Source organism: Heptranchias perlo, chromosome 7 (genome assembly GCF_035084215.1).
Source record: "Heptranchias perlo isolate sHepPer1 chromosome 7, sHepPer1.hap1, whole genome shotgun sequence".
In the NCBI taxonomy this organism is placed as follows: Eukaryota; Metazoa; Chordata; class Chondrichthyes; order Hexanchiformes; family Hexanchidae; genus Heptranchias; species Heptranchias perlo.
The window spans coordinates 51,977,053-52,116,678 of NC_090331.1; the positions used below are offsets into that span (position 1 = coordinate 51,977,053).

General features: G+C 42.4%; 1 protein-coding gene across 2 annotated transcripts; it reads left to right on the forward strand.

The window, feature by feature from the left end:
* The first annotated feature begins 28,380 nt into the window (after positions 1-28,380).
* Positions 28,381-118,771, forward strand: LOC137323710 (integrin alpha-6-like). Of its 2 annotated transcripts, XM_067987533.1 has the most exons (26): positions 28,381-28,691; positions 65,739-65,866; positions 77,704-77,783; positions 79,011-79,266; positions 80,721-80,840; positions 87,853-88,063; positions 91,156-91,349; positions 93,502-93,590; positions 95,350-95,477; positions 97,365-97,460; positions 100,602-100,663; positions 100,751-100,917; positions 105,210-105,350; positions 105,899-106,017; positions 106,336-106,525; positions 107,721-107,801; positions 107,986-108,065; positions 108,660-108,734; positions 108,867-108,969; positions 109,182-109,355; positions 110,102-110,212; positions 110,297-110,413; positions 110,517-110,615; positions 113,646-113,771; positions 115,197-115,334; positions 117,118-117,205. In XM_067987533.1, exons 1-25 carry the CDS (start codon positions 28,516-28,518, stop codon positions 115,305-115,307), a joined length of 3,234 nt encoding a protein of 1,077 aa, XP_067843634.1. In that variant the 5' UTR covers positions 28,381-28,515; the 3' UTR covers positions 115,308-115,334; positions 117,118-117,205. The 2 variants fall into 2 exon arrangements, with proteins under 2 accessions (XP_067843634.1, XP_067843633.1); XM_067987532.1 differs by lacking the exon at positions 115,197-115,334 and having other exon boundaries at positions 28,428-28,691; positions 117,118-118,771.
* Positions 118,772-139,626: the final 20,855 nt, after the last annotated feature.

Consider the following 139,626-nt stretch of genomic DNA (forward strand, 5'->3'; position numbering starts at 1 on the left):
TTTACTAGAATGATACCCGGATTTAAAGGGTTAAGTTACGAGGAGAGATTACACAAATTGGGGTTGTATTTGCTGGAGTTTAGAAGGTTAAGGGGTGATCTGATCGAAGTTTATAAGATATTGAGGGGAACAGAGAGGGTGGATAGAGAGAAACTATTTCCACTGGTTGGGGATTCTAGGAGTAGGGGACACAGTCTAAAAATTAGAGCCAGACCTTTCAGGAGCGAGATTAGAAAACATTTCTGCACACAAAGGGTGGTAGAAGTTCGGAACTCTCTTCCACAAACGGCAATTGATACTAACTCAATTGCTAAATTTAAATCTGAGATTGATAGCTTTTTGGCAACCAAAGGTATTAAGGGATATGGGCCAAAGGCAGGTATATGGAGTTAGATCACAGATCAGCCGTAATCTTATCAAATGGCGGAGCAGGCACGAGGGGCTGAATGGCCTACTCCTGTTCCTATGTTCCCATGTTCCTATGTCTGTATATGGTGCATGGCCAAGAAAAGAGGAAAAGAAGTTATCTATAAGGCTTGGGGACAGCAGTAGGGGGAAGTAGGTGGATAAAGCCGGATAAAGCACAAGGTACAGCAAGGGGGAATGGGTGAGAAGGCTTCAACAGCAGCAGGGCTGATATTTATTGAAAGGGCAGAGGGAGAGGTGGGAGACCATCAGGGCTGAGCTGAGTAAGACAATGTGATGGACATTCTCACTTGGTCATTAATTCACACGTTTACATGAGATTACAGGGCCGATGATGGGGTCCCAGTGGGACTGCTCCACTTCGAATACTTTGTGTTCCTGCAGTGCAGTGAGCTGATCTCACACTATACACAAGGTCAGCTTATTGATGTAAATTAGCAGTATTCTTGGCACACAGCACACAATGATTGAGAGTCACCAGGGTCAAGGGACAAGTTATTTAGCTCCGCAACTCCTGAAGAGCTGCTGGTTGCCTTTAAAGCTATCCTGCTATTGAAGAGGGATCAAAGTAGCTAGACAGTGAATCAGAACTGTTCCATTCAGTGAAGCGACTTCGGAGGTACTGCTGCAGGAAATTCTGCAAAGAAGGATGGTCTTTTTTGTAGCTATAGGACATCCTCCAGTTAAGAGCAGCCCAAAGGCGGCTGCAAGTCAATACTGTCTCACGGTGCACTGCACCTGGCTTCAGGCGAGAAAGAATTTTGCTGATCTCAGGAAGCTTGCCAAGGTACGTGTGCTCACGTGTCGTCTTACAATGGATCTTAACAGCACTTCACTGCAGGTTTGATCCAAGGAGCATCACAGGGAGAAAATGCATAGCACTCTAGCAAATGTTCATGTCCATAATTTCCAAATACACAGACATGAATATCCACCACCATGGTAGCTGTCCTTTATTTTACAGGAATCAGTGTGACCACCATCATTTCAAGGGTCTGGATGACTGCTGGGGGAACAAGGCAATCCATTGGAGCCCTGATCCATAATGCTTTTGAGAGGGAGTGGGAGTAACTGGATAACTCTTTCAAAGAGCTGGCACAGGCATGATGGGCTCAATGGCCTCCTTCTGTGCTGTATCTACTATGATACTATGCCCATGTTTCTCCAAGGCATTCTATATTGCTGCCATGTCCATGTGTTTGTCCTGTAGGCCATAAAAAGGTCCTGCTACTAAAGAGGGAAGAAATGGTTTCAGCAAGGCAACAGGCAGAACTGTTCCATTCTATTGGAGAATTTCTGCTTCAGGAGATCCTGCAGAGTAGGGTGGTCCTTTTTGGAGGTTGTATTTGCCTCTTCAGGTATTGTTTGTGGGGGCCTCAAAAGCATTATGGATCAGGGCTCCAATGGATAGCCTTGTTCCCCCAGCAGTCATCCAGCCAGTCTTCCAGATCCTTGAAATGATGGTGGTCACACTGATTCCTGTAAAATAAAGGACAACTACCATGGTGGTGGATATTCATGTGTGTAATTTTATACTCATGGTCACAGATCAGCTACACATACATGGAGTGGAAGTCTTTCCTATTTATGAAAGGGGTGGCTTTGGAGACAGGCCCATATGGCCACAAGTGTGTCATCACTGATGCCCTGCACTTCGGGAAATCCAGCCACATCGTAAAAATGCAGGGCTCTTTTTTGTTGCTGGCTGTTTTCCATGGGACGCTTTATGAAATAACTGGCCAAGGTAGACAAGGCAACTGTAACCTACAGGATACAACTGTACAGTGCTGATTGTGAGATTTGAGATATCTCCTCCTGTTGCTTGGAAGGAGCCACTAGCATAAAGGCTCATGGCTGTGGTCATCACAGCATCCACTGACATAGCAGCCCTGTCCTGGAACTGGTTTTAGGTCTGATCATAGGAAATGCACGGGTCTGTCACGGCCTCCTTGAGGAATCTCATATGGGTAAATGCAGTGGGAATGGTGCTTCAAGTGAATGCGGGTTGGAGAATTTGTGCTACAGTGTTGTACTGTTGTCCAGATTTTCCACATCCAAGTTTTCTACTTCATCTCATTTTCAATATTATTCATAGCTGTCAAACCTTGTGCAAGCCTAATTGTAAAAATCAAAAATCTGGTTAGCAGTTCATAATGAAAGGGATAGGAACATAGGATGTGTGTAAAGTGTCAACCTTGGCTCAGTGGTAGCACTCTTGCCTCTGAGTCAGAAGATGTGGGTTTAAATCCCACTCTAGAGATTTGAGGATTATAATCTAGGAAGATGTTTTAGTGCAGTACTGAGGGAAGCTGCACTGTCAGAAGTGCTGTCTTTTGGATTAGATATTAAACCAATCTGCCCTCTCAGGGGGAAGTAAAAGATCCCATGGTAATATTTGAAGAGAAGGGAAGTCCCCCTGGTGTTGTGCTCAATATTTATCCCTCAACCAACATCACTAAAACAGATTTTCTGGTCATTTATCTCACTGCTGTTTGCAGGACCTTGCTGCATGTAAATTGGCTGCTGCGTTTGCCTATGTTACAACAGTGACCACATTTCAAAAGTATTTCATTGGCTGTGAAGTGCTCTGGGACATTTTGAGGTTATGACAGGTGCTATATGGAGTACTACAGTTATATAGTAATAGTCCTCTGTTTTTAGACTTTAGAAGTTCTTACTTTTAGTTTTCCAGATAAGTGAAAAATCTCTTATGTACACCATAAAGATCACAGGACATTTATCAATATAACACTGTTTAATTTTGTGACATTTTGACAATTCTCACTTATTTAATGCAGAGGGTTTAATGCTTTTGAAGACATTAAAATGTTTATTATATTGTTCTTAAATCTTTGGTAACATATCTGGTTCTAAAAATATTCCATGTGGTTTGTGGAAGAATGTTGGCTGAAGGAAATGTTTATTATATCTCAATATGTGAGAATAATTGAGCACAACCCATGCATGACCATCCCATAATATGCTGATGCTCCAATGTCCTGTGTCATTACTTTACCCAGCCAATAATTTTGAATTAATAAAGTTAACGATTGTAAGGATTTTGGACATTGGGCTATTCCCCATTTTACTCTTTTGAACGACTGGACAATTCAACATAAAGGGTTAACCAGCCCCTTTAAGGATTTGGACATTCACTTGGATAGTACATTTACAGTACATTTGAAAGTGTTGTAATGTCTCACTTTGAGCTTCCTGCATACGACCGAATTCAGTTTCTTTCACCACTGCCTGGGTCTGAAAGTACTCTACACCATGTTGCAAAAATGGAAGTAGTAAGAAACCCATTGCTGTATGAGTACTTAACAAATACCAGAACACAGGATAGCAAATATTTGACAACTATGGACACTTGTTTTCCTTAGTAACTAAAAAATATATTACTAAGTAACACAAAGCAGTGTACAGTCAATTCCCTCTGTACATGCACAGACAGAGTTGGTGATGCAGGTTTGGGCGTTGGCATATTTCTCTCATGACAGTGCAATTTCCTGCAGTGACTGATAGGACACAATTTAGTCACCTTAGGTTATTAAATTTTACTGATCTAATGACTAAATGTAAGCCTGCAAATTACTGTTTAGTGCCCTACATAAGAGTTATTTCTGTTTAAGTTTTGGTTTGGAAACAATTGTAGAGTTTGTTTTCGCTCATCTCCTGAAGGTGATCACTCTTCCTGGGTATGAGTCCATGGGGTCTAGCATCCCTCCTATCATAGTCACTCTTCATATGTAAAGGTGTATTTCAGTAGGCTATTCTACCACACAGACACCACAACTGACCTTAATCTTGTTCTCTCCAACCTCTACATATGTTACTTCCAGCAGGAATCAATAGTAGTGATCAGCAACAGAACCATTGGCTGTTTTTTCCCCGGCTAGTCTAAGCACACTAAGACTAATTGTATGCCCCCATCACTAACTACACTGAGATCAGCCATCCAAGCAGCATCCAAAGATCGCATCCAAGCACTTCTTGATCTGTATGTCAGAGTACCATATCATGCAGTGCAGTATTCACTGACAGTTCATATTATTTTTAGTGTTTCATGTTTATGTTTATGTGTTTCATGTTTATTCCCAAGTTTAATATTTCACTAAATAATGTAGCAGTGAGCATGATTACACTTTAGAGGGGTGAATTGCCGCGGGGAGTTTTGTTGTGGCAGACGAGCTGCAGAAACACTGGAAAAATGGTGTAAACATTTATGCCATTTTTCCCGGGTTTCCACAGCTCTTCTGCTGGAATTACAGCGGACAAGCGGGAGAACCCCTGCAGAAATTCACCCAATAGATATTTATTTTTGCGTATTTACCTCTTCCATATCATATTGTCTTGTGGATAAGTCATTAAACTGAGAGCCCATCTACCTGCTCAGGTGGACATAAAAGATCCCATGACTCTATTTGAAGAAGAGCAAGTAGATGGCTTGTGCCAATGAAACACAAATTGTCTCCTTCACTTAAGTGTTGAACTTGGACCCTTTTCTTAATTGCCAATTCAGAACAACCCATTTATAAATTGTGATATTAGCTCTTTGTACACATTAAGCTAAGCAGCACATGATTATTATTGTTTCATGATGTTCACACAGCATTAGAAAGATTTTAATACTTATTTTCTATTACACATTCTGAAAATTATGAAAAGGAACTTTATGTTGATTGAGACCTGGCAGCAGCATTTAAATTTCATACAAATGAAACTTGTAACACTGGTATCATATCTATTCAAAATCAGAATACACAGGATTATTTAAGCTATGCCCTAATAATTGGATGAATGAGTGATTTTAGTTCACTGGTAGTAATCATTTAGTGATGTGTTAAACCTATTGCCAGAATGTGCACAGTGACGTTAACATTGTGAAAAGTAACCTAAAAGCTCAAAACTAGGCATCCATGAGGCACTGTGGGCCATCAGCAGCAGCAGAATTGTACTCCAGCACAATCTGTAACCTCATGGCCCAGCATATTCCTCACTCTACCATTACCAACAAGCCAGGAGATCAACTCTGGTTCAATGAGGAGTGCAGAAGGAGCAACACCAGGAGCAGCACCAGGCGTACTTAAAAATGAGGTGCCAACGTGGTGAAGCTACAACACAGGACTACATGCATGCTAAACAGCAGAAGCATCTCATGGCATCAGGTCAAACATGGGCAAGGAAACCTCCTGCTGATTACCACCTACCGCCCTCCCTCAGCTGATGAATCAGTCCTCCTCCATGTTGAATACCACTTGGAGGAAGCTCTGAGGGTAGCAAGAATGAACTCTGGGTGGGGACTACAATGTCCATCACCAAAAGTGGCTCAGTAGCACCACTACTGACCGAGCTGGCCGAGTCCTGAAGGACATAGTTGCCAGACCGGGCCTGCGGCAGGTGGTGAGCGAATAAACACGAGGGAAATACTTACTTGACCTCGTCCTCACCAATCTACCTGTCGCAAACGCATCTGACCATGACAGTATTGGTAGGAGTGAACACCGCACAGTGTTCGTGGAGATGAAGTCCCGTCTTCGCGCTGAGGACACCATCCAAAGTGTTGTGTGGCACTACCACCGTGCTAAATGGGATAGATTCAGAACAGATCTAGCAGCTCAAAACTGGGCATCCATGAGGCACTGTGGGCCATCAGTGGCAGCAGCAGAATTATATTGCAGCACAATCTGTAACCTCATGGCCCGGCATATTCCTCACTCTACCATTACCAACAAGCCAGGAGATCAACCCTGGTTCAATGAGGAGTGGAGAAGAGCATGCCAGGAGCAGCACCAGGCGTACCTAAAAATGGGGTGCCAGCCTGGTGAAGCTAAAACTCAGGACTAAATGCATGCTATCATGGCAGCATCAATTAATTTGACCTCTGATATTATAAAGATTGTTTACAATTCTTTTACCAATGGAAAAGTTGTAGAAGTCTTCTCTTCCAGCATGAGAGCGGGGATAAAAACAGCGCGGAGAGAGCGAGAGTCCAGTCGGTGAGCGGCGGGAGAGAGCGAGACCAGAGCGGGGATAAAAACAGCGCGGAGAGAGCGAGAGTTCAGTCGGTGAGCGGCGGGAGAGAGCGAGACCAGAGCGGGGATAAAAACAGCGCGGAGAGAGCGAGAGTTCAGTCGGTGAGCGGCGGGAGAGAGCGAGACCGGAGCTCACTCTGAGAGCGAGACTCTGAGACCAGCGGCAGTTCGGGGTGACGTCACCAGTCAGAAAGTGACGCAGCACAGGGGAGGCAGCTGATTGGTGAGTAGGTTCAGGTGAGTATTTCTACCATTTTACTGTGAGTAAAGTAATAAGAAAGGGAAGATCTGCAGGTTTTATAGCAGATAGTGTTTTTTTTTAGTGAACCTAGGTCCCTAGTATAGTTAACATTTTCTAATTTCAACGTAATTTAAAAGGGGTAACTCAACTAAGGCAAGTCATGGCAGCAGACCTCGCACCCGTGATATGCTCCTCCTGCAAGATGTGGGAAGTTATGGACACTACCAGTGTCCCTGCCAACCATGTGTGCGGGAAGTGTGTCCACCTGCAGCTACTGACCGATCGTATCTCGGAGCTGGAGCTGCGGGTGGACTCACTGTGGAGCATCCGCGATGCAGAGAAACCCGTGGATAGCACGTTTAGCGAGTTGGTCACACCGCAGGTAAAGGGTATACAGGCAGGAAGTGAATGGGTGACCACCAGGAAGAGTAAGAGGTGCAGGCAGGTAGTGCAGGGGTCCCCTGTGGCCATCCCCCTCTCAAACAGATATGCCACTTTGGATGCTGTTGGGGGGGATGACTTATCAGGGGAAGGCAGCAGCAGCCAACTTCCTGGCACCACGGGTAGCTCTGCTGCACAGGCTGGGAGGAAAAAGAGTGAAAGAGCTATAGTGATAGGGGACTCAATTGTAAGGGGAATAGACAGGCATTTCTGCGGCCGCAACCGAGACTCCAGGATGGTGTGTTGCCTCCCTGGTACAAGGATCAAGGACGTCTCGGAGTGGCTACAGAACATTTTGGAGGGGGAGGGCGAACAGCCAGCTGTCGTGGTGCACATAGGCACCAACGATATAGGTAAAAAAGGGGATGAGGTCCTAAAAGCAGAATATAGGGAGTTAGGAGGTAAATTAAAAAATAGGACCTCAAAGGTAGTAATCTCAGGATTGCTGCCAGTGCCACGTGCTAGTCAGAGTAGAAATAGGAGGATATTTCAAATGAATACGTGGCTAGAGGAATGGTGCAAGGGGGAGGGATTCAAATTCCTGGGACACTGGAAACGGTTCTGGGGGAGGTGGGACCAGTACAAACCGGACGGTCTGCACCTGGGCAGGGCCGGGACCGCTGTCCTAGGAGGAGTGTTTGCTAGTGCTGTTGGGGAGGGTTTAAACTAAAGTGGCAGGGGGTTGGGAACCTGAGCAGGGAGAGAGAGGAAAGCGTAACAGGAAGGGACAGAAGGTATGGAGTAATAGGTAAAGTGTTAAAAAAGGAAAAAGCAGGAACTAAGCGTCACAAAACAGATTTGAAAGTTCTTTATCTGAATGCACGTAGAATTCGTAACAAAATGGACGAGTTAACGGCACAAATAACTACATGTGGGTATGATCTTGTGGCCATTACAGAAACATGGCTGCAGGGTGACAACGACTGGGAATTAAATATGCCAGGGTATTTAACAATCAGGAAGGACAGGCAGGAAGGAAGGGGAGGTGGGGTGGCTATGTTAATAAAGGAAGGAATCACTGTAATACAGATAAATGATATTGGGACAAAGCATCAAGATAATGAAACAGTTTGGGTGGAGATAAGGAATAATAAGGGGAAAAAAACATTAGTGGGCGTAGTATATAGGCCTCCTAATAGTTGCAACTCTGCTGGAAGAAGTATTAATCAGGAAATAGTCGGGGCATGTAATAAGGGAACAGCTATAATTATGGGGGATTTTAATTATCATATTAACTTTACAAATCAAATTGGGCAGAGCAGCCTTGAGGACGAGTTCATTGAGTGCATCAGGGATGGATTTCTTGAGCAGTATGTAACTGATCCTATTAGGGGGCAGGCAACCTTGGACCTGGTCCTGTGTAATGAGTCAGGATTAATTAATAATGTCCTAGTTAAGGATCCCCTTGGAACGAGCGACCACAACATGGTTGAATTCCATATCCAATTAGAGGGTGAGAAGGTTGATTCTCAAACAAGCGTACTGAGCTTGAATAAAGGAGACTATGATGGTATGAGAGCGGAATTGATTAAAGTGGACTGGGAAAATAGATTAAAGGGTAAGACGGTACATGAGCAGTGGTGTTCATTTAGGGAGTTATTTTACAACTTTCAAAATAAATATATTCCACTGAGGAAAAAAGGGTGTAAAAGAAATTACAGCCATCCGTGGCTAAGTAAAGAAATCAAGGATAGTATCCGACTAAAAACAAGGACATATAAGGTAGCCAAACTTAGTGGGAGGATAGAAGATTGGGAATTCTTCAAAAGACAGCAAAAAGTAACTAAAGGATTGATTAAGAAAGGGAAGTTAGATTATGAAAAGAAATTAGCAAAAAATATAAAAACAGATAGCAAGAGTTTCTATAGTTATATAAAAAGAAAAAGGGTGGCTAAGGCAAACGTAGGTCCTTTAGAGGATGAGACCGGGAAATTAATGGTGGGAAATATGGAGATGGCAAAAATGCTGATCAAATATTTTGTTTCAGTCTTCACAGTAGAGGACACTAAGAATATCCCAACACTGGACAAACAGGGGACTCTACGGGGGGAGGAGCTAAATACGATTAAAATCACTCAGGAGATGGTACTCAGTAAAATAATGGGACTCAAAGCGGATAAATCCCCTGGACCTGATGGCTTCCATCCTAGGGTCTTGAGGGAAGTGGCATTAGGGATTGTGGATGCTTTGGTGATAGTTTTCCAAAATTCCCTGGACTCAGGAGAGGTCCCGGCAGATTGAAAAACTGCTAATGTAACACCGTTATTTAAAAAGGGTAGTAGGCAGAAGGCTGGAAATTATAGGCCAGTTAGCTTAACATCTGTGGTGGGTAAAATTTTGGAGTCTATTATTAAGGAGACAGTAACGGAACATTTAGATAAGCATAATTTAATAGGACAAAGTCAGCATGGCTTTATGAAGGGGAAGTCATGTCTGACAAATTTGCTTGAGTTCTTTGAGGATATAACGTACAGGGTGGATAAAGGGGAACCAGTGGACATAGTGTATTTAGACTTCCAGAAGGCATTCGACAAGGTGCCACATAAAAGATTATTACTTAAGATAAAAAATCACGGGATTGGGGTAATATTCTGGCATGGGTGGAGGATTGGTTATCGAACAGGAAGCAGAGAGTTGGGATAAATGGTTCATTTTCGGACTGGCAACCAGTAACCAGTGGTGTTCCACAGGGGTCGGTGCTGGGTCCCCAACTCTTTACAATCTATATTAACGATTTGGAGGAGGAGACCGAGTGCAACATATCAAAATTTGCAGATGATACAAAGATGGGAGGGAAAGTAGAGAGTGAGGAGGACATAAAAAACCTACAAGGGGATATAGACAGGCTGGGTGAGTGGGCGGAGATTTGGCAGATGCAATATAATATTGGAAAATGTGAGGTTATGCACTTTGGCAGGAAAAATCAGAGAGCAAGTTATTTTCTTAATGGCGAGAGACTGGAAAGTACTGCAGTACAAAGGGATCTGGGGGTCCTAGTGCAAGAAAATCAAAAAGTTGGTATGCAGGTGCAGCAGGTGATCAAGAAAGCCAACGGAATGTTGGCTTTTATTGCTAGGGGGATAGAATATAAAAACAGGGAGGTATTGCTGCAGTTATATAAGGTATTGGTGAGACCGCACCTGGAATACTGCATACAGTTTTGGTCTCCATACTTAAGAAAAGACATACTTGCTCTCGAGGCAGTACAAAGAAGGTTCACTCGGTTAATCCCGGGGATGAGAGGGTGGACATATGAGGAGAGGTTGAGTAGATTGGGACTCTACTCATTGGAGTTCAGAAGAATGAGAGGCGATCTTATTGAAACATATAAGATTGTGAAGGGGCTTGATCGGGTGGATGCAGTAAGGATGTTCCCAAAGATGGGTGAAACTAGAACTAGGGGGCATAATCTTAGAATAAGGGGCTGCTCTTTCAAAACTGAGATGAGGAGAAACTTCTTCACTCAGAGGGTGGTAGGTCTGTGGAATTTGCTGCCCCAGGAAGCTGTGGAAGCTACATCATTAGATAAATTTAAAACAGAAATAGACAGTTTTCTAGAAGTAAAGGGAATTAGGGGTTATGGGGAGCGGGCAGGAAATTGGACATGAAGCTGAGTTCGGATCGGTCAATGCCCTGTGGGTGGCGGAGAGGGCCCAGGGGCTGTGTGGCCGGGTCCTGCTCCTACTTCTTGTGTTCTTTAGATTTGTGGTTGGGATCAGATCAGCCATGATCTTATTGAATGGCGGAGCAGGCTCGAGGGGCCGATTGGCCTACTCCTGCTCCAATTTCTTATGTTCTTATGTTCTTATGTTTCCGATATGGATCTAACAGACAGCAGGTGGTGAGCGAACCAACACGAGGGAAAAACTTACTTGACCTCGTGCTCACCAATCTACCTGTCGCAAATGCATCTGTCCATGACAGTATTGGTAGGAGTGAACACAGCACAGTCCTCATGGAAATGAAGTCCCGTCTTCGCACTGAGGACACCATCCAACGTGTTGTATGACACAACCACCGTGCTAAATGGGATAGATTGAGAACAGATCGAGCAGCTCAAAACTGGGCAACCATGAAGCACTGTGGGCCATCAGCAGCAGCAGAATTGTATTCCAGCACAATCTGTAACCTCATGGCCCGGCATATTCCTCACTCTACCATTACCAACAAGCCAAGGGATCAACCCTGGTTCAATGAGGAGTGTAGAAGAGCATGCCAGGAGCAGCACCAGGCGTACTGATGAAGCTACAACTCAGGACTACATGCATGCTAAACAGCAGAAACAACATGCTATAGACAGAGCTAAGCGATTCCACAACCAACGGATCAGATCAAAGCTCTGCAGTCCTGCCACATCCAGTCGTGAATGGTGGTGGACAATTAAACAACTAACGGAAGGAGGAGGCTCTGTAAACATCCCCATCCTCAATGATGGCGGAGTCCAGCACATGAGTGCAAAAGACAAGGCTGAAGCGTTTGCAACCATCTTCAGCCAGAAGTGCCGAGTGGGTGATCCTTCTCGGCCTCCTCCCGATATCCCCACCATCACAGAAGCCAGTCTTCAACCAATTCGATTCACTCCACATGATATCAAGAAACGGCTGAGTGCATTGGACACAGCAAAGGCTATGGGCCCCGACAACATCCCGGCAGTAGTGCTGAAGTTTTGTGCTCCAGAACTAGCTGCGCCTCTAGCCAAGCTGTTCCAGTACAGCTACAACACTGGCATCTACCCGACAATGTGGAAAATTGCCCAGGTATGTCCTGTCCACAAAAAGCAGGACAAATCCAATCCGGCCAATTAACACCCCATCAGTCTACTCTCAATCATCAGCAAAGTGATGGAAGGTGTCGTCGCCAGTGTTATCAAACGACACTTACTCACCAATAACCTGTTCACTGATGCTCAGTTTGGGTTCCGCCAGGACCACTCGGCTCCAGACCTCATTACAGCCTTGGTTCAAACATGGACAAAAGAGCTGAATTCCAGAGGTGAGGTGAGAGTGACTGCCCTTGACATCAAGGCAGCATTTGACTGAGTGTTGCACCAAGGAGCCCTAGTAAAATTGAAGTCAATGGGAATCAGGGGAAAAAGTCTCCAGTGGCTAGAGTCATACCGAGCATAAAGGAAGATGGTAGTGGTTATTGGAGGCCAATCATCTCAGCCCCAGGACATTGCTGCAGAAGTTCCTCAGAGCAGTGTCCTAGGCCCAATCATCTTCAGCTGCTTCATCAACGACCTTCCCTCCATCATAAGGTCAGAAATGGGGATGTTCGCTGATGATTGCTCAGTGTTCAGTTCCATTCGCAACCCCTCAGATAATGAAGCAGTCCATGCCCGCATGCAGCAAGACCTGGATAACATCCAGGCTTGGGCTGATAAGTGGCAAGAAACATTCGCACCAGACCCGTGCCAGGCAATGACTATCTCCAACAAGACAGAGTCTAACCACCTCCCCTTGACATTCAACGGCATTACAATCGCCGAATCCCCCACCATCAACATCCTGGGGGTCACCATTGACCAGAAACTTAACTGGACCAGCCGCATAAATACTGTGGCTACAAGAGCAGGTCAGAGGCTGAGTATTTTGCGGCGAGTGACTCACCTCCTGACTCCCCAAAGCCTTTCCACCATCTACAAGACAATACTTTAAGGAAACACATGGGATATTGGGTTGCCAGATTCATCCATCACAAGTACCTCTTCCATCTTGATTTTGAACAATACATTGTCCAGGGCAGCTCGAAACCTAATATAATAATAGAGTACTGAGAGAATTATGCTGGTAAAGCTAGAATAACTATTAGCGTTATTACTATTCATTCTGTTCAGTCCATTTGCTCAAGGCATTAAATTCTCAGTGGATTTCATGAACATTCCTATTCAGTTATGACAGCATAATAAAGGTGAATCACTGCAACGATGCTAAATAAAAGCTGCACAATCAATGAGTAAAATAAATCTATATTCAACTTTGTGATCCATAAACTGACTTTTCCAACGTGTAAATTAATGTAAACAATAAACAGGCTTTATTCCCCCTTCAATATGTCAAATACTGTAACCCCTGGTTTTATTTTCGCAGTCTGTGTTTAGTCAGAGGTTATGTTTTCCAGGTTTCTAAAGTGAAAAAAATCATCATCTTTCCCTATAAATGAAACATAAATTAATTTTCATTCCTGATAAACAAAGCAAATCTTTTCTGTCCTGGCCGCTGCAGATAGTTCAATTTAGAGCTCCATGGAATTATGGGATTAACTGGTACATTGTTTCACTGCAGATGAACTTATACTGAAACTTTATACTGTACTGTTTAAATCTCTATAATTTTAAAAGTTTTCCGTGTAAATCATCTGTATTAAGCTGATATAAACCTTGTGATATACTAACACCACAGGACCCAATTCAAAAATGACATAACTGCAGTGTCAATCTACAAGTGAATCAGAAGTGGTACAAATTCCTTCCAAATAAAGTAGCTCAGGTATATAGAATAACATATTGGTAGCAGTGTGTAATCAAGCATTACAGATAGAAGGGTTCTGATAATTTGGTAATCTACGACACCAAAACTCAAACAATTTTACAATTTAGTCTGAACCCGAAGATCATTTACAGTCTTGAAATACTCATATTTATACTATCCTAAAATTAAGAATTGAACTCTCACTGTTTTTAGAAAATCTTGAATGAAATTAAGCCGTGTTATTTTACCATATAAGTCTTAGTGCGAGGAAGGCCTTTTATTTCACTGAATGTTATATTACAATTATATATAAAGTTGCATCTATATGCTGCATATAATAATATATATGATGGAGCGGAGGATACATTTTTGAGCCCCAACTCTACTCAGATTCTAACTTTAGCTGCACTATATGGGAAGGACTGGATTGAGATTGGGTATTCTCCTGTCATGGAGGGAGTATTTCTACCTGATGGCCTAGACTTTCCAGCCTCTTTGATTGGGTCCTGGACTTCCACTTGCCACAGAGATGCAGCCGTGACCCTGGTTGAACTTCTGGTCTCAGGGTCATTTAAATACAGTAGGCCAGCTCCCCAGCCTCTACTGGAGGTGGAGTTTTGCTGTGGAAATCCTTGGAGGCAGACAATCTTCATGCTGCCTGCAAAAGCTGCATTTTAAAAATATTTGATTCCTCCTCTTTGGCCTCTGCAAATCTACACGCAGTGAGGGCTTGCACAGGCCTTGTCATCCAGAAACATTTATTGGCCCTTCTACACTGACCTTTGAATGCTAGATGCTTGGGCCTAACCGATGTCCCTTGCATCCAGTGTTCATTGACACAAATGCCAGGAAATATGTTTGCCGAATACAGGCAGGTGTTCTGGCTGCCTTCTGTGCCACTGGGCCCAGGCACTAGGAAGAGTGGGGGAGGGGGGGGGTGGTAGAGGGAGTACACAAATGTGGGGATGTGGCAGAGTGTGTCCACAAGTACTTTTCTGCCCCACCCTGTTACATAACCTTACAGCTGAACATTTCAACTTTCAAAGTATTTGCTGTAACGTGCATTGTTCTAACGGTATTTTTATTTTGTATCTGTTTCTCATCATCAGTTTTTCTTCCTTTCTCCCCTGAAGGTATGGACTCCTTGCTGGGACACAGTTCCATGGTCACCAGTTGTCCTCTGATCCCTCACTTAAGTGGCTATCTATTGGCGGCTTATTCAATTGCATGGAGGTGGGAGATCACAGACAAGTCCGATGCACGTAAGTGCCACACATGTGTCCAGCCATGGTTGTGGGTAGCAATCTGGAGTGGATTCCTTAGCCAACTTGCCTGTTCCTAACCCAGGAGCCCTGATGCTAATTGTAGCACCACTCCCAGCACCGAGCTGAGATTTGCTAACTTAGTAGCGAGCAGGTGTTGAGCCTAGGACCTTCCTGATTGGTATCGTTTAGCTAACTCATGGGTGGCAGCAGAACCGTGAACTTTTTTGTCACAATGATGTCAAGCACAAGTGATGAATGATGAAGTGTTTTGACACAATTTACTCATGTGTTTCATTTTGTCATGTGTTTCCAAGCAAATGAAAAATGTTTCATTGAACACTGTTTCACAAAGATCTATCAATTTTAGCAGAGAAAAAATATGATTTTAAGAAAAAGATATCCTAACTGGAATATTTCACTGAGACAGCTAAACATATCTGACCTTAAGAAGAAAACTTGTCATGAAATATCTCAAACAACAACTTGCATTTATATGGCACCTTTAATGGGGGAAAACATCCTAAGATGTTTCACAAAAACGAAATCAGACAAAAATCAACACTGAACCAAAGAAAGATATATTTGCAGGGGTGACTAAACGCTTGGTCAAAGAGGGGAGTTTTAAGGAGGGTCTGAAAGGACAAGAGGGAGGTGAAGAGGTTCAGAGGTTTAGAGAGGGAATCCAGGAGCAAAGGGCCTAAATAGCTGAAGACACGGCAACCAATGGTGGGGTGAAGGGCATGGAAGATGCACAAGAGGCCAGAGTCATAGGAACACAAAGTTCTCGAAGGGGTAGAGCTGGAGGAGGTTACAGAGATAGGGATGGGCGAGGCCATGAAGGGATTTAAACATAAGGATAAGAATTTTAAATTTGAAGCGTTGGGAGACCGTGAGCCAATTTAGGTCAGCAAGCACTGAGGTGATGGATGAACAGGATTTGATGTGGGATAGGATACGGGCAGCAGAGTTTTGGATGAACTGATGTTTATGGAGGATGGGAAGCTGGCCAGGAGAGCATTGGAATAATTGAGTCTGGTGGTGACAAAGGCATGGATGATGGTTTCAGCAGTAGATGGGCTGGGACTGGGGCAGGGGCAGAGGCAGGTGATGGAAGTAGACAGTCTTTGTGATGAAGAGGATATGGGGTCGGAAGCTCAGCTCAGGGTCAAATCGGACACCAAAGTTGTGAACAGTCTGGTTCAAACTGAGACAGGGTGATGGAATTGGTGGCGAGTGTACGGAGATTGTGGCAGGGATCAAAGACAATATTTAACTGGAGGAAATTGCGGCTCATCCAGGACTGGATGTTGGACAAGCAGTCTGACAACACAGTGGAGGGGTTGAAAGAGGTGGTGGAGAGGTAGAACTGGGTGTCATCAGCGTTTATGTGAAACCTGATTCCCAGGGTCACAATTTTCCTGGGAAATTGCGGGTGCATTGGGGGCAGGGGGGCTCCGAAAATCGGTGAAGCCCCATGCGGGTTCGGAGCCCGGCTCCAATCCACAGACTTCCAGGTTCCCCATTGATGCGTCTGGGTGTGCGTGCGCCTCGTGAATGCGGAAGTCCCACCGGCAATTAAAGTCGGCGGGATGATCATTAACACAGTTGTTGAGGTAGTTTAAGTACTTGAAAGAATTAATTTTCTCCACATTTGGGCAGGGGTGTGAATTTGAAGGATCCTCAGTGTGTTTCCCGTGCTGTGGGAAACACTCCACGTTGCAACAGACGTGTTTCAGCCAGCAGCCAATGGGAGATTCAAATGCTTATTTGGCAAATGAGGAGAAAAGCTCACTTATTGCAGCAGGGCACTCTGTTATTTCAGACAAAGTTTTGGCTGCAAAATCTTTGTGTTTTCACTGAAAATTCTTACTTTCCACTCAAAATTCTGCTGTTCAAACATATTTAACTACTTTGCGGACCCCCTCAAACTCACACCGTCAGGATTGGGGGGCACCATGGCTGCATTCACCACTACATCAGAGGACAAGCAACATTACCAGCCTCGCCAGGCACGGCTTCCACCTCCGCCACGTGGAGCTCCACAACACAGTGCTGCACCACAGGCACTTGCACAAGAGCACAGAGGGCAACAACAGAGAGGAGTGCCGCTTGAAGAGGCCCCATCCACATCTGGCACCCACATTGAGGAGGAGGAGGCGGAGGAGGAGGGAAAGCAGGAGCAACCATGGGCAGAGCAGCGGCTCACCTGGCTGCACGTGAGGCCAGGGAGTCACTGATATGTGAACGGTTCTCCTAACATCAGACAGCGTAAAGAGTCCAGTCCCCACACCACCTGGATAGAGCAGCGGCCATACCAGCCCCCCACCCCCCCGCCACCCCTCCCTGCACAAAACAGTTCTGCAACTACACATACACCCACTGTAGAGTGACCCAATGGGTGGCATCAAGTGTCGCCGTTCATGGTGAACCACATGAAAGGGCCCTATTGCAGAAGCCAGTCAAGAATGGCCAAGACGTGGCAGTAGTGGTGACAATAATAATATTTAATGTGAGTTTAACAAAAAGCTAATATAAATAAAAAACATGTCGAATTGTCAAACACCCTTGTGCATCCCCTTTGTGCTTACAAAACCTTCGCCTTTCTCTTCCGACTACTTCTACATGGTGCATCCCCTGTGGCTGCAGCAGAGGTACTGGCAGGTTGCTCTTGCTTATGCCCTGACCGATTAGATGCTTTGGGCCTACGCCCTCTGTGTTTTCGTGCCTGTGAGAGCCCCTTGAAAGACTGCTCCACCTGCACCGGTGAAGGGGCAGACTCGGCCACCTGGAGAGGAAGCAGCATTGCAGGTCCCGGTTGAGAGGGGGGCAATGGGTGAGACTTGGGAGCACTTTGAGTGGCGTCCCCACTTCCATGTCCCCTTTTGCCATTATCCCTCCTCTGGGCCAGGCCCACACCACTCCTACCACTCCATTGGACAACAGTTTGTAGGATATCAGTGAAGCCTTGTAAGGCCAGTGCTAGTGTATCTGCTGCCTGTTAAGGTGGCAGAATGTTGTTCACTGTGAATCCGAACGTCCGTTGTCTGGGCTTGAATGGACTCATTTGTGAGCCTGCTTGAAGCTCAAGGGAGGCTAGCCTTCTCTCCATCGCAGACATTCCCGCACTTACCGGTAACAGTATTTCAGGGAGTTGCTCACGTCCCTGTGACACTATCTCAGAGATTCCCTCCCGTAACTGTGCCACCATTCCACTCATGCAGGAGTTGGACTCCTCCTTCCTCTGCGCTATTGTGGAGAGTGCGCGTGGCACTTGTTCCAGCACCTCGCAAATGTGCTGCTGTCCCTCGATCATTCTCCTCTTAAAGGATGGCACCCAGGGTTCAGCATCTGCGTCCAGCTGAGCAGAGCCTGGAGAGGAGTGTTCCCACCGACGCGGACTGTCCGCTCGTGCTCACATGTGTGTGGTGACTCACCAGGTGCCAACCCAACTAACTGAGGACTTGGACCCACCGAGGTGTGAGTATCTGCGCTGGTGGATGGCTCACTCAGATGTGACGGTGCACCCTCAGAGGCTGGCAGGTCCTCTGAGGAATCACCCTCTGCCGTCACAGCGGTTGCTGAAGGCCCTGTAAGAAAATAGAAGGCAATATTAAGCACAATCACAGATTTGTCATGTTGTGATGAGCACACTGATGTGCTGAAGATGGCAAGGCATGTTAATATCAATTCATAGTTAGGTCATTGAAGCGCTTCCTGCACTGCATCCAGGTGCAGGAGATGTTGCTGCTGCTGGTGACCTCCTCTGCCACCTCAAGCCAGGCCTTCTTGGTGGAAGAGTCAGGCCACTTCCTCCCGTCCACCGGGTAGAACACATCCCTGCTCCTCCTCACCCCATCCAGTAGCACCTGGAGTGAGGCATTGCTGAATCCTGTGCTGCTCCATTGTAGTGTGTGGGTGTTTGCTCCAGGAGCAGCCATTGGAGGACTGTCCCTTTAAATAGAGCTCCTCCAGCTGACAGCCTGTGATGCGGATGCGCAGTCCGCCCGCTGTGCAGTTTTCAGACGACAAACCCGGAAGCCACGTTAAGTGGCTCCATTTGACTTGCGATCGCTTGGGAAATGGATCATTTTTATTGGGCGGGTTACCCACACGCCCAATCACCCCCCACTGCCATCCTGCCTCCACTCTAATATCGGGGCCCATGCCTTCAGATGAAGTCATCAAGGGCAGAGCACAGCTATCTAATTGTTATTTCAATTAGAATTTAGTTTATGTGGATAGGCAGCCTACAAAAGCCTCTGCTGTCATAACTGTGAACAGGAGTGTTGCCAGTGACATCAAGTAGTTATTGTCAGCGAATAGGGAATTCAGCACGGCACTATCATCCATATATTCACCAACTTTTTTTCAAAAATTGCTGTAGCAGGATATGTCATCCAAATAATGGAATAAGAGAACCAGATTTAGCAGTGTAAATCTATGAAACCGCTCATGGGCATTCGTCTCTGGAGTCCAAACGAAAACAAAGTCATTATAAAAATGGTTTAACATCTTGTCCTCGCACACACTCTTCAGCAGGATTCACTGGCTAGTGAGCAGCAGTGGGAACACGGGCTGAGGTTTCCACTCCCAAAACCAGAAGTGTTGAAGGTTTGTGTTATATTTTAGCCAAACATGTACAACCTTGCAGGTTCTCGACTGACTATTGAGAACTCGCCTGAAATTATTGTTCGTTTTCAGCAAGGTCGTGCAGCAAGAGGGCCAAAAGTAAAGAACACCAAAGGAACTGAGTCAAATACTTCTCACTGAGATTTGTAATGAAGCATTCAGTACATCATTTCTTTATATTCTCATTTCTTTAGGTGGATTTGTCAAATTACAATGTTAGTTTTAAGCAATAATTAGCCACAATATTCTTGTACTCCCACAAGTTATTACAACACAGTTGTTACTGAGAGACTTGCCATGACTTTCCCACTCACTGTCATGTTCTTGTATTTCATGCTTTTGCCTCTGCATCAACACACTGTGAGGCTGCAGTTTCTTACAGTTCAGAGTGACACCCCTATATTTCACAGGGATTGTTTGTTTTGTTTCTCAATTTTCTCCCAGCTGTTTTGGTGTTGACTTATTCTGGTAAGATTCCACAAATGCCAACAGCCCTCCAGTACCTCACTCAAGAGGGCATTCTTCATTTGCTAGCTTTAACATGGGGGCAAGGTGGGGGAAGGAATTTGGGGCAGAAACTGTTTCTGGCCCAATTGATAAATTCCGCCGCAGGGAGAAAGGTACCTATACCGCCAATCCCCATGCGTCACAACGTCACTTTTGTGTACAGGTCAGGCTGGATGCCTGGAAATCCCACGAGTTCTGTCTGTCATGCAGGAGTGGCAAGTACACCTGTCCGAAACAAGTTCACTTGTGGTACAATGCTGTAGGTATACCTCGCAACACCATATCCAAACAACAATTGATCTAAGGGAGATTGACTGCTAGTAGGGGTGTGGAATGTCTTCCAGGAGCATCTACAATTCGAAATGGGACGGTTGGGTCACTAAAGACAAATTTTGGCAGATGGAGTATAATGTGGGAAAATGTGAAGTCATCCACTTTGGGAGGAAAAATAAAAAAGCAAAATATTATTTGAATGGAGAAATACTACAAAATGCTGCGGTACAGAGGGATCTGGGTGTCCTCGTACATGAAACACAGAAAGTCAACATACAGGTGCAGCAGGTGATCCGGAAGGCAAATGGAATATTGGCCTTTATTTCTAGGGGGATGGAGCATAAAAGCAGGGAAGTCATGCTACAACTGTACAGGGTGCTGGTGAGACCACACTGCGTACAGTTCTGGTGCCCTTATTTATGGAAGGACATACTTGCATTGGAGGCAGTTCAGAGAAGGTTCATTAGGTTGATTCCGGGTATGGAAGGGTTGTCTTATGAGGAAAGATTGAACAGGTTGGGTATATACTCATTGGCGTTAGAAGAATGAGAGGAGATCTTATTGAAACATATAAGATTCTGAGGGGACTCGATAGGGTAGATGCTGAGAGGATGTTACCCCTCATGGGGGAATCTAAAACTAGGGGGCATAGTCTCAGAATAAGGGGTCGCCCGTTTAAGATGGAAATGAGGAGGAATTTCTTCTCCCAGAGGGTCGTGAATCTTTGGAATTCTTTACCCCAAAAAGCTGTGGAGGCTGAGTCATTGAATACATTCAAGGCTGAGTTAGACAAATTTTTGATCAGCAAAGGAGTAAAAGGATATAGGGAAAAGGCGGGAAAGTGGAGTTGAGGTAAAAATCAGATCAGCCATGATCTCACTAAATGGCAGAGCAGGCTCGAGAGGCCGAATGACCTACTCCTGCTCCTATCTCTTATGGTCTTATGGTCAATTAAATCAGTCTTTTAAAAAAGTGATTTTCAAATTGAACAAGTACAAAGCAAAATACTTCCTTAAAGAACCAATTGTAGTAAAGTGGGAGTAGTTTTCAAAGCAAGTACAACAAAAGGCAGAACCTTAACAGATTCCTACATTGACTCTTGAATTTATTGGCAACTCCATTGAGAATGAACAGCACAATACAGCATTTCAGATTAATGAAGTAGTAGCTCAGAGTGAGCACACAGTGTTCGACTAGACCTCACTGTATTGTTCAGCGTTTAATTCTCTGCATGTTTTCTCACAATGCATCTATTGTATACTGAGAACTGAGGCAAACAGCAGAAAATTTGTAGCCAGCTATTACTACCACAAAAATGAAAAAAACATTTCTGGGGGTAAAATTGCTCTTTTAAAAAAAACAGGAGATTTCTTGTTTTTCTGTATGATGAATAACATATCAGTACTGGTACGGGCATCTGCCCCTTTTATTCAAATGGCCATGGTCACAGGATTTGGACTGAGGTGAAGGTGAGGGTAAACAGGTGGGGGATATTCCCACCTCACCTCACTGCCAACAGCAGACAGAGCTCATGGAATTTCAAGTCCGTATTGGAAAAGCATGTGGGATTGATGTCAGAAAGAACTTGCAATTATTTGGCGCATAATCATGTGCTCAGGATATTCCAAAGCTCTTAACAAACAACTTTTGAAGTGCACTCACTGCAATGGCTTCTCTTTCCGCACCCGCACTGTTACCTTTGCAATCCCCCAAGGATCTATCCTTGGCCCCCTCTATTTCTTATCTACATGCTCCTCCCCGGTGATATCATCTGAAAACACGTCAGCTTCCACATGTACACTGACGACACCCAGATCTACCTCACCAGCAGCTCTCTCGACCACTCCACTGCTTTTAATTTGTCACACTGCTTGTTCACCCTCCAGTGTTCGATGAGCAGAAGTTTCCTCCAATTTAATATTGGGAAGACCGAAGCCATTGTCTTCGGTCACTGTCACAAACTCCGTTCCCTAGCCACCAAATACATCCCTCTCCCTGGCCGCTGTCTGAGGTTGAACCAGACCATGGCATCCTATTTGGCCCTGAGCTGAGCTTCTGACCCCATATCCTCTCCATCACCAAGACCACCTACTACCACCTCCGTAATATCACCTGTCTTCGCCCCTGCCGTAGCTCAACTGCTGCTGAAACCCTCATCCATGAATTTGTTACCTCTAGACTCAACTATTCCAATGCGCTCCTGCCTGGCCTCCCACCTTGCACCCTCCGTAAATTTGAGCTCATCCAAAACTCTGCTGCCCGTATCCTAACTTGCACCAAGTCCCGTTCACCCATCACCCCTGTGCTCGCTGACCTACATTGGCTCCCGGTCCTGCAATGCCTGGATTTTAAAATTCTCATCCTTGTTTTCAAATTCCTCCCATGGACTCAACCCTCCTATCTCTGTAACTTCCTCCAGCCCTACAACACTCCGAGATCTCTGCGCTCCTCCAATTCTGGCCTCTTGTACATCCCCGATTTTCATCGCTCCACCATTGGCGGCAGTGCTTTCAGCTTCCTAGGCCCTAACCTCTGCAATTCCCTCTTTAAACCTCTCCTCCTCTTCAACTCTCTTCCTCTTTTAAGATGCTTCTTAAAACCTATGTTTATGACCAAGCTTTTGGTCACCTGTCCCAATATCTCTTTATGTGGCTCGGTGTCAAATTTTGATTGATAACGCTCCTGTGAAGCGCCTTGGGATGTTTTCCTACATGAAAGGCGCTATATAAATGCAAGTTGTTGTTATATAGGTAAATGTGGCAACAAGTTTATATCCAGCAAGGTCCGACAAATAGCAAATCAGTGAACAATCAGATAATCTGTTTTTGCTGGTGTTGGTTGAGGGAGAAATGGTGGTTTGATGTTTCCTACTTGAAGCATTTATGTTAACGACACTATGCAAGTACAGATAGTTTTTGCTTAGGTGGATGCTAAAGATCCCATGGCACTATTCGAAGAGCAGAGAGTTCTGGTGGTCTGGCTGATAGTCTTTCCGAAACCAAGAGTAATCGGTCATTCTGTTAATAGACATTGCTGTAAATACAAAGGTTGCTGCATTTGCCAACATACCAACAGTTGCCGTACGTCAGAGTAATTCATTGTATGTGAAGGATTTTGGGATGTTTGAATGATGTGATATGATGCTATATAAATGTACGTCTCTCTTTTCTTTTATGATAATGCAATTCCATTATTGATTCTTAAACATGGACAAAAAAATTCTCCTTTTTCCACAAAAAAAAGAATTGTCACTATTAATTTTTGATATATATTTGAACTATATCATTGGCCCCGATATATACGGAGGCGGGGAGGGAACGGGGGAGCTTGTTTGCGAGGGGAAACCCGGAAAGCCCAGGAAGGTGGAGGTCCTGCTGAATTTAATGGCAGAACCTCTATCATTTTTTAGTTCCGTTTCCCCCTGAGAAACCCAGCCGGCCAGCGTTCAATCCAAATCAGGCTCCCAACTGCACTGTAGGAGCCTGATTTAAATACTGTATTGAATTGTCCCGCCTCTCGAGAGTGGGACACAGACACTTTCGCAACCCACAGCCGTAAAAACGGCGGCAGTGCAAACGCAGCGGGTTGGGGTCGCGTTTTATGATTTTTAATTTTCAACCCCCCACCCACCCCCCCCCCCAACCATCTCCCACCCGTTGTAGGGTGGGGGATGGGTGGTTAAAATTCCCCACATTATTTTTACATATGAACAAATATTTGAATTTTTAAGTAGCATCTAGGAAAATAATTTCTCAGCTGGGATAGTTTTGATTATACATCTATACACAATTAAATAACAGCAATTAATTATTACACAAATCATGCTATTACAAATACTTTGGCCAATTCAGTTCATACAAAAATCTGTAAATAAAATTGTTGCTGATGGTGTCACTTAAAATCATCGTAGTGTAGGAGAAACAGATTTAATGTGAAATAACGTAATCAGTTATCTGAGCAGTTAAATCAAAGAAACTCCTTATTTCCTTTTGTACACCGATTCACTTGTAATATAATTCACTGTGATCTTTTTCCAGCTGTACTTTACAACAAAGGATTGCATTAAAAGAGAGAATGGTCCTCTGAGATCAATCAAACGGCTACACTTAGCAGAACATCCCTAAGGCTACAATCTGCTCAGCAATATATATTTGCTTCTTCAGCACTAACTGCAATCAAACTTTGTTCTTTGAGAAGAAAGCTCATGGTTATGCATGGGAATTAAATCCATGAGCAAGTTCACCACTTGTGTAGAGAACATTTACAGAGCAAGCATGAACTAGTGCAATCTGAAATCAACACATATCATGCTTGAGTGGTGAGCGAGTGCTCATAATATAATCTTTGGGCACTCCTTGGAATTACACAACATAGTGAAAGTATTTTATAAGAGAAAACTACAGTGAACTGCAAACCTCTTTTGATATTACTAGCAGTGAACTGTTTGCAATAGAAGCAGAAGTTCTGCACTGAACTATCCCAGGCATTGAATGAAATGTTCCTTTTACCCAAACACCTAAAAACTTTTGCGCTAACCTAGTGTCCTATATGTGTTCAAGAACTGAATGCTCCTTCCCGAATTCCTCAGCTCATTAAGCCAGTAGAAGCTGATCCATACACATCAGAAAAATCCCAGTTTCAATCTCCTGTCTGTGCTGAGTAACTGATGTCAGCTGGGGTGCGATAGTTGGGAGAGGAAAATTAGCTAGGATTCCCACTCATGGTCAAGATCCAGACCCATGCTGGAAGTTTGTATGTGTGGACAGTGGTGAGGGCAGAATTGAGCTCAGTGAGCAATGTTTGAAATAAATGGTGATGGCTGGAATATCAGGAGAAGAGAGAAACTTGATCGGAAATTTAGGGAAAAAAAGAACTGACGTGGTTACCCCATCATAAACAGGTTTACAATAATTGGTACAAAATTGTAAAATTAACTCCTTAATTTGTTGGGTTAATAAAAGCAGGAGGAAAATCTACTCAGTCACACTGGGTGTACCTCACCAGTTTACTCACTCGTTACAAAGGGTCATGTGTGCATAGTTAATTATATGCTACTCTTGTTTTAATTACAAGTTTTAACAGTAATAAATCAGTTCTAAGGCTGGATAAGAGTGAAAGCCATAGCTGGTTTATCTTGGCGCCATTTTAAATGGGTCTTTGAGTCTGCCCCTGGGATGATGAAGTTGGATTTAGCAGCATAAATGCCAGGAGCTGACAAAGTATGGTCTCGCAGCATCCAAATTAAACCGGTGCCAACATAAAAGCAGCTTAGGAAGCAGCAGGATGTTACAATATATAGGAAAATGGTGTTCTGTCTTTTATATACAGGGGCATTGAATAAAAAGTAAAAGAGGCGATGATAGGGGTAATCTTTTGACTTCTGTCCTCCCAGTGTGGAGCCTTGCACACCAGGAGTGTATACTGGAAATTCAGACATACACTGCGCAATTTTTTTGACCAATACCCGGAAAATCATGCACAACAGATGTGTGAATTGTCTGTTGGATGCATGAGTTTGGATGAGATGCTAAAAAAGGCTTTGCCTGCCTATTCAGATGGATGCAAAAGATCCCATGACACTGTTTGAAGAAGAGTGGAAGAACTCCCCCAGTGTCTTAGACATTTATCCTTTAACCAACACCAAAAAAACCAAGTCATTATCTGTTTATTGGACCTTGCTGTGTGCAAATTGGCTGCCACATTTGCCTATATAACAACAGTGACCACATTCCAAAAGTAACTCATTGCTGTGAAGCATTTTGGGACATCCTGAGGTGAAAGGTGCTATATGAATATAAGTTTGTTCTTTGATCAGTGAATCAATAATAAGTAGTCAGAAATTTAGCAATAGTAATAGAAGCATAAACCTGTGTCACTAAACAGTCACTGAAATAGAAAAAGAAGACTAGGCATACTAGAAAGCAGTTGGCATAGAACTGTGGTTGCTGAAGTAAAAAGAGTGAGCTGCACATGGGATCAGTTGGAAGTGATTGTCCAAAACTGAGGTGAATGGCGAAAAATAGTAGAAGACCTAAACTGCACAAGGAGTAATAAGTTTGAATGAAGATGATGACCAAAAGCATAAAGCGTAAAAAGAAATGTTTTCATGCAAAAGGTTATTAGAATATGGAATACATTACCACGTGGACACAGGTGGCTATTGAAGCCAAGTCAATTACAACATTTAAGAGGAAATTAGATAAATACTTGAAAAAAAACATTTAAAGGATGCAGGGAAACAGCAGGAAAATAGGATTGAATTAGATGGATCTGATACAGAGTTAACACAGACACAACTATGATGGGTCAAATAGCCTCGTTCTATGGTGAAACCTCAATATTTCTATGACAATATATAGTCACCAGCAGCTATTTTACAAATTTGATTTTTTTTCCAGAAATAGTGGCTTTTTTTTCTAACCTAAAACAACTAGATGATGCAATCAATTTCATGCATAAAATTGTTTTCTCAGTTCTAGACTAGATATAATAAAATGCATTCCCATGAAAATTTTATTAAGCTGCTTTTAATATATCAACAAATGTCACTGCAAAATGCAAAAAATAGGCAGACAGGATTGGAGGAAATCCATTCCTTATTAATGTACAGATTGATTGCAGTTGTTTCTATTTATGGCTTTTATGAAATATATTATTTAAATATTTTAATTCATTACTATTACAAATACATTACTTGGAATGTAGTGTATGTTTTACAATTATGGATGAATATTACACATCTATATTACTGAATTCAAAATTAATATAATAGTTCTAAATACAATTTTTCTCATTGTGTCTTAAATAATTTGAAATATGGTTTTTAATGAATACTTGTTCATTTTTTGAGGTTTTGCTCACAGAGTTTAGGCCTTCTGGACCAAGAACTTTGTCCAGTGATTGGTGGGATTGGTATCACTGGGCCAAGAATGTCCAACACACAGCTCACAGACCAGATCCAACTCGTGAGCTCCCATTATTTGGCCTTTGAAGTTCAAGGCCCAGGCTTTCTATTTGCTTGCATGTGCATATAATTTTCTACTAAAGTTGGCTTCAGCTGTTTTATCCCTCTCCCTCCACTTCCATCCTCACCCCTCCCTCCTTTCTCTTCCAGCACTTCCCTTTTCCCCTCCCTCCTATACCCTCCCTTGCTTCGCCTCCTTCTCCCTACTCTCTCCTCGTCCCTTCCAGTCCCTGCCTCCTCTGTGGTCCTCCCTTCAGCCCTCCCTCTCTTCACCCCTCCCTCCTCCCCACTTCTTTCCCCTACCCCCTTTTCACCTCTCCCACTACCCTTTCTTTGTCCTCTAACCTGACTCCTTCTCCCTCTCTCTTGGTCCAATTCAATTATCTCCCACCTTCTAACCCTGCTTGACCTGAATACTGCACTTGCGCGATGCCACAGTAGATTGACTAGTATATATAAATATTTATACTATATCAGAAACAGTGAGTGATCTCAGAATTTAAATTGGAAACAATAGGGCACCACTGAATGTCATATGGCAGTCCAAACAGTACCTAGGGTGAATCCTCAAACTAAGTAGAGAAAGTGTCAGAACAGAATTGTTTTATTTGTGAAAGCAGCCCGATCCAATACGAATGACTGCGGAAGGATGAAAATTTGACCCTGTTATCCGCCAGCCTCTAACACTGCTTGACTTGTAAAACTCAACGGATCTTCATTATCTGTGTGCGTGGGAGAAATATATTTACTAGTACTCTAGTGACATGTAACAATTAGAGGAGAGGCTGACTAGAGAATTCTATAAATTACCATTAGTAGTCAACAATAATCCAATAATTGTCAGAGGATATATTGACAATTAATTGCTGCTGTAAAATTGCAAAGTAAAAACATTTAAAGCCTCGATGGGCATATTCTCCATGATTAGCTGGGCTGCTAATTCGTATTTGCAAATACCTGTAGTGCTTTGAGAGGCTCTTGTTTTGTTGGAGTGGGATAGGTTTGAGCGGTGTCTGGCTGAAGGTGGAAGAGACCGAGGTTGGACTGGAGTGGGGTAGAGAGGCTGACGCTGTGAGCTGGGGTCAGGTTACTTGCGGCAAGTTCCTCCTTATTGAAGTTGGCGAGGCATTGATGGTGGCAGAGAGAGGCGGGGCGAGGCGTCACCGTCACTTTATAATCTCATCTCCAACACAAGGCGGCTAAGAGCCGAAGAGGAGGCATAATATTAGCAGCATTTTCAGAGAGATCAGGAGGCATTTCCGATATGGCGGCCGCGGGGCACTGGCTTCTTATCTACCTGTCTTTGTTTACCCTTAAGAAATGGACTTTAGCTTTTAACTTGGATACCGAAAATTTCATTAAGAAAATTGGGGACGCGTCCAGCCTGTTTGGGTTTTCTCTTGCTTTGCATAGGCAGCTAACACCATGGGATGAAATACTGTAAGTATCTATGTTTGATTTGTTTTAAATGAAGGAGACAGTACTTTCAGACTCCAGAGGAATGTGAGAGGAAGTATGTTGTGGCGTATCCCGGGATAACCCCCGCACACTTCAACTGAAGTGATTTCAATCGAACGGCTTTATCGGACTTTGAGCTTGTGCGAAATGTTAACTAACTAACTGCGGCTAGAAGTTCCCGACTGCAGCTGCTGTACCTGTTTGGAGTGAACTTCACTTCCAGCCGGCTGGTGCAGAAAGGTCGTGTCCCGACCCCACAACGTTTTACACCGAAACAGTCATTTGGGGGTTAAATCCATGGAAACGCTGCCCGTTAGCGCCATGCGCTCAGCTGCCAACATAGCGCTTTATTGTTCTGAAATTCCCACTGATTTATGCCAGGCTCTTTTTTCGGCTCTTAGTATTGACTGCAAAGCTTTTTAATATTTAAAATCTTATTACAAATAGGAATACCCCAAGGGGTTGCTTTGATTGAAAAGTGCAACAGTGTGTGTCGCCTCCTTTAAGGAGAGCAGAAGTGATTGTTTCAGGGTGAAGCGATCATTGGTATTCAGGGCAGCGCTGATTGTTGCCGGTCGATACACCGCTGAGTCCTTCGGGGGCTTGATCGGAGGATCTTCAAAAGTTGCATTGTAGCCTGAGTTGATCCCAATTGTCTCCAGTGAAAGGGTCAGAGACTTTACCCTAAAAGCCTTATTACTATTCAACTGCTGTCCTTTAACCGAAGAAGCGTCAAAGCAGGTTGTTCTCAGAGAATGCAATAGCCTTAAAAAGTTTCCATAAATACGTCCATTGCTGCAATCTTTTTAATTACTTGCACGTCTCAACCAAGTCAATGCAACGACTGTTTTGCGATAGCAGGTTGCTTCGACATGCATTGTGCATCACTACAATGTACAAACTTTGTTGTTAATGAGCTTAGTTGAGATATGTGTGTCGGGGAGGGGGAGGGAGAGAGGAGGAAGGAGATACGGTATCCATTGGCTGGACTGTTTTCGCAGTCGCTCCCGCGGCGGGCCCTCCCTCTCAGACACGGTGTGGCGGTGTCTGGTTGCTATGGTGTGTTACTCTTCTGATGGGCCATGACGTAAGTCCACAGTAATCCTGGAGCCTCATTCATTCGGTACCGAGGGTACACGTGGGGGCGGCGACACAAGCGAAATTCTTTTAAAATTAAAAAGTGGTGACTGCTTTTTTTCTTCCCTCTGGATTTCTCTGACAAATCGCGGGGATGCATGACTTTGAAATGTGTGATTTCTGAGAATGCGACTTTTCGTTAGTGTTAGCAAACAGTCTTCATTTCACACCAAGTAGTTTATTATCCGTAAACCTGATGTATTCTGTTTATTCGGTTAAGTACATGCAATCATTTTTTTTAGACTGTAAAATTGTTTTTTTTATTAGAACGTAATTTAGATGTGGAGCGATACATAGGGTTGTCATCATGTTTGTGGTATGATTGGGGTCTTTTCGTTTTAACAAGGGCAACAAGTTGCATTTATATAGCGGCTTTAACGTGAGAAAATGTCCCAAGGTAACTCAAAGGTAAAACCAGACTACAAGCAGCAGTAGAAGAATTAGTGGAGGTGACCACAGGAATGGTCAAAGAGGAAGATCTTAGAGGAGGCTTTTGAAAGTGGGTAAGGAGGTAGTAAGGGGGACGGGTTTAGGGAGAGCTTTCCACAGTGATCAAGACACCAAAGGTAAATTGGAGGGAAGGGGGGATGCAAAGCAGACCAGAGTCTGAAGAGTGAAGGATGTGTGCATGCATATTGGCTCCAGGTCAGGGAGCACCTCGATTTTAAAATTCAAATCCCTTCTTGGCCTTGCCCCTCCCTATCTCTGTAACCTCCTACAACCCTCCGAGATCTCTGTGCTCCTCCAATTCTTGCCTCTTGCACATCTCTGATTTTAATCACTCCACCATTGGCGGCCGTGCCTCCAGCTGCCGAGGCCCTAAACTCTGGAATTCCCTCCCTAAACCACTCTGACACTCTCTCCTACTTTAAGACGCTCCTTAAAACATACCTTTTTGACCAAGCTTTTGGTCACCTGTCCTAATATATACTTACGTGGCTCAGTGTCAAATTTTGTTTGATAATGTACCTGTGAACCACCTTGGAATGTTTTACTATGTTAAAGGCACTATATAAATGCAAGTTGCTGTTGCTTATAGGATTAGAAGAGGTGCCTGACGTGAGAAGTGGTGAAGTTCTGGAAGGACTTAAATGAGGATGAGGATTTTGAATTCATTGCGTTAGGGAACTGGAACCCAATGGAAAATGATACAGACAGGGGTGATGGGAGTGGGGACTTAGTGTGAGATAGAATGATGGTGATAGAGTTTAGGACTAGTCAAAGTTTATATAGGATAGATCTTAGGAGTTTGGAAGTAGAGCATTTGGGAGGGGTTCAGTGGCAGTGGAGGTGAAGTAATGATGGGCAATGTTTCAATGGTGGGAATAAGCAGCATCATTGTTGGCTAGGACACTGAGGTTGCATACCATTGGATTCAGCCTGAGTGAGCAAAGAAGAACAAACTTGCATTTATGTAATGCTTTTCACAACCTCGGGACATCCTGAGCAGTCGGGGAGGGGGTTATAATCAACGGCTAGTGTGCAAAGGTTTTGGTGTTCTGACTTACTAGCTTCAGTCTTGTCTGTCACTCATGATTTTGTGTCAAAGATTCAGATGGCACATTGGTGGCTGTGAGGCAGGGTGGTGTTAAAGAGATAGTTGAATTTGGTCAGCATTATATGGAAGTTGACCCTATGCCTGCAGATGATGTCACGGAGCGGCAGCTTGTAGACAAGTAAAGGAAGGGCCTAGGCTGGCAACTTGGTGCACTCCCAAGGGTGGGATTGGATGTGATTGCAGAAGATATGTTGACTACTGGTGATGGGAGTGGAACCAAATTACATTGTTGCCTTGGAGATGGACTACAGAGGAAAGATGATTGAGGAGGATGCAGTGGTTGACTGTGCTGAATGCCACAGAGATGTTGAGGAAGACAAAGAGGGATAATGCACTGTGGTTACCGTCAAAATGGATGTCTTTGCTGACTTTGACCAGGCTGGTCTTGGTGGTGCTGGCAGAGCAGAAACTAGAATGAAGGCATTTGAGCAAGAAGTGATAGGAAAAGTAGGCAAATGTTTGAAGGCATTTGGGAGCAGAGGGATGTTAGAGATAGGGTGGTAATTGGAGACTCTTGAGGGTGGGCATTTTAAGGAGTGGGATGATAATGGCAGTTTTGAAGGGTGGAGGAACAGCCCGAGGAAAGAGAGCTGTTAATGATGTGAGAAAGCATTAGGCCAAAGAGCGGTAGTTGTTTGGTAAGGAGTCAGGCCAAGAGGGGTTTGTGGCACAATTGATGGATATCATGGAGGAGATGAGCCTAGTGAGAGAGAAGTTACTGAGTGATATGAAGTTGGAAGTGGGGTATGAAAAGGGCTGGGGAAGGTCAGTTTTGGGAGAAGAGGAGGTTGAATTGGTTGAGGGAATACTCATAATCTTTGGGATGAAAAGTTCCAGGAACTCCCCTCACATTTTGCAGCTGAGTTTTAAAAAAATGGTTGATCTTTGGAAACAAACCACTGATGTAAACCTCAAACCTATTGTAGAAATGGTGTTACTTTGTAAAGGAGAGATTTATTGTATATATATTTAAATTTGAAACCAAAGGGTAAATTTTTATCTTTAGTGCCCCTGACGCAGAGCTTTGCACTCAGCGTGTGAAGCTCCGCACCAGAAGTACTAAAGGCGAAAACTGACCCGCAAATGTTTCTGTAACAGTAACTCCAGGCAGTAGTGCACGTCTCTTCATTCCAGCAACCATTGTAATTCATGAGTAGCAGAAAATGTGGTTGACTTTGGATTCTTCTCAGTAGCTGCTTTTATGTTGATTTAATTCCATTGGCTTCCGATTCACGGATCTTGCACAGTCTCTGTATACATCTGCCCATTATGTTGAGACCTGCAACTGGGGAGACACGTCTCTTACTGGGTCATCATGACTGCTGCAGGTCCTCTGAACTCCACTAAAAGCACTGATGGAGATTCAGTGCACTTGCCCCCTTACCGCAATGATCCAGGCCACCCCCGTTCGCTCTTTTACATTGAAGGCTGGATCATTAAACCGGACAGCGGCTTATCCCCTGTAGATATGTTCACGTGGTGTAGCGGGTCTCCGCGTAGATGCTCTGAACTTAATCCCAACATTTAGATGAGGATGCATTGGCCAAAAGGTGCAGCCAGTAAAGTGCAGTGTTGAAGTTTGTAACTGGTAGTCAAGGTAAAGTTAATTGTGATGAGGTAGATATCCCACTGAAGATCACTATTCATTACATCAACAGCAAATGGACCCTGTGAAGACCTGTAAAACTGGATCTTACTTTTTGCAAGGATGCAAATAGCTTTTTAAAAATTACCGATGCCCTTACAATCTGTATCATGTTCTGTCTGTATGTCACATTGTCTCCTTCAAAATATCACATAGATACCTATTGTGATGTCCTATGTCATTGTTCATTGCAAAGAGGCCTCTTCACCGGTGTAGTTAATACAGTACAAGTTTACAACACTCATTTGTTAAGGCAGTGAGGAAATATTTACCCTGCCTGTTGCAGGTATTAAAGGGATGCACTAGAGGTTTAGAGTGTTACTTGCCTTGATTATCCATTAAGCTGCTGTTTAACTATAATTGATCAAAGAAAGTTGAAAAATGTTGAACTAGCAGAATCATAGAAAATTTATGGCACAGAAGGAGGCCATACGGCCCATTGTGTCCGCACCAGCTGAAAATGAGCCACCCAGCCTAATCCACTTTCCAGCACTTGGTCTGTATAGTACTGCATGATAAAATTAATTTTGATTAGCGTTGTGCCCTATGGCCAGTCAGTAGCACTTATTTTAACAAGTTCATTTTCATTATTTTAAAATGTCCATTTCAGGACAAAACCCGGAGATCACCAATGAAGCTATTTTGTTCTGTTTGGAGATGACTGTTCTTCAGAATTAAACATTTTTCTCTTTTTTTAAAAATTCACCTCTCTGGGCCTTTTCTGACCCTGGCTCCCCTTACTGACACATTGACCTGGTGGGGAAGCCGTGTCGACTTCTCCACATGGGTCTCTGGTTAAAATTTCATTCGGGCCCCAATGACGTATTCATTGTATATTTAAAGAAGGGCCCCGCTGCCTTCTAGCAGGTGTACCCCTCGCCTGCACATGAGCAGGTTAAGATTGTGACTTGCAGGATGGCATTGGGATCAGTGGGGGTAAGGTGCTGTGGCCATGATAATGGTTTCTATCGGGCGGGCAGGGTTAAAATCAGCGTTTTAGTTTCAGCTGGGGAACTACAAGTAGCCTCAGCTTTAAGGAGGAGATAATATCAACCAGACTTCCAACTTATGACTAGTATCCAGTGAACCCTGCTGAAAAGTCAGCATTTTTGGATATCGGATGAGAACAGAATGGGTTCAGCTGTGTGGACCCCCGCTGGGTCAGTTAGCCTGTTGGCGCTCGCTATATAGGCTCATGAAGAATAGCAATTTGGGCAAGATACTAGAAGGGTGCTGGCACTTGGAACTGCACCTAGCAAGAGTTGGTGCCTTTAGGAGATGAATGGACAAGGGAAAACCCCTGTAATTTCACATCTAGCATCTAGATTTGAGTTTAATTTTAGGCTGATGGATTGAAATTCTCTCCTACATGAACTGAGCTACGCATTCTCAAAACAGTTCTTAATACCTATAAACCTTTCATATGGGACAGAAAACAGCCCTTAATTCAATAATAATTAGCAGTTTCAGTGAAAGAGATCAGGAAATCATCTGAAGTGGGCAATAAAAACATCACATTGGTGCAGTTGCTGTACTGTTTTAAGGTTGAGAATGAGGTCCTGGTTGCATTGTTCCAGCTGTTTAAAGGAAACCGTAGTCTTTTAATTCATACTGTAACTGAATTAGGAGCATGTGATGCTAAGACTGAATGCAAACAATGAAAAATATTCCATTCTTAACACTGACGTCTGTTACCTAAGATGCAAAGTTTCACTCCAAAGCAATAAAAATGCATTATGTTCTTCTAACTGAGTCGAATTTAGAACTTGATATTATAAATACAGTAGTATATCATTATGTTTCTGTCTTTTTTTTAAAGAATTAGTCAGTTAGGCTGCAGAACCTGAGGTGAGGCTGGAGTTGTTAGTTGGGATATGGACAAAAGTACATTTTTGTTTCTTTACACTAGAAATAGGTGAATTTTGGCTAAGGTGTTTAATTGTGGCAGCTGTAAAATTTAATAAATATTAAAAGCTGGTACTTGAGCTAGTTCCTGGTTATGAAAGTAGAATATTCTATAGACTGGGCTGAAAAATAAGTATTATAAAGGCTGAGTTCTCTCCTTGATATGGAACACACAGTTTCAGCGAAGGTGGTGACACTATTCTTTATCAAAAGTAATGAATAGGTCAATTTTGCAGAGTGTTTGCATGTGGCCCATCCCTGATATTAATTTCTAATGCCTGCACTTAGAAACTAATCATGCAAGTTTCTCAACCTTGAGAGAATTTAGATTCTATAATCACACCAGTACAATCCCCTCCCCTCTCACACCCTACCCACATTCTTTAGATTCAAAACAAATCTTCTGCTGAAAGATTTTGGCCTCATGATTGGCTTTGCCTAAGTTACACAGGGCAGTATTCTTATTTAGATAAAGTACTGATGGTTATTGTTGCCTAGTCTCTTTATATCTATATCTGTAACCCTAACAATGATTCCACACTAGCAGCCTCTTAAAATGTTTGGTTGTGTTTTCCTTCTCAGACCTCAAAAGATTTAACTGTTGCTCTAATATTGCAAAGAGACTAGTTGGCTAAGCAATTAACTTTCATAACTAGCCAACTATAAAATTGCTAGTTACAAAACCCCAATTATGCATGTTGAATGAATTGTTTTTCTTATAAGCACAGTGCTGACATTACAGTTCTGAAATAAAATCTGGCACATTCCTATAGAATATTTTTTTACGGGGTATGTGTAATACGAATGGGTAGTGGTTAATTGTTCAAACCTACACAGATATGTGTGAATTAAACAAAATGTGCTCAGGATAGTTGTATGTGGGTCCCATTTCCAGTTTGTATTGCTTTATGTTTAAACTTAAATTGAGTTAAATGATGGAATTTAATGACAGATTTTTAGGCTAAATGTAAAAGTTGACAAAAACATTATTCATTGATAACTTCACAACAACCTTTTAACATGCCACTTTTTATTGAAACCCCTTGTTGGCAGCAACACTATAAAGTAAGTGAGCAGCACTGTGCCTGTCAGATTTGGCTCATTCCACCTGTATATGGCAGTGAACTGGTGATGGTACGACAGCTAGAAACAGTTATAACTGCAACTTAAAAACAACATTGTTATTTAGATGCTATGGAAACTGTTCTGCAGTATAAATGGGATGGTTTATACAGCATCTACAACATCATCCTGTATTACGAAACTGTTTTTGAAAGCTGTTCCGCAATATAAGTGCTCCATTTGTGATAGAGGGATTAAGGTGTTTAATGTGAGTCTATATTAAAAAAAACACAAGAACGATTATAGGCCTCGTGTAGCCATCATTTTTTTAGGTAAATAATGTGCATTTCATTAATCAAATGTTGAAACAGCAGTTGGCGATTGCAACACTTTGCATTAATGCACTTTAGAAAGGTGATATATGTAGTCAAGGAAAATGCAGTTTATTAGGTGTATTCTCCCTGTTGAGCTAAGAAGACACACCGAGAGCAAAGAATTACATTAATGACAGTACAGATTGTACAACAAATATTAGTTGTTCTGTTGATCTGAAAATTATCTTTTCTAGGTACATGCATTAATGATGTTATTAGGTTAGAGTGCAGCTGTGGGCAAACATGGCGTTCTCCCGCTATTGGACCTTTGTTGTTCCAATGGCAGTAAAGACCCATTTTTTTTATCTCTGTGGGTCTTGCGAACTGCTGCTTGGTCTCCATTTAAAAGTAAGAACACACTTGTAGCAATGGGAATCAAGAGCCTGCAGCTTCCAACGGGTCTTCCTTGAGAGCAGCAGCACCTGGTAAATTAACCAGGAAGTTGGCACATGGAGGTCATGGGATTCTGTTTGAGCCCTGCTCCCCCTAGTATCCTTAGCAAATATAAAAGGACCTTTGGCATTTGCCTTGTGCGAGGCGGGGTGTAGTGATTAAATTAACAGCGTAAACAGCAAGTTAAAGCCTTTGCTGGAAAGAAGTATAAGAACCTAGTAAGCAAACTGTACGTGGACCAGAGCCAGCTGCTGGCAGTACTGTGGTTAGTTTTTAGCTGCTGTTACCAGTAATCTGGCAGGGATAGAATATCAATTCTTGCTTAGCAAATATTTGGATTAAATAAGGTAGCCACTTCATGTCTGTAGCAGTAAGTTGTATTCGTGTTTTGCTTTTTGTGAGTAAAGATGCAAATTTTATTCTTAAATTACTATAAGCTGATGAAAACATTTTTAGATGCTTTCAATTCTGTCCTCAATTTCAGCACTGTCGTGGAAACATCCAAATTACTTTCCCCATTGGTTGCAGTCGATGTTAGCTTACCCTTCAATTTACACAAAATCAGATCAGATTGCACTCTATTCTTATCTGCAATATAAATTTAATGGAGATAAGTCTGAAAGGTCATAAAAGATTTGTTTTTCTGAAAACAAGGTTTTTACTGTAAAGTGTAGATCTTGCAAGTGACTTCTGCTTGAAATGTTACAGTAATTGAAATACTAGCTGAACTTGATCCTGTTCTTATCTGAAATCCACACAAGTGCACTGTTCAGGGACTTTGGACATTCCTGCCCATATGGCTCAGTACTTCACTACATAGTGCTTATACTCACTGAACCACCAGGCAGGCCTAAGACTGTTGGAATTCCTGATGTGTGTGATGCTTGTTTACCATTGTGACCTGTACATATCTCTTCTGATGAACATATTGCTGTTCTAACATTTCTTGTTTGAAGCTAATGAAAGCTGGGATTTGTAATTGGTTCTTTGAATAGACTACTGATGAGCCTGCCAAATTATAATTTTTGGCCTCTGTAAAGTATCCCAACAACTAAGAAGTGAATTGGTGAAAATTACCTGCATATCCTGTTTTAAAAGTAATTTGGGTGACAATGAGGTATGTGTTTTATTGACTGTTGATATGTTTATCATTTCACTGAATGCTAAAATTTTTTTAACATTATTAAATGTGATAGTTCCTATTAAGAGCATTTTAGAATTCTCCTTGTGGTTTACAATTGCACTTGACCTCTTCAGATGCAGCTACAAAATGACAGACAGTGTCATCCTGTCCAGCTTCTATGTGAACTAGCTGCGCAAGGCTGAACTATAAACCAGTCACGTAGGACATGTAGCATTCTTGAATTGTGGTCATCTTATCTCTTTTTAAAATGTATTTGCTACCTTTCTCCTATACTGAGTCCCAGCGAAGATATGAATGTACAATAAAATTCCATTTCTCATTTTATTGTAACAGTTTCAAGAGATTAATAATTGCATGGTCCATGTTTTTTGTTATGAAAAGGTTACTATCTTCTCCCTGAAAATAAAAAAAAATGAACAAGAAGTCATGTATCAGGTTTGTTTTTTTTCCCAAACTGGCAGCTGCTCTCTACTTTTACTTTTTACACCGACACAGCTGTAAGAAAACTGCAACCACCTGGAAGTGTTCACCGTGAACTGCTACTTGGATCCTCTAATTGAATACAGGCCACATGATTTTACCTTGAGCATCACTCCCTGATACAAAAACACAGGGCTCGATATTACCAGGGCGGCGGGGGGGGGGGGGTCTATTGGGCGCGTGGGTAACGCGCCCGGTGAAATCAGTCTGCCCCGCGTGCAATCGCAGGCTAATTGGATCCACTTACCTGGTCTTCCGGGTTCCCCGCTGCTGAGCTGCGTGTCGGGCGGACTGCGCATGCACAGTAAGGTCTGTCAGCTGGAGGATCTCTATTTAAAGGGGCAGTCCTCCACTGACTGATGCTGCAAGAAATAGGAAAAATTACAGCATGGAGCAGCCCAAGGGGAAGGCTGCTCCCAGTTTAATGATGCCTCACTCCAGGTATCATTAGATGGGGTGAGGAGGAGGGGGAGGACAGAGATCTTCCCCCCCGGCGGGCGGAAGGAAGTGGCCTGCCTCTGCCACCAAGAAGGCCTGGCTCAAGGTGGCAGAGGAGGTCACCTGCACCACCAACATATCACCCACCTGCATACAGTGCAGGAGGCGCTGCAATGACCTAAGTAGGTCAGCCAAAGTGAGTACACTTACTCATTCCCCTACACTCCGTCTGCCACATCACCTCCCCCACCCCACATCTTCTGCACTGCCAACACTACTCTGTCACATCACCCCTCACACCCACTCAAACCTCATCCTCATCTTACCTGCACTTACTCACCTTGCCAGTACTAATCCTGCCACTACCACTCAACCCAATCCTCATACAATCTCATGGCTCTATCTCATACTCACGCTCTCATGCATCTCTTTCATGGTCAGCCTCACTCAACCTGCCACTACCTGTGCTGCAGCCACAGGGCATGCATCACATAAGTGCAGTAGGCAGCGTAAGGCAAACGTGTCGTGAGCATGAAGGGGATGCACAAGGGTGTTTGAGGGTTTGTCATGGTTTTTACTTATATTTAATTTCTGAGCAACTCACATCACATATTATATTGGCACCACTACTGCCACGTCTTTGCGAATCCTGTCTGGTTTGTGCAATAATGCCCTTTTCCTGAGGATCACAATGAAGACCCACACCTGATGCCACCCATTGTGTCACTGCAGAGTGGGTGTAGTGCATTTGCAGGGCTCTTTTGTGCAGACGACTGAGAGATGTCGGCGATGTTCTCGGTGGTACCCTGGAAGGATGCGGAGGAGAAGTTGCTGAGGGCAGTGGTGACTTTGACAGCGACAGATACTAAGTAGCAGATTCTGGTTAGTATTAGGTACTTTTCTAGTATAGAGGAATACATAGCTATAAATTTTAATTTTTTTAAATGAATTGTAAGCTGTAATGTTAGTGTGAAAAAGTAATAGAAAGAACATTCTCCCATCATCTTGCAATATATTGTGCGTGCACAACCAACAACCGTGGAAAGAAATTTCAGATGGCTGAAGTGTCTTAGTGTAAACCTAATTGGTTGAAAAGTTTTGAGGTTTTACAATCTCCATATTGAATCACCAGCAATCTGCGGTGACCCGAGTCCCTAATGCTGCATTTATACCACAGCCAGCAATCTGCGGTGACCCGAGTCTCTAATGCTGCATTTATACCACCACCACTGCTCCAGTCTCTCCACATAACTGAAGTCCCTCATCCCTGGTACCATCCTAGTAAATCGCTTCTGCACCCTCTCTAAGGCCTTGACATCCTTCCGAAAGTGTAGTGCCCAGAATTGGTCACAATACTCCAGCTGAGGCCCAACCAGTGTTTTATAAAAGTTTAGCATAACTTCCTTGCTTTTGTACTCTATGCATCTGTTAATAAAGCCCAGGATCCCATATGCTTTTTTAACAGCCTTCTCAACTTGTCCTGCCACCTTCAAAGATTTGTGTACATACACCCCCAGGTCTCTGTTCCTGTACCTCCTTTAAAATTGTACCATTTAGTTTATATTGCCTCTCATTCTTCCTACCAAAATGTATCGCTTCACACTTCTCCGCATTAAATTTCATCTGCCATGTGTCTGCCCATTTCACCAGTCTGTCTATGTCCTTCTGAAGTCTGTTGCTATCCTCCACATTGTTTATTACATTCCCATTGTTTACTACATTCCCGAGTTTTGTGTCATCTGCAAACTTTGAAATTATTCCCTGTATACCCAAGTCCAGGTCGTTAATCTATATCAGAAAGACCAACGCAGATTACGGGTCGATAAAATAGAAGTGTTTAAAATTATGAAAGGATGAGACAGAGTAAATTGAAGCAGACTGTTTGCATTAATTGAGGACTCAAGAATGAGGGGCCAAAGATACAAGATTAAATGTAAAGAGATTTAGAACAGAGGACAGGAGGAATTTCTTTACAGAGAATTGTAAGGGTGCAGAATTCACTTCTAGGGTTAGTGATCATTTCTTCCTTAATGTCAATATTCAAGATTAGATTGGATAAGTGGATGAAGGAAAAGGGGCTGAAGAACTACAGTAACAGGGCAGATAAATGTAATTAGGACTATTTGCTTGCATGGAGAGTAAACGTCAAATGGACTGGTCGGGCTGAATGTCCTGTTATAATGTTGTAACGTGTATGTATTAAATGTATACTTCCAACAGAGATCGCTGGATACTGATCACGAGTGGGAATTGTAGGCAATTTTTCCTTCCCTAGTCCAGGCACCAAAGCACCCACTGCCACTCCAAATTGGCTAACCAGCAATCAAACCTAGGATATTTCTGATCACTTCAAAAGTTTTTAAAATACTGTTACTTCTGCCACTAATGTTTGCTAGTGATTTTCAGACTGCTGCTAAATGCACTGTTACAAGGTGTTGCTATTATCTGTTGCTAAATTAGTAAGCTGAGGGTGCTACAGGAACTCACAGCAGTTACAGATAATTGTAAACAATTTTACAACACCAAGTTATAGTCCAGCAATTTTATTTTAAATTCACAAGCTTTCGGAGATTTTCTCCTTCCTCAGGCAAACGTTTGCCTGAGGAAGGAGAAAATCTCCGAAAGCTTGTGAATTTAAAATAAAATTGCTGGACTATAACTTGGTGTTGTAAAATTGTTTACAATTGTCAACCCCAGTCCATCACCGGCATCTCCACATCACAGTTACAGATAAGTGCAGTAACTGGAAGGCAGACATCTAATACAAGGACGTCTTTCACAAGAAAACCACACTGCTGACTAGAGAGTCAGGCTATTACTGTACTGTGAGAGTGTTAAAATGGCACTCTGAATGAGGAGGAAAATTGTAGACTATATTTGCAATCACTAAATAAAATGTCATAGTAAACCTCAATTGAGCGAATCCTTATTATCGGATTAAGAATAAGATGGGTAATTTTGAAGTAAAACGATGCTTGTTTTTAATAATGGAGTGCTTGTTTTTACATTGTTCTAGGGAATGGTACTACAGCCTGAATTCTTGCATGTAAACGTTAATGGTGCCCTTCATTGACCTGCAAAATTCCACAGACATCATTGAAAAGCACCACTAGTGGTCTTGTGATGGAGTGGAGGTCTGAATGAATACGTGCATTTTTTATTTGTCGGGTGGAGGTTGCATGGTGATCTGTAAACCTGCATTTTGAAAAAAAATGAAAATTGTTTTCACTTTTAAAAAGTCACTGCATTACCTGTGACAGTGAAAGTAACAACAGCCCTCAACTTTTTGGCCTTGGGCTCCTTCCAGGCTGCAACAGGGAACATCAGTATTATTAGTCAGTCTGCAGTCCATGCCTGGATCAAGGTGACTGATGCCCTGTTTGCAAAAGCCAGTCAATTCATAACTATCCTGTGGAAATCCAGAACCAGCAGGAATGGGCTCTGAGCTTCACACCATAGTGTAGGCTTCTCCAAAGTACAGGGTATCAGTGACTGCACCAATATAGTTTCAGAGCTCCTGCCAACGAGTTAGTAGTCTTCATGAAGCTTAAAGGCTTTCACTTCATTAATGCTCAGCTGTTGTGCGATCACCACTAGTGTCAGATTATGTAGGTCTGTGCTGCTTTCTGGCAGCTGCCATAATGCCTTCATGAGCCAGTCCTCCATCCACCTCCCACCCCACCCCACCCCGCCCTTTGACCCAGCACAGCAAGTTAGAGGCTGGCTGCTTGGTGACAAGGGCTAGCCCCTTCACACCTGGCTCATGACACCTCTGCAAAACCCACACGTGCTGGCTGAATTGCAATAGCCACACCCACAACCATGGGGTCCACAAGAGCTATCATTGAGCAGATGATTGCAGTGCTGAAACAATGCATTTGCTGCCTGGGTCAGTCTGGGACTTTTCTGTAATACAGCCGGAGAGTGTGTCCCTAATCATGATCATCGTTGCATTATCCATCACTTTGCTGTACAATGGGGAAAAACGAGTGCAACCTGCACAGGATGAAGAACTCCTGCCACCTGTTGAGGGAAAATCCCGATGACCGTGAGGATGGCACAGAAGTGGAAGGGCATCAACACCAGCCTAAAGCTTGAGCTCTTCATCAACAGTTGATTGACCAACACTTCACCTGAACTATTCTTCTCATAAACAGCTGCGCACATCTCTCGCAGTTCTCCCACCTTCCAATAAAATACTTCCAACCAAAGACTAACATTGATTTAATTGTCACCTGACATTGCAACTCAGTAGCTATTACATTAGCACTCTGCAGACAAATAATTGCAAATCATAGAATGATAGAAAGGTTACAGCTTGGAAGGAGGCAATTCAGCCCATCGAGTCTGCACCGGCTCTATGCAAGAGCAATCCAGCTAGTCCCGCTCCCCCGCCCTATCCCCGTTATTTTTTCCTTTCAAGTACTTAATCCGGTTTCCTTTTGAAGGCCATGATTGAATCTGCCTCTACCACGCCCTCGGGCAGTGCATTCCAGGTCCTAACCACTCACTGTGTAAAAAAAGTTTTCCTCATGTCACCTTTGGCTCTTTTGCCAATCACCTTAAATCTATGTCCTCTGGTCCTTGACACTTCCGCCAATGTGAACAGTTTCTCTCTATCTACTCTATTTAGACTCGTCATGATTTTGAATACCTCTATCAAATCTCTTCTCAACCTTCTCTGTCCCAAGAAGAACAACCCCAGCTTCTCCACTCTATCCAAGTAACTAAAATCCCTCGTCCCTGGAATCATTCTAGTAAATCTCATCTGCACCCTCTCGAAGGCCTTCACATCTTTCCTAAAGTGCGGTGCCCAGAACTGGACACAACACTCCAGTTGTGGCCGAACCAGTGTTTTATAAAGGTTCATCATGACTTCCATACTTTTGTACTCTATGCCTCTATTTATAAAGCCCAGGATCCCGTATGCTTTTTAACAGCTTTCTCAACCTGCCCTGCCACCATCAACGATTTGTGCACATATACCCCCAGATCTCTCTTTTCCTCCACCCCTTTTAGAGTTGTGCCCTCTAGTTTATATTGCCTCTCCTCATTCTTCCTACTGAAATGTATCACTTCGCATTTTTCTGCGTTAATTTTCATCTGCCATGTGTCCACCCATGCCACCAGCCTGTCTATATCCTCTTGAAGTCTATCACTATCCTCCTCATTGTTTACTACCCTTCCAAGTTTTGTGTCATCTGCAAATTTTGATACCAAGTGTGCCCTGTACACCCAAGTCCAAGTTATTAATATATATCAAGAAAAGCAGCGGTCCCAGCACTGACCCCTGGGAACACTGCTGCACACCTCCCTCCAATCTGAAAAACAATCGTTCACCACTACTGTCTGTTTCCTGTCCCTTAGCCAATTCTGTATCCATGTTGCTACTGCCCCCTTTATTCCATGGGCCACAATCTTGATGATAAGCCTATTATGCGGCACTTTATCAAACGCCTTTTGAAAGCCCATAAACAGGCACATCAACTGCACTGCCCTCATCTACACTCTCTGTTACCTCATCACAAAACTCTATCAGGTTAGTTAAACACGATTTGCCTTTAACAAATCGGTGCTGGCTTTCCCTAATCAATCCACACTCGTCCAAGTGACAGTTAATTCTGTCCCGGATTATCGTTTCTAAAAGTTTCCCCACCACTGAGGTTAAACTCACTGGCCTATAGTTGCTGGGTTTATCCTTACACCCTTTTTGAACAAGGGTGTAACATTTTCAGTTCTCCAGTCCTCTGGCACCACCCCCGTATCTACGGATGTTTGAAAGATTATGGCCAGTACCTCCGCAATTTCCACCCTTCCCTCAGCAACCTAAGATGCATCCCATCCAAACTGGGTGACTTATCTACTTTAAGTACAGCTAGCCTTTCAAGTACCTCTTTATCAATTTTTAGCCTTCACTGAGACTCTGACAGCATCTTCTTCCTTGGTAAAGAAAGATGCAAAATACTCATTTAGTACCTCGACCATCCCCTCTGCCTCCATGAGTAGATCTCCTTCATGGTCCCTAATCAGCCCCACCCCTCTTCTTACTACTCGTTTACTGTTTACATACGTGTAGAAGACTTTTGGATTCCCCTTTATGTTGGCTGCCAGTCTATTCTCATACTCTCTCTTTGCCCCTCTTATTTCCTTTTTTACTTTCCTCCTGAACTTTCTACGTTCTGCCTGGTTCTCACTTGTGTTATCAATCTGACATCTGTCATATGCCCCTTTTTTCCGTTTCTTCTTACTCAGTATCTCTTTTGTCATCCAGGGAGCTCTGACTTTAGTTGCCCTACCTTTCTGCCTCGTGGGAATGTACCTAGACTGTACCCGAACTATCTCCTCCTTAATGGCCGCCCACTATTCAATTACAGTTTTGCCTGCCAATCTTTGATTCCAATTTACCCGGGCCAGATCTGTTCTCATTCCACTGAAATTGGCCCTCCTCCAATTGTGTATTTTTACTTTTGAGTGGTCCGTGTGCTTTTCCATAGCTATTCTAAACCTTATGATACTATGATCGCTGTTCCCTAAATGCTTCCCCACTAACACTTGCTCCAATTGGCCCACCTCATTCCCTAGAACCAAGTCTAGCAATGCCTCCTTCCTTGTTTGGCCGGAAACATACCGATTAAGAAAGTTATCCTGAACACGTTTCAAAAATGGTATCATATTTTAATGGTTTACAGTAATGCCATAACATAAAATTATCACCCAGGTGTTAGCCCATAGTGTCTACCTGAAATAATTTTTGGGGTACTCTACTACTCCAATGAGGTGCTCCCTCAGTGGCTTTAGCTTGGGTGGTAGAAGGTTGCTGATGTTGAGATGCTCGTGGTCAACGACTATTAGGAGCTCGGGCCTGAGGGAGCCCGCCGCAGACTTCACTATCTTGGCTGCTGCCCAGCTGGCTTTGTGGCACCATGCAGGTATTGATTGAGGGGGTGGCGAGGATCAGATGTGCTGTCACCCTGAGAAAGGGTAACATGCCCCACTGCCATTACCATGGGGCTGAGGTTGGGCACTGCCACTGATCTGTAGAAGAGCAGACTGAAACCCTTATCTATGCAGTCCTCCAGCCAGTCCAAGGGGGAGGAGATGGTGGAGCCCAGAACCGGCATGGTCCCAGTATGAGAATCCATAAGAGCTTCTACTACTGGTTCCAGAAACTCTTGTAAGGAGGGCCCAGCAGCAGCATCCATCAAGGTGACCACATGCATGGATAACTGCAGATTGTCGATGTCACATGCCAGAATCCCACAATTTGGTAATGGACTTTCATCATATTGCAGAAAATCCAATAGGCAGTCTAATACATTCAGTGATTGCCTGTGCGCAGAAAACATTTTTTCTTTTAAAGGCTAGGCCAGTAAAGTCTGCATCTCTTGCCTTCAGCAGACCTAGCACTTGGGCTGGCCCTTGTTGACCGGAGGTCACCGGTTACGGTTATTGGCTTAGTACAAAGAGGAGAAGAGTCAATTCTCTCTTAACTCTCAATTTGCTTTATTCACGTCGTTAGATCATATACATATAGCTTATACGTCTGGTTAGATATAGACATGCAGTTTGCACCAGGTTATACAGTTTTATACCCAAACTAGGATCTAAATGCACACCCACTAGGTTTCTCTGACATTCCCTGAGTGGTCACAGAATATAAAAGCTAATACCCGAAAAGGAGAGCTGACGCTGGCCAGGCGTTCTGTTCTCTCTCTCTCTTTCAACGTCGTCTCTACGTCCCTGACGTAGGTTCTATCACTTCTGCGATGGTTGGTCTCCGGAGTCTTCGCTGGCTCCACGCCCGAGATTCTTCATTCTTATTCCGAATCTTATCTCTTCAAGCTGTGCTGTCTCTCTCCCGTTGGTTTAGGCTTGTTCGCCTAGTCCATGTCTTCTCCTTATTGGCTCTGTCCCAAGGACTTGGGTAGCATTACCTCATTACTCCTTTTCTAAATAAGGACTTGTGTCTTATCACATCTCCTTTGTCTTTCACGAAACTTAGCTAATTCAAACCGGTTCCGGCCAGCTCAGGCCAGCGACTGAACTCAGGTTACTTCAGTTCAAAAGTTGCTTTTGCCTGTGTGTCAGCAGTTCGGAATAAACTCAGTAGCTTCTGCAGCTCCTGGCCAACACCCTCGAGTGTGTTGTTTCCTGGGTTGTCCTTTCCTCCTGCTCCTGCTCACTTCTGCTCAGTGAATCACCTGTGCAAACCCTTCTATCTCACTATCTATACCATTCAGGGTGCTGGTGATGGTGCATCTCTGGGAGGATTCTCCCCCCTCAGCCTGTGTGCCTGCAGAGCCTGAGTAATCTGAAGACCTAGGATTAAAAGGCCATGGTTTGCCACATAATGGCATGGGTAAGCAGTAGCAGACGAGTGGCAATGCAATACAGCATTAGGTTGCTATGTTGTTTGTATATGTGATTGTTTGAAGAAAAAGACTAGGGAAGTAGCCAAACATCCTACTGTAGTTGCCCTCAAGCTCCAACTTTTTTGCTGCATGTCCTCTCTCTGCTTATTCTGTTCATGGCAGCTTCTTCCACTTGAGTGAAGGCTGGGATACTGGCTTCAACTCTCCTGGTTCTGGTCTATTCCCTCTGTTGCTCCCTAGCTTGGCTTGAAAGAAGAGAGGGAGACAGTTAGTGTGTGACCCTTGAAAGGATTGGGGAAAATGTGGTGTTGCAAGACTTCATTCAGAGAAAAAGGCAGATGAAGAAAACATTCTCACCTTTGCTGTCTGGTTAAGATCACTTTTTTTGCAGCATTTCTGCCAGGTCCTTGAAATTATGCTGCAGCTATTCTCCAGTGCAGTCTCCACTTTCCAGGCCGGTTAGCTGAGTTGTCTGGGTACCCATCTACCATTTGGAGCATAGAGGACCTACTTTTAGCCCTGGCCTGCTCTATTAGCACCTCCATTGCAGTATCACAGAAACAGAGCACCCTGGCAGTAGTCATTCTTCTGCAAAAAAACTTAAAAACAGTACCAGTGAAAAGACGCATCTGCTGTAAAAGGCATAAGCTCGCTGTAAATAAATGTCACGGCCACCCGATATCTTGCCCTTCCAAATAGTGAGCTGCTCATTAGTGCTAGAAATGGAGGAACAAAAGAGCATAGAGTGCCATGCAGGGTTTCCTGCTGAGTGGGAGAAGGACCTGGAGGTTATAGTGCACAAGTCATTGAAGGTCCATGACCAGTGCTGCGAGGCTATTGTAAAAGCCATTCGGGTTTTAGAATGTATTTCCAGTGCATTTAAATAGAAAAAGTAGTATTCTCTGAGGCCTTGGTCAGGCCAAATCTAGAATACTATGCCCAGTTTTGTCCCCTTATATGGTGTGAGGCTATAAAGGCCCTGGAAAAGGTTTAAAGGAGGGCCAGTGGATTGATGTCTAGTTTAAGGACCCTCAGTTAGCAGGATAGGCTCAGAGAACTGGGGCTTTTTTATTTTAGAAAAATGTAGTCTTTAAGGAGAATTGATTGAGGTCTTTAAAATAAAAGGATTGGACTCCAGTTCAAGTGGATTGGCTATTTGAGTTGATAGGTTAGGGAGGATGACAGAATATAAGTACAAGCTTTGAAAGCATAGAACTTGATTAGATGTTGAGAGGTATGTCTTTTCGCAAAGAGTTGTCGACCTCTGGAATATATTGCCAACGTGTTCAGTGAGCGCGGACTCACTGCAAGCATTCACAAAAGGAGCTGACCGAGTTCCTGAGAGTGGCGAACATATCTGCAGATAGAAGGTAGGTGTGTCCCACAATCATCAGGGTCTCCTGCAGATTGCTTGATCACCTTTGGGGGTCGGAGAGGAATTTCCTGGGTGCTTTTTCTTAAATTGACTTACTTTTTTTTTCTCTTTCTTCCTCTCCCGGGAGATTGAATGGCTGCTTGGGGGAAGGGGATGGGGGTGATGAAGTACAGAAGTTACACCATGCCAGGATGATAGAGGCTTAATGGACCAGCTGCTATTTTCCTGTCTTTTTTCATATGTTTGTGTGAAGACATATAACTGGAAGAGATTAGTGAGGCTCTTCCTCTGGCTAAGATTAGCTAATCCAGGACAGACTGCAGATCAAACATGCATCCTGCTGGTCTGTATGGTTTAATGCCCACTTGGCAATCCAAGAGCTATGGTATCATTTTTTAGGTGAAGAAATTAAACTAAAAGGACTCTTTTATTAATGCCCATCTATAATATATTTAAAGACTCGCACCTAGCGCCCACCTCCTGTAACATTTTTCCTATCACGTTTTCTTGATAACAGCCCTATTGTTATAAAACAGCAACCTACCAACTCAGCAGGAACATCGCTATGGGAGATCTGAAACAAAACCAAAAAAAGCTGGAAGCATACAACAGCTCAGTCAGGATCTGTGGAGAGAACAAACAAGTCAACTTTTCAGGCTGGGCCCTTCTTCACAACTGAGAAATAAGAAACAAACAAGCATATTAACAGAATCAGAAAGGAAGGGAAGTGGGAGGGAGAAAAAGAAACAGACAGACAAATACACAGAGAAGTAATATATAAAATAGACAAACTCTGAGAGGAATCAGGAGTGGAATGATGTCATAGATAATCTCAGTCAAGTAAGAGAAACATTAAGACATTAAAGAAACAGAGAGATGGAAAACCTGGGGGTCAGATACGAGTTGAAACAGTTTTGACAATGAGGATATTGCTAAAGTCTAAAGTTATTTAGACCAAAGGGTTGCAGGGTGCCTAGCAGACAGATTGTTCTTGAAGTTTATGTTGAGTTTCAAACTTTCACTGTTGAATTTAATTTTGCTATCTATGCCTAGTTGCAAAATCTACCCAAGTCCTTCCCTTAATCTTTTTCTGCATCATTTCTCACTTCTCCTCTCACTATTTTACTGTTGTCAACAAGTTTCACTTGCTTAAATTTGGTTTCAGTTTTAATGTCCGTTGGTAATATTGGTCCCATGAGGAGACACTCAATTCTTCTGGTAGCACACCTGCCTCTGCGTCGGAAGGTTGTGGTTCAAGTCTCAGTTCAGAGACTTGAGCACATAATCTAGGCTCGTACTTCAGTGCAGTACTGAGGGAATAATGCATTCCAGAGGTGCTGTTTTTCAGATAAGATGTTAAACCAAAACCCCATCTGCATGCTCAGGTGGACATAAAAGATCCCATGGCAGTATTCAAAGAAGAGTAAGGAAGTCCTCTCAGTTCTGGCTGATATTTATTCCTCAACCAATACTGCTGAAATAGATTAACTGGTCATTTGCCTCATTGCTGTTTGTGGGACCTCGCTGGGACACATTAGCTGCTGTGTTTTCTCTACAATACAACAGTGACTACACTTCTAAAGGTACATAATTCACTGTGAAGCACCTTGGGATATTCTGAGGATATGAAAGATGCTATCCAAATGCAAGTTCTTTTCTCTTTTCTCACTCAGACATTGCTCTTGTGCTATTTTCTGATTGGGGGTGTGGGTGCATTTTGTTTGCATTTGGGATGATAAAGGAAGGGAGGGGTTATTGTAGCTATAATATCAGCTATTACTAGTTGATGGGTAGTGTTCCATGCTTTTTTTGAAGAGGTGTCACCCCCTTGATTTTCCATGGCATTGATTCTGTTTGAAATGTCCTCAGTAGGGTGTTTAGGTGAGGGTTTGGGTGTGACCATGGCTATAATTGTTTTACTGTGAGCGATTTTGTTTTTTTCCAGAGCTTTTGGACCCATTGCAACAATATTACCTGCTGCCACTTGCCCAAAAATGCAGTGGCAAAGGTTTAGACCAGAAGATCATGGATTTTTAACTATTCATGTGGTTAATTGCTGGTGGGGGTTATTTGGACAGAGATGGCAGTTTTGTTTCTTATTGTTTGGTCATTTTGTCAGATCTCTTTTGTGCAATTAGAATTTAATGGAGTTACTTGATTAAAGATTGAATAGGATACCAACTGTCCCTCTGAAAGGACAAAAGTCATGAAATCTTCATTGTTTGAAGTTGGTTGCCTTTATTTCGCCAGCTTATTTGTGTCTTAGCTCTATCAGTGTACCTCAAGATAGTTTTTCTCTTCTCAAATTTTTTGTAGGGATTGTTCCATTTTCTAACATTTAGAAAAGCCACAGAGGTCCTTTTGTGCCAGCTGCAGAATCTTATGGAGATATCAGGGTTGCTTCACAGGGTGAACTAGATAATTAAATACATCTTATAAAAGCGATTTCTCTGTTATGAAGATGAGGGTGGCAATAAGTAGTGGGTGACGGTACACTTGTTCCCTCCTCAACCACTGGTAATGTGCTGGTGCATTAATCCATTTAAAATGTGGATTAATAAATTGATGGCTCAGTTAAAAAGAGTGTGTGTAGCTGACCCATACAGATGATTACAGATTCAATGTCTAGTCTGTACTGAGTTATCTGATCTACTGTAAAGTAACATGTGGTAAGGACATTGGGTGAGGACATGATTGGATTTGGCTGAGATACACCACTCGCCTTCCAGCCCCCACCCCCCCCCCCCCACAATGTTCCAATAGCCTGCCAACAGTCACTGTCCAGATTCACAATTGAAAGATGGATAGTTTGATACCAGAAAGCACCCGCTGCTCAAACATCAGCAGCAGTCAACTGAGCTGTAAGGACCTTTTCTGTCAACATTAGGGAAGGTAGACTGTCAAAATCAGGAATGGGACTTTGCGCTAAATGTCCATGCATGGGATTTACCCATCCACAGTTGCTTTAAAGTCATATCATGTGTGTGCAGTCACATTTGATCCCCATCTTCAACTTTGGAGAAACTTGGACCAGGTTGTCGATACAAAACATTGCATATTATGTAGGTTATGTTTCAGCAGCATTTCCGTTACAAATAGGGTAGAAGCTGAATTTATTATTTCTGAGTACTTGGTCACTTTGGATTTGAGACCCAGGATGGCTAATTCCAAATGAAGCTCAGATTCCAATTCAATCATTCTTTTTTTATTTCTGTGAAGAGCCAACTGTCAAATAGCCAAGACTAAGCCAAGTACTTGTAGCCACACTGAATCAGAAGGAGGGGGAGTAAAGGACATTTGTAAATTTTTGCACTTGTTGAAATCAGTTTTAAAACCTTGTGCTTCCAAAGACAACAAAGGGACTGAAGCTAATTTGAGGTGACTGGACTGTGAATTACAAATGCTGCCTTCATAAAGTTGGTTTGTGTGCAATTATAGCTATATAGTTGCAAATAACTATTTTTTCTACACTAAGTAAATTTATTAAAGTGGAGAAATAGTGATGCAGGTAATCCTTATAATGGCAAAGTGTTTCTGAGAACCCTCTGTCACGTTTGATAGCAGGTGATAGATCATGTACCACATCACAGCATATATGTGCTGCCATAAATTTAGAAACTCGAAGTTCTAACTAGGGACAAAAGATGCATTTCATCAGGTGAGATATCTGCTGTAGTATGACCTTACTCCAACGGCAAACATGGCAAGCTTTGGCTACTCCAGGAACTTGGTTTGTCTGGAACTGCCTACCACAGTGAATACAGTGCAATTAAAATAATGTAATGCTGCTTGAGGTTGGAATTCAAACTCACAAACTACCAGAGCAACTCAGTAGTTTTAGATCTACCTGGTAATTTAAAAGAACTCGACTGTTTTATTCTGTTCCTTTCTCCCCTTTCCCCATGCCTCTCTTGGCCATACATCATCTGAGGCTAATAATTGAGTATTAACCTGGTCACAGTAACTGTTGCCCTGAAATTCCACGCAGTGAGTTGCACTGCAGCTGTGCCAATGAGACATAGGTTGCACCTGCTGATGGTCAGACTGCTACCTTCGAAAACCAGTTCTGGCAGAAGATTGGAGCAGCAGGTAAGTACCAAAGTGGTTCACTCACTCGTTCACATCAGGAAGCTTGATTGAAAGCAGAAAATGCTGGAAATACTCAGCAGGTCAAAGAGTTACATAGTTACATACAGTCTACAGCAATAAAAAAGGCCATTCGGCCCAACTTGTCTATGCCGGCATTTATGCTGCGCATGAACCTCCTCCCACCCCTCTTCATCTAACCCTATCAACATATCCTTCTATTCCTTTCTTCCTCATGTGCTTATCTAGCTAGCCCTTAAATGCATCTATGCTATTTGCCTCAATTACTCCTTGTGGTAACGCGTTCCACATTCTTACCACTCTATGGGTAAAGAAATTTCACCTGAATTCCCTATTGGATTTATTAGTGACTATCTTATATTTATAACCCCTAATTTTGGACACCCCCACAAGTGAAAACATTTTCTCTATGTCTACCCAATCAGACCCTTTCATTATCTTAAAGACCTGTATCACGTCACCCCCCCCTAGATGTAATATATTTGGATTTTCAAAAGGCTTTTGATAAAGTACCACATAATAGACTCATGACTAAGGTAAAGCTTATGGAGTCAGGGAACAGGTAGCAGAATGGATAGCAAGCTGGCTACAAAACAGAAAACAGAGTGCAGGGGTTAAAGGTAGCTACTTAGACTGGCAAAAGGTGGGATGTGGTGTTCCACAGGGATCGGTACAAGGACCGAGAAAAGAGCCCCAGCCTGTTCAGCCTTTCCCGATAAGTATGCCATCTCAGTTCTGGTATCATCCTTGTGAATTCTTTTTGCACCTTCTCCAATGCCTCTATCCTTTTTATAATTTGGAGACCAGAACTGCGCACAGTACTCCAAGTGTGGTCTAACCAAGGTTCTACGCAAGTTTAAAGTAATTTCTCTGCTTTTCAATTCTATTCCTCTAGAAATTAACCCCAGTGCTTGGTTTGCTTTTTTCATACCCTTTTTAACCTGCGTCGCTACTTTTAGTGATTTTTGTATCTGTACCCCTAGATCCCTTTGCTCCTCTACCCCATTTAGACTCTTATTATCCAAGCAGTATGTGGCCCCCTTATTCTTCCTACCAAAATGTAATATCTCACACTTATCTACATTGAAATTCATTTGCCATTTACACACCCGTTCTGCAAGTTTGTTAATGTCTCCCTGTATTTTGTCACATTCCTCCTTTGTGTTCACTACTCCTCCCAATTTGGTGTCATCTGCAAACTTTGAAATTGTGCTTCCATTTCCCGAGTCCAAATCATTAATGTAAATTGTGAACAACAGTGATCCTTGCACCGATCCCTGTGGAACACCACGTCCCACCTTTTGCCAGTCTAAGTAGCTACCTTTAACCCCTACAGTCTGTTTTCTGTTTTGTAGCCAGCTTGCTATCCATTCTGCTACCTGTCCCCTGACTCCATAAGCTTTGACCTTAGTCATGAGTCTATTATGTGGTACTTTATCAAAAGCCTTTTGAAAATCCAAATATATTACATCTAGTGCATTACCCTTGTCTGCTATTTCTGTTACTTCTCCAAAGAATTCAGTAAGGTTGGTGAAGCAGGACTTTACCATTTGAAATCTGTGCTGACTACTCTTATATTTTTGGTTTTTAGATGGTTTTCAACTATATCTTTGAGTAAGGATTCCATTACCTTTCCCACCACCGACGATAAGCTAACTGGTCTATAATTCCCTGGACTTGTTCTATCTCCCTTTTAAAATATAGGAATAACATTAGCTGTCTGCCAGTCCTCTGGCACTATTCCCTTTTCTAATGAATTTTTAGATATATGTAATAGTGACTCTGCTCTCTCTTCCCTAACTTCTTTTAATATGTACGGATGCAATCCATCTGGACCAGGGGTTTTATTTTCTCTATGTTTGATTAGTTTATCAATTATCTCCCCCTTTTTTATCTTAAATGTCTTTATATCTTTTTTTGATTTCTTCTTCTAATGTCACACCCACCTTTTTAGTCTCCCTGGTAAATATTGAGGCAAAGTAACTTCAATATTTCAGCCATTTCACCTGTGAGTTTATCTTGTGCATCCCTTAGTGACCTTATCCCTATCCTGATTTTCCTTTTGTTGTTTATGTGTCTGTAGAACTCTTTACTATTTCTTTTTATATTCCTCGACAATTTAATTTCATAGTTCCTCTTTGCTTTCCTAATTTTTTTTTACTTCTTTCCTAACCTCCTCGTGTACCCTTTTGTCGTCCTCTCCTGTATTATCTATGTACTTATAGTATGCCTTTTTTTTTAGTTTCAATTTTACCCTTATCTCTTTATTCATCCATGGTGTTATATTATTGGCTAGTTTATTCTTGTTTTTTAAAGGAATATATTTTTCCTGAACTCTCTTGATCACCATTTTAAATAATTCCCACTGCTGTTTTATTTCTTTGCCTGTCAAAATGTTGTTCCAGTTTATCTTCCCTAGTTCCATTCTGATCCCCTCAAAATTATCTTTTTTCCAATCCATCACTTTGGTCTTTGTTTTACTTATGTCTTCCTCAATCATTATTTAAACCTTATTATGTTATGATCGCTGTTGCCCAGATGTTCCCCTACACTTACTTCTCTTCTCTGCTCTGGTTCATTTCCCATTACTAGATCCAATATGTTTCCTCTCTTGTTGGGCTTCTCACATACCTTTCTTGCCAGTTCACTTAATGGTAGTTGAAATCTCCCATGATTATTATTCTATGTATTTTACTCATTTCTTAGATTTGCCTGCATATTTCATCCTCCACTTCCCTTCCACTATTAGGTGGTCTGTAGAATATGCCTACATTCTGTTTCTATCTTAATGTTACTTATGCCCCTTTTTTCAACTGCCAGTATGTTATCTCTAATTAGTACAGCTACCCCACCCCCCACACACTTCTTCCTTTCCTATCCTTTCTAACTACGTTATATCCTGCAATATTTAACTGCCAATCCTGATCTTTATTAAGCCATGTTTCAGTTATCCCTACATCTGGCTCCTCACTACAAATTATTGCCTCCAGTTTCCCTGTTTTGCCTTGTATGCTGTGCACATTATGTACAGGCAATTTAATTCGTTTTTATTAGGTCAGGCAGCATCTACGGTGAGAGAAACCGAGTTAACATTTCAGGTCAATGATCTTTCGTCAGAACTGGAAGAAATAAAGAATTAACAGTTTTTAAGCAAGTACAGAGCCAGGGAAAGGGGAGGAAAGAACAAATGGGAAGGTCTGTGATAGGGTGGAGGGCAGGAGTGATTAAATGACAAAAGAGATGATGGTGCAAGGCAAAGGGGTGGTAATGGGACAAATAAAGAAACTAAAGATGGGTCTAGAGGAGTTGTGAATGACAACAGCAGAACCATTACCAATACATGCTGTCCAAAAAAAAAATGGGAGCAGCGGATATGGTCTGAAGTTATTGAAATCAATGTTGAGTCCAGAAGGTTGTAAAGTGCCTGATCGAAAGATGAGGTGCTGTTCCTCAAGCTTCCGTTGGGCTTCATTGGAACAGAGTAGGAGGCCGAAGATGGAGAGGTCAGAGTGGGAGTGGGACGGGGAATTAAAACGACAAGCGACCGGAAGCTCAAGGTCATGCTTGCAGACTGAACGGATGTGTTCAGCAAAGCGATCACGCAATATGCGTTTGGTCTCCCATTACCACCCCCTTTGCCTTGCACCATCGTCCCTTTTGACATTTAATCACCCCTGCCATCCACCCTATCACAAGACCTCCCCTTTTGTTCATTCTTCCCCTCCCCTTCTCACCCTCACCCCCTTCCCCTCCTTTCTCTGGCTCTGTACTTGCTTAAAAACTATTAAATCTTTACTTCTTCCAATTCTGATGAAAAGTCATTGTCTGTTAACTCTTTCTCTCTCCACAGATGCTGCCTGACCAGCATCTGCTTTTATTTCAGATTTCCAGTATCAGCAGTATTTTGCTTTTGAGGTAGCTTGACTGGATGTCTCGTGATTATTTTTGTGCCACTTTCCAAGAATGTCTACCACAGGAGCAGCTGGCAAAGACAGCCAAAGAAGGGACAAGGGCAGGGTACAGTGGCATAAAAGAAGAGCCCACAACTTAAGTATCGGACCTGCAAACTCTTGTTGATGGAACAGAGCAGAGGAGAGACAGACTGCTGGGAGGAAGCCTCCAAAAAAATGTAGAGGGTGGTGGCACTGGCATTCTGGTTAAGGGGGCACTAACTTGGGATCTTACAGTATGGGTACCTATCTCTCCTAACAACAATTTCATCAGCTGTTCCATGCCACCTGGCACACACTCCTCAGTTGCCAGTCTTCACTTAATTCATTCAATCCTGTTGCATGAGAAACTGCCGCACTTAGCCTGCAAGAAACAAGTTTGCAGAGGGGGCAACCTGACTTTAAAGACATCATCCTCTCTGTGGAGCAGACCATGGAGCTGTTGGGGAGATTCTTGTTCCTGCTGTTGGAGATAGCAAGGTCGGGGGCTTCGTGCCAGCATCATGTTAGTGACTGGACACCAACATAGTTGCAACATCCCTGTGAAGCACCACATAACTACAAGCTTCCACCCCCTTCTCTGTTTCTTTAATCCCAAGGGAGTAATGCTCACCCATTTTTGGCTTGTACCCTCCTTTCCCCCACAGCAACATAGACCAGAGGATAAGGAAGAAAAGGAAGATGATGAGGAAGAGGAGAGATGGAACTTCTTCCTCATGAATTATGATGATGGTGAGAATGTTGATGAAGAGGGAGAAGTAGTCCGGGTCAAGTGCAACAAAGAGATTCTGCAATGACCTACCTCATGTTCCTCTGCCACAACCCACTCAAGCTCATTTGCTTTTTTCCTACCATGCACCAGCTCAGATACTTTCACCTGAAGAGAGTTAAATTGCTTTAGTGAAGATGTGGCAGCAGGTGATTTATAGAGCACGAGAGAGCTGGAGGAGTGGGTGAGACCATGGAGAAGGTTACCCATGGCTTTGGAGTTATGAGACCCGGATCTCATGGGTACTCACCTGAAAAGAAGGACGCCTGTGGCCCATTACAAGTGTGTACAGACTCTTAGATCAGTCTCTAAGAGTGTGCAGCAGCTGACAGATGTTAGTCTGGAGTCTATAGCTCTCATTTGTGACAACGTCGGAGATGTTTGTTCTTCCAGGCAGATATCAATGGAGAATGTGGCAGATTCATTGGCATTTGCAGCAGCCCTCCATCTAACAAGTATGCAGGGATCTGTCAATGCCTCCACCTCCACAGAAGCACAAACTGCTGCCCCGGTGGCAGTTGGGGACAGAATGGACAGTAACCTGCGTGCTGGCGGCTAAGATGCAGGCTGCTTTCTCTCCAGGGTATTTAGAATCTGGTATCTGCCATTAGACCAATGAGTCTGCTGATCCGGGGGACCAGAGATCCAAGACCCAACAGAATGGTGGCGGCTGGAGATGACCAGCCTGAGACTGTTGTCACCCAGCCTCCTTTCCACCTCCCACTTTCTGCATGAGTACTATGCCAGTAGAACATAGGAGGTGACACCAGGCTGCCCAGGAACGAGCTCCAGAAATGCAGCCAGAAGTGGCTTCCTCAAAGGAGCAAGATATCACCTTTTTGTATGGTGAAGTTATGCTAAGCACTGCAGGCTATAACTACACAAGACACTGGAGCTGAAGCATACTAGAGAGCTCCTCCTGACCTGTCTAGGCAACGGAAGACCCTGATGGTCTTCTCGGTGATCATTCTGGTACAGGCCTGCGCCTCGTTTTAGCACTCCTCTGATGCTGTTCGGCAACATAGTGAGGTCATCATCCATGGAATCAGGCGGTAGGCCTTATAAGCCATCTATTGATTTGATCTTCTTCCTTGAAGAGGTTATAGAGGGCTGAATTTCATAGGATAAATGAATTGTGAAAACTTCCAGCATACCTTGCATTAACATACAGGATCCTTTGCACAATTTGTACATTCGGGGAGTGGAAGCCCTTCTTGTTGAGGAAGTTGAAGGTATTTTCTGTAGGAGCTTGCAAAGCAATGTGGGTTACATCTATTACACCATGGACCTCAAAAGCCAGCAACCCTGTGAAACTGGATGGCCTTATCTTAAACATGCAGGTGCAGCAAGCAGTTAGGAAGGCAAATGGTATGTTGGCCTTCATTGCAAGAGGATTTGAGTACAGGAGCAAGGATGTCATACTGCAGTTATACAGGGCCTTGGTGAGACCACACCTGGAGTATTGTGTGCAGTTTTAGCCTCCTTACCGAAGAAAGAATATACTTGCCATAGAGGGAATGCAGCGAAGATTCACCAGACTGATTCCTGGGATGGCAGGACTGTCGTATGAGGAGAGATTGGGTCGTCTCGGCCTGTATTCACTCGAGTTTAGAAGAATGAAAGGGGATCTCATTGAAACATATAAAATTCTGTTAGGGCTAGACAGACTGGATGCAGGGAGGATGTTACCCCTGGCTGGGGGTCCAGAGCAAGGGGTCACAGTCTCAGGATACGGGGTAGGACATTTAGGAGTGAGATGAGGAGAAATTTCTTCACTCAGAGGGTGATGAACCTGTGGAATTCACTACTACAGAAGGCTGTGGAAGCCAAGTCACTGAATATATTTAAGAAGGAGCTAGATAGAGTTCTAGACACAAAAGGCATCAAGGGGTATGGGGAGAGAACGGGAATATGGTATTGAGATAAAGGATCAGCCATGATCATATTGAATGGTGGAGCAGGCTCAAAGGGCTGAATGGCCTACTCCTGTTTCTATGTTTCTATGTTTACTGCTGTCTTGCTCTGATGCTAAAGTAGACGAATTCCCCTAGCTCTCATGATGGATACATGCTTGTACTGAACCCTGACTGATATTACAGAGATCCCCCATGGCGGCCTGAATGGACCCTGTGGCATAAAATTCATTGCAGTCGTTGCCTCCATAGTCACAGATAAGTGTTGCTGCAGGTCCCTGTAGTAAGTGGCAGAGCTCCCCTGTTCCCTCCTTCATGAAGCACTCTCTTCTTATACACATCTGCGCACTAAGGTCCTGTGTTTGTATATTCTTGGGGGGCATGGGGGAAATATTGGGGCACATCCTCCTTATATGCTGCAAGTCCTCTTCTTCCTCCATGATAAATTGTAAACAATTTTACCACACCAAGTTATAGTCCAGCAATTTTATTTTAAATTCACAAGCTTTCGGAGATTTTCTCCTTCCTCAGGCAAATGTTTCAAGAAATGTTTCCTCAGGCAAATGTTTCTTGAAACATTTGCCTGAGGAAGGAGAAAATCTCCGAAAGCTTGTGAATTTAAAATAAAATTGCTGGACTATAACTTGGTGTTGTAAAATTGTTTACAATTGTCAACCCCAGTCCATCACCGGCATCTCCACATCAGGTCCTCCATGATAAAGGCATTTGAGGGTATGCCTATGAGGAATTCCATACTTGCTCCTAAGAAGCCCTCATTGGGATTGGGTGCAGTGGTCAAACTCTTCTGTTGCTCTCTCACTGCCAGAAGCAAGTCGAAGGCTCTGTAAGCAGAATGCTCATTCCAAAAAGCTATTCCCAGTTGCAGTAAGTGCTACTCAAACTCTCCACACTCTTTGGGCTCAGAAATGTTTTTCTCTTCCGTTTGTCTCAGCTGATCCTGGCAGCAAATGTATCTTACTCATATGTCTCATTTTTAACTTACAGTGCATTAGGAGTGTAAAGCCAGGAATTTCAGGATTGCTCACTGACCCTCATCGTATATTATTTTATTATACCCAGCACTGGGTACTCAACAGGCAGATTGTGGGAAGGGCCCAATTGCATTTTGAAAATCAGGGAGTGGAGTGGGAATAGTTAAATCTTGGGTGAGAAACCAGCACAAATGGCTCAGTTTGCTGCTTTGATTTTACACGGGAAAAATGCTGAAAACCATGTGGAATTTCAGAGCCTGCATTAGTATTTTCTTGTTTTAAACTTTGAGCCTTGTTGTGGGATGTCATTTGTACTTGGTCTTCTATTCTAAATATAGATATTTTCTAGTCTTGACCTAGATTAAAAAGAAAATGTGACTGTCCTGGAAATGTATGGTACATCTCTGACTAATTTTCTTTTTTGTTGTTGTACATGTACTGCTTTCTTTTATTCTAAAACTGATTCATGACTATCATAAAACCACACTGGGAGGGAGGTAGAAATGCATTTAAAAGGGGAAGTTTGAGTTTGAGCCAGAGCTTTTTTTGTCTTGCCATTGTAGTGCAGTTCTGCTAACCCTCACGTTTTAGCTGCTGAAAGGTTCTTTGTGCTTTTCCTTTTCAGAAGTTTTCAAGCTTCTCATCAATCTTTTGTCCTTTGTTCAAGTTCATGACTGATGGGTTCAGAAGCGTCATACCCAAGCATCTAATAATGGCCTGTGGCTACTGCTGTTTGACACCATGCTTAATTTCATGAAATGAAAGCAAGTAATTGTTCTTTAAAAGAAAAAGGGGGAGGGAAGGCATTCTTACAAAATGTTGATATCTTTGCTGATGCTGGCATTTAAAGAATCTGGCTCAGTATCTGTCCACGCACAAGTGAGCCAGTCAGACTCTCTTTTTCTTTGCATCTTGCACTACTTTAACTTCTGTTCAATTTCATTTTGAATGAAACATTGGCATCTGGTGGATGTCAATTATTAAGCTCTATACAACTGCTTTAAAAGATGAATCTGTACATCATGTCCATGGGTTAGCGCATCTGTAAGGAAATGTTTTAATATGTAGCGGCATTACAGTAATTAAAATTGCCAGATTTTTAAAAAATCTATAATATATTAAAAGTGGTAGGTGGGTCACCATGTTCCATTTTAAAAGTGAAACATCTACCTGCAATACCAGTGAAGCATGTAGTTGGCACTGTGATAGGGCTGTGCAATATTAAACTGTCACATAACATTAGATCTAAAAAACAGTTGCTGCAGCTGTATTCTGTTTAAATCACTTTGCATTTCCTTATCCTTGCCATTGGGCTGTTTTGTTAGTAAATCCTTGGAGAGGTTTTAAAATTGTTTTTGTGAATAAAAAATGTTTTTTTTCTCTAAAGTACAGCCATGTGCTTCCCTGAATTGTGCATATTTTCATTCAACGTTTCCGTGTAGCCTCATGAACTTCCTCCCTGTGCTGTCCGAGTAAGCCCTAGAAGTATTAGCGAAAGAATTTTCATTGCTTTGTTAAGACTCCTTCTGTCTCTCTTCCCTTCTCTCTTTTCCCTGTGTCGCCCATTCGCCCACCTTTAACCACATTCGACCTGAATACTGCACTTGGTCTTGACACTCTTGGGGTAATGTTGACTGGGCAGTAGTGAAAAATGAGCGATATCGGAACTGCCCGTTGTACATCTCTCTCAATGTTCATTTCCATTGACTTCAATGGAATGCGTATCTCCTTTTCCTTCGCCTTCCATACTCACACGCACACTTCCAAATAATGTAAGATGACAAAATGAGAGATTTTAGTGAATTGCAACCAATTCAGAAATTAATTAAAATGTATGAACTATTAACTGAGTTTTTTATGTCCCAAAATATTGGAGAATGCAATGTTTTGTGTACAGAACATCCCATTCTTAAATTTGTTTAGCAAACCAAGACATATTTTACACAAGGTTTGAAATTTTTTAAATGTTGGTAGTTGTCCACTGATATCTCAGTTTAAAGTCAGGAGAAATACATTGTTGGGGGTTTGCTCCATACATCTGGTACTCGGAAGACATTTTCTGCACCTGTTGAAGTTTCTGACTGCATTAAAATATTCGTTGAAGCTGAGGAGCGTCTATTAAATAGTTAATTGGTACTAATTTTATAAGGAATTCTTGTTTTTCAATCATTTTGGAGTTCAGGATTACTCTGGGAAATGCGTGCCGGGATTTCCCTCCTCCTTCCGATGATTGTGTTTCAGCAGAAGTCGGACGGAAAATAGATCAGGGACGGGCTCCACCGCGTTTATGTGCCGGCATGTTGAAAACATATGCAAATACGGGAAACATGTCACCCAATACGTTTCCTGTCACTTGTGCCTTAGTAACACAGAATGCAAGAAATGTCTGTTCGTTGCTGGTATTCACCGTTCTGGCAGCAGCAGTGGCGGGATTCTGAGGATTGCAGTAACTATTCTTCAACCCAATCCAGGCACAATCCTGAATGACCAGCAGGCCGGAACATCAGTCGGGGGTCCAGCTGTGGGGGGTGAGGGCGGTGGGGGAAGTTTTGCTGCGCTGAAAGTGCACCGCATTTCTGCGAAGGCAGGAAACCAAGGCTGCGGTTTTTGAAGAGATCCCTTTCGAAACTTAAGCAAACTGGTTAAAAAGATAGTGCTCAAAGGCAGGAAAGCTTCGTTTTTATTTTTCTGGTTTTTAATTTATTCTTTAATATTTTCACTATGAAGTGTATCATTTTTAAAATTAATATGTCTTAAAGGTTACAATAATTGTGCTGTATAAGACTCAAGAGTCCTCCAGCTACCTGCTCTTCACACTATTGTAACTTGTTAACACTTAGTTGTGGCCTTATCTCCAATTGAATGCACTCTGAGGCTCCATGAAGCTGAATTGTAAGAAGATCTTTACTTAGCACCTAACCCATGCTATTCCTGGCCTGCATGCTGACACTGGGTGCAAAAGGTTGTTCTATTTTTTCAAAAAAAACATTCAATCCCCATACATTTTATAGGAATATGCAGGTTAAAGTTAATAAGCAAGTGTGCCTTGCAGTCACCACCTCTTTAATGCCCAGTGAATGATGAGTGATTTCATTACACCTCTGCAAACAATTTGATTTGTGATAAGGCATATGCAGAAACTGGCTTGCAGTTACACTGTGCCTAACACAAAAGAAGCCATGATGTGGAGATGCCGGTGATGGACTGGGGTTGACAAATGTAAAGAATCTTACAACACCAGGTTATAGTCCAACAATTTTATTTGAAAATCACAAGCTTTCGGAGGCTTTCTCCTTCGTTAGGTGAATGTGGGAATCCTTGAACATTTTGCATTTATATTCAGAGAACAATACCTGGTGATTACAGATAATCTTTCCAACTGCCCGTTGTCAAGGCAATCAAAGTGTTCAGACAGAGAGGTGTTACCTACAGGACCACCGAATATACAAACGGCCAGAACACAAGACAGAGAGAGAGAGGGAGAAACATCCGAAAGGAAGAGAAAGACAGAGAATGACCCGTTGTATTAAAAACAGATAACTTTTATTTGCTGGTGGGGTTACGTGTAGCGTGACATGAACCCAAGATCCTGGTTGAGGCCGTCCTCATGGGTGCGGAACTTGGCTATCAATTTCTGCTCGACGATTTTGCGTTGTCGTGTGTCTCGAAGGCCGCCTTGGAGCACGCTTACCCAAAGATCGGTGGCTGAATGTCCTTGACTGCTGAAGTGTTCCCCGACTGGGAGGGAACCCTCCTGTCTGGCGATTGTTGCGCGGTGTCCGTTCATCCGTTGTCGCAGTGTCTGCATGGTCTTGCCAATGTACCATGCTCCGGGGCATCCTTTCCTGCAACGTATGAGGTAGACAACGTTGGCCGAGTCACAGGAGTATGAACCATGTACCTGGTGGGTGGTGTCCTCTCGTGTGATGGTGGTATCTGTGTCGATGATCTGGCATATCTTGCAGAGGTTGCCGTGGCAGGGTTGTGTGGTGTCGTGGACGCTGTTCTCCTGAAAGCTGGATAATTTGCTGCGAACGATGGTCTGTTTGAGGTTGGGTGGCTGTTTGAAGGCGAGTAGTGGAGGTGGGGGATGGCCTTAGCGAGGCGTTCATCGTCATTGATGACATGTTGAAGGCTGCGGAGAACATGGCGTAGTTTCTCTGCTCCGGGGAAGTACTGGACGACGAAGGGTACTCTGTTGGTTGCGTCCCGTGTTAGTCTTCTGAGGAGATCTATGCGATTTTTCGCTGTGGCCCGTCGGAACTGTCGATTGACGAGTCGAGCATCATATCCTGTTCTTACGAGGGCGTCTTTCAGCGTCTGTAGGTGTCCATCGCGTTCCTCCTCGTCTGAGCAGATGCAAGACATGCCAGATCATCGACACAGATACCACCATCACATGAGAGGACACCACCCACCAGGTACATGGTTCAGACTCCTGTGACTCGGCCAACATTGTCTACCTCATACGTTGCAGGAAAGGATGCCCCGGAGCATGGTACATTGGCAAGACCATGCAGACACTGCGACAACGGATGAACGGACACCGCGCAACAATCGCCAGACAGGAGGGTTCCCTCCCAGTCGGGGAACACTTCAGCAGTCAAGGACATTCAGCCACCGATCTTTGGGTAAGCGTGCTCCAAGGCAGCCTTCGAGACACACAACAACGCAAAATCGTCGAGCAGAAATTGATAGCCAAGTTCCGCACCCATGAGGACGGCCTCAACCGGGATCTTGGGTTCATGTCACGTTACACGTAACCCCACCAGCGAATAAAAGTTATCTGTTTTTAATACAGCTGGTCATTCTCTGTCTTTCTCTTCCTTTCGGATGTTTCTCCCTCTCTCTCCCTGTCTTGTGTTCTGGCCGTTTGTATATTCGGTGGTCCTGTAGGTAACACCTCTCTGTCTGAACACTTTGATTGCCTTGACAACGGGCAGTTGGAACGATTATCTGTAATCACCAGGTATTGTTCTCTGAATATAAATGCGAAACGTTCAAGGATTCCCACATTCACCTGACGAAGGAGAAAGCCTCCGAAAGCTTGTAATTTTCAAATAAAATTGTTGGACTATAACCTGGTGTTGTAAGATTCTTTACATTTAACACAAAAGAAGACCTGGATTTATCTAGCAGTATGTGCTGACCTCATTTGCTTTTAAGTGGAAAAGTTTGGCAGTGGCCTACCATATTTTATGCCTTCAGGATGGCTTCTGCGTTGACATTTGTGTGACTCAATCCCAGAAATGGTATATAGAGTAGATTTCCTGCTGTCAAAGTTGTGGTGGCATAAAACTATTTTTCTTTTATTCCCAGCAAAGTTCTCCACCTTGGTCTGTCCTACATGTAACAATTTACTTGTGCTATGCTGTTATATTCTGTCACTTCTAACTTTTTTAAACAATTAAACAGATTACTGGTTGGTGCTCCAAAAGCAAAAGGACTTCCAAAGCAAAAAGCTACTATAGCAGGAGGATTGTACAAATGCCCCATTACAGTCCAAGAAAATGACTGTGAGCGTGCCATTTTTGACGATGAGGGTAAGTGTTTTATCATTAAAGCGAATTCACTGTCAAGGTAGCCAACAATGTGGACAACGCTGTTGAAAATGTTTAACAAGAAAATGCTGCTGTTTTGTAGGCAATTTTTTTAACCACTAGGAGGGTTCAAAAGAATTTCATAATTTCCCCTGTATTGTAATAAACACAGTATGTAAATTAGCATTAAAAACTCCTGCCCTTTATGAGCCAAACTTTGGAAAGTTATACAGCAATCCTCAGCATACCCCCCCCCCCCATGTTTCAGTGGTAGACAAAATCATAGCTGCCAACTGCTCGGGTTTTGCACATGCAGTCAGCTTTTTCAGTGGCCATTTGCATGACTTGTAGGGCCCTTTAAATTCTCCTATATCTTCGAGACTTTGAATTTCTCCATTGATTTGAGATTGTGAATTGAGTTTATTGGCTATAATGTAATTCCAAATAAAGTCTTAATCTTTTAAAACTTGTGCTTTAATGAATTGTAACATGGGTCTGATTTTTTTGTAAGAAAGCAACGTAAAATTTTGGGTTTTTTTCTCCAATTTGGGAGGGACTGAGTTTTTACTCATTTATTACCTAAGCAAAACCCAGGAATTTAGTTGTTAAAATCATTAAAAATTGACTTTGAAGGTCCCTAAAAATGCACTGTTACAAGTTTCATGAAAATCAGGCAGGTTCCTTAACAGGCATGAGCTCCAAACCACATAATTCCCCGATATTCGCTGTGCCCAGGCAATCCAGTGTGTCTGGGCACAGACCCAATAAAATCTCCTAGTATGTATTTTGATCCAATGTGGCTTGCTCCTCCTTCTAGCCTTTGTTAGAAAGCCAGCTTTGGACCATGTCCACAAGTTTTGAATCTAGTTAAGCTGGGACGTGAAGTTTAATTGCAGCTAATTTTATGTCTTGTCGCTGAGTTATAGCACCAAGCTAAAACGAGGCAAAAATACTTCACTTTTGTCACATCACTCCTCCTGTTTTGAATTCTATGCTCATGAATGTCATCGATGTGTTGCTTATGGTTCTCAAATCTGCACTTATTCCTGATGTGATGCGTTGGTGTTTTGGTTTTGGGAACAAGATGACATTGGACCATTTTGTATTCTTATAAGGCATTGCTCTAAAGCAGTAAATGAACATTTTTACCACAAGTTAACAGTCTCTTAGTGTGAGTAGTGTTCAGAAAATAAATGAAGCGCCTTTTAAATACTGATTGTAGTTTCTGTAGCAACCAGATGATGCGTAAACATTCTTTTTCTTTAGAATAGTCACCTATCACGGCAGTAGCCTGCAGCAAAGGTAAATAGCTGGGTGTTTCTCCCCAGGGTCGAGCGGAGAGCACACCACAAGTGAGCTGGTAACGGAGTGAGGTAGGAATAGAATGAAAACAATGCTTTGAAAATGGTAATTTGGCTAGGCTGGGAATGTAGGAAAAGAGGAGGGAGGAGTGCAGTGTAGTTTAATTGACATTGTAGGCAGATAAAGAATATAAATTTAACTACCATTTATAATAAGAATAGCAGCACAGGAAGGGACATTGATGTGCGGTTCCTGCAGGATGTGGGAGTTTCGGGTACCCGATGTTAACTTGGACAAACATATCTGCGGAAAGTGTCTCAAACTTGGATTACTTGAGCTCAAGATGTCAGAACTTGAGGCAGAGTTGTAAACTATCCAACACATTGGGGAGAAAAGTTTCTGGAGATAGGGGGCTGGCAGTGGTAGAGGAAGGAGCAGTGACTATTCACAGGTCAGGGAAAGTTAAGGGGGATAGAAACACCTAGAGCACATTATCCTCGAACAAGTTTGAAGCACTGGCTTCCTGTGGGGAGGATGAGGGCTCTGGGAAGGGAGATCAAATGGATTACAATGGCACCAAATAACATGAGGGGGAGGGAGAGGGGAAATTAGCAATTCTGTTAGGAATGCAGTAGTAACAGGAGACTCGATTAATTAAAGGGTTGGACACTATCTTTTGCAGTCCAGACTGAGAGTCCCAGATGCTTTGTTGTCTCCCATGTGTTAAGGTAAAAGACATTTCTATAAGACTGGAAAAGATTATGGAAGGGGAGGGAAAGCAGCCACTCGCCATGGCACAGGTGGGAGCCAGTGATACAGAAAAGGAAGGGCCTATGATCCTGCAGAAGGAGTTTGGGAGATTAGGAAGGAGGTTTAGGGGCAGGACTTCAAGGGTTGTAATCTCTGGATTACTCCCCTAGCCACGTGGTACAGTAGGGAATGATAGGAAGATTAGGGAGCTCAACACGTGGTTGAAGAGGTGGTGTCAGGGAGAATTTCTGTTTTATGGGGCAATGGCACCAGTTCTGGGGAGGGTGGGAGCTAACGTATAGGATGGGCTTAATCTGAATAGGAAGAGAGCTAATGATCTGACAAAACAGATCAATAGGGAAGTGAAGTGTGCTTTAAACATTTGCCTGAGGAAGGAGAAAATCTCCGAAAGCTTGTGAATTTAAAATAAAATTGCTGGACTATAACTTGGTGTTGTAAAATTGTTTACAATTGTCAACCCCAGTCCATCACCGGCATCTCCACATCATTAAACTAGAAAGGAAGGAGGGGGGCAGGGAAAATAAAAGCAACCAGAAAGAGCATGTAGAGAAGGTAGAAATATATGAGGGCTTTGGGCTGCACACTTTAGGAAGGATATTGAGGCAATAGAGAGGGTGCAGCACAGATTCCCTAGGTATGAGGGAATACAAATACCAAGAAAGACTTGGAAAAACTGAGGTTGTTTTTGTTAGAGAAGAGATCATGGGCTAAATTTATAAAGTTGTTCAAAATTCTGAAGGGATAGGACAGATTGAAACAGACAGTTCCCAGTGGCTGAGGGGTCTGAAATGAAAGGGGACATAGACCTGAGATTAAATGTAAGAGATTTAGGACACTGAGCAGGTGAACGTTTTTTTTTTACACAGATGGTTGAGAGACTGTGGAATGCACCATCAGAGTTAGTGATTGAGACATAAATTTTTAGAATAGGTTAGATAGGTGGTAAAAGGAATGGAGAATAAAGGGATATAGGAAGAGGGGGCGCGTCGATTAGGACTATTGCTTGCATAGAGGATAAATATCAACATGGGCTGGTTGGGCCGATCAGCGTGTTTCTTGTGTTGTAATTTCTATGCAGGTCATTCACTTGGCTCAGTACAGCACCAATACCTCTATCTGATGTATCACTGTGGACTCTGAAAGCTCAAGAATAATTGGGACAAACTAGTTTCTGGACTGCACATTAGTCTTTCAAATGCACTTTCAAACTCGGTGGACCAGATCACTTGATTAGGTTTCATCTTCTGGGTTAAGTCAGTAAATGGCAATGGCTATGTCCCTTTAATTGGGAATGTGACCCAAGGAATGCCTGACCCAAAAATGTTTGTTTTGGGACAGATCATGGCAAGAAAAGTAATTGGAATACAATTTTTAGTCATGAAATTCAAATTGTAATCTGGGAGCATTACAAATAGGGATGACGTGGATGTAACAAAACCCAGTAGCTGCATTCAATAATCTCCAATGAAGTGAAGTAAAAAATGATGGGGTGTAAAACAGGCGTCCAACCCAAACCCTCCCTGTTCCCGCCGGGTGGGTAGGTTAAAATCAAGGCTTTTTAGCTTTGTTTGTGCATAAAACAATGATAATCTTTTTGAACACAAAGCCAGTAACAGCTGAATGACTGTATAAGTTGTCTGGCTGCCTCCATACAGGCAATAGTGATTTTTCTCCATTCCAGTTTGTATAGATTGTTTCCAGTCATTGAGGAAGGTACCAGTGTTTTTCTGTACACCAGTTATTAATTTGAAGCAGATCCAGCTATTATAGGAATAGTTCTGACAAAAGGTCTTCGACCTGAAACGTCAACTCTGTTTCTCTCTCCACAGATGCTGCCTGACTTGCTGAACTTTTCCAGCATTTTCTGTTTTTCTTTCAGATTTCCAGCATCCGGAGTATTTTGCTTTTGATCTATTATAGAATCTATCCTGCCGTATATGTGGAGTAGTTTCTCCAGCAGCAGGGCTGGGAGCCAGCATAAGAGAACCACTTAAGGAAGCTGTTCACATATAAATGCACTATTAGTTTTCCAAAAGGATGTTGCATTCAGAAAATTAGCATGTGAATACGGGATCCTTTTTGAATGCCTAATGCCACACTGGAAGTATTTTTATTCACATTGCTCTGGTGGTAGCTATTGTGTTCCACAAAAGACAATGACCCAGAAAATCTGTGGCCTTTCAGGCATAACACTTCAGTACTATCCCTTAGGTGGGAGCCTGCTGAAGGAGTTAGGAACTAGGCCTGGAACCAGATACACTGGGTCCCAACCTTTTGTTGAACTTTCCAGGATGGCCTTTTGGGGTGGAGTATCCGCCTACCCCACACATGGCCCTCAACATCTCTCTACCTTCAATGACGCACTGCAGCAACTCACCAAGGCTTCTTCGACAACACCTCCCAAACCCGCGACCTCTACCACCTAGAAGGACAAGGGCAACAGGCAAATGGGAACAACACCACCTGCACGTTCCCCTCCAAGTCACACACCATCCTGACTTGGAAATATATCGCCGTTCCTTCATCGTCGCCGGGTCAAAATCCTGGAACTCCCTTCCTAACAACACAGTGGGAGAACCTTCACCACACGTACTGCAGCGGTTCAAGAAGGTGGCTCACCACCACCTTCTCAAGGGCAATTAGGGATGGGCAATAAATGCTGGCCTTGCCAGTGACGCTCTCATCCCATGAACAAATAAAAAAAAACAACCGTGGGAGTTCCTGAATCCCGTACCTTCAATGCGACCTGACATCGTTTCGGGAAAGATATGCCTGGTCAGACCATACATACTTCCCTAACAATTGACAGTTTTGTGGACCATCTAGGCATTGTTGCCTGAATCCTAGAAGAGAGAGCTTTTTCTAAATTTGAAAGCAGCCCCCCCTGAAGAGGTGAGGTGGGCAAGGAGTCAACAAATTATTCTTTCTGGGGGCAAAAAAAAGAGTTGGAACCTGGCCCTTCTGGACTGGGCAGACTTAATCCAGACTTTCCTGCCACTCTTTCCTAAAAGAGGAACAATAACAAAATGAAGCTTTACTATCTCTATTAGCAGGCTTGTTTAGCTTTTCCTGGTTAGCCTTCTGACCCTGACTGGCTCTAGGTTTCAAATGGGTGTGCTTCCTTCTCAAATCTAGCTGGTTGGCTGGCTGACTGACTCTGTGTCCCTTTTTTTTGTGTTCCCATTCAATGATTAACCACTAAGTGTGTCAATAAAACTGGCTGCCTCTGTTTTTCCCTCCCCCCTCCTCAAGGGTGTGGGTTTAAAAAAAACATTTCCTGTTGTTCTGAAAGTGAATAGGGGCCATCCCGGATTTATAGGCCTGGGATGAGACATTTGACTCTCAATTATTTTAATTTGAAGTAAATTATGAGCTGTGACATTCCACAATGTGTATGTTAATACTTTCAAATTTCTATAATATTTCTTATAAGTTTGTTGCCATTTACTCGATGGTTAGCACCTCATCAAAGTTTTTTTGGGTATGATTATCTTTTACTAGATTGAGATATAATTAAACCTTCACTAATAAACAATCATGTTAACCTGTTAGATAAGGGAGTTGAAAAAGGTTTCTAAATATAATGGACGGGCTGCTGAGACCCATTGCCTGCAATTCCTGTGCCATGTGGGAACTTCAGGATGCTTCATCTGTCCTGGAGAGCCACATGTGCAGGAAATGCCTCCAGTTGCTCGAGCTCAAGCTGAGGGTTTCTGGAGTCACTGCAGAGCATAAGAGAAGCTGAAGGTTTCCTGGATCGTACGTTACAGGAGGTGATCACCCTGCAGCCACAGAGAGTTCAGGATAGCAAATGAGTAGCCATCCAAAAGGGTAGGAAGAGGCAGGCAGTGCCGGAATCTATTGGGTGTGTGGCACTCTCAAACCGGTATTCAGCATTGAATACCAGTGAGGGTGACAACACCTCAAAGGAGTGCAGTCCTGTGCATGACACCATGGGGTGAAAGACTGCACAGGGGGGCACAGTGAAGTGTAAAAATGCAGTAGTCATAGGGGATTCGATAGTCAGGGGGGCAGACAGGCGTTTCTGGTGTGTTGCCTCCCTGGTGCCAGGATAATGGACATCACTGAGAAGGTGCAGAACATTCTGTGGGGGTGGGGGGGGAGGGAAGGGGAACAGCCAGAAATCATGGTCCACGTGGGTACCAACGACGTAGGAAAGGGATGAGGTCCTGCGGTCAGAGTTTCAGGAGTAGGGAGGAAGTTAAAAAGCAGGACATCAAGTTAGTAATCTCAGGATTACTCCCAGTGCCACGTGCTAGTGAGTACAGAAATAGGAAGATAAGGCAGGTTAATGCGTGGCTAGAGACATGGTGCAAGAGGAAGGGTTTCAGATTCTTGGGGTATTGGGACCAGTCCTGGGGCAGGAGGGACCTGTTCAAGATGAACTGGTTGCACCTCAACAGAGTTGGGACCAATGTCCTCGTGGGGAGGTTCACTGTTGTTGTGGGGGAGGGTTTAAACTAATTTGGCAGGGGGATGAGCACCAGGATGTAGCATTAGAAAGGAGAAACAAGGTGCACAAATGATTGGGAGAGACAGATAGCTCTAGAGTAAGAAATAGAAGAGTATTAGGTGGAACCAGATATGAGAAGGTCTAAGATAGGTTTAGAGTGCATGTGTGTAAATGCACAAAACATGGTAAATAAGGTTGGTGAGCTGCAGGTGCAAATAGCCACATGGGAATATGATGTAGTGGCAATAATGGAGACCTGGCTTAAAAAAGGGCAGGATTGGGTACTGAATATTCCTGGATACAAGGTGTTTAGGGAAGGAAAGAAAAGGGAGCGGGGTGGTGGCAGTATTGATTAAGGAGAATATTGCAGTGCTGAAGAGAGAGGATGTCCCTGAGAGGTCAAGGACAGAATCTATTTGGTTATAGTTAAGAAACAATAGAGGTCCCATTACACTTCTGGGTGTATTCTATAGGTCACCAACTAGTGGGAAGGATATAGAAGAGCAAATTTGCAGGGAAATTAGAGAGAGGTGCAAGAACCATGGAGTAGTGATAGTGGGTGGGGGGGGGCTTCAGCTATCCTAATGTAGACTGGGATAGTAATAGTGTAAAGTGCAAAGCGGGGGAGGGATTTCTGAAGTGTGTTCAGGTGAACTTTCTTGATCAGTATGTTTCTGGGGACTGAAGTAGGTCAAGTGGAGCAAATGTCAGTGGGGGAACATTTAGGGAACAGTGAACATAAGGTTTTGATTAGTTATGGAAAAGGACAAGGAGAAATCTAGAGTAAAAATACTTAATTGGAGGAGGGCCAATTTCAGTGAGTTGAGAACGGATCTGGCCTGGGTAAATTGGAATCAGATTGGCAGGCAAAACTGTAATTGAACAATGGGTGGCCTTTAAAGAGGTACAGTCTAGGTACATTCTCACGAGAGAGAAAGGTAGGGCAACCAAAGCCAGAGCTCCCTGGATGATGAAAGAGAGAGAGTAAGATGAAGCAGAGAAAGGGTGCGTATGACAGATGTCAGGTTGATAATCCAAGTGGGAACCAGGCTGAATATAGAAAGTACAGAGAAGTGAAAAAGGAAATAAGAGGGGCAAAAAGAGAGTATGAGAATAGACTGGTGGCTAACATAAAAGGGAATCCTAAGGTCTTCTACAGGCATATAAATAGTAAATGGGTGGTAGGAGGAGGGGTGGGGCCAATTAGGGACCAAAAAGGAGATCTGTGCATGGAGGCAGAGGGCATAGCTGAGGTACTAAATGAGTACTTTGCATCTATCTTTACCAAGGAAGAAGATACTGCCAAAATCACAGTAAAAGAGGAGGTAATTGAGATACTGGATGGGCTAAAAATTGATAGAGGAGGTACTAAAAAGGCCGGTTGTACTTAAAGTAGATTAGTCACCCGGTCCGGATGGGATGCATCCTTGGTTGCTGAGGGAAGTAAGGGTGGAAATTGCAGAGGTGCTAGCCATAATCTTCCAATCCTCCTTAGATATGGGGGTGGTGCCAGAGGACTGGAGAATTGCAAATGTTACACCCTTGTTCAAAAAAGGGTGTAAGGATAAACCCGGCAACTACAGGCCAGTCAGTTTAACCTCTGTGGTGGCAAAGCTTTTGGAAACAATAATCCGGGACAAAATGAATAGTCACTTGGACAAGTGCAGATTAATAAAGGAAAGCCAGCACGGATTTGTTAAAGGCAAATCGTGTTTAACTAACTTGATTGAGTTTTTGGATGAGGTAACAGAGGGTTGATGAGGGCAATGCGGTTGATGTGTATATGGACTTTCAAAAAGCATTTGATAAAGTGCTACATAATAGGCTTGTCAGCAAAAGTGAAGCCCATGGAATAAAAGGGGCAGTGGCAGCATAGATACGAAATTGGCTAAGTGACAGGAAACAGAGTAGTGGTGAACGGTTGTTTTTCGGACTGGAGGAAGGTATACAGTGGTGTTCCCCAAGGAAACTAGGACCACTGCTTCTTTTGATATATAGTAATGACTTGGACTTGGGTGTACAGGGCACAATTTCAAAATTTGCAGATGACACAAAACTTGGAAGTGTAGTAAACCGTGAGGAGGATAGTAATAGACTTCAAGAGGACATAGACAGGCTGGTGGAATGGCCGGACACATGGCAGATGAAATTTAATGCAGATAAGTGTGAAGTGGTACATTTTGGCAGGAAGAACGAGAGGAGGCAATATAAACTAAATGGTACCATTCTAAAGGGGGTGCAGGAACAGAGAGACCTGGGGATATATATGTACAAATCATTGAATTTGGCGGACAGGTTGAGAAAACAGTTTTAAAAAAGCATACGTGATCCTGGGCTTTATAAATAGAGGCATAGAGTAGAAAAGCAAGGAAGTTATGTTGAACCTTTAAAACACTGCTTCGGCCACAACTGGAGGAGTATTGTGTCCAATTCTGGGCACCGCACTTTAGGAAGGATGTGAAAGTCTTAGAGAGGGTGCAGAAAAGATTTACTAGACTGGTTCCAGGGATGAAGGACTTCAGTTATGTGGATATTCTGGCGAAACTGGGGTTGTTCTCCTTAGAGCTGAAAAGGTCAAGAGGAGATTTGATAGAAATGTTCAAAATCATGAAGGGTTTAGATAAAGTAAATGAAGAGAAACTGTTCCCATTGGCAGAAGGGTCAAGAACCAGAGGACACAGATTTACGGTGATTGGCAAAAGAACCAAAGGCGACATGAGAGAAAACTTTTTTACACAGCGAGTAGTTATGATCTGGAATGCGCTGCTTGAAAGGGTGGTGGAAGCAGATTCAATCGTGGCTTTCAAAAAGGAATTGGATAAATACTTGAAGGGAAAAAATTTTGCAGGGTTATGGGGAAAGAGAGGGGGGCTGGGACTAACAGAATTGCTCTTACAAAGAGTCGACATGGGCTCGATGGGCCGAATGGCCTCCTTCTGTGCTGTAACCATTCTATGATTCTAAACCCATTCATAATGACCATCTGACAAAGAAATAAATGCATATGAATATCTACTAACACTATATAGCGGAAATTGATCTTGGTTAGATTCCATCAAATCCTTGGTAAACAAAAAGTCACCAGCTATTGTTTGCTTCGTAACTTAGTCCATAGTTGTGGTTGTGATAATTGATTTCTCTGGCAAAAAGAAATCCTTTCTCCAGTCAGAATTTTCCAATGCTTTATGCAAGCACCATTGGTTAAAGTTAGTGTTTGGACTGGAAGTATGGGCAGAAACCGGCAATGCTGATTTCCTCCAACATTTTGTGCTACCCACCCACTTTGTCGGACATAGAATGTGTGAAAGATGGTCTTGCTCAAAAATGGTGGGTGTCCAATTTTACCATTATAATGAGTAGTGTAAGTATCTGCTAATGGCATGCTCGAAGTATATTCAGTGCACCAAATGCCCATTGTAAATGGGTGTTAAAGAACATTAAAAGTATAAAGGGAGTGCAGACTTCTCTTAAAACTGCACTCCCCACCTCGACACCATAAATTTTGAAGTGGAAAACTGCGTTAACTTAGGAAGTACATTCCAAAGAATAATTTTTTTTGATTAATTGAAACTATGCTGGGGTGCTTTTTAAATGCAGTTTGCACCTATTTCTTTGCACTTCATTTCAATTGCTAGAATGGGGATCCACACGGGAAACTCATTGTATCTGTGCATCCTGGAGGAAGAAAAGGAGGAGCAAATGAGATAAATCCACAGGTTAGGTTGCACCAGAGGCACATTTACCACAGTTAGCTACTCAATACCACATGTAGGCAGAGCAAATCGATCATCAATTTGTTTTGAGGAACACCAGGTATTGCTTCAGGCTGTGACTGAGTTGCATTACATGATTAGACCAAATCTCCAGCCATGTTCCACCAGAGGCACAGCTGTGCCAGTGGTACTGAAGACCACAATTTCTATGCTTCAGGATTTTTCCCGGACAGGGGATATGGCGTACATCTGCCAATCTGCTGTCCACAGGTGCATACCATGGCCCCCAGTATGTGAACAGTCATATGCCTCATAGAATGGCCAAGTGAAGCATACCCAATATTGCATCTCAAATCCCATTTATCCCTTTTCTTCCCCCGATGAACCATTAACCAAGATAATAGAAAGAACGCTTTAATAATGACATATGGTAAGAGTAGGGGCTTACCACCCCGTTTGCTCCAAAAAATGGGTTGATAGCTGGACCAAATTAATGCAGTGGGTAGCTGTGCTGATTTACTGCTAAGTTGCTGCACACCCTGAAATTCAGCCAGAGCTCCCATTAGAAACAGGCAGGAGACTCTTGCTTGTGTGATAATCAAGAGTCAGATGACACCATTTTCAACTTGGCTCATCTGAATACTGCCAGTTCCCACTCCTGCGCAACAACCACAAGTCGGGAGGTGGGCATTTCGAGCAAAAATTAAAGGGACGCTCAGATGCATTTGAGAAGTCTGGAATGCAGCTTTAGCATTCTGGACCTTCATTGCCAGAATAAAATGGTGGCATTAACTTGGGGTTGCCAGCTCTGGTTGGATGTATTCCTGGAGGTTTCATCACATGACCTCCTGCCTCCAACCACCCTGCCCAATTAAACAGCCTTTTTTCCCATTGCCAATATTTTTATAACTAATAAGCAAAAGTGTTCAAAGAAAGTGGAAAAAAAAAACACAATTTATTTTTAATGCTCCTATGATTTTATATCCCTGGTTGCTCGCAGCAGTGTCCAGGAGACTAACATTTAATTCCTGGAGACTCCAGGACAATTCTGGAGGATTGGCAACCTTGCACTCGCTGTAAGTGGCACTGGTTGGAACCTTTATATCTTTTTCTGGGAGCATCTTGAGGCGGTTCCCAGCCTGTGCAGGCTTGTATGCCATTTCATTTGTATTGCAGCCACAACAGTGTTATCTGTCTCTGCTTCCCCAGCAGTTGATGCTAAGTATGGATCTATTTACCTTTTCTTACTATTGTGCTGTGTAAATTGCTCTTCTCACCTCGCCCTTCCCATTCTGTTAAAAACATATGCATTAAATGAAGATTAGCCAACCATTGTTTTGTGGTTTGTCAAAAGGGTTAGGAATTTAATGGTTGGAATCATTAGGGGCCATTGTGTAATCCCAATGGGGAGTGGCACTCACAGGGCCTGCACTTCCCTGATCTGCGCTTCCTGCAAGCACCATTGGGAGAGCTGGATTGTGGAGTCATATTGGGCTGTTTCATGTCGCATTTAAAAAATGGATAATGGAAAATATTTAATGTATTTTTTTCTGAACATTTTATTTTCACCCTTTTTATAGTTGACCTGGCATGGGAAAGTAAAGAAAATCAATGGATGGGTGTATCTGTGGAAAGTCAGGGGCCAGGAGGAAAGGTTATGGTAAGTTTTGAACTCTTTCTATATTGTACTCCCTTTTTTTAGTTATATACATATATAATATCTGTGATCTTTACTGGCTGTCTTTGTCTTTATCATTGGTACCAGTGGTTGATTCATAGATGTTTCACAGCCTTTGGTACGGTAGCGTAGTGGTAATGTTACTGGGCTAGTAATCCAGAGGCCTGGACTAAAATCCAGAGTCACGAGTTCAAATCCCGCCACGGTGGCTGGTGAATTTAAATTCAATTAATTAAATTTTAAAAAATCTGGAATTAAAATACTAGTATCAGTAATGATAGCCATGAAACTACCGGATTGTCGTAAAAACCCATCTGGTTCACTAATGTCCTTTAGGGAAGGAAACCTGCCGTCCTTACCCGGTCTGGCCTATATGTGACTCCAGACCCACAGCACGTTTCAGTCTTTGCGGAGGCCTACCGATTTGCAGGGTGCTTCTGCCCGTCTAAATACCCTAGGTTATGAGAATCGATAACGGCATTTCTAGAATTTCTAATTAGAATTAGAATGTGCATCTCTTTGTCTTTTGTTCCGAGTGCAGAATGCTTTGCTGCAGAGACATAAATTGAGTATGATGTTTTGGAAATGACTATCAATTAGACATAAATGTATTTGAAATCCTGAAATCATACATCCTATAATCAAAACAAGTTTCTATCATTACTAATATTGTTAATGAATTATCCTTCTTACTAATTTAACATAAAATTAAAAGTTAATCTTGTTGAAAACGTGGCTGAAAGTGATAATCAATATTTACTAATTTCTTCTGTTGGATTATAAAGCAGGAAGGTCCTAGGTTCATTTGCTGATTTGTGCTGACTTGGCTGTTAACCTGCTATAGAATAACTTCAGCACCCCTTGGGCTAGGTATAGGAGAAATTAAATCAGGGTTCCATTGTTGATATTATCCAGCAACCCCTACTGGAAATTACATGTGTGAATGTCAGATGAGGACAGGGTTAAGCTCAGCACTGATGCTTTCTATAAAATTATTGTTTTGTTTTTCAATGATGTGCCTGTGAAGGATTTCTGTTCTGATGTTGCCATGTATCTACATTAATGCATGAAAAAGTAATCTTTAAATAGCTTAGCTTGGTAGAACAGGATGCTATTTAACGGTCGGCTAAATAGATAAACCAATAGAAAATTGCTATGATTATTGGCTAACCCTTAGCATTAAAAGCCTAAAATATTTTGTAATTTCAGGTTTGTGCGCATCGATATGAGCAAAGGCGACATGTGAATAAACCGGAGGAGTCGCGCGACGTGACGGGACAGTGCTATATTTTGAGCCAGGACCTAGTTTTCCGGGAAGATGAAACCGATACAAATGTGAAACTTTGTGCTGGGCGACCTCAGGGTCATGAAAAATTTGGTATCTGTCAGCAAGGTGTAGCTAGCGCTTTCACCAAAGGCGATAATTATTCTGTGTATGGGGCGCCAGGTGCCTACAACTGGAAAGGTAACTTGAAATTTAAAAAAACATTGTAATAATATTGAGTTTTCTTGTGGTATGTAATGATATTATCCATAAAATATGCATAACCAACGCAGAAGAGTAATGATTCACTTCATTTTAAAATGATGATGTATGTGGAGAATTAGTTGTTAGCAGCCGTAGACGGTATTGCGAGAATCATTTAAAGATCGCATTTGGATTCCATGGGTCGTTTGCCCCACTGAGTGAACCCAGCTTGTCTTGCTGGTAAGGTCTAGGTGTTTGACATCCGAAAGGTGAACTTAAAGGAAAATTCTGGGCTCAACGTACATTCTGAGCCCCTAATTTCTGTCGGATAATGTTTTTACATTAATAATAAAACCAGAATCTTATTCAAGTCTTTCACTTCTCAGTCAGTTCGGTAAGACCAACTGAGAGTTGAGAGACCCTCATTTACAGGCAGTTTGTCCGACTGTATATTTCTTTGGAAAACAAAGATGGTAAGATTCTCAACTGTGCTACGTGGGCAGAGACTCCAAAGAGATATCATTTTAATTTTATGTGCATTAGTATAAACCATTGACATGTAGAGATAAATTATTAAACTGAGTGTAAATGTGTAAAGGATCTTCAAATGAAGGTTGTGATATATTTGGTGTGTGGTGGCGAGCTTTCATTAAATGTGGGGTCGGGAGCAACACTCCTGCTCCTTTGTGCTCCACATTCAGGTAAATAAATGTGAAAAGCGTAGCTTGTAGGTCGCAAGGCCTGGTTTTACTGAGTGCAGCTGACGCTGCTGCAATCTTGAAGTGAGGGCCCAAAACGGGCGTTAGGCCCCTTATTTGCATATGCATATGCAAAGGACCTAAAACCTGCTTCAGGCATAGGCCCTGGAAGCCTTTTTTTTTTCCTATCTCAATATGGCGGGCGGTGCACTTCCAGCCAGAAATGTGCGCGTGCATCCTGCCCGCCAGGTTGGGGGCTTAATAGGCCTGTTACTGTCTGATAAATTTACAGCCGGTATCTTTAGACCACCGTACTTTTTGGTAAGAGTTGCTGAGTACTAACGTACAGAAGTAAAACTCCCAATGGCATTGTCATAGCAAATGAAAAATATTGACCCTGTCCATTTATCAATGAATACTAGCATCTAGAAGTAAAAATTCCAGTGACATTGTAGTTACAATCATGAAACAGTTGGAATATGCAGTGTCAAACAAAATTGTTTTTTTCCATCTTTTGAAATTTGAAAAGCTATCTGAGGTACAAAAATAATTTACAGATATTTCAAAACTCATTTAATCATCTGACCAATATAATTAGATAGAACTAGAACTCCCATTCGTTCTCATTTTATGCTATGCATATCTTGGGACAAACCCACTGTGAGCTATGCTGCTCCCAGTCCCTGCCAGTGCTGCTCTGTAACTTGTTGCCAGAGGTGCTCATGCTGACACTTGAACCTTTTGTTCCCTCAGGAATTGTGCACGTAGAGTCCAGAGATATTGAGTTTAACTTTGATGATGGACCCTATGAAGTTGGTGATGAAAACATCAAGGATGAAAAATTGGTACCTGTTCCTGCTAACAGCTATTTAGGTAGGCATAATGGGAGCAAATGAAGATGTAAGCAAAAACTAAAGGATGTCATGTTGCTAATCCAGATTATGGTTAAATGAAACACAAGTTACCATTGTTTTTGAGTACTGCATTTCTTCAGTAGCCACATTTCAATTCTGATGATCTTTTAGAACCAGAACTATGATTGAAATTGATCGAAATGCTTAGTGATTATCGACACAATGGATAGATTTTAAAATTCACTTAAGCTTGGTTAAGAACTGGTACTAATCTATTAGAAGCATGTGCTAGAACCATTTAATTTTCCTGGTCAGCTCTTTTCCATAATTATTTTCAGCTTGAAGTGTAGCTTAAGCTTGTTTTAGGGAGCTAGCCTAAAGGGGGACCAGGAAATTGAGGTCTAGGTGTAACATAAAGAAAAGCCACTTAAAGAAAAGTAGTTGCATAGGGGGAGAAAAATTCTTACAGCCTTTAAAAAGATTTAAAATGCAATTTAATCTGCTGGCAACCTTTGGCAAGCTGAAGGGGGAGAGGGGGACGTGATAGCCAAAAATAAATCCAATATTGGAGACGCCATCTGTAGTCAGGGAGCAAGTGGCTCAGAATCCAATCTTTCATGACTGGCAAGGTGTGCATTATATTGCTTGAGAGGGGCGCAAGAAGGGCTGACCTTTTATAGCACTCTGTGTACCCATAATACAGCAATACATCATGTCAGCAATAAGGCTCTGCTCACTAAAACAGGAAAGGTTAAGAGGAGATCTAATAGATGTACTCAAAGTTATGAGGGGTTTTGATAAGGCGAATAAAGGGGAAAACTATTTCCACTGATCGAGTCAGTATCTAGAGGGAATAATTTAAGTTTGATACCAAAGAGAAAGATCTTGTTGGGATATGGAGTGCCCCACCAGAAATGGTGGCGGAAGCAGAATCCATAATGACTTTTAAAAGAGAAGGGGATAAATATTTGAAGAAGAAAAAATTAAATGGGTATGGAGAAAGGGCAGGGAGTGGGACAAATTGATAGCACTTTCAGAGATCCAGCACAGGGGCAATGGGTTGAATGGCCTCCTGTGCTGTAAGATTCTGTGTATCTGTGATTTACATTACAATTCCTCCAAATCCCTTGGTAACCGTGTACGGTGTGCTTCTCATGTTTTTCTTACATTCTAACCTAATGTTAAGTCTAAGTGCTCCCTGAGTGGGAGAGGCAAATGTGCTGGCAGGCTGCAATTATTAAGTGTAGGCCTGAGGTGATTGAGGTGGACATATACGTCTGGGTATGCATGTATCTCTGGGTACAGGATCATGAGATGGCCCTTCTACAGCTAGAGCCATGCCTGGCAATTAGTGGCTGTTACAAACTTCCCTCTATCCGGCATTTTCTCAGAACTTTGAGGGGTAGGATTGGGTTGGGCAGATGTGTGGTCACTCTAGGAAAAAAAGCTGCCTCTTCTCCTGCCATGCCCCTAGGTGCTGGGCATTTCTGCCTGATGACCAGTGATACAGATGAGAGCAGATTATAGGATTTCACTGAGGAGTGTGGAGCCCACCAACATGGATCTCTCCAGCTAATCTCCCCAGCCAAATCCACTAGTGACAGACTCTTGTAAGTTGGAACTCAAAGGCCCCAATATTAGTGGGGAGGCGGGATGGCAGCGGGGGGGGGGGGGGGTTGATTGGGCGTGTGGGTAACCCGCCCAATAAAAAATGTCCGTTTCCCACGTGATCGCGGGTCAATTAGAGCCACTTAATGTGGCTTCCGGGTTTGCCGTCCGAAAGCTGCGCAGCGGGCGGACTGTGCACCCGCAGCTGGAGGAGCTCTATTTAAAGGGGCAGTCCTCCAATGATTGCTCCTGGAGCAAACACCCACCCAGCACAATGGAGCAGCACATAGCGAGTTACCACACGCGTGAGCACGAGCAGACACTGGTGGCAGGGGCAGCTGTGGAGAGTTCGCATCAGTTGGAGCACCCCTCTCCAGGCTGTGTTCAGCTGGACACAGATACTGAATCCTTTAAAAGGATCGAGGGGCAGCAGCAAATTTGCGAGATGCTGGAACAGGTGCCATGGGAACTCTCTACAGTAGTGCAGAGGATGGAGTAGTCCAACTCCTGCATGAGTGGAATGGTGGCACAGGTCGGTAGGGAATCTCTGAGATACTTTCACAGGGATGTGAAGGCATCCCCGAGATACTGTCATGGGTAAGTGCGGGAATGTCTGCAATGGAGGGAAGGCTAGCCTCCATTCAAGTACGGCTCACAAATGAGTCCATTCAGGCCCTGACAACGACCGTTCGGACTCACAGTGAACAACATTCTGCCGCCTTAAACAGGCAGGCAGATACACTAGCATTGGCCTTACAAGGCTTCACATATGTCCTCCAAACTTTTGACCAGCAGAGTGCTAGGAGTGGTGTGGGCCTAGCCCAGGGGAAGGATGATGGTGAAAGGGGACATGGAAGTGGGAACGCCACTCAAAGCACTCCCACGTCTCACCCATTGCCCCCCTCTCAACCAGTACCCGCAATGCTGCCTCTGCTCCAGGTGGCCAAGTCTGTCCCAGCACAGGTGCAGGTGGAGCAGTCTTTGGAGGTGGCCCTCACGGGCACTAAAACCCAGAGGGCGTAGGCCCAAATCACCTGATCAGTCAGGACATGAATAAGAGCAACCTGCCACTACCTCTGCTGCAGCCACAGGGGATGCACCACGTAGAAGTAGTAGGAAGAGAAAGGCGAAGGTTTTGTAAGCGCAAAGGGGATGCACAAGGATGTTTGACTGTTGGTCTTGTTTTTTTATTTATATTTGCTTTCTGTTAAACTCACATCAAATATTATTATTGTCACCACTACTGCCACGTCTTGGCTATTCTTGACTGGCTTCCGTAATAAGGCCCTTTCTTGAGGTTCACCATCAAAGCCGACACCTGATGCCACCCATTGGGTCACTCTACAGTGAGTGTATGTGTAGTTGCAGGACTGTTTTGTGCAGGGAGGGGTGCAGGGAGGGGTGCGGGGGGTGCTGGTGTGGGCGCTGCTGTATCCAAGTGGTGTGAGGACTGGATTGTTCGCACTGTCTGATGTTAGGAGAACTGTTCACATATCAGTGATTCCCTGGCTTCACGAGCAGCCAGGTGAGCCACTGCTCTGCCCATGGGTTCCTCCTCCTCCTCCTCCTCCTCAATGTGGGTGGCAGATGTAGATGCAGCCTCCTCAAGCGGCACCCCTCTCTGTTGTGGTAATGCGTCCCACTCTGTCTGATGCATATTGAAGCGTTCCCCTAGAACGATCAAGGCACCTGAAGCGCATCTTAAGCAGCCCGATAGCATGCTCAATTGTACACCTGGTAGCGATGTGGCTGTCGTTACATCGACGCTGTTGCTCAGCGATGGGGTTCCTCAGAGGTGTCGTGAGCCACGTGTGCAGGGGGAATCCCTTGGCCCCGAGGAACCAGCCCTTAAGTGTGTTCGGTGCGTGGAAGAGGGGCAGGATGTTGGACTCCTGGAGGATGAACGAATCATGGCAGCTGCCAGGGAATCTGGCGCACACGTGAAGGAATCTTTTGCGGTGGTCACAAACGAGCTGAGTGTTGGTGGAGTGATAGCTCTTCCTGGTTCGTGTGGAGATGCTCATTGCTATATGGGTGCAATTGATTACACCCTGCACCCATGGGAAGCCAACCACAACGTGGAATCCCACTGCCCTCTCCTCTGGCTGAGATCGTCCATGGGGAAGTTGACGTAGTGCAAGGCCCTGCGAAACAAGCCATCAGTGGCCTGCCTTATGCACTTGTGTGCGGACAACTGAGAGACCCCGGCGATGTCCCCGATGGCATCTGGAATGATCCGGAGGCGAAGAGATTGAGAGCAATGGTGACTTTGACAGTGACAGAGAAGGAGACGCTGCTCGGCCCAGCCGGGAGCAGCTCGGCATGAAGGTGGCTGCAGATGTCTGCGACAACCTGGCGACTGACTCTGAGCCTCCGTATGCACTGCTCCTCGGAGAGGTCTAGGAAGCCGAGCCTCTGTCTGTAGACCCTGTGGCGAAGGTAGTGCCTCCTACAACGTCGCTCTCTGTGTTGTTAACCTCTGTGCTGTTGTGCAGGTGCCTGTGGCACAGCACCGTGTTGTGGAGCTCCACGTGGCAGAGGTGGACGCCGTGCCTGGCGAGGCTGGTTATGTTGCGGTGAATGCAGCCATGGCGCGCCACCCCCCACCCATCCTGACGGTGTGAGTTTGAGGGGGTCCGCAAAATAGTTAAATATGTTTGCACAGCAGAGTTTTGGGTGAAAAGTAAGAATTTTGAGTGAAAACACAAAGGTCTTGCAGCCAAAACTTTGTCTGAAGTGACAGAGTGCCCTGCTGCAATAAATGACGTTTTCTTCCCACCTGTCAAATACTCATTTGCATCTCCCACTGGCTGCTGGCTGAAACACATCTGTTGCAACAGGGAATGTTTCCCACAGCATGGGAAACACGCTGAGGATGCTTCAAAATCACACCCCTGCCAAAATGTCGAGACAATTAAGTACTTCAACTAGTTGACAAACTAAGCAGTGTCATCCCACCGGCTTCAATTGCCGGTGGGACTTCTGCATTCGGGAGGCGCACGTGCACCCGGACACGTCACTGGGGAACCGAAAAGTCGGCGGGTTGGAGCCGGGCTCTGAACCCGCTTGGGATTTCAGCGATTTTTGGAGCCCCCCCCCCCGCCCCCAATGCACTTGTTCCTTCACCTGAAAATCGAGCCCAAGGTCTCAATAGCTGCAGTCACAGTGTTTGTGACTGTATTAATCCCTGGGCTACTTCCATCCAGTAAATTGCAGTTCAGTTATCAGAGGAGCCTTCTCCTTCACTCCACCTATTGTACCAGGACTGCCAAGGCCCCATCACTGAAAGAGGGAGTTCTTTGCCTGTAACAAATCTTGCAGCACACAACCTTTTGCCTGACAAAATAATCCCTGCCCCTTTAAGGACAAAGAGCAAGCCCCAACCAATTGTACTGCTCACCAGGCACCTACACTGGCTTTCCAAGTGAGAAAAGCCCATTAAAATTAAAAGATAGGCAAGGTCAGTCCTCCCAGCATCTGTCAAACCCTCAACCAGAAATGTGCATCAGGTGCATTATAGGCAAAGATCTCGTGTATCTGATCTGTTGATATATTTCCTATTGTTGCACATCGATTACACCATCTATGGAATGTAACCGACAGGAAAATCTACACTAATGAATTTCCACTGTCGTAATTTGCCAGGGAACAGAATTAATTAGTAATAACTTTATGTCAAGGCAAGAATGCCAACCAGTGTTGTGCTGAAGGGCCATCCTTAGCAATGCTCCACAATGATGCACTGGACACAAAGGGATATGGGTTTGTGTCTGCGATTTCCCCCATGGAGTTCCTGGATTTGATTGTGGCCAATTGTAAAGTGGAGGTTGGGCATTTCCACACAAGAAGAAAAAATTAAAACTATGAGACCAGTAATTCCATGAAATAGTTCAATTTTAATCAGGTTCTGCCATTTGTAAAGAAGCTGAGGTAACTGCGTTACTTCCTTCCTGAGTGTCCATCAAGTAGTTTACTTGGGGCCATCCTTGGGTGAGGTGTTTTTAGTATCATTCTGAAAAGATAAGTGAAGAAAAATCTGCTTGAAAGGTGGCTGAGTCAGAAGTGAGAGACTGGTGGATTTCATGTTTTTTGTGGCTGTGATGTCCTTTATTTTGATTAAACCATGCTGCGTTATAAATACTGGACGATTAACATGGGATTTGGTTACTGTGAGCAACTCTCAACATAAACAGAGTATTTAAATAAAATAACTGTTCTGTGAACAAGGCTTTAGTCTTGTGTACCTGGACTTTGAAATTCCTGGGGGCATGGAACCCTGTCTACCCTGGCCTGAAGAGGAAGACCCCGTCCCAAATCCTGGGGGTGGGGTCATTTGCGTAACGGGGGCGAGCACTTCACCAGTACCCATCCAGATATGCATGCCAGAAGATGGAAGGGTTCTGCCTGAGGTGCCCCCCATGACTGTCTGAAGCCTTTGTCCTTGCAGACTAAGATAATCAATCCGCTCTGGAATCGATCACCTCAGTCCAGTAAAGAGTTGGGCCTTTCTAAAGGCATGAATTCCACTGACGCTTACCAAAGACATGATAATGGGCAGAATATTCCAGGGGACATTTGGGAATTGCCCCAATCACGCCCCCTTGACACTGGGAGCAAATGGAAAATACACCATAGGACCCTCCCCTCCCCGTCCAACTAGAATTGTAAGGAGCACGACAAATGGGGCGGAACTAGATTCTGATACGAATTTCTGTCCCCGAGGCAGAAATTTTGTTTCCCATCCTCTCTGGCCTCAGGAATTTTGGAACCCTTACATTTAACTGCTATGCTTTTGATTATTATTGTAAAATTTACGTCAAATATTTTATTTTGTGGCAAATTATCTTCCCCTACTCTTTGAAAGCATGGTTCCTTGCTGGGATACAGTCCAGTGGATACAAGTCACCTCCAGTCCTTGCCCAATTGGCCATTATTCACATGTTGGCAGGACTTTAACCACAGCACATTATAGCCAAGCCCAATCCTGTCCTCACCTGACGCCCACCCATCTAGTCCAGCAGGAGCCCTGGCCGTTTATCCTTCCCCTCCTCCCAAATCCAGGAGTGCTGATGCCAATTGTAGCACTCTTAGTGTCTACCCAACTCACAGCAGGAATCAAACCTGGAATCTTCCTGGTCTGTATGGCTTGGCTACTCAAAGGATAGACCTGCCAAGCCACCAGTGGAGTCATGTTAAAGTTAAATGTCTGATCTATGCTGGCATAGCATCAATATATATTTTGTACTTAAATTTGAGGTTACCAACATACCTCCAACAATAAAAGCAAAGCTCTGAAACTCCTTTGTAAAGAATCAATAGATAGAGATATAATGCAGATCCTTCCCAGTCTTTCTGTAATTTATCAAGCTGCCCGTGAATGTTTTGATGAGTGTGTGTATTCTGATCCTGTTGTTCTGTGTTAGGCTTCTCTCTGGACTCAGGCAAGGGGATCACATCCCAAAACACATTGACCTTTGTATCGGGTGCACCAAGAGCCAACCATGCTGGAGCTGTTGTTTTTTTAAAGATGAAGAAAAGTACGAGAAACCTAATAACTGAATACATCCTGAATGGAGAAGGACTGGCTTCGTCTTTTGGATATGACATTGCTGTGGTTGATCTTAACCAAGACAGGTGAGGCATGTACTAGCTTGGGAAGCAAACAGTACAAACAACACCTCACCATTCTGCAGTCTGAATATTTCCAATCTTTTAAAGGTTACTTCTGCACTTAATTGAATTTCCCAGCTTGTTAACCTCCCCTTCCCCTCCCCCCCCCAACTCCACGGCAGTCCTTGCCCTTTAACCCTTAATATTAGCTTTCTGATGGATCGAACACAATTTTAGACTCCTACATAAACAGACAATCTGGCCTGGATTTCCTTCCAGGGAAGCTTTGCCACCAGAGGTGGGTTGGTGTGGGACATCTGCCTAGGGATGAACCATGCCATGAATCTAGCCCATTTTCCTGGGTCAGGTCTAATTAAAGAGTAGGACAGACTCCTGACAGGATCTCAGCCACAGAGAGATAGCCACTATCAGGCAGTTAAATTCAGTGGTACTACAGCAATGAAAGGAACAAAGGAGGAACTAGCATTAAAGGGGCAGGGGCGCCCGAAGAGTTTTTTAAAAATACGTAAGAAGGCTTGGAATAAACCTCCTCCTTTTGCAGAAGAGAGGGAGAGGTGACCACTACCAGCATCCCCCCACCCCCCCCCCCCCTCCCACCCCCCGAGCCATCAGCAGCCTTCTCACCGCTGCCCCAGCAAATACTGACGTTTCTTCTGGCCTTACCAGGGGTCGGTGGTACTGCACCAGGATGGCAGAGAAATCATCTGGTTTCCCTCGCCTTGTATGCCCGCCATTCATTTAAATTTGGTGGGGTAGTCAGGATTGGGTGGCTAAGATTCCTGCATGGGAGCGGAGCAGGAAAATTTCAATCACCGTTTTCGGGTGGGAATCTCGCCCTCGTTTTCCACTCTTTCACCGCTATAATACGATTTCTGATGGTATAGCGGAAGGAAATCCAGCCCTCCATGTTAATTTTCTATTGCTCCCAACAAGTCCATTTAATTAGTGAACTAAATTTTCAACATAAACATTTAGTCCTATAAACTACAAAATTACATTTTAAAGAAGTTAAGAATCCTAGGTGAGAGAGAGAGAGAGAGACTAGTGCAAGACCGGTATATACTCACATTGGGGTGAGAGAGGGCAGCTAGGTTTAGGAGCGTGAGAGAATTGAAAGGACATTAAGTGCTGTCTGTGCTCAGCAAAGTGGTTCCAAACTGGCCTACCAGCAACAGTGAACTTTGCATTTCAGAAACAGCTAAACAGGGAAATGGTTACTGTGCATGCCACATTCATAAGGGTTTTGCTGTAAAAATTACTGCTTTGGTGTGGGCACTATAGCCCTATTGGGGGGTAGGAGGGACAGTTTAACTTTGGGGACTGAGGAACGTCTACACATGGGCCCAGTGTGGGAGAGTGAGGGAGGGTTTTGAATTGCGAAGCAGAGTCGTGCCTTTCTCTTTCATGAGGCTGCATTTTAAGTTAGCTTCAAAATTCATGTTGCATTGAAGAAAATAAGTGTGAAGAATAATAATGAATAAAAATGTGCAAATTGCAATTAGTTCATTGTAAACAATCAATAAATACAATTCACATGCTTACCGTTGTCTTCAATTTGAGACACCATGCTAAAGGCTAACTGGTCCCAGCACTGCCGCCCAGTGGCTTTGATATGGAATTGCGAGTTGACACACATGCTGATTCGAAACGGGAAAATACCTTCCAGTGCTGGGTTTGGAGCTAACGTTACCACAATAGGCCTTTTATCATTATAAATACTAATCACAGCATCACCTGCAGACACATCAACTACTGCAGCTAAATGTTGATACTTTGGAATGGATTTTGCCATAGACAGAAAGAAAGAACTAGCATTTATACAGTGCCTTTCACAACCTCAGGATGTCCCAAAGTGCTTTACAGCCAAAGAAATGCTTTTTGAAGTGTAGTCACTGTTTTAATGCAGGTAACAAGACTGGTCCTAACAAGAGTTTCTGATGCATTTTGAGATGGAATTTTGCGACCCAATCATAATTTTTAATATATTACTAGTTGATCTCGTGGTATTGCACATAGGTAGTCAAGTTAGAGGGTGGAGGGTAATGGAATCAAGGTAGGGGAGTGGGGGAAGGGGAGGAGCCAAATAGGATGGGATGAGGAAGGAGGGAGGGGAAAGAGAAGAAAGCGGGGGAAGGGAGAGGAAGGGGAATTCAGCAGGGGTAGGCGGATTGAGACATGGAACAGCCAGCTTTCACAAATGGATGAGGGGTTAAACTACAGTTAGAATTGAGAAGTTAGTGCTTTTTTCTCTAGAGCTGAGAGGGTTAAGGGGAGACATGATTGAGGCCTTTCAGATTATAAAGGGTTATGATAAGATAACTAGTGATAGATTGTTTCCACTGGCTGGCAAGATGGTAATAAAAGGGGCACAAATTTAAGATTAATTGGAGGTTAGAAAACTTTTTTACACAGAAGGTGATTAGAATGTTGAATTCTGTGCTGCAAACTGTTGTTGATGCAGAGTCTATGGGGTAAGCTTACCTTTTCACCGCTCAGGCAGTAATCTGTTGGAGTGGATCATCTGCCTGTTGTAGAATCAGCCAGATCACCGTCCCAAGATGAAAAGTTATCCCATCATTTCTTTTCAAAGGGAGTTGGATAATCACTTGAAAAAGAAGAATATTAAAAGACACAGAACAAGCTGGAGATTGGCGTTAGATTATGCGGCTCATACAGAGAGAAACACTGGCACAGATCTAACGGGCCAAATAGTCTGTTTCTGTGCTGTAACATTCTATGAGCTGTATCTCTGTCACAAGTTGAGCCGTACCATTAATTGACTTAAATATAACTCGGGAGTGCAAATTTAAAATCAGGTATTTCTAATCTGGATGTCAGGATAAATTCTAAATATATATTTATGGAGGGATCATGCAGTTGCCTCGAATGTGTTTTATTTATGGCATATTCCATGATAGCAACCAACCACAACAAAGGTAGAGGCTGGAGTGTGTATCAGGAGATCTGTGCAGTTGAAAGTTATATTCAGTGGTATAAATGTGTGCATTACTATTGAGGTGGATGATGTGGTAGGAAAATTGTCAAAAAATGTCTACATTTTGTTCCTGCACTTTAAATGAGAATTTGTTTTTCAGCTGGTTGGATCTTGTGGTTGGAGCCCCACAGTTCTTTGATAGAGAAGCAGAAATCGGTGGTGCTGCATATGTTTATATTAATCAAAGAGGAAACTGGGATAAAGCAAAGCTCATTCGTTTAAATGGCACCAAGGACTCCATGTTTGGACTGTCTGTTGAGAATATAGGTGACGTTAACCAGGATGGGTATCCAGGTAAGATTGTAACTGTTGTACCATCTGAAGAAATTCTGTAGTTTGTATTTAAATAAGTTAATTAGAATTCTTGTGTTTTCTATGGATGTAGACAAATGTAGGTAGCCTGAAAGCACATATAAAACATAAGATATTGTGTATGGTATACACTTTGTGTCCACAAATATTACTTCCTATAACATTTTTTATGTCAACATTTATAATATATATTTCCTATGTAAACATTTATAATGGGATTCTTTATGTAAGCATTTATGTAAACATCTTATAATGAGAAAATTGTATTTAAACACCTTGCCATCACATTGTATTGATGAACCAATCTAATCACTCAAAATAATTTTTGAAAAAAAGCCATATTTTCCTCAGTAACCAAAATTCTGATGTCTAAAATATGGTTTTAAATAAAATTAAAGATTACATATTTCATAATATTAAATGTATCAATTGAATTGCTTTTTGTGCCTTAGAATACCTTTTTTACTTGAAGGCTTCAGCCTCTTCCAAAAGCCTGGGCTTTGACTTGATATTTTTGCCCAGAGAGCAGATCCTGTAGTCTGAGCATATGTGGTATGGACAGTTTTCCAGGTTGCATCGGTAGTATTTAAGCCAAATGATAGAATATTTCTCTTTCATTCTCGAATAAAATCTATTTACTTGTTTTTTCAAAATTATTTGAAGAAAAGCTAGAGGACAAATTTCAAAAAGCATTATTCAGTTAAACATTAAACTGAATATTTTTAAATAGAGAGAAGGTTGTATGTGTTTGTTGTGGGAGAGTCAGAGGAAAAAAATGACACTTAACAAAGCTAAAAGTGTGTAATCAGTAATGTTCAACTTCTAAATACTCTCTTTATACTTTATAAACTTCAAAAAGCATATTAGGCTGAGAGAGACAGATGAGTAGATTTTGGTCTTTATTACTTGGACAATAATCTGGCCAAGTGGATCACATGCCCTTTAGAGAACCTGCCTAATTTTCATTCCTTTAATTTCAGTGGAATGAAAATCAGGTTGGTTCTGTAAAGGGCATGCGATCCACCCTACCAGATTACTCCCCAGGTGGTAAAGAACAAAATCTACCCCAGCACTGGGGGATAATGCTACCACAGCATGAGATTGCCCCTTGTGCAGCTAAATCTCACAATGTTACCCAGTACTGCTAAATGGCAGGGGGCTGAAAATTTACGGGGCTAACTTCCTGCCATAAGTGCCCATTAGGAACCTCTGCCACTGACCCACCAGACTATGCAGGGTCTCCAGAGGAGGTTCTCCAATTCAAATAGTCCCAGCTGGCACCTGCGGCACCCAGGGGTGCATCCTGGAAGCTTGCCAGAAAAAACGGAATGGAAATATGGCTCTGGCAAGCAGCCTGCAGGGCCTGCCAGCACTGTCGGCCCACAAGGAGCCAAGGAGAGCTGCAGATGACCTGCTTTATCAAGGGACCAAAAAAATCTAAATATCGTTCAAAATCTTCAGAGGTCCAGACCAAGTCCCATGCCTGGACCCTCAGGTAGGCTTTGCTTCCACTGGCTGACTTCTTCTCACCTGATATAATGGCCTGCTGGCGGATGCCAAGGAAACTTCCAGCCTGCTAGATCCAATTCCTGGTCATATCCCCTCTGATACAGGTAAGCTTGTTTGGGGTAGACAGAGGTTCCGTCCCACATGAGTCCCCCTAGAAACTGACAGCTGAGCCTTGGACCCAGTGTTTTGGTCCCGGCCTAATTCTTGGGCCTTCTGCTGCATTCCGCCCCCGCCCCCGCCCCCCCCCCCCCAACTTAACAGCTGGAGTGCACCAGATGGCACATGGAAATTTGGGGCCCAGATAACTAATTTCTTCATGTTGCGTATTCGCAACTGTAACTCATCAGTTTTAAATAGATACGGTAAGGACTATTTATTTACTGTTTTCATGAAATAACGGACAGTCACAGCATTCAAAGCACCAGTAAAAATGGAACATGACTTACTCATTTACACTGTAAATCAGTGGCCTGATGTTATCCCCTATGTAGCACAAACACCCTTATACTTATAGAACAGTGCATCCTTCAATTCACTGTGGCTGCACCATGCAAGATCTGCTAGTAGCTATTATAGATCTGTGTTTGTGAAGTAGTTGTTAATGGTTCTGTGTACTCTCCTTCAGATATTGCTGTTGGAGCACCTTATGACAAAAATGGCAAAGTTTTCATATACCATGGATCTAGTTCTGGAATAAATACAAAACCTGCTCAGGTAAGAACTATTGCCAAAGCTGCACGTTTCCAAAAGGAAAATCAATTAAGCTAGCTAGTTTGAAAACTAGTTTACTCAATTGTACAACAGAATTGTGACAAATATTTACTTTCGGTCTGTTGAATTTTTTTACTTGGGTGTTAACCCTTTCACATGCTATTTCTAGCAATACAAAGTATCAGGTCACACAAAGCATTTTTCAACAGCGAAGCCATCAACTAAGACCAGACAGTTTGGTTGCAAGAACTCTAACATGCGAGTTTTTACAACCAACACAACGGGTTGTCTTAAGGTATTAACTTTGCATGTAATGCTCTGGTCAGTTCAATCATAAGCATCTTTGCCATGGTCAAAGATTGGCTAGCCCTTTGATATGGGTGAATAGCTGGTTAATCTAATGTAATTATGAGAGATGTAACTGTTGGCCACACTTAGTTTCAGTATACCTATAGAGGTGATCCCATGTCGTCTTGATGCAGAACAAAGGCTCAGGTACCAGCCTGGGATAGTGGATTTGATTGACAGCAGTACTTGAGAGCTTAAAGAAGGGGACAGGCTCATTTATTGACTTTAGCCCTTTTTAACAGATAGCTTTGTGGTCAGAGGTCTCCTATTACAGAATTATATTTAGTGTCACGAGTCAGTTTACAGAGAATTTCAGTCTTGCAGTCAGCAGCCTAAGGGCTGCCTGCGTTTTAAAGTTTCGGGCCAACCAGCAGGAATAGATTTCAAATGGTAGGCTGTTTTACATGGTAAGTCAGTGAGGGTAATTTTGACTTTATGTGATAGTGTAAAACAGGTGACAGCAAATTGGCAGCCCATTTTACACCTATCCCAATTTTTATTTGCATTGTCTTCAATATCGCACAAAGTCAAAATTACCCCCAGTGTTTGGAGGGAAAGTGAGCGGCGCCTTTATTTTATGTATCAAGGAGAGTAGAGAAATTTACGTTCGACTGTGTTGAATTTTTTACTGTTCATCTGTCTTATGTAAATAAAATTTTTTTGGTTCAAAGCCCAAGTCTCAGTCTGTTAAGAATGTATATTGTCCACTTTCAAAGAGAGGAGAATCATGTGGCTGCATGTGATACATTCCAGTAGCCAGTGTGCATAGTAAGGAATCTGCTATGATTCCTGGGTCTCGCTATTGTTTACCTAGATATTGGGCAGCAAAAGCTATGCTCCAGATGGTAGGAGATACAAGGTTTGTTTATAGGAGTGACTAATGGTGCTGAGCTAAAAAAAAAACCTAGTGTAACAGCCCAGAAATGTGACATATATACGAGGTATTACAGCTGAATTATATTATCATAACACAGATTGAAAAGTTTGTTCTTCTGTCAAAAATCATATCTGTATCTCTTTAGTTTGCTGGTAATTTCAATTTTGAGCTTAAAACGTATTTAGAAATGACACATGAGGAACATTAGTTGTTTGGTTATTTTCTGAATTTATGCATAGACTTGATGACTTTTGCAGCAAAAAAACTGCAAAATGTTTGAATGAGGACCCTTTGTGTAGTGAAAGGTTTACATGCTGCATTTGCTAACTCATTTGGATTGCGATGATACTATTATATCTAAGTGCTATTCAGCTTTGGATGTCCTGCTCAAGGCATTTTCTGTGACTTGCCAGCCGTAGCTGTTCTAGATATATAGTTTATTCCTTTAGTTGACAATCTAAATGTAAAATGTAATCAATCCAAATAAATCTTAATCACTTTTCTTGCTCTTTCCTTTCTTCCGTTCCTTCCTTCCAGGTTCTCGATGGAGAAAAATTTAATGTTACACTCTTTGGCTACTCTCTTGCGGGCAACCTGGATCTAGATGAAAACAACTATCCTGACTTGGCTGTTGGATCACTTAGTGATGCTGTCTTTATGTACAGGTGAGATATTTTGCAGCAGTGCCACTCAGTAGCATTGTTAGAGTATAACATCTGGATCACACAGCACTTGCAATTCTGAAAAATATTGGTTTTGAAAATCCATGGGCTTCTGGCATACCGGGGGCAGAAGTTGGCACTAGCTGGCCAACAGGAGTGGAGATTTGGGCAAGACCCAGAAATGCCAAATCTTTGCCCAGAAGATCCACTGCTGGCAGTTCCAGATGGGTCTGGAGCATGTAGAACTTTTGCCTACCCCAAAACAGCTCATAACATCAAAATTCTACATACTGGCAGAGTTCCGACAGGTACAAGGGGCAATTGATGGAATGAATGCGGCAATCAAAGCCTTGTATGATAACACTATCAATTTTATGAACATGACATGATTCCTTCATTATACAACAATCCACCGTACCAGCCTTCATGACTCAGTCATGCATCAGCAGAAACAGTGATCAGTGGTATCCTATGCTGTCTGCTGCTGTCCAGGAACACTTGTGCCCCTTTAAATGGCTGCGATGTTTTAAATGCTGTACCTCTGAATTTTCCTCTCCCAATGCAGTAAACCTATCAGGAGCAGCATTACTGCTCCAAACCTGCCCCGCATACATAATAAAGGCACCAGTAGGAAATTGCACCAGGTTAGCAGTGGAATCACATGGGTGGGCGTTAGTCCCGCTCCACTGCTAACCTGCCAGTGGGAGGATAATCCAACCTTAAGGATCAGCCTCATAGCTCTTGTCTGCACTGCCTCCAGCACATGAATGTCTCCCTTGTGTCTCAGTGACCAGAAATGGACACACAGTACTTGAGGTGCAGTCTGACCAGAGTATTATAAAGTCTAATCATGACCTCCCCTGACTTTCATATCCTTCTGTTTTGGCTATGTAGTTCAATGTTCTATTGGCTTTGTTGATTGCTGCTCTGCGTTGGTTGGAGATCTTGAGCATTGGGTCCACTAAGACTCCTTGTCTCTTTTGGTTTATCCTTAGCTAATTCAGCAGCATTCATGGAGTCCATATTTCACTTATTTTTCCTTATTTGTGCAGTACTTTTATGAATTTCATCTGCCATTGTTCTGCTCACTTAAATGTTTTATCCTGCTCATTCTGTAACTTCTTGACTGCCTCTTCCATTTCCACTGCTCCTCCTAATTTGGTATCATCTGCAAATTTGACTACTTTGCATTGGATTTCTGAACCCAGGTCATTTATGTAAATTAGTAGTGGTTCTAACACTGATCCTTGGGGCACCCCACTCTACTTCCCCCTTACTCTGACATAACTTCTCTAATGAATACTTGTTTTCTATTCTTCAATTAATTTCTTGGCCATTCCCAAGATTTACCCTTCATTCCCACTGCTTTTATTTTAATTAATAGCCTTTCATGTAGAATTTTACCAAAGTTGAGATACATCATAAGGGCTTTCCACAAACCACTTGGAATATCACTTCTTCAAAGCAGTCACGGAGGCTGGTCAGGCAGGATGTTCCTCTTTTGAATCCATATTGACCGCTGTTTATTATAGTATAGATAATCCTCAAATTTACTCCTGATAATCAATTCCATTATTTTGCACAGAACTGAAGTAAGACTAATGGGTCTGTAGTTGTCTTGTGTCTGTTTTGTCACACCATTTTTGAATATGGGCACCATGTTAGCCTGTTTCCAATCTATTAGTAATTCCCCAGTGTCTGTTGACTCAATCATAATGATCATCAGTGCCTCATAAATCTCTGCCCTAGTCTCTCAGCACTCTGGGATAAATGCCATCTATCCCTGGTGATTTATTTTTCAGCCCTTTTAGCTTGTCTAGGATTTCCGTCTCATTTATATAAAAGTTGTTGATTTTACTTAGGTATTTTATTCTTTCTTTTTCTACTTAGGGCACGGCCTGTTATAGAAATCAAAAAGAGAGTCACTATTTCACCCAAGAATATTGATATTAATAATAAAAATTGCCCTAATCGCCAAAGATTTTGGTAAGTAATCAAAAACAACAAAAAGCATCTACCTACCTACATGTATTAATAGATCTCCTGTTGTGTTGCTCACAGTTGTATAATACACTGTCTTATAAGGACAAGAATTTTATACCATGTAATGCACAATGTATTATTTTGCTAAAATGGTGCTGTGTCCCTTTACGGCCAAGTTGTGGTGCTGGTGTGGTACAGAATGGAGCTGAGGAGCAGCAGCTGGCGACAGGTGCGGACACTGGTCGGTAGGGAGGGAGGGTTCTGTCCAAAGCTGCAGACTGGCGGGTTACAAATGACTTTCAGACTGCAGGTGGTGTCTGGCAGGTGCAGGACGTATGAAATCTCTGTATAACATCAAAAGCAGTCCTGGACGCTTTTTCTGCCTTTACCGCCATATCGGTAAGTCCACTTTTGGTGCGGATGTGCGCACACACGCCACCCGTCTTATTGGATGCTTTGGCTCCCATTTTACACCTGTAAAGCGGACGTGGTGTCAACCAATTTCTAGGCTAGACTGTTCCCAGTGATAGCTAAAGTAGCTTGATACCAGGCAACTTTAGCTATATACTTGGAAGTGCGATCTTGAATCATAGAATGGTTACAGCATGGAAGGAGACCATTCGGCCCATCGAGTCCGTGCTGGCTCTATGCAAGAGCAATCCAGCTAGTCCCACTCCCCCACCCTATCCCCGTAGCCCTCCAATTTTTTTCCTTTCAAGTACTTATCCAGTTCCCTTTTGAAGGCCATGATGCACTGCCTCCACCACCCCCTCGGGCAGTGCATTCCAGATCCTAACTACTCACTGTGAACCTTTGGTTCTTTTGACAATCACCTTAAATCTACATCCTCTGGCTCTTGACCCTTCCACCAATGGGAACAGTTTCTATCTATCTACTCTGTCTGGACCCTTCATGATTTTGAAAACCTCTATCAAATCTCCTTGCAACCGTCTCTGTTCCAAGGAGAACAATCCCAACTTCTCCAATCTATCCACGTTAAAAAAAAGTCCCTGATCCCTGGAATCATTCTAGTAAATCTTTTCTGCACCCTCCCTAAGGACTTCACATCTTTCCTAAAGTACGGTGCCCAGAACTGGACACAATACTCCAGTTGTGGCCGAACCAGTGTTTTATAAAGGTTCATCATGACTTCCATACTTTTATACTCAATGCCTCTATTTATAAAGCCCAGGATCCCGTATGCTTTTTTAACTGCTTTCTCAACCTGCCCGGCCACCTTCAACGATTTGTGCACATATACCCCCAGATCTCTCTGTTCCTGTACCCCATTTAGAGTCGTACCCTCTAGTTTATATTGCCTCTCCTCGTTCTTCCTACCGAAATGTGTCACTTCGCATTTTTCTGTGTTAAATTTCATCTGCCACGTGTCCGCCCATGCCACCAGCCTGTCTATATCCTCTTGAAGTCTATTATTATCCTCCTCGCTATTTACTGCCCTTCCAAGTTTTGTGTCATCTGCAAATTTTGAAATTGTGCCCTATACACCAAGTCCAAGTCATTAATATGTATCAAGAAAAGCAGTGGACCCAGCACTGACCCCGGGGAACACCACTGTACACCTCCCTCCAGTCCGAAAAACAACCGTTCACCACTGCTCTGTGTTTCCTGTCACCTAGCCAATTCTGTATCCATGTTGCTACTGCCCCCTTTATTCCATGGGCTGCGATCTTGATGATAAACTTACCATGCAGACAAAAGACGATCAAAAGGGTAGCTTCCACAATTAAATACACCTGCCAATTGCAAATAGGTTTCAAAGGCATGCAAGCTGCCTGACAAGATATCAACCATGCAACCATAATCCTTCAGGTATAGCTAGACTGTGAGAGCCTTGCTTGCAAGGCCCCTTGATGGGATAATTGTAACTGTCATGGACAGAAATGTATGACCTGGTGACCAATATTAACTGTTCCTAACATTTGAGTGAACCTTGCGTTAAGGGATCTATTAGAGGTAATTCACCTGTTTCTGAAGTTTCACAGGCATGTGAGACAGATAACATTTACTTCTTATACATAAAGGCAGGATGCTTCCCTGTAATCAAACTGGCTAACTACCAGAATCTTCTAAGGAAATATTCAAAATATATTTGAAAGAAGACAGATCTTCAATCCATCACAACATGCTCAATCTTAAGTTTTTTTTAAAAGTTTTTTTCAGCTTAGAAATATTTGATGTTTGGTAACCAAAGAGAGATTAGCCCTTACCTTTTACAATCTCCTTCTCTAAACCCAAGTACATGAATGAGTTTCTGTTGTAGGTCCTTCATAACTTGATTTATGGATTTCACCTGTCAAATCAAGGAAGACCCACAGCAGAAACTCACATGCTCCCAAAGCTCACATGCTCTGGTACCGGAAAGAGTGTGAACACTAAACGAGGGGAAAAAATGAAAGTCAGGTTGGAAACTATCCAACAGGGAGTAATAATAGGGAGACTTGCTGGCTGGCAACAGTTGTTGTAGAGTTGGAGATGGATTGAGCAGAAAGGCCGGATTGGGATCCAGTTTGGTAGGCCAGAGATTGGAACAAACATAGAAGCTGAGCAGATGAGCACCTCATGATGCAGTCATGCTTCAAGTCGAGATTCAGGCAGGGCAGAGCAGAGAGATTGTATGACTTGGGGACTGATCAGCTGGGAGAAAAAAAAATAACTTGGGAAAGACTGCTAAAAATAATTAAAATATTAGAGAACTTAAAATGGCTACTTTATATGCTCTTGTGAGGATGTGAATGTTCCCAGATGTTGTGTGGTTAGCATGGAGTAATCAGGAAAGCTGGATGTCCAAGGCTAACAGCAATATTACTATGTTACAGACACACTAACACAAAGCTTTTATGGATAGATTCATATTTGACAGAGGTAGAAATGGAATATTTGTTGTTCTACTAGTAACAGGCACAAACCTACAGAATATTGTTCATTTTAATAGTCCACAAGAGGCACTTCTTTCATCCCATCTACTCCCCATTCGCCAAATGTGAAGTTAGATCTTTACTGTGACTCTAGAATCTATGCATTTTTCTAATTTGTTATCTTTAACTCCCTATTCCAGTAGTAACTGACTGATGCATTATTCTGAAGTTTCTGGTTTGTTTCCTATAAATATTTTTTTCTTTCCAGTGTGACTGTCAAGGCATGCTTCACGTACACAGCTCATCCCAGTAATTTCAATCCCAGTATAAGTAGGTGAAAGAAAAACATTCCTACACTTTTTTGTGTGTTTTTGTTTTTAGATATTAAGTTATTAATATGATTGATTTCCTATTTAGCTGTAGGCTACCTGCTTGAAGCTGACACTGAAAGAAAAAAAATGGGTCTGCAATCAAGAGTCTCATTTATTAATCAAAGCCATGATCAGGATTACCAGATCTCTGGCAATATCATATTAGACATGCAAAACAAAGAGAAGTGTATCACCGAAATACTGCAGCTTCACGTGAGAACTTTTTAACATTAGACATTTAGTCAGTCTTTTTATATTGATGACTGGGGCTACACCTGTATTAAAATAGACTTAAAATCTACCTTATTTATTCAAATATGTTAAACCATCCTAGAAATGAACGGCAGCACATTCAGATTAAGTTTTTCAGCCAGTACATTTGTTAGATCTTCAGTTAATAAATGAAGAACTACAAATACTGGGTGCTGTGTGATGCACTGAGCAAATACACTGCCTTTTCATTTCTGTGACCTAGCTTTAAGCTGTAACGGATCTATTTGAATTGAGTTTTGGCAGTGTTAACTCAGTCCTGAATAAATCTGCGTCTGTTGATCCAAACTACTCAAATCTGCAGTCTGACTTCAAAGATGGCTGATATAGGAAATTGAAAAATCGACACTGATGCTCTTCTGAGGTTGAGTGATGGTATTGGGAAAGCAGAGGGAGCATTACTCTATATCTGGCCTATGCTATACTTGAGCTGTGTGTATTTGATGCTGGAGGGCCTTGATTTACCACGGCTCTGCTGGCAACTTGGACCCTTGCTGGTGGTGGGCATGGGTCATACAATTGGGGCTTGTGACCCTGCCCACTTGATTCACAGTGAACCTAATATTCCCACACATTTTTGAGAGAAACAGAGGCTGTGCTACAGGCATGCAGGAACTTCATTTAAATGGAATTTTTAGGGAAATGAGGTTCCAAACTGAATTTCCCATCTTTGAACGAGACTCCATCCCTCCACGCAGCTCACCAAATTAATCTCACTCACCTGTATAAAACTCGCCCATAACCAGGAAACAGGGCCAGCCTGCTTTGCAGTTCCTTTTAAAGATAGTTTCTGTGTTTTTAAAATTTGTACATGGGATTTGGGTAACATTTATTGCCCATCCCTGGTCACCCCAAGAACATGGTGTTGAGTCTTCTCCTTGAACTGCTACAGTCCTCGTGGTGATGGTGCTGCCACAATGGTATTAGATAGGGGATTCCAGGCTATTAACCCAGTGATGATGAAGGAATGGTGATGCATGTCCAAGTCAGAATGGCGTCTGACTTGGCAATGATGTTTCCACAATATTCTGCTGTAGTCCTTCTCAGTGAAAATGGTGTCAAAGTAACCTTGGTGAGTAGTTGCAGTGCATCCAGTAGATAGTACATACTGCAGCTAATAGTGATGGTGGGGGTTGATATTGAGTACAGTGGCAGCAGGGGCACTGTTTAAGCAACGTTCTCTGTCCTGGATGGTGTCAAGCTTAGAGTGTTTATTTTTGCTCCCATCGAGGTGAGTGGCGAATATTCCATCACACACCTGCCTTGAGTGTTGTAGATGGTGGAGGGACTTAGAGATGGTGGTACTTTGACGGTCATGGGAAGATGGCTGGGCTTTGTCTTGTTGGAGATGGTCATTACGCTGGCGCTGATGTGGTGTGGATGTTACCTGCCACTTTATCAGCCCAAGCCTGAATATTGTACATGTCCTGCTGTAGGCTGGCATAGGCTGCTCCATTATCTGAGGTGTTGTGAATAGAGCTGAACACTGGAATCATTAGCAAACAGGCCTCCAGCTGATCATATGATGAAGGGACGGTTATTAGTGAAGCTTCTGAAGCCGGTTGGGCTGAGAATGTTTCCTGCAGTGATGCACCCTCCTTTGTGTTACGTATGACTCCAGCCACTGAAGGGTTTTTGCTTTGTGATCCCTGCTCCCCGCCCCCCCCCCCCCTCCACTTATTGGCTTCAGTTTTGCTAGGGCTCCTTGACGCCATATTCAGTCAAAAGCTGCCTTGATGTTGAGGGCAGATACTCTTGCCTTTCCTCCGGTATTCAGTTCTTCCATTAAAGTCTGGTTCAAAATTGTGGTGAGGTCAGGAGTTGAGTGGTTCTTGCATCAGTGAGTAGGTGTCATATGATGGCACTATAGATGACTCCTTCCATCACTTCACTGATGATCAGGAGGAAGCTGAAAAGCTGGCAATTGGCCAGGTTGGATTTATTCTTTTTGTGGCTAGAACATACCTAAGCAATTTTCCACATTGTCTGGTAGATACCAACGTCCTGGTTGTACTAGAACAGCTTGGCTAGGGGAGTTCCTAGTACTGGTGCACAGGTCTTTACCATTACAGCTGGGATGTTGTCAGGTCCCATAGCCTTTGCTATGTCCAATGCATTCAGTTGCTTTTTAATCTCACATGGAGGGAACTAAATTGGCTGGACACTGGCATCTATGATGGTAGGGACCTCAGGAGGCAGCAGCAAAGGAGAGGATCGTCCACATGATAATTTTGGCTGAAGATGCTCAGTCACTGATTGAACTGCTGAGCCATTCTTCATGGTGAACATTTCTGGAGTCTGGGTAATTACTGCTACAGTACGAGTTGCAGCTAACAAAGTTGGGAAGGTGGGAATCCCCTTTGGCTGTTTCATGTATAAATTGCATGAGGAGGATCAATTCGTAAGGGCACAAATCTTTCGCTCGATCAACACCTAAGGCAGCATGTTCACTCCAGGCAATATCCAAAGATCTCTGATTTCATATAGTGCATATGTGGGTATGTCAGAGGAGACCTGCCTTTGGTGTCTTAATTTCACTGGCATTAAACTACCAAATAACAAGATCCTTTTAGATCATTGCAGGGACATCTGTCAGATAAGCCAGTCTACTGATCATTCCTGTATAATACAAGTAACTGATGCCATGCTTGTCAGCGGAAAACACCTTTATCACTTTCTCAGTGGAATGGAGAAAACAACTGGCAAGGGCACAGAATGTTTATTGCCGACGAGGCTTCTTCAGTATCCAGGACGTTATAGATGGAACCCATGTTGCCAGCAGAGCTACAGACATCAACCAAAGCATGAATCAACTGGAAGGGATACCACACCAGAAATAGTACTTTCGAACCCTGCAGAAATATGATCCTGTATGTTGATGCCCATTACCCAGGTAGCAACAATTCATTATGCAGCAGTCCGCCATGCCTGTAATTTTTAATGGTCCTAAGAGAATGAACAGTTGGCTTTTGATAGTCCACCGTTGCTCTTTGCGGCCATGGCTGGTGACTTCAATCAGAAATCTCCACACAGCCACAGCGCAAACATATTGAGGCCTTTGCCACCATCTGCGGAGCGCACAGTTGGGAACTGAAACAACAATTCTGTTACTTGGATCATTCAGGCGGGGTGCTGTTCTACAATTCAGCCAAAGTCTCAAAATTCTTCATTGTCTGTTACACATTGCACAATTTTGCAATGCAGAGAGGAGTGAACGTGCAATAAGCATGGAGAAGTGTAATGAAGATGGTGTGCTGGCAGGGAAGTGGAGTGAACCTCAGCTATAGACAACTACTTACAGCATTGCACACTTTCTGTTACTGACCAACTTTTAATTTTCTGTATGAACTCCCATACATGCATTGTTCAAAGAACATACTATATATTCTCTCCACTCAAGCTGATCTTTCATCTTTCAGGTCCCTCCCAGCACTCCTCCCTAAACTACGGACACTGTCCATAAAAGGAGAAATAAAAGATCTATATTTATTTAGAGCTATTAACAGTGAACATGTGCTCTAAGTCCAGTGCTGCTTCTGGGTGACATAATTGCTTATTCTACTCTTTACCCTAAGGGTGTGTTGACATACCCCCTGAGTGGGAGGAGCAACAGTGGTGACAGGTTGCTGTTCAGTGTGTGGCCTGTTGGGATGGTTGTGACCTGGAACCTCTGATGCAGGAGTAATGCAACAGCTGGAGCCATGTCTGACAACACAGCGGTTGCCAGTGCTTGCTCACTCTCTAGCACTTGCTCACTCTCTAGCACTTGCTCAATCCTCTGAGGAGCCTGGCTGGACCTTAGACATCTTGAGAGAATGCTGCCTTGTTGGACCTTTCTGACATGCTTTCAACGCTGGGCACCCTAGCTGGATGACCTGCATTAAAACTAATGTTCTTCCTCTCCTGCCACCTCTGCTTGCTTCTCCTTATTGAGCACCAGCCATTCATCTGATGCTCCTTTCTTAATCTCATTCTCTGGGAAACTAGTATTTGCGCGAATGGGACATAAAAGTCTCTAGAGTCTACATTTTAGCCATTTGATGTTACTTTACTTTATACATCCCCGTAGAGGAGTTTTGAATTGTCAGTCACATAGTGGCAGGTAATGGCCCTTGTACCAGTCTTCAAAATATAATGTATAAATCGTCTGCAGGTTGATTGGCACATTTTCTTGTATACTGTGACCAGTGTAAGAGTCCAACTCCAAACTAATCCATTTTTTTTTGTATTTTCAGGACAGTATCAAGGATAAGCTGCGTCCTATTACTGTATCGGTTGGAGTTGAGATCAAACAATCTAGACGCAAGAAAAGGCAGCATCCTAACTTAATCGACTTGCTTCCTGTCCTCAGTGAGAGTGAACCTCAGCGTACAGAGGTTAGGATTTGATTTGTTGTTTATCTCACTTATAGAGCAGGAGGGTTTGTGGTTTTCTTCAATGTACACATTCTGCATGGTGAACTCGAACTACAATTCAATCTTATTTTGCCTGTGTAAACAGCACTCTTAGAGTAGAAGGCAGCATCAAAGGGAATTGTCATTTGCGTGAACCTTTCCATATTCCTGAACAAAAATATATCTTACAAAGCATTGAAGGTATATTTCTCAATTGAATTTTATTCCTAATAGCATGTATGTAGCAAATCAAATTCACATATCCAATTTATTAGGTATGATACTCCTCATGATTCAAACGGCAAAGGCCATTATACAGGCAAAATACTTTGGTATTCCTGTATGTTCATTTTATCTTGGCTGCAAGAAATGTTCAAGAAATGTAAACTCCATTATAGTCAGTTTTCCAATTGACCATGGATCAGGCTGAGGTCTCTGGTTGCTCACCACATAGCTTCATGTAGGTTTGTTTCATGCAAATGTTACTGGACTATACAGTCATGGATTCTCTTATTAATATTTTGATACAGGTCCAATTTTTGAAGGAAGGTTGCGGGGCTGACAACATTTGCCAGAGTAATCTTGAATTAAAATACCAATTTGGCTCCAGGGTTCAAAACCAGCAGGACAAGTTTGTTCCTTTACCTATGTACGTCTGTTTATATTTGACCTATTGTTTTTTTATTCAACATTAAACACAACCTATTTGGTTAGATTTAGAATGGTGTAATTATAGAACAGGGACCTCTTCCCCTTCAGCACCTGTGTGAACTCAGTAATAGTTCAAATATGGTAGTCCAATTAAGTAAATTGAAGTGCATTTAAAAAAAATGTTTAAGAAGTAATAAAAAGAAAGTATGCCTAACATAGGTAACCCAGAGAAATTAGTGATGCATAAGAGAAGCTTTTGCTTTGCTCATTGAAGTTATCAATCCAATAAATTCTTTGTGATGTTCTGTTTCTCTAGAGAGAATAATTTACCAGTGTTTAAATTAAGTGACCAGAAGGACATAGTACTGGAAATAACTGTAACCAATAAGCCGTCAGACCCAAAAAGGCCAGAAAAAAATGGGGATGATGCACATGAAGCTCACCTGATTGCAACATTTCCAGACACTTTAACCTACTCTGCGTATCGAGTCCTGACACTAAATCAGGTGAGTGCGTCATTTTTTTCCCCCAATCTCTTTTTTTCTGTTCCTGTCCTGAAGTTGTTACTCTTGCTGGTATATGTTTGTGTAGATACCAGCAGTCCCTCGTCCAAGTTGCCATGTACATAGGCAATTCAACTTAGCATTGTATGAGCCCAGTATTGTCCTCAACCTAATAATCCACACGGATTCACTTCCCAGCAAGGGATGCTGGATAACAATCAGAGTGGGAATCCTGACATTCCCCACCCTCCCCGAAAAAAAAACTCCCAGCGAATTGTAAAGCTCCAACCAAAAGCAGCTAGCTCACCACAGACCTGGCATTGGACCGAGGACATTCTGGTATATATAGATTAGAATTATAGAATCATACAGCACAGAAGGAGGCCATTCGGCCCATTGTGTCTGCTGGCTCTTTGAAAGGTATCCAGTTAGTCCCACTTCCCTGCTCTTTCCCCATAGCCCTGCATATTTCTCCTTTTCAAGTATTTATCCAATTCCCTTTTGAAAGTTACTATTGAATCTGCTTCCACCACCTTTTTAGGTAGTGCATTCCAGATCATTACAACTTGCTGCATTAAAAAAATTCTCCTCATTTGCCCCCCTCGATTTTTTGCGAATTATCTTAAACCTGTGTCCTTTGGTTACCGTCCCTCCTGCCAGTGGAAACTGTTTCTCCCTATCTACTCTTATCAAAACCCCTCATAATTTTGAACACCTCTATCAAATCTCCCCTTAACCTTTTCTGCTCTAAGGAGAATAAACCCAGCTTCTCTAGTCTCTCCACATAACTGAAGTCCCTCATTCCTGGTATCATTCTGATAAATGTCCCCTGCAACCTCTCCAAAGCCTTGACATCCTTCCTAAAGAGTGGTGCCCAGAATTGGACACAATACTCCAGCTGAGGCCTAACCAATGATTTATAAAGGTTTACCATAACTTCCTTGCTTTTGTACTCTATGCCTATTTATAAAGCTAAGAATCCTGTGTCCTTTTTTAACAGCTGTATCAACTTGTCCTGCCACCTTCAATGATTAGTGCTACACAGAACAGTACTTTTAGCCAATAAGCCTTTGGGAGAGCAGAATTGCTTAATTTTATTTGATATCTGTTTTTGTTACCCATTCTTTTTGATTTATCACTTGCTGTCACATAGACAGACATTTTTACCTTGATATATGGTGTTCTGTTTTTAAATTAGGACAAAATGTTGTGTACAGCAAACCAGAATGGGTCTCAAGCAGACTGTGAACTGGGAAATCCCTTAAAGAGAGAATCAGAGGTAAGTTATTCCTCTTCACTTCAACTTTTTATTCTAATATGTACATTTCACTTGTTTACGCTTCTCAATTTAAAATCTAACAAATTAATATTTGCATGTTTTCTGAATTGAGCAAATGTAATTTGTACATGGCTCTGATTTGTGCTAAACATAAATCTAATACAATGACTCTTTTGTTTTCTAGGTTACTTTCCATTTGATCATGAGTACTGCTGGAATTACACTGGACACCAGAAACCTTAGTATCAGTCTACTGCTGAAAACGTACGGCCTACTTAACATTTCTACTTTATTTATATAAATATAGATTCCAAATTGCATCTACTGAAGATGCAATAAGATGAGTACTTTTATTTCCTAAGATCTACCAAAGCACCTTTTCATATTCTAAGTTTTTTTAAAATCTAGAAACAGAAAGCATTTTATCCACATGATAACCTCTGTTAACAAATGAGTAAAATAAGCAATGTCACTGTAACTGAAGTGGTTGCTGTTACTTCCAGTATGTTTAGTTTAAAAGAAAACCATCATTCATTCCCTGTCTTGCTCATTACTCCATGTTCTTACCTGATGTCCACATATATGTACTTCCAGTAGTGATTACTGGATAGTGATCAGAAGTGGGAACTATGGCTGATTTTTTTTTCCCAACAGTGGTTTAAAAAGATCAAATGCCATGGCCAGTTAGCTCTAACTAACATCAACTAATTCAAAACTGACTGGGATTGAACCTGTGATTTTCCTGGTCTGTATGGCTTAGCTACTTACTGCCTCGACCAGCTGAGCTATCAGGGAGCCAACATTAATATTTTGATTGATCTGTTATTTTGTGATTGAGGCTTTAATTTTCACTTACAGGACCAGTGAGCAGGCTAATGGGTCATCTATCGCTACTGCTCGCGTGGTGATTGAACTGCTTTTGTCTATCGTTGGGTGAGTATAATTTTCTACTTTCCGTACTTTGGATCCGGATATATTCTCAATTTTGTATTTGTGTGTGGTGGGTAAAGGGAAAGAAATATTATAAAAATGGAAACATAAGTAATAGTCCTTCTGTTTGAACAGTGCTGCAAAACCATCTCAGGTGTATTTTGGTGGTTCAGAGGTAGGTGAGAGTGCTATGAAGACTGAAGAGGATGTGGGAAGTTTGATTCAGTACGAGTTCAGGGTAAGCATAGCAACATTTTTTTTTAAAAGAATCAATACAGTTGAACGTAGCTTCCTATTTTAAGCAATTCCAATTAATGTGTAGAGTGCTGTTATTTTAAAACCCTGTTTAGATTAATATAATTCCATTCATAATGCAAAGATTGACTGCAATTGATGAAGTTAACAATGGGAGGCATTATATTGACTTTGGAATGTTTCGTTTCCCCACAGATGATTAATCTGGGCAGATCACTTAAAACTCTGGGCACTGCTTGGCTGCAAATCATGTGGCCAAAGGAAATAGCCAATGGAAAATGGCTGCTCTATTTGATGAAAATTGACTCAAAAGGCATCGATCATGTATCCTGCCAGCCTGTTAATGAAATTAATGAACTAAAATTAAAGGTAGTTAATGAACTATTTACTCAAAGCTGAAATTGACTTCAAAGCTCACAGGGTCTTGTGCTGCAATTAGTATGTTCTTGGTGAGTTGTACTGTCACTGACATTAAGTTGTATGTGTGACATACAAACAGCCTAAAATGTGTGTTTGGTTATTTTTAAATAAGTAATCTGATTCAGATAGACTATACTTTTTACAGCAGCCAGAATTTAACTCTCCTCGTTAAAAATATTGTGCTGCTTTATTTTGTCCTTTTTTTTAAAAACCACATCGTAATAGGACGGGGAAAAGAATTAAAAACAAGTGTTTTGACGTATTATCTGTGAAATGTGTGCATTTAGTTCCCTTCACCCAACACAAATCATTTATTCTTACCCCTCTGAAGGTGCTGGCGGAAGCTAGCAGTCTTCCAGTACCTTGCCCAAGTAGTCGTTCTCTCCGAGGCCCATACATGCATATTTCCACCAGAGATCACCTGATAGCGATCAGGGTCAGGAACCTAGGATTTATTTATTTCCCGTTCCCTTGTTGGGGGGGTAGGGGAGGGGATGCAAGTGAAGTTAGTTGTAGCATCTCAAATGCTGCACCGGCTGAGATCAATTAACTCGGGACACATTGAGAATCAAACCTCAATCTTGGTCTGTTCAGCTCATCGATATAAGTTTCTATTGACATCCTTTTCCCCATTTACAGACAAAATCTGTGGAGCATTTTGTGACTTTCGTAATCTACATGTTATTTTATTTCAGGAAGTTTCTAGTCAAACAAGAAAAAAAAGAGAGATTGAGGGTAATGAATCCGAGAAGAATCCAGGAGTGATTTCCTCCTTCTTCTCAGATAAAAGAAAATATACAACACTGGTAAGTGCAGGTGTTGTTTCAAGACCTAAACTTTGATTAATTCCTTTTGTTTCAAAACTCACCATTTACTTTCACATTCTGCAGGACTGTGACCAGCACAAAAGTGCTAAATGTGTTAATATAAAATGCCCCCTTCGAGGGCTCGATAGCAATGCATTCCTGGTTTTACGTTCACGACTGTGGAACACCACTTTCCACGAGGTAAATATGACTCTCTGAATTGTGTGCACTAATCTTTTGTAGATGTGAGCTTTTTTTTAATTTTAGTGTAATCATGTTTTTAAATGTGCCTTGTATTTTACAGGAATTTTCCAAACTGAACTATCTTGATATCATTGTTAAAGCCATGATAACTGTTGAATCCGAGGCCAAAAACATAGTGATTAAAAATGCTGAAACTGAGGTAATTTACTCATTGTAGCGATTAAGAAGAAATTAAGTATGTAATTCAGATATAGAGAAAAGCCGTTAATGGACCGCCTTTGAAAAGAATATTTTCTCCAATTAATTTAAATGCACTGTTATATGAAAATTTCATATACATAAGAAAAGTAACATGTAACTACTGAGTAATATTTACTTGTATTAAAGAGTAACTGAGCTGTATGAAAGATGTCACCAGGCCTAGATGTTATGCATGCCAGAACACTAAAGAAGGTTGGCGAGTAGACAATGGAAATAATAATCATACTTTTCCAAAAATCTTCAGTTGGGGTAAAGTTCCAGAGTCCATTAGTAGACACTTAGAGTAATGGGCTAACCAGGGACAGTCAGCATGGATTTGTAAAGGGCAGGATGTGCTTGACTAATTTAATTAAATTTTTTGAGGAAATCAGAGGAATGTATAGATAAAGGGAATGAGGTGTGTGTGTGTAAAGTGTTATAGAAAATACGCATTACATAAATTAAGATGCATGATATTGAGGGACTATAACCATATGGATAGAGAGGTGGCTAGGACACGAGCAAAGTTCTGGAATTCCTTCCCTAAACCTCTCCACCTCTCTACTCCTTTTAAGACGCTCCTTAAGACCTACCTCTTTGACCAAGCTTTTAGGCACCTGTGTCAATATCTCTGTGGTTCGGTGTCAAATTTTGTTTGATAATCACTCCTGTGAAGCGCCTTGGGACATTTTACTCCATTAAAAGGCACTTTATAAATGTAAGTTGTTGTTGTTGTGTTGTTCTTGGAGTTGGCAGAATGTAGGTGGGGGCATGTTCTAGGTATCTGTTAGGACCTCCTTTGTTTTCCATTTAAATAAATCGTTTGGAAAAAGGCACAAAAGGAATGATATTGAAGCTTGCTGATATCAAAGTAGAGGGCATGGCCAACTGTGAGGAAGAATGCGAAAGGACATAAGACAGGATAGCAGATTGGGCAGTTAGGTGGAAGATGCAGGTCAATACATGGAAAGTAAAGAAGTACTTTTTAAGAAAAAGAACAGTGAAAGGAAGTATACTCTAAACAGTAAGATTCTTAGGTATGGGGGATCAGAGATCCAGGGGTTCAAATGCATAGATTTTTAAAGATTGTGAGATGCCATAAAAAGGCAAGTGGGAGTCTGCACTTTATACATGCACATATTGAATATAAAAGCAAGGAGGTGGCTTTGAATTTTATAAGATATTGACTATGGCTGCAGTTGGAGTATGGTGTGCAGGTGCAAGCCCTCCATTATAGGAAAGATATTAAAGCCATGGAAATGGTACAGAGAAGATGCACTAAAATAACGCCAGTTATGAAGGAAGGCTCAAAAAAATTGTGGCCTTTTTCACCAGAAAAGAGAAAGTTCTAGGAGGATCAAATAATAGTTTTCAAGATTATGAAAGATTGTTAATTTTAAATCTGAGATTGATAGATTTTTGTTAACCAAAGGTATTAAGGGATATGGGGCTAAGGCGGGTATATGGAGTTAGGTCACAGATCAGCCATGATCTCATTGAATGGCAAAACAGGCTCGAGGAGCTAAATGGCCTATTCCTGTTTCTATGAGAAAGTAAATAGTGAAAGATTATTGTCAATAGTTGGCAAATTGGTAATGAGGGGACATGGACTAGAAGAATGAAGGGGGAAGTTAGAATTTTTTTCATAGAGGATATTAGAACATAGAGGCCCTGAATTTCCGTGGAGTTCTCCCAATCTCCTGCTGTAATTTTGGCAAGAGGTCAGCAGAACCCTGAAGAAACTACATAAACAGCCATTTTTAGCTGCTTCTCGAGTTCTGCTGGAGAACCCCTGCGGAAACTCCAGGTGTAAATTTTTCACCACAGGTAGCTGTTGAGGTCGAGGCTATTGGAATAATTTTCCAAATACACATTGACAGCAGGGAGAAGCACATGCAGCCAACACATTGAAAAATCATGGGCAGCATACCTGCAATTTTCCAATACACGCTGCCAACATGTACTTATAATATTAACCTCTATAACCTCATCGAAAGGGAATTACAGAAATAATTGAAAGGAGAGAATATAAAAGGATGTGGGGGAAAAGGGCAGGGAAATGAAATTTGTGTTGATAGCTAGCATCGGAACAGGCTTATGGGCTGAATAGCCTCCTTCATTGCTGCAATTTCTATGTGACATTGCAGATTTAAATGCAGACTTAAATCCCAGGGTTCCTGACGTGATCCCAGCACTGCAACTTTGTTTCCTTTTTTATAAGTTATCATTGGCCGTTAAATGATTATTAGAATGATATTAAACAGCAAAACTTGATAACGTTCTCCTCATTTATTACATTTAGCATTGAACTATTTTGAAGTCTATAATATAATTTCATCTACAATATAAAATTTGAATTAACTTTTTAAGAATCTTTAAAACTTCAAAAGTTTGTGAACAAAGGTTCTGTGATTCTTGTAAGTTTCCTTAAAAAGGGTGCCTCCACATCAGTAAAATTTTTAATCTAGTTATAAAGAATTGCCAATAAATTTTATAAATGGAGTTTAACAAATATTTTTTAAACTTACTAGAATAATTAAAAGCAAATTTGTGGCCTGTATTTATTGAAATGGAGGCAAGTAGCTTACAAAAAGTAATTCCCTCTGAGGCCTTCAGTTAAAGATGCATGGCCCAAGATATTGGTGATTTTAGACGTGAGTAGTACTTACTTAAATGGATAGAGACAGCAAAAAGAGTGTCCTGTATATTTTGTATATATTTGTGATTTGAAGTTGTAATTTGAAACTGTCAAACTGGTTTTAGTGCTTCCTTCAGTGCGGTTACTAGTTTTGCCGGGTGATGGTTTTGGTAGACATGTCTCATAGGGAATAGGTTGGTTCTTTCATGTTTATTAATGATCTATTTTCGACAGACCTAAATGCTATATTTATGTTCCAATGAGTTTGATCTCTGCTATTACAGGTGGCTGACCATGTTTAAAACAGGAGGCTTTTTTACTGATGTAGAACTTTGTTAAATATTCCTTCAGGTGCGAGTCACAGTGTTCCCTGAAAAAACAGTGAATCATTATTTTGGAGTTCCTTGGTGGATCATTTTAGTTGCTATCCTGGCTGGAATTTTGATGTTGGCACTTTTAGTATTTTTATTATGGAAGGTGAGTTGGCACTGGGGATAATTTAAATGGAGCTAAATTCAAATGAATTAGAAAATCGTCAACCTGTTCCACATCCAGCAAATCACAAGTGGTGGTTGGGATGAGGTACAGCTTGACTTTGTAAAGTATGAAAAGATTTCAGCGCACTAAACATCTGATTAAGTGGATTGCATTTGTTTATAAAGGACACACAACAGGACTTTTCCCCCAAATTTCCCTCCTTTTTGTCCCCACCTCCTTCATTGTCCTGATTCTTGCTGGGATCTGGTTCTGTAGGCGTAGCAGCCTCCCAGTGCCTCTCACCCATGTGGGTAATTCTTCATGTGTGAGGCCTGACGCTGAGTACTGGCGTTACATTCATCCATGGATCCCAGCTAAGCTTGATTCTGTTCTCATTCAAACTTCCATGAACGTGCACTTTCCCAAAGAGGTCACTAGGTGGCAGTTGGGAGCACGTACCCTGGCTGGATTTCTTCCTTCCTAGCCCAGGAGAACCAAGACCTAGTTACAGCGACTGAGATAAGCCAACTTGGCACAGACTGAGAATCAAACCTGGGATCTTTGTGGTCTTTATGGCCTAGTACAATGTTTTTCACAGGTTTCTCCTTCCGCTTAAGGTACTGACTGTTCACTGGAGTACGGTTCCAAGAATGCTGGCAGCTCTCCAGTAGCTCATTTAAGAGGCCATTCTTCATTTGAGAGCCTAGACAGTGATTTTTGGCAGACTATTCAACTGTGGAGGGATTCACATCTGAGCCCAACCCTTCCCTCGCACTACATCCACACATGCTTATTCCAGCAGGTGTCACTGGATACCAATCCAGTAGGATCTCTGGATTTTTTTCACCCTCCCTAACTCCCTAACATTTAGTTTTGACAGAAATTGCCTCAGTTGAGTTCAGCACAGAGCTGGGACCTTTCTGATTGTAATTCCTGAGTGATGCCTTTGTTCACTAGGATATGGGGGGGGGGGGAAGATTCACTTTTTACATATTGAGTTCCGTTGTATATCTTTTCATCATGGTGCTTAGTACTGAGAGATACTTGAAAATGTTATGGTAATTGCTTGGACCTTGGTTCAGTGCAGAAAGATGTACCACTGTACACAAACCACTGCTTTTCAGGTCCTGTGTGGGGGTTTAAAAGATGGTGTGAATACTACAAGTTTGATAAACTGTGTGATGAATCAGAATGCAATGAACTTGTGATTATTTATCTGTCAGTGCAAAGTGGATATTTCCTCTATTATCAAGTTTTTTTTTAAAAGTGCATTTTAAAAACATCTGAGGACTCTGTATTGAACCAACATATATTCTGTAAAATTGCACACATTTTTCCGTTAATTGTGCAGCATTTAACCATAGTGTATACTAGTAAGTGGCTTTAAAAAAGATCTTGATTATTACACAACTTGTTTCCTTGTAGTTTGGTTTCTTCAGGAAAAGCAGAAAAGATTCCCACTATGATGCCAGGTATCACAAGGCTGAGATCCATGTTCAGCCGTCTGACAAAGAGAGACTTACTACTGATGCATAATGTTGACTCACTTCACTCATTGATTTGGTAAATAGTCCCTTGGTCTCTGATTCTTGGTTTGGAGGGGCATGGTGTGTGGAGCTTGGCATCATTTTAATCCTCCTCTTACTCAAAGGGGGACACAATCTCACAGATTGACAGCATTAACACCAAACCAAATCCTCTTTCTTGATCATTTAGTTGCTTTGTTATGTTGGATGGAGGGAACAATACAAACACAAAAATTGTTCTGATGTTAAAAGAAAATGAGAAAACAATTTTGAATAGATGAATTAGCATCACTTACCCTATTCAAAGTTGTACAATTATTCGGTTAGTTTAGGGTCTGGTTTTAATGTGCAATCATTAACACAACCTGAATTTATAATGTCATTCTTCACAGAGAAGAATAGGCAAAATAAATAGCACCTCTGTGTTATACACAAAGCTGCTATTGTATTAATTGGAACTTTCGATGCTCTTACAACTTCAATGCAGCCTTTTAATGGTGTTCTCTGCATGGAAATTTCTTGCGTGGGAAATGGCGCTTACTCTTTAGGCTACTGGAAATGGGAACTTTCACTTCAGTTCTTTTGCAGGTTCCAGCTTTCAGAATTGATAGCTGAAAGAGTCTTCTATAGCTTCACTCTGTTGCTGTTTGAAATGCTGTGTATAGAATTGATAGATTTGATGCATGTCTGCAGTGTACTCTTTGTAGTGGTCATTATTGAACTACCTTTTAGGCCTTGAATTACTGTTTGATATCAGTTTACTAAATGACATTACTGGTGAGATATTTATAGTCTATTTTTTTTCTTTTTGTGAGCCAAAATATAGTATTTTAAAAATAAAGCCAATTTTCTTCAGTCAAATACGCAGCAAAACCTTTCCAGTTTGGGAAAGAGTGACTGCAGGATGTTGTGTTGCAAACATAGTATTTGATGGAATTAGATTTATATAACCAAGGAACAGTGCATCCCTTAAATTTCATATAACTACACCGCTGCATAAAGGCTAGTTTAGTATAAATTAGATAGTTGTTGATACTTTTTTCACCTGTGAACATGAGAAATTTCTGCTGTAAACAAATCTGTTAAGCAGTGCCTGACCGGTTAACAGACTGACCTAGGGGCAGAATTTTCTACAGTGTTTTTAGAGGAGTTTAACGGTGATCTTTTTGTCATGTTAAAGTCTCTACATGAAAACTAGCAAGTTTAGGTTTTTTGGCCAATTTTCTTCCCTTCTCTCCTGAGCCTTGCAGGGCTATCGGGTTAATGGGTAGTGTTGGCCTTCCACTACCTCATCCAAGTGGGCGTTGATCGTGTGTGAGTCTTCAGTGTGTTGGCAGGCTATTTGGCCATGGAGGTCTCGTAGCTGAATCCGATGTTGTCTTCACCCAGCGTCCACAGATGTGCACTTCTAGCAGAAGTCACTGATCAGTGAACAAGAACAGGAGCCTGACTTTTTTTTAAATCTCCTTATCCTGAAGGATGATGTCAATTGTAGCCCTCTAACTGCCACCTTGGCTGAGATCAGCTAACTCAACACAGACCAAGAGGCAAAGCTGGGACCTTTTGGTCTCACTTTTTAAAAATAACTTTTTTAAAAATTGCTGGTAATAATTTGAGCTATTCGATTCCATAATTATGATCACATTTCCTCAGCAGGATGGCAAGTAACTGTAAGTGACTTTGGTACAAGATGCTTCATTCCTGTGTGGTATGTTTCTCCATTAGAATATGCCTGTGGAAGATTGGAATGTTGCCTGTCTGAGGGTACAGTATTATAAACAACTGATCATTCTAATTTCTACTTTTCTGCCTGTTTACAGTGTGGATTTTTTAAACGTTCCCGTTATGATGACAGTGTTCCACGGTACCATGCAGTTCGAATCCGAAAAGAAGAGCGACAACCCTTCGAGGATGGAAAATTGAACAAAAAATGTGACAAGAAACAATGGATGACAACGTGGCAGGAAAATGAAAGTTATTCCTAAGAAACATTATCTTTATATTCTTGAAATTATTGAATTTAGGACTTCAAAGTAACCTTTAGTATGTTGATATTGCATTACTGTGCATTGATTTCTCTTCAACTATTTGAGGATGGCTCTTGGTTACTTAGAGATTTTCTGTTTTGCACAGCACATATGAGTGTGTACCTGCCTTATCTCTAAGTACATTCAGAATGCCTTTTGGAGTGTGTGGTTTTTAGACTGTTCATGCTTGACAAGTTTTGGTGCATAAGATGTGCCTTGCAAACCAAGTGCCCAGCAGTATGGGATTGAATTAGTGTCTGCTCCAGAATATAGGTGTGAAAACACTTCTAATTCCATTCAGTAACGTTTTGGTTTTAGGCTTCTTTTAATCTGAAGAAATATGCAATAGTCAACTGTGCAATTGACTATTGATTTTTAATTGTTGAATGTGTTCCAGTATTGCCAGGACCCAGTTTGTATGTTCAGACAAAATAATTAACATTTTGAACTGGGATTGAAAAAAAACTGTACATTTTTGTAAATAGTTATATATTTTAGAATGTCCTGGTATTTATTTTGTCATGAATTGTATCCTTTCAATAATCATTAGAATGGCCACAGATGGCTGGGTTTTCCTTCAGGAAGAAAAAAATGTTCTGGATGTAAAAGTGGACGACATTTTGCTCTGTTCAATATTTTTAGTGAAGAAGTAAACTTGACTAAGAAGGGTTTGCTATCTGGAGAAAGTGCTTTCTGACTATTATTTAGCTTTACCCTCCAAATGCTAGCGAAAAGGGAAGAGGGGAAAAAAAACTTTTAATGAACGTGTTGAGCTCATTAAAGTTGACCAGCATTCTGTAGCTGCACAGTCAAATCAAAAAGTGAGTAATGTGTTCCTTTCCAGACCTGAAGATAAACATTCCCAGTGTGTAAAACTAAAGGAAAAATTCCCTTACTAAACAGTAATTATCTTCTTCAATTTTGCACGGAGAGGAAAGTATATACTCTGAGTCAGTAAGTTTGAGGAAAGGGACAATTTTGAAGCATCACCACAGCAGAGAAAGAAGTGAATAGTACAGAGGTGTTTCCTGCATGAGTGTAGGTGAGTACATCACTTTGGAGCAGGAGGAGGAAGAGAGGATGGCACGGGAATGCAGAGGACATAGGAAGTGCCCCATTAGCAACAGGTACTAACCCAGGTAGAGGTCTGTTCTGTTGCAACAGAGTCAGCTATCTGGGTATGATAGAGGAACAATGCATGAGAAAACACAAGCGCAGCAGGGGGCACACTTCTCCCACAAAGAACTGTGAGGATTGTTAACTATCTGCCAGGCTCTATTAGTAGCAGAGAAGAACACAACTGCCCTTCACTTTTATACCACAGGGACCTTCCAGACATCCACTAAGGACAATGTAACTATCAGCCACTTGATACTTGTTTTTCTGCACAAGGGAATGGTCACAGACTGCAAAACTGATTAAAGTGAATTATTAGTTTTCTGAGGTTTTCAGTAGTTGTGTAATCTGGTTTGCTGGTTTTGTCCCTTGTATTTTGAACTTCTCCACATTGCTTGTACATTTGCACCCCTGCAAAGCTCTCCCCTAGCTGATGGAGTAGCACAGATGGGTGCCTGCATAGCCAACTGGCGAGCTCTTGAAATTCAGAAGGACTGTTATCTATATCTGTGACTACCCCTGATGGTTCTGCGTCAGTACTAGGAGTCTCTTGCTGTGGGCTTATTTCTTTCATGCTAACTTGCAGCAGGTACTAACCCAGGCAGTGGGATTACTGCAATAGAATCATTTGTGCAGGGCTACATGATGCCATAGAATGGCTAATGACATGAGTGCTCCATACGTGCCACTGCTGGAAGGCATCTCATGATGGATATGGCTGTGTTTGAGCATAAGACAGTGAGGATTTATGAGACCTCAGGCTTTTTCTCTCTCGCTTGCCTGTAACTCTAAGGAATTGAAGTTAGCCATGATTGTATCTTGGAGTTTGGATCCCAAAGTTTCCATAGCAGCAGTGAAAATGTTCACGAATGATCCTCCTCCTTGGGCATGGTTCCTCCACTGTAGCCAAGTATGGCCTGCATAACTGCTGTCACCAGTGCAGGTACCACAAGTGTGTCATAGGCCTAATGGCAAGCTGCAGTGCAAATAACTATTTGCCTAACTATACCACCTTCCAATGTCTAGTGTGTGGAGGCAAGTGACTCCTCAAATAGCCCAGGGCTGCTGTAGCAGCTTTTCTGTGAAAGATACCCCATATAACTCCAAAGGGACAATTAGCATGCTGGCCTTCTACCCTGAACAAGCTGGCAACTCATCACCCCCGCCACAGCTATCCCTTGTTCAACAATGCTCCATACCTCATCCTGTATTCCCTCCTCAAATTCCCTACAATCTTCTATTTGTGCTGGTGCCTGCATCAAATGATTAATGATACTTGAGTGAGTGCTGCTTTTCAGGTGTGCTCTGTAGACTGCCTGTTTTCCTTTGTGAAGAAAGCAAATGGGTTTATTCCAGGGAAATAAGCACAGTTGTCCATTTGGGAACTGCATTGTCTTTAAATGCAGCATTATGCACTTGAGCTGCAATCCATCCATATGAGTATGTTGGTATAACGTACTATCCAAAGCATAGAATATACATTATATATAATACTAATCTGTGGTTCTATGCATCCGCCTGCATAATTCTGTGCCTTCCTATTATGCACCAGTTTTGCCTTTTAATAAGAGCAGTGGGGACTGAGGCAGTCATTTGGCCCATGGAAATTCTTTTCACCATATAATGTAATTTGGATTTCCTAATATCCTTATTAACATTTGTGTCAGTGTTTTTTGAATACATCTTTAATAACTGCTGCATTCCTCCATGTCTATCTGTTCTATGCTAGTACTTTTCTGCAATATTCATACCTTTTTTTAAAAATAAGTTTGCAACATGACACTGCATTCTTTTTTTCCATGACATATAGCCTTGTCTGTTGCCTCATTTTGCATAGTTGGAGGCCATTCTTTCCCACCAGAAATCTACATACATTTCTGTATTCCAGTAGTTACCAGGTCATTTGGGGGCAGTTTATTAAAATTAACTTTTAAAACTTTTTTTAAAATTAAAACTATTGCATACTACATAACAGTAAAGTAGACTTATCATTTGCAGCAGTTAAGTGGCACATTATTCTTTAATATTTCTTAAACAACTAATGATTACAAGTGTGCTGTGATTGGCTGATTCTCTCACCCCCTAAATCTCAGGAATCCCATGATTCTAATCTGTGCCTTTCTGCTATTTCATTAGTGGGTTGTTCATTTCAATTAAATATGGATATTTTACTTTTCTTAAGCAGAGCAAAATATAGCCCCATATTTTTTATTATTTATCTAATATAAGCATGATGGTTTAGCACAAGGGACCTGTTGAGAGAGGGTAACATTTTAAATGTTAGTCATGGCTCTGATTATGTTTAAAGAAACACTTTGCTTTTTAGGTGCAGATGTTGACTAATTTTGGGAGCAGCTGTGCAGTCATTTCATAAACTGAAATTTCAAATCTGCTTTTACAATACAAAACATGAGTTTATAAGAAGTTCATGGTTTTTTTTCCCCAGTTTTATGTGTGATTCAATATGGTAAGTCATTCCACTATGCAAGTTGAAATTTTTGTTTGCCTCTGGTTTTCTCCTCTCTTTAAGGTGTTGATTGTTGCTGAGGTGTGGTTCCATGATTTCCACCTTCCAGGAAATAATTGCCCAAGTGGCATTTCTCATATAAGCAGTGTCAGGCTAGGGGGGAGAATGGGGGTCCACACAAATGCAATTTCCAGCTTGGGTCACTGGATGATTTTCCCCTTCCTAACCCTCGGAAGCTGAGGTCAATTACAAGTGCTCCGACTGCCACCCAGACTGAGCACTGACCAGGAATTGAACAGGGAGCTTCCAGTCTGTACGACCCAAACGGAATTAGAAATGCTTTTTAAAAATAATTTCAGTGAGGTTAAATTTTTAAAAAACATCGTTTTCCCTTTTTTAAAAAGAAGTCCTTCCTGTAATTTCTAAAAGACATTGGCACTGCTATTTTTCTGCAATAACTTATGAAATGTTGTATTCTATTTTGGTAATCATTTCCTCCCTCCTCAAAAAGCTAATCTCTTCACAACTGCTGTAAGGGGCATTACCCTACAACCTTTCAAATTGCACATCACAACATTTGCTCTGGAATAATATTAGTAGATGTAGTGTTATGATAATCTTTCAGGTCATCAATTTGATTTGTGGATTAACCCAAAGTTCAACTCAATCCTATGACTACTTCAACGGACTTCTAAAAAAGTTAGATGGGCCTGTGTTTTTTTTCAAATTGAAATAGTTTTGTAAATCCATTCACTGCATTTTGTGCATTTCTTAAGGACACATATTGCATAGAAAGTCTATTCAACATAAAAAGGATAGGGCTTGCATTTATATAGTGCTTTTCACTACCTCAGGATGTCCTAAAACACCACAGCCAATGAAGTACTTTTGACGTATAGTCTCTGTTGTAAGGAAACGCGGCAGCCAATTTGCACGTCCAGATAATCTGATTTAGTGATGTTGGTTGAGGAATAACTCGGAGCGTAAATGGAGCCTTTCTCTAACATCTCATCAGGAAGACGACACCTACCTCCAGGGTTGTAATCTAGTCCATGCCCCAGCTTTTGAGATGAGATTGAGGCCTTTTAATGAAGAGATTAAAATCCAATTCAATGGATAAGTTTAAACATGTCACTGTAAAATATGTATTTTTAAATTTTGTTTACATTGTTACTGATTTTAAAAGATGAAAAATTTCAGAATGCATTTTGAGTGATGCGGGGAAAAGGTAACACAGATGCCAAGTTTAAATAGATGGTTTCTGTTATAACAAATCACACCATTTCTGAAAATTAGGGGCATCCTGTTTACAGTGATGTCTGCATGTCTATACTTGTTACTAAATTGTGACATTTTTGAATAACTTGAATCACCTATCAGTTCCCTCTGCAGGGAGATTTTTTTCAGTGTACTGCATTGTGTGTGTGTTTTTTCTGAAAGAAAGCACAGCTACTGAATTGTGGCTTTTGAAAATGCCTTTGAAAGGATTTCTTTATGTTGAGGATTGCCTGTGAGGTTGGCAAAATCACAAAAAAAAAGATAACCTGCCGAAAACTGCTTCTGTTCGATTGCCTAGGAACCGCTACCAGACTTCAGGAAGCTTTTCAGAGTTCTGTATTCCACCCTCAGATGCTCAAACCCTCTCTAATGAAATACCTCTTCTGAAATTACATTATACCCTAGACAGCTTTGATTGAGAACACTTTTCAAATATTGTTACCTGTCTACAGAGTTTGTCTTATTTTAGGATTAAACTGGGTAATTAAACTTAACATTTCCAGGTTTTATTGGAAATTATCTTAACATCAGCATATGGCAGTTGGGGTATGACATATGCAGACACTCTACCAGATTTTTTTTGACTGAAATTTGGGGTGGGAGTGGAGGGCAGACAACAAAATTCAAATACTATCTTGATAAATGGGTCCAATTTAAAATTTGACATAAAATCTACTTCTTATTCAAGAGCTGTGTTTCCATGATAAATGTAAATTGTTTCAGAACAAAATCAAAGAAAAGTATTGAGAAGTTGGGAACATTTAATTACTCTGCTGTTAGTGGTACCAGTGAGCGCATCAAATAACCAATTCCTGATCAATAAGTAATTAGTTCTACTCAAAATATTATCCACTTAGCAAATGTGTCCAGTATCCAGTATATACAGTGGAATATTATTGGAAAGTTATAGTGCGTGTTATTTTTTTTATCATTCTGGAATTTGGTTAAAATAATAAATCATAGAATGCATTATTTAGAAGTTGAGTGGAATGGCATTAGAAGCACAAGTAAACTTTAGGAGAAAATAGTCAGTTAGATTTTACACGTAGGATTACTCCTTTGCAATATGAATCCTGACCATTTCATGTGTATTTCAATTTTTTATATATATCTATCTCCATGTATAATATGTTAGAAATTTGACCTCTGCACACACTTCTTGTCTGCACTACTTGACTTCCTGTTATCATATTAATGTCATACTTTTTGAATCATCTTTTGCCCATTATAAATTATTCTTTCCACATTTTTACTTTCATTTAAGTTTTCACTTCAAAGCCTCAGCCTATCTCAGAAGCCTAGGTTTCGCCTGGATATTTTGTACCCAAAACAGTTTTTCCAGCGTAGTTGGAAGTGAGTAATGGTGTCCCTCAGGGTTTAATTCTGGGGCCACGTCTGTTCACTGTGTATATCAATTATTTAGATACAGGCCTAGAGGGTGTGGTGTCGAAATTTGCAGATGATACCAAATTAGGAGATATAGTTAATTCTTTAGAAGACTAAATTAAACTGCAAAACGATACTAATAAGGTGGGGGAATGGGCTAAAGCGTAGCAGACGGAATTCAATATCAGTCATTGTAGGATGATACATTTTGATAAAAACAAACTCAGTAATTATACCCTGAATGAGCGTCGGTTCAGTGCAGTGGAAGAGCAGAGGAATTGGGAGTGCAGTTTCAGAGAACATTAAAGGCAGCACCTCAGGTTGATAAGGCTGTAAAAAAAACTAATAGAATTCTAGGTTTTATCTCAATAGGTTTAGAATATTAAAGCCAAGAGGTTATGATGACCTTTATAAAACCTTAATAAGACCTCAGTTAGAGTATTGTGTGCAGTATTGAGCTCCACATTCGAGGAAGGATATTGAGGCTTTAGAGAGGATACAGCACAGATGCACTAGGGCTGCCTGGTATGAGAAAATACAAAAACGAAGAAGGACTTGAAAAGCTGGGCCTTTTTTCATTAGAACAAAGCAGATTATGGGGGGATATAATAGAAGTTTTTTAAATTATGTAACAATGGGACAGGGTAGAACGAAACAGACTGTTTTCAGTAGTTGAGGGGTCAAGAACAAGAAGCTATAGATACAATAATAAGAGTAAGAAATTTAGAACAGAAGGCAGGAAAAACTTCTTCACACAGCGTGGTGAGGCTGTGGAATTCACTTCCAGGGTTAGTGGTTAAAGCAGAAACTATGTCAACATTCAAGATTAGATTGGATAAGTGGATGAAGGACAAGGACTTGAAGGAATATGGGGACAGGATTGCTAAATGTGATTAGAACTATTTTCTCACATGGAGGGTAAACATTGACATGGACTGGTTGGGCCAAATAGCCTATTTCTGTGTAAGTGGGATAATGCTCGTCAGACTGTACCATGAATACTGGGTCCAGTTCTGGTCACCGAGACACAAGAGAGACATTCAAAAACTGAAGACAGTACAGAGAAAAGCCACTAAACTTATCCCTCGGGTCAAAGGTCTGATTTATGAGGAAAGGCTGGAGAAATTTGGGGTTTTAAACCTAGAAAGGAGGCATCTGAGAGTTGATCTTCTAGAGGTATACAAGATAGTTAAGGGAATGGAAAAGTAAAATCCAGAATATCACTGTCCCACCAGCTCCAGGATCTCTGTTGCCAGGTACTCCAGGATAGTGGCCAGGTAGCCTGGGGCCTTGGCCCCAACTCTTTCGCATGGGCTTTACCTTTGGAAGGAGGAGGGTACTCTTTTGCACCACAACACAGATGACCATCTGTTTATAATGTGCGGTGTATAATATACATTAAGACAAAGCAAAAGTCATTCTGACTAGTGTAAAAAATGTACTCTTTTTAAATTTCTTGATTACACCGTCCACCTTCTACAGCAGACAAATTGCGTTGACTCCAACTTGCCTGGTATGAATAGTGGGGACTGTACTTCAAATTAAGTTGCGATAGTAGGTCAAGAGGACACAGATTCAAACTAATAAAAGTAAATTTAGGATTGAAAGCAGAAATTTCTTCTTTACAAAGTGATCAACGTATGGAAGAGACTTCCAGATATAGTTGTAGGGGGCGAAAACTCTAGAAGCATTTAAAGATTAATTAGATGCAATGGGGAACTATAGGCTCTTTTTGGATAGATAAACTAAGACGGACAAATGGCCTCCATCATCCATAATTACCTTGTGTGATCTTTCTTGGTGACGTCACTGTTCACTATCAGCAATGGACTTTGCTTCTCTGTTATTGATCAATCCAACACTTGGGTAAAGGTGGCAGGAAGGGTCAGAGAGTTTACCAAAAGCAAGAAAAAATGGTAAAAAGTCAAAATTAAATGCTCTTTATCTGAATGGAAGGAGCATTCGTAACAAGATAGATGAATTAATTGCACAAATAGAGATAAATGGGTTTGACCTAATAACCATTACAGAGACATGGTTGCAAAATGATCAAGGTTGGGATCTAAATATTCCAGGATACATGAATTTAGAAAAGACAAGCAAAATAGAAAAGGAGGAGGTGTAGCCCAAATAATAAAGGATGGCATAAGGACAGTAGCGAGAAAGGATCTTGGTTGAGAGCATCAGGAAATAGAATCAGTATGGGTGGAAATAAGAAATAACAAGAGGCAGAAAACACTGGTGGGAATAGTTTATAGGCCCGCTAATAGTAGCTATACCGTTGGACAGACTATTAATCACAAAATAATGGGAGCTTGTAACAAACTAATGCAGTAATCATGGGGAGTTTAATTTGCATATAGACTGGGCAAATCAAATTGGCAAAGGTATTTGGAAGATGAGTTCATGGAATGTATTCGAGATGGTTTCCTAGAGTAATACGTCATGGAATCATCCAGGGAACAGGCTATTTTAGATCTTGTGTAAAGAGATAGGGTTAATTAGTAATCTCACAGTAAAAGAACATCTGGGGAAGAGCGATCATAACGTGATAGAATTTCACATTGAGTTTGAAAGTAACATACTTAAGTCAGAAACTAGAGTCTTTAACTTAAATAAAGCCAATTACATAGGTATGAGGGGAGAGTTGTCAAAGGTAGATTGGAAAATTAAATTAAAGGGTTTGACAGTTGAAAAGCAATGGCAAACACTTAAAGAAATATTTCAATGGATTGTAAGAGTTTCTACAATGATGTAAAAAGGAAGAGAGTAGCAAAAGTAAATTTTGGTCCCTTAGAGGCTGAGACAGGAGAAATTATAATGGGGAATCAGGAAATGGCAGATGCGGTAAACAAATATTTTGTATCTGTCTTCACAGTAGAAGACACAAAAAGCACCCAAAAATAGTGGGGAACCAAAGGGTAGATGAGAGTGAGGAACTTAAAACAATTAATATTGCTAGAAAAAAAAGTACTGGACAAACTAACGGGACTAAAAGCCAACAAAGCCGCTGGACCCAATGGCATACATGCAAGGGTTCTAAAAGAGGTGGCTGCAGAGATAGTGGATGCATTGGTTATGATCTTCCAAAATTCACTAGATTCTGGAACGGGTCCCAGTGGATTGGAAGGAAGCAAATGTTACCCTGCTATTCAAGAAGGAAGGGAGAAAACAGGGAACTACAAGCCAGTTAGCCTGACATTGGTCGTCAGGAAAATGCTGGAATCCATTATTAAAGAAATGGTAACAGGGCACTTAGAAAATCATATGATTAGACAGAGTCAATATGGTTTTATGAAAGGGAAATAGTGTTTGACAAATTTATTAGAATTTTTTGAGGATGTAACTAGCAGGGTAGATAAGAGTAAACATTGGTCCCTTAGAGGATGAGACTGGGGAAATAATAATGGAAAACAAGGAAATGGCAGAGGAATTGAACAGATATTTTGAATCTGTCTTCACAGTAGAAGACACTAATAACATACCAATAATAGCAGAAAATCAAGGGGAGGGAGGAACTAAAAACAATCACTATCACTAGAGAAAAAGTACTAGGTAAGCTAATGGGTCTAAAGGCTGACAAGTCCCCTGGACCTGATGGCTTGCATCAGAGGTTCTTAAAGGAAGTGGCTACAGAGATAGTGGATGCATTGGTTGTAATGTTCCAGAATTCACTAGATTCAGGAAAGATCCCAGCGGATTGGAAAACCGCAAACGTAACACCCCTATTTAAGAAGTGAGTGAGACAGAAAGCAGGTAACTATAGACCAGTTAGCCTAACATCTGTCATTGGGAAAATGCTAGAATCCATTATTAAGGAAGTAGTAGCAGGACATTTGGAGACTCATAATACAATCAAGGAGAGTCAACATGGTTTTATGAAGGAGAAATCATGTCTGACAAATTTATTAGAGTTTTTTGAGGAAGTAATGGGCAGGGTGGATAAAGGGGAACCAATGGATGCAGTATATTTGGATTTCCAAAAGGCATTCGATAAGGTGCCACATAAAAGATTACTGCACAAGATAAGAGCTCATGGTGTTGGTGGTAATATACTGGCATGGATAGAGGATTGGCTAACTAACAGAAAATAAAGAGTTGGGATAAAAGAGTAATTTTGAAAATGGCAATCTGTAACTAGTGGGGTGCCGCAGGGCTCAGTGCTGGGGCCTCAACTATTTATAATATATTACAATGACTTGGATGAAGCATCAGAGTGTCATGTGGCCAAATTTGCTGATGATACAAAGATAGGTGGAAAAGCAAGTTGCGATGAGGTCACAAAGTGTCTGCAAAGGGATATTGACAGGTTAAGTGAATGGGCAAAAATTTGGCAGATGGAATATAATGTGGGGAAATGTGAAGTCATCCACTTTGGGAGGAAAAATAAAAAAATCAAAATATTATTTGAATGGAGAAATACCTCAAAATGCTGCGGTACAGAGGGATCTGGGTGTCCTCGTACATGAAACACAAAAAGTCAACATACAGGTGCAGCAGGTAATCCGGAAGGCAAATGGAATATTGGCCTTTATTTCTAGGGGGATGGAGTATAAAAGCAGGGAAGTCATGCTACAACTGTACAGGGTGCTGGTGAGACCACACCTGGAGTTCTGCGTACAGTTCTGGTGCCCTTATTTGAGGAAGGACATACTTGCATTGGAGGCAGTTCAGAGACGGTTCACTAGGTTGATTCCGGGTATGGAAGGGTTGTTTTATGAGGAAAGATTGAACAGGTTGGGTATATACTCATTGGAGTTTAGAAGAATGAGAGGAGATCTTATTGAAACATACAAGATTCTGAGGGGACTCGATAGGGTAGATGCTGAGAGGATGTTACCCCTCATGGGGGAATCTAAAACTAGGGGGCATAGTCTCAGAATAAGGATTCGCCCGTTTAAGACAGAAATGAGGAGGAATTTATTCTCCCAGAGGGTAGTGAATCTTTGGAATTCTTTACCCCAAAAAGCTGTGGAGGCTGAGTCATTGAATACATTCAAGGCTGAGTTAGACAAATTTTTGATCAGCAAGGGAGTCAAAGGATATGGGGAAAGGGCGGGAAAGTGGAGTTGAGGTAAAAATCAGATCAGCCATGATCTCATTAAATAGCGGAGCAGGCTCGAGGGACCGAATGGTCGTCTACTGCTCCTATCTCTTATGGTCTAAGAACCAGTGGATGTAGTATATTTGGATTTTCAAAAGGCATTCAATAAGGTGCCACATAAAAGGTTGCTACATAAGGTAAGGGGTCATGGGGTTGGGGGTAATATATTAGCATGGATAGAGGATTGGTTAAAGGACTGAAAACAGAGTAGGGATAAACGGGTCATTCTCAAGTTTGCAGGCTGTAACTAGTGTGGTGCCTGGGCCTCAGCTATTTACAATCTATATTAATGACTTAGATGAAAGGACTGAGTGTAACGTATCCAAGTTTGCTGATGATACAAAGCTAGGTAGGAAAGTAAGTTGTGAGGAGGACACAGAGTCTGCAAAGGGATAAAGACAGGTTAAGTGAGTGGGCAAGAAGGTGGCAGATGGATTATAATATGGGGAAATGTGAGGTTGTTCACTTTGGTAGGAAGAATAGAAAAGCAGAATATTTTTTAAATGGTGAGAAACTATTAAAATGTTGGTGTCCGGAGAGACTTGGGTATCCTCATACAAGAAACACAAAAAGTTAGCATGCAGGTACAGCAAGCAATTACGATGGCAAATGGCATGTTGGCCTTTATTGCAAGGAGGTTGGAGTACAAGAGTAAGGAAGTCTTACTACAGTTGTACAGGGCATTGGTGAGATCTCACCCGGAGTACTGCATGCAGTTTTGGTCTCCTTATCTAAGGAAGGATATACTTGCCTTAGAAGCGTGCAACAAAGGTTCCCTAGATTAATTCCTTGGATGAGAGGGTTGTCCTTTGAAGAGAGGTTGAGTAAAATGGGCCTATACTCTCTGGAGTTTAGAAGAATGAGGGGTGATCTCATTGAAACATATAAGATTCTGAGGGGGCTTGTCAGGGTAACTGCTGAGAGATTATTTCCCCTGGCTAGAGAGTCTAGAACTAGGGGGCATAATCGCAGGATAAGGGATCGACCATTCAAGACTGAGATGAGGAGGAATTTCTTCACGTAGAGGTTTGTGAATCTTTGGAATTCTCTACCCGAGAGGGCTGTGGATGCTGAGTCATTGAATATATTCAAGGCTGAGATGGATAGATTTTTGGACTCCAGGGGAATCAAGGGATATGGGGATTGGGGAAAAGTGGAGTTGATGTCGAAGATCAGCCATAATCTGATTGAACGGCGGAGCAGGCTTGAGTGGTTGTATGGCCCATTCCTGCTCCTATTTCTTATGTTCCTATGTAATAGTTCTTTGCTACCCTGAATGATCTTAAACAATTTATCAATTAGAATCGTAGAAATTTACAGTACAGAAGGAGGCCATTCGGCCCATCGTGTCCGTGCTGGCCAAAAAATAGCTATTCAGCCTAATCCCACTTTCCAGCTTTTGGTCCATTGCCTTGTAGGTTACGGCACTTCAAGTGCCTATCCAAGTACTTTTTAAATGCTATAAGTGTTTCTGCCTCTACCACCCTTTCAGGCCGTGAGTTCCAGACCTCCACCACCCTCTGGGTGAAAAAATTTCTCCTCAGCTCCCCTTTAATCCTTATACCAATTACTCTAAATCTATGCCCCCTGGTTATTGATCTCTCTGCTAAGGGAAATAGGCCCTTCCCATCCACTCTATCTAGGCCCCTCATAATTTTATACACCTCAATTAAATCTCCCCTCAGCCTCCTCTGTTCCAAAGAAAATAACCCCAACCTATCCAATCTTTCCTCATAGCTAAAATTCTTCCGCCCTGGTAACATTCTTGTAAACCTCCTCTGTACCCTCTCTAGTGCAATCACATCTTTCCAGTAATGTGATGACCAGAACTGTACGCAGTACTCTAGCTGTGGCCTAACTAGTGTTTTCTACAGTTCCAGCATAATCTCCTTGCTCTTATATTCTATGTCTGGAGCGAACCAATGCCTTAGCCAACCTGGATCCTCAATTGGCACAAGTTGAATGTTAACATGGAGTAATTTGTGGAACTCGCCTCAATGGAGCATTCATCTGCTCCCAGATGGTCATGACAAAAGGTAATTTTAATTGAGGTACTATCAGGCTGCTGCCACACATAAAACCTCATCCCTGCAAAAGTCAGCACCTTAAGGGGAGAAAATTGGAGGCAACATCCTATGAAGAAATTAATCTCATTATCAATATTCTTTACCCTTACTGACCATTGATTGAAAATAATACAATGCTTCAGCTGGATGTGATCCCAAAAGCTTATATAATTTATCTTGGATGGTCAGTCCAATAAAATTTACTATAATATTTTATCTGTTCTGTTTCTTCAGGAGGAATACAGCTGTAAAATAATTTCTTACAGTTAGGAATCTGAGAAAAGCCTTTAGGGGTCTATACAGACTGTGTGTAAAGTGCGTAAAAAAACTCAATTTTGAAACAATTGCAAACACTCATCATTAAACCAATCTGGAATCCTGAGTCCCTGAACTTTGCAATAATGGAAGCAGTTTCGTGGTGTGAAAACCTTTCTGATTACAGAGTTAAAATTTTAGCAAACAGACTGGTCCCCATTTACACTGCCAGTTCTGCATATGTGCTTTTGGAACAAATTTAATGGACATTGCCAACTCTGCATTCCAGAAGTATACTGGCACAGAAACCTAGCACTCCTGAGGGGCAGCTTTTTGTCAGTCCTAATCTGGAGGAGCAGAAGAATAAACAGTAGCCCACTCTACAGCTGCAATCTTTGTGGCTAACATGTAGTAAAATTGCTTAGCAACAAAAGTTGTTGCTTCCTGCCCGCTTCATTTTTGCATAAATCCAGTAATAAGAATCCCATTTCTGTCTTGTCTGTCAAATGCACTGATGGATAAGCTTAAGTACATTTATGTTTTAAATGGATTACTGGCTCCCACGACCAGTCTGTTTTGTTCTACGTGTCGTTCTGATAGCTTACCAATTATGTCACAGGATAAAGGGGGAAGGATTTGGCTCAGTGGTGGCATTCTTGAGCCTCTGAGTCAGAAATTTCTGGGTTCAAGCCCCACTGAAAGACTTGACAACATAACCTAAGCCGACACTTCAGCGTCATTGAGGGAATGCTGCATTGTCAGATGTGCAGTCTTTCAGATGAGATGTTAAACTGAGGCTCTTATGTCTGTTGAGGTAGATGTAAAAAGATCCAAAGCATAGGAGAGGTCTCCTGGTGTCCTAGCCAACATTTATCCCTCAATCAACAGCAAAAGAAATTACCTGATTATCTCATCAATGTTGCAGTTGCCTACCATAGAAATAGAACCATAGAAAAAATACAGCACAGAAGGGGGCCATTCGGCCCATTATGTCTGCGCCAGCTCGAAGAACAACCAAGTGCCCATTCTAATCCCACCTTCCAGCACCCGGTCCGTAGACCTGCAGCTTACAGCACTTTAGGTGCAGGTCCAGGTACTTTTTGAAAGAGTCCTTACCTCTACCACCAATTCGGGCAGCGAATTCCATGCAACCACCACCCTCTGGGTAAAAAAGTTTTTCCTCATGTCCCCTCTAATCCTTCCGCCAATCAGCTTAAATCTATGTCCTCTAGTTCTTGAACTCTCCGCTAGGGGAAACAGGTACTTCCTGTCTACTCTATCTAGGCCCCTCATAATTTTGTACACCTCAATCAAGTCTCCCCTCAGCCTTCTCTGCTCCAAGGAAAACAACCCCAGCCAATCCAATCTCTTCTCGTAGCTGCAATTTTCAAGCCCTGGCAACATTCTTGTAAATCTTCTCTGCACTCTCTCCAGAGCAATTACGTCCTTCCTGTAATGTGGTGACCAGAACTGCGCACAATACTCCAGCTGTGGCCTTACCAGCATTTTATACAGTTCCATCATTACATCCCTGGCTTTTGTATTCTATACCTCGGCTAATAGCGGAGAGCATTCCGTATGCCTTCTTCACAACCTTATCTACCTGTACTGCCAACTTCAGGAATCTGTGCACATGCATTCCAAGGTCTCTCACTTCCTCTACCCCTCTCAATATATTCCCATTTACTGCGTATTCCCTTTTTTTGTTTGCCCTCCCTAAGTGCATTACCTCACACTTCTCCTGGTTGAACTCCATTTGCCACTTTTCCGCCCACTCCACCAACCCATTGATATCTTCTTGGAGTCTACAGCTATTCTCTTCACTATCAACTACAAGGCCAATTTTCGTGTCGTCTGCAAATTTGCCAATCATGCCCCCTACATTCAAGTCCAAATCATTAATATATACCACAAAGAGCAAAAGACCCACACTGAGCCCTGTGGCGTACCACTGGAAACGGATTGCCATTTGCAAAGACATCCATCGACTTTAACCCTTTGTTTCTTGTTACTGAGCCAATTTTGGATCCAATTCTCCACATTTCCCTGTATCCCATGGGCTTTTACCTTTCTGACCAGTCTGCCATGTGGGACCTTGTCAAATGCCTTACTAAAATCCATGTAGACACTGCACTACCCTCATCAATCATCCTTGTCACTTCCTCAAAGAATTCAATCAGATTTGTAAGGCATGACCTTCCCTGAACAAATCCATGCTGACTATCCCTGATTAAACCATGCCTTTCCAAGTGACAGTTTATCCTATCTCTCAGTATTGATTCTAATCGTTTGCCCACCATCGAGGTAAGACTGACTGGCCTATAATTGTTCGGCCTTTCCCTCGTACCCTTTTTAAACAATGGTGCTGCGTTTGCAGTCTTCCAGTCCTCCGGTACCTCCCCTGTATCTAGTGAGGATTAGAAAATGATCCTCAGAGCATCCGCTATTTCCTCCCTGGCTTCCTTCAACAGCCTAGGAAACAATCCATCTGGCCCTGGTGACTTATCAACTTTCAAGGATTCCAGTCCCTCTAGTACTTCTCTTGTTATGTTTACCTTATCCAATATTTCACACCTCTCCTCTTTACTACGTCCGGATCATCCCTTTCCTTTGTGAATATGGAGACAAAATATTCATTTAAAACTCTACCCACATCCTCTGCTTCTACACACCAGTTACCCTCATCATCCCTGATAGGTCCCACCTTTTCCTTAGCTATCCTCCTGTTCTTAATGTACTGATAAAACATCTTTGGGTTTTCTTTAATCTTACTAGCTAATATTTTTTCATGCCCTCTCTTTGCTTTCCTTATTTCCATTTTTATGTCATCCCTGTACTTTGTATACTCCTCTAGGCTTTCTGCAGTATTTAGTTTTCTGTGACAGTCAGCAGCTTTCTTTTTCTGATTTATCTTGCCCCATATACTTCTAGACAACCAGGGGGCTCTAAATTTGGCAGTGCCACCCTTTTTCCTCGAGAGGACGTGTCTGCATTGTACCTGTAGAATTTCACTTTTTAGTGCCTCCCACTGATTTCTCAAGTAGTTATGTCCAGTCCACTTCTGCCAAATCACCTCTTAGTTCTGTAAAATTTGCCTTCCCCCATTTTAAAACGTTTACTCCTGATTTAACTCTGTCCTTTTCCATAATAATGCTAAAACTAACTGAATTGTGGTCACTATCCCCAATATGGTCACCCACTGTCACTCCACCCACTTGCCCATCTTCATTTCCCAGGACTAAATCTAGAATTGCATCCCCTCTTGTTGGGCTTGTCACGTACTGGCTAAAAAAGTTCTCCTGGACACCGATGAAGAATTTTGCGCCCTCTGTGCCCCTCACACTGTTTGAATCCCAGTTGATGTTAGGGTAGTTGAAGTCCCCTACTATTATTGCCCTCAGAAATTTGCCTACATATTTGTTCTTCTATCTCCCTTTTGCTATTCAGGGGTCTACAGTACACTCCTAGTAGTGTGACTGCCCCTTTTTTATTTCTAAGCTCAACCCATATGGCCTCAATTGATGATCCATTTAGCATATCATCCCTTCTCACAACTGTAATTGATTCTTTAACCAATAATGCTACCCCCCCCCCCTCCTTTTTTATCACCCACTCTATCCTGCCTGAAAACTCTATATCCAGGGATATTGAGCTGCCAATTATCCCCCTCTTTAAGCCAGGTTTCCATTACAGCAATGATATCATGCTGCCATGTGTCTATCTGTGCCCTTAGCTCATCTGCTTTGTTTGTAATACTCCTTGCATTGAAGTATATACCCTTTAACCCCATCAAATTCCTGTGCTGAACACTATTTAACCTTTGCCTTTCTGAGTCGCTAACTACGTCACTAGCTGCTTTTCTATTTCCCATTTCCTGGTCTGAATTTGTCCTATCTGTACCTGCCCTTTGTTCCCATCCCCCTGCCATACTAGTTTAAACCCTCCCCAACAGAACTAGCAAATGCCCCCGCGAGGATATTGGTCCCGGTTCTGCTTGGGTGCAACCCGTCCAGCTTGTACAGGTCCCGCCTTTCCCAGAATCGGTCCCAATGCCTCAGGAATTTAAACCCCTCCCTCCTACACCATCTCTCAAGCCACACATTCATCTGGTCTATTCTCCTATTTCTGCTCTCACTAGCACGTGGCACTGGGAGTAATCCTGAGATTACTACCTTAGAGGTCCTGCTTTTTAATTTATTTCCTAACTCCCTATATTCTGCTTGCAGGACCTCATCCCTTTTTTTAAATCGATGTCGTTGGTACCGATATGGACCATGACCTCTGGTTGTTCACCCTCCCCCTTCAGAATGTCCTGCAGCCGCTCTGTGACATCCTTGACTCTAGCACCAGGGAGGCAACATACCATCCTGGAGTCACGTCTGTGGCTGCAGAAACGCCTATCTGTTCCCCTTACGATGGAATCCCCTACCACTATTGCTCTCCGATTCTTTTTCTTCCTGTCCTGTGCAGCTGAGTCACTCGTGGTGCCACGGTCTTGGCTCTTGCTGCATTCCCCTGATAAGCCATCTCTCCAATAATATCCAAAGCGGAATATCTGTTTGAGAGGGAGATGGCCCCAGGGGACTCCTGCTCAACCTGCCTAGTCCTTTTACTCTGCCTGGCGGTCACCCATTTCCTTTCTGCCTGCATAATCTTTACCTGCGGTGTAACCACCTCACTGAACATGCTATCCACGATAATCTCAGCATCGCGGATGCTCCACAGTGAATCCACCCCCGAAATGCGGTTAGCCAGTAGCTGCAGCTGGACACACTTCCTGCACACGTGGTCGCCAGGGACACCGGTAGTGTCCGTGACTTCCCACATAGCGCAGGAGGAGCATATCATGGGTGCGAGCTCTGCTGCCATGACTTACCTTAGATTAAGCTCGTTAGTTACTCCCTATAAGGAGTTTACTCCTTTAAATTACTTTTAATTTAGAGAATGTTAACTACACTAGGGACCTTGATTCACTAAAAAACGCTACTTGCTATAACTAAATTAAGTGTAGTTTTAAAAAAAAATTAGCTATGTTACTTAGCCCACAGTCTTAAGAAAGAAGAAAACACAAGAGATACTCACCACCAACTACCTCCCTGCCTTACCTGTGACGTCACACTGCAGTTTTTTTTTGTTGTTGATGTGACCTGCTGTCTAAACAAATGCAACGCACCCCTTACTGCACTGAATTCCCTCACTCACCAAATTCCCAATTATAGACTCTGTCGATAGCTGCTACTCCGTGCTCCCTCACTCTGTGCGTTAGCAAAACCCTTTTGAATTTATGCTAGCTAGAATGCCAATCACCTGAGTCAACCCCAGCTGACAGTAGATTACCAGTTCTAACCAGTCACCTAATTAACTCGGTGACCAACTGCCACTTCAGGCTACTTGTTTACCGCTAACTGAAAACTGCAAGTTAAGATTAAATTTAAGTTAAATGCTCGATGCCAAACTTAGTCAAATTTTAGATAAAGATCAACCCTTAAAAATCCCCTCTCACCAAATTCCTACAAAAGAATAACTTTAATTAATTGGCTGTAATGCACTTTGGGATATAAAAAGGCACTATATAAATGGAAGTTCTTTCTATTTAATCTACATAGTCTGTGGTGTGAATTTCTATGCTGTTTTCAATGTTTCTTCTGTGCAAAATTGGGGGATCTCTCTGTTTTGGGCTTTAAAAGGGGGCAGAAACCCTTTCTGCCAGTTCCCCCCTCCGAGTTCCCTAACACAATTGAGCCCTTCCCGCAATCCACCCAGCTGTGTCCCGAATTGGTTTCTTATATGGTGATGAGGGCCAGTGGCACTGCAGTCCTGAACTTCCTGGTTTTACACTCATAATACACATGGAGTAAGTTAGGATGAGAGATAGAAGGTACATCTGCTGCCATGACCAGCTGAGACAGGGGGAAGCGAGAAATTTCTGAGCCTAAAGGATGTAGAGTTTGAATAGTGATTACTGCAGCTGGGAACAACTTTTCAGAGCAATTTTTTGGCAGTTTAATTAGACGGCCTTAGATTTGCTTTTCACTACTCCTGGGAGTCTGAGATCTCTGGCAAATTTTTGCTATGGTGACAGAAATATATGAAGGAGAGCATCACGATGATTATCACTTAGAGGACTCCTTAGCGATTGCTGCAAGGGGAAGTCGTCCTTTCAGTTTAACACAATTACCTTAGTCACCACTGCCATAACTCATTCTACCCTAATAAAAGGACCAATCCTTCAATCCAGTATCCATCCTAGAACAGGAACACATCAGACCTTTTTGGTCCCTACATGACCATGCCAAAAAGAATTGTGTGATTGAATAAGTTAGCATGAAATTAGTGCACCCTTTGCAGTATGACTCTAACAAAGGGCAGCGTAATGCACAAAGTCCAAAGTGAACACAAGCCAACCTACTCTTTCCTGACACCATGCTTGTCCTTGGTGGCTGAACATGCCTTCCTTTCTCCTATTCTAGTTCTTTTCTTAGGTGCAACCTGAGGGCTAGTATCACAAGAGGGGGTTGGCTGCTCCTGTTTTACAAAAGGGTGATGGGACTGAGGCGGCTCACCTCTCATAGCAGCCTGCTCCTGGGAGAAAGCCACTGATGGCTGCATCTTTGGAGCTTGTTTCTGGAGGCCTGGTGTTGCCTCTTACTGTTGGTGTGGTGCTCTGAAGGGGGCAGCTGGAGGTTGAAATGTGCTGCTGTACTGAGAGACGCCTACCTTAGACAAATTGCCTCCAGTTATCGCCATTCAACTAGGCCCTGGATCTGTGTCCCCACTGACCAGAGAGCTGGCTGATCTAATGGCAATTATCAGATCTTAACATGGCTGAGAGACAGCAGCCTAGATGCCAGGGTCTGAAAGCCAGTATGCAGCATATTGTTAATTCTGCCCGCCCCTCCCACCAGGGTAGCATTCTGTGCTTCAGCGGAGATGGAGGCACTAACCGGTCCTTCTTAGGTAGGAATCTGTTGCACATTCTAATGCTATTGCCACATATACCATTGATGCCTATAAACGAAGAAAAAGCTTCCCTGCGTTTGCTGGAAATGAGAGCTGTAGATTTGAGTCATACCTGGCAGTTGCTGTAAATCCTCAGAGACTGACCCCAGATCCTCCACGTAGGTATGATGTCCCTCAATTATTATTTTTTTTCATTGACTTCTGGATCCCATGACTCTCGACCTCCATTGGGAAGGTGCTACACCCTCACCCATTCCCCACTTCTCTGGTCCCTTATGCTCTGTAAATCATCCAGTGCCACATCCTCACTAAGGCTAATTCCCCCAGGGAAAAGTATTTGAAGTGGTGCATGATAGGGAGAAAGCAAGTGATGCAGGGAGTGACATCGAGGGGGTTGTGGCAGAGGAGCACAAGGAACTCTGTTGGGTTTGATCCTGACTTTCTCTTCCTCTTCATCATGATCATCCTTCTCCCCACCTTAATCATTCTAATAAGCGTGCTGGTGCCCTGGGAGCCCAAGAAGTAAAGGGAGAGTGACTGGTGTGTTACCTTGTCAGGTCATTGAACTTCTTGTAGCCTTAGTCTGCAGGCCTGGGGATGAGACAGTTGGTAATCAGTGCCAGGAATCTCCACATGGTCCAAGACAGTTTTTGCAGGTTTCCTCCCAGACATCCAGCAGTCTGTCTCTCCTCTGCTCTATTTCATTGAGGAGGGTTTGCAGGTCCAACACATTGAAATTGTGGACTCTTCTTTATGACTTCTGTGCCATTCCCTTGTCCTTTCTCTGGTGCCCCTGCAAGCTGATCCTCAGGTAGACGTTCTTGGAAAATTGCACAAAGATACTCAGGCTACCTGATGTGAACTGAGCGAGCCAACTACTTTTGTACTTACCTGCTGGCTCTCTGAGCCTGCTGCTGCAATCTTCAGCCAAAACTCTTTCTAAAGCTGCACTCTAATTTCCAAGCACCCCAGCACATAATTCTGGTTTTACAAGGGGTTTTCAAGGTCTTCATCCTCCTTGACCTGTCTACAACCTTTAACATGGTTGCTGTAAGAGAAGCATTATATCAGCTTTCTATGTAATAGTTAACCTTGTTAGGAAAAGCATCATATAGGCTTTTCCTGTGAACAAGGCTTTCTGTTCTCTGTATATTAGCCCCAACAGGCTTTTAGTAATCTTGTGTAGATAATGCACCATTGAGTGATGAGGTACAGCCTGTCTCCATTATCAAAGAGGCCCAATGATGTCAGGTATTCAGTTATCTGGAAGGTCTGGGGAGTCTTTGTATGCACAGACATTGAGCAGTTCTGATAAGGAGTTGATTAATGTGAATAACTAATGTTTAAAAAATGAGTCATGGCCTGGAGACAATGAAAGCTATTGATGGGAGGCCCCATATTTGCACACAGCCACTATAGAATTAAAAATAAAAACAGAAAATGCTGGAAATATTCAGCAAGTCAGGCAGCATCTGTGGAGAAAGAAACAGAGTTAACATTTCAGGTTGATAATTCTTTGTCAGAACTGGCCATGTAGAATTGATGACCCTGTAGAATTAATGTGTTAATAACATATAAACTGAGATGTAAATCGTATTTGTTAGAATGTGCTTGGAGGGGGCTAGACCGCTCAACTGTAATTTCAAGGACCTTTGAGAAGTGCACCTCGG

Bases quoted from the DNA above. Each gene is read 5' to 3' on its own strand.
- LOC137323710 (XM_067987532.1), top strand. From the start codon at position 28,516: ATGGCGGCCGCGGGGCACTGGCTTCTTATCTACCTGTCTTTGTTTACC. The intron at 106,018-106,335 runs GTACGTCTGTTT...CTGTTTCTCTAG, and splicing joins AAGTTTGTTCCTTTACCTAT to AGAGAATAATTTACCAGTGT. The intron at 106,526-107,720 runs GTGAGTGCGTCA...TTTTTAAATTAG, and splicing joins GAGTCCTGACACTAAATCAG to GACAAAATGTTGTGTACAGC.